At 43.1% G+C, this 144,179-nt stretch overlaps 1 protein-coding gene across 3 annotated transcripts; it reads right to left on the minus strand.

Annotated features, from left to right (window-relative positions):
* Positions 1 to 33,062: 33,062 nt before the first annotated feature.
* On the minus strand, positions 33,063 to 111,421 carry B3GNT4 (UDP-GlcNAc:betaGal beta-1,3-N-acetylglucosaminyltransferase 4). 3 transcript variants are annotated; one of them, XM_075854682.1, is made up of 2 exons: positions 110,972 to 111,421; positions 33,063 to 35,929 (listed from the first exon to the last, which is right to left on the minus strand). In XM_075854682.1, exon 2 carries the CDS (start codon positions 35,901 to 35,903, stop codon positions 34,812 to 34,814), a length of 1,092 nt encoding a protein of 363 aa, XP_075710797.1. In that variant the 5' UTR covers positions 35,904 to 35,929; positions 110,972 to 111,421; the 3' UTR covers positions 33,063 to 34,811. The 3 variants fall into 3 exon arrangements, 2 of the variants coding, with proteins under 2 accessions (XP_075710797.1, XP_075710800.1); XM_075854685.1 differs by lacking the exon at positions 110,972 to 111,421 and adding an exon at positions 55,002 to 55,069; XR_012881621.1 differs by lacking the exon at positions 33,063 to 35,929 and adding an exon at positions 64,149 to 64,305.
* Positions 111,422 to 144,179: the final 32,758 nt, after the last annotated feature.

Here is a 144,179-nt window from a genome sequence, read left to right on the forward strand (position 1 = left end):
AAAAAAAGTTGGAAGTTTCATCATTTTGTGTAGTTGTTGACTGTATTAAACACTTTTACAAGCATTCTGCATGCTTTGTTTGAGAGGACTACCTCCATAAATTAATTTTTTTTGTGATATTTTGAGTGGGCGTCTCAACGAGGTTTTACTGTATTACCATTTTATGGAAATTATGTTTGGGTGGGGGAGCTAGAACATTGGCAAGAATTCTTGCATAATTTTTTCCGCTGCAGAAAATCTTTCAGCTGCTTACCCTGCAGATTTTGAATGCAGAATTTCTTTATAGACTCTAGTTATTTCAAACTCAACAACACAAATAAGCAGCAAAGAACACCACAAAATATGCAAAGGTTACTCCACATAAAAACGCAGAAAAATGTGCTTCAAAAAGTTACGCTGGTGAATTTTTAATGTGGATTTTGTGGCATATTTTTACCCACGTGTCATATAAAAATATACCACGTGTGAATTCACTCTAGGTAGGACTAGGGATACGCTGTGTGAAAGCACACAGCGTATCCGCCCTGTGCGCCGCAGGGAATTCCGGCAGAAAAACCGAACCAAACCAAATTCATACTTACATAGCCATGGCAACGCATCCCTCCGCTGTCCTGCAGGCTGGCCTCCTGGCACATGGGATCAAACGTCATCCCAGGATGCCAGCAAGGATGAAGAAACACAGAATTCTGGGTAAGTATAAGATTTTATTTTTCTGTGTTGAGTTTTTTCCGCAGCAAAAAACGCAACATCTGCTATTTGTTGCTGGTCTTAACAATTTGAACAAATCTCATTCACACGCTGCTTAAGCGCGGAGCGGAGAAAATGCTCAGAAATGGACCTGCGGTGCGTATTATTAAATCCGCAGCATGTCAATTGTAATTGCGTAAACGCTGCATATTTGTTGTGAGTTTTCACCATTAAATAAAAAAAAATTAAAAAAATCACTTACCTAGAACTCCCTGCTTCTTCCTTCAGTCCGGCCTCCTGGGATGACGTTTCAGCCCATGTGACTGCTGCAGCCAATCACAGGATGGAACGAGATCCCAGGAGGCTTTTTTTTTTCCGGAGTTGCGATTTTTGCGGCATAATCGCTGCGATTACGCCACAAAAGTTTCAACACTTGGCTTTCTATTACAGCTTTTGCATCCCCATAGAATTCAATGGGGAAAATCCGCAACAGAAAATCAACAAAAATGCAGCATAATTTGACATGCTGAGGAATTAAATTACGCACCGCAGGTCAATTTATTAAAGTTTACGCTGTTTTTTCTCCCCGCAACACGGGCATGAGATTTTCTAAATCTCATCCACTTTGTTGCTACTGTAAATGCTGCAGAATTTCTGCACGGAATTTCGTTGCGGAAATTCTGCAGCATTTATGCTACGTGGAAACCCGGCCTTAGGCCTCACGCACACGGCCGTGATTTTCGGGTCGGCCGGCCGCGGAGTGTCATCCACGAGCAGCCCGCAAATCGCGGGCCGTGCACATTCCTGCGTCTATTATTTTGTATGAGCCTGGACCGCAGAACACGGCCGTAAAAAGACATGTCCGTTCTTTCTGCGGTCCAGGCTCCTGGGCCATGCACGGACCGTGAAAACCACGGTCGTGTGCATTGGCGCATAGAAATGAATGGGGCCGCAATTCTCCAGTGCATTTTCGGGGGAATTGTGGCCGCAAAAGCACGTTCGTGTGCATGGGGCCTTAGTGTTAAACATTGATTATAGCAAACTATTTGTGCACCTGCGGATTTCCATCAGTTTTTACAAATCTGTTGCAGAAATCATGCTCTCCCAATTGAAGTCTATGGGCCAAACGCAGGATCTCCACACAGTACCCGCATTGTAATTTGACATTCTGCGGAATTGAAAGTCACACCGCAGAACAATTTCCGCACAAATTTTCAGCACAGAATACCATTGCGGGAATTCTTCCGCGTTTACGCTACGTGGGAACCTGGCCTTATAGGGAGAGATTGTCAATACATTTTTTTTCCTCTCTGCAGAAAACAGGTAAAAGGGTAAGATTTTTTTTTATAACTGGCAATCATTTAATAAAAAAAAAAATACAGCATGATTTAAAACTTTCACATAACGGACAACTCTGCAGTAAGTCTGCATTGCCAGATAAGGTAACAAAAGTACAACATAATGTATCTCTGGGGAAATGCTTGAGGGAAAAAAATAATTATACATTAGCAAAAGTAGTTATCATTGAACTGCACATTTTCAAACATCTTTTGTCTAGAGATGTAATGTCCTAGCTATTTATAGAAGTTGCCTGTGTAGAAACACAAAAACAAGCTCAGTTCCAGTAATATGTAGATGCAAAATAAAACTCTGTTTAACCATAGCATTAAGGCTGGGTTTACACGATCAACCAAAACAAAAAAATGCATGTTAAAAACGCAACAAAAATGCACAAACTCCCATGTCTCTTAACGGGAGTTTATCTAACTAAACAAAAAAACGCTTGCAACAAAAACTCAGTGTGAAGGACTGAGCCTGTTTTGGCCTTCAGGACGAAGCCGATTTTTTAAATCTGACATGTGTCACTTTATGTGGTAATAACTCTGGAATGCTTTTACCTATCCAAGTGATTCTGAGATTGTTTTCTCGTGACATATTGTACTTTATGGAAAAAATTTGGTCGATAAATTCAATATTTATTTGTAAAAAACACCAAGGTTTAGAGAAAATTAGCAAAAATTAGCATTTTTCTAAAATTTAAATGTATCTACTTGTAAAACAGATAGTAATACCACACAAAATAGTTACTAGTTTATATTTACCATATGTCTACTTTATGTTTGCATCGTTTTTTGAACATTCTTTTATTTTTCTAGGACGTTACAAGGCTTAGAACTTTAGCAGCAATTTCTCATATTTTCAAGAAAATTTCAAAAGCCTATTTTTTCAGGGACCAGTTCAGTTCTGAAGTGGCTTTAAGAGCCTTATATATTAGAAAGTCCACATAAATTACCCCATTTTGAAAACTGCACCCCTCAAAGTATTCAAAATAGCATTCAGAAAGTGTTTTAACCCTTTAGGCGTTTCACAGGAATTAAAGCAAAGTAGAGGTGAAATTTACAAATTTCATTTTTTTTGCCAAAATTAATTTGTAATACATTTTTTTCTGTACCACAGAAGGTTTTACCAGAGAAATGCAACTTCATATTTATTGCCCAGATTCAGTAGTTTTTAGAAATATCCCACATGTAGTCCTAGTGCGGTAATGGACTGAAACACCTGCCTCCGAAGCAAAGGAGCACCTAGTGGATTTTTGGGACTCCTTTTTTTAGACTATATTTTAGGCACCATGTCAGGTTCTAATAGGTCTTGTGGTACCAAAACAGTAAAGACCCCCCAAAAGTTACCCCATTTTGGAAACTACACCCCTCAAGGAATTTATCTAGGGGGATAGTTAGCATTTTAAACCCATAGTTTTTTTGCTAAATTTATTTGAATTAGTATGTGAAGATGAAAATCTACTTTTTTTGTGAAAAAACGTATAACTTTTTAATTTTTACAAGGAATAAAGTAGAAAAACACCCCAACATATGTAAAGCAATTTCTTCCGATTATAGCAATACCCCATATGTGGTAATAAACGGAAGTTTGGACCCACAGCAAAGCTCAGAAGAGAAGGAGCACCATTTGGATTTTGCTGGAATAGTTTTCAGTGCCGTGTCGCGTTTGCAATGCACTGGAGGGATGAAAACAGTGGAAAACCCCCAAAAGTGACCCCATTTTGGAAACTACACCCCTCAAGGAATTTTTCTTGGGGTAAAGTTAGCATTTTGACCCCACAGTTGTTTCGCTGAATTCATTGGAATTAGTCTGTAAAGGTAAAAATCTACTTTTTTTCTGTAAAAAATGTAGACATTTTTAATTTTTACAAGGAATAAAGGAGAAAAAGCACCCCAACATTTGTAAAACAATTTCTCCCGATTACGTAAAAACGCCATATGTGGTAATAAAGTGCTGTTTGGACCCCCAGCAGGGCTTAGAAGGGAAGGAGCGCTATTTGGCTTTTGGAGCTCAAATTTAGCTGGAATAGTTTTTGGGTGTCATGTCGAATTTGCAAAGGAATCTATCTAGGGGTATAGTGAGCATTTAGACCCCACACGTCTTTTGCAAAATTCATTAGAATTAGGCCGTGAAAATTAATATTAACATTATTTCCACTAAAAAGTTGAATTTTTCTCAATTTCACAAAGGATAAAGGAGGAAAAAGCACCCCAACATTTTTAAAGCAATTTCTCCCGAGTACGGCAATACCCCACATGTGGTCATAAATGGTTTTTCATTAGAAAGTAATTAACCCTTTCCGAACTGATCCAGGTTTTGCTTTTTCTTTTTAGTTTTTCCTCCCCGCTTTCCGAGAGCCACAACTTTTTTATTTTTCCGTCAATAGAGTGGTGTGATGGCTTATTTTTTGTGGGACGAGCTGTAGTTTTTATTGGTACCATTTTTTGGTACATACGACTTTTTTTAGCACTTATTACATTTTTTGGTGGAGCCAAGGTGACCAAAAAACAGCGATTTTAGGGTTTAAAATTCTTTCTTTTTCACGGCGTTCACCGTGCGAGTTCAATAATGGTATATTGTAATAGTTTGGACTTTTACGAACGAAGCGACACCAATTTTGTGTATTTTTTTACATTACTTTAGAGAAAAAATGTGATAAGGGTTTACTTTTGGACTTTAAATATGTATTTAATTTTTTTCACTAATAACTATTTACTTTTGTTTTTAAACATTTTATTAGTCCCCATCGGAGACTTGAACCAGCGATCATTAGATCACTGGTAGAATACACTGCAATACAAATGTATTGCAGTATATTGTGATTTTTACAGGCTCCTGTAACAGCGCGATCGCTATTTCTGTCCGTTAGTCCCGGGTATCAGCTGTAATACACAGCTGACACCCCCAGTGTATGGCGCGGGCTCAGCATGTGAGACGCTCCATATATCACCCCCCACACCACGACATGCTATTAAGTCATGTTGCGCAAAGGGTTTAATGCGCAGCGGATGGTGCAGAGTGAAAATGAAAATTTTCCACTCATGTGCCATTTTAGTGCACTATATGTTGTGCCCAGTTTGTGCCACTGAAGACAAATACTTCATAAAATATGAACCCGATTCTCCCGGGTATGGCGATGCCATATCTGTGGACGTAAACTGTTTGGGCACGCTGTAGGGCTCAGAAGGGAGGGAGCGGGATTTGGCTTTATGGAGTGCAGATTTTGCTTGGTAGTAGTTCGGTTTGGTGTTTTGCTGGTATTTCAGTTTATAATGTGGGGGCATATGTAGACTGGGCAGAGTACATCAGGGGCATAATAAGAGGGTATAATAATGGGGTAAATAAATAATAATCCACAGATATGTGGCCAGTGTCGCACTTATAAATGGCGCCCGATCTTATCCGCTTTTGGAACACTGCACATTTTGCATCACCATATTCTGGGAGCCGGAACTTTTTTATTTTTTCACCACCGGAGTTGCGTGAGGGCTTATTTGTTACGGGACAATCTGTAGTTTTCATTGGTACCATTTTGGGGTACATGCGATTTTTTTGATCACTTTTTATTCCATTTTTCGGCAAGCAAGGTGACCAAAAACCATCAATTCTGACAATGATTTTTATTTATTTTTTACGGTGTTCACCCTGGGCTATAAATAACCATTATATTTTATTCGGCGGGTCGATACGATTACGGCGATACCATATGTATATAGGTTTTTTACATTTTGTAGTGTTTGCGCAATAAAATAACTTATTTATAAAATAAATTATTTTTTGTGTCACCATATTCTGAGAGCCATAACTTTTTTATTTTTCAGTCAAAAAAGCTGTGTAATGGCTTGCTTTTTGCGGGACGGGTTGTAGTTTGTATTGGTACTATTTTGGCGTACATGCGACTTTTTGTTCACTTTTTATTGTATATTTTGGGAGGGGTGTTGACCAAAAAATAGTGATTCTGGCATATTTTTTCATTTATTTTATTTGCGGTGTTCACCGTGCGGGAAAAATAATATTACAGTTTTATAGTTGGGATCGTTATGAACGCGGTGATACCAAATATGTGTACTTTTTTTTTACGTGTTCATTTTTTTCCTATAATAAAAGACTTATTATAGGAAAAAAAGCAGTTCTTGTTTATGTCAATTATAACTTATTTTTACACTTTTTTTTAAATTATTTTTATTCTTTTTTTAACTTTATTTACTTGTCCCACTAGGGGACATTTAGACTTGCAGCTCTGATCGCTGCTGGAACACATTACACTACCTACGTAGTCTAATGCATTCCAACTGTCATTGTGACGTGACAGTCACACTGACAGGAAGCCTACAAGGACCCGCCTCCGGCAGGTCCTCATAGTCTTCTGTGCATGCCAGCCCGGAAGTCATTGTCTGGCGTCCGGTTGCCATGGGTACCATAGCCAGCGCCCGTGATTTCACATGGGGGCTGCCGATCTGCGCTAAACACCGTAAGTGTTGCGTCCGCAATCGAACGCCGCAATTAAGGGGTTGACTGCCGAAATCAGTGGCGATGGGCCGCTGATCGGCAGCGAGGAATGCAGGGCAGACGCCCTGCACAGTTAACCGCCGCTGCGGTGTAGTGCCGCGCAGCGGTTAACTGTCAAAGCACTAACGTAACTGCACGTCGAGGTGCACGAAGTTACTGCACACATCGACGTGCAGCTATGTCAAGATGCGGGAAGGGGTTAAACCACTGAAAGGTGAAGTAAACAACATGGATTAGCTCACTACAATGGCATCTGTCAAGGGATGGGATATTATTAGGCAGCAAGTGAACAGTCAGTTCTTGAAGTTGATGTGTTGCAGGATGAATGGACAAGCTTAAAGAGACTCTGTCACCACATTATAAGTGGCCTGTCTCCTACATAAGGAGATGGGCGCTATAATGTAGGTGACAGCAGTGCTTTTTATTTAAAAAAACAATCTATTTTCACAACGTTAGGAGCGATTTTGGTTTATGCTAATGAGTTTCTTAATGCCCAAGTGGGCATATTTTTACTTTCGACTAAGTGGGCGTTGTACAGAGGAGTGTATGACGCTGACCAATCGGCATCATGCACTCCTCTCCATTCATTTAGGCAGTAGAATCGCGTTCTTACTAGAACATGATCTGCAGCCACATACACAGCGATTCTGCTTGATTAACGTTAATCAAGTGTCCTGATAATGAATACACATGACCATCCAGCCTGGACGTCATGTGTACTCAGAATCCTGACACTTCTGAATCTTTTCTGTGAGATTCCAGCAACGGATACGAAATCTTGTTTACCTCCGTAATCTCGCGAGATTTCGTATCCGTTGCTGGAATCTCACAGAAAAGATTCAGAAGTATCAGGATTCTGAATACACATGACGTCCAGGCTGGATGGTCATGTGTATTCATTATCAGGACACTGGATTAATGTTAATCAAGCAGAATCGCTGTGTATGTGGCTGCAGATCATGTTCTAGTAAGAACGCGATTCTGCTGTCTAAATTAATGGAGAGGAGTGCACGATGCCGATTGGTCAGCGTCATACACTCCTCTGTACAACGCCCACTTGGTCGAAAGTAAAAATACGCCCACTTGGGCATTAAGAAACTCATTAGCATAAAACAAAATCGCTCCTAACGTTGTGAAAATAGATCGTTTTTTTAAATAAAGAGCATTACTGTCACCTACATTACAGCGCCCATCTCCTTATGTAGGAGATAGGACACTTATAATGTGGTGACAGAGCCTCTTTAAAGGCTATGTACACTTTTGCAAGCATTTTTTTTAAAAATTAAATCAATGTTTTAGGTGCTCATGAAAATTTGTTTAATTGACTTATCAAAAAAAATGTACAGCTTCTATGTATACTGTTCCCGTTATACAGTGGTTAGTGCACACAAGCTTTAATGATGCGTGTGGGGAATGAGGGCTTGCCCACCTGATCTAATCCCAAATATGGGTATGTTAACACGGCTTATTTTCAGGCCGTTTTTTGGGCCGTAAACGGTCAAAAAATCGGAAGTAGAACGCCTCCAAACATCTGCCCATTGATTTCATGAATGGGAAAAACTGCGTTCTGTTCCGACGGGCATTTTTTTAAAAACGGCCGCGTTAAAAACCGCCCGCGAAAAAGAAGTGCATGTCACTTCTTGAGCAGTTTTAGGAGCCCTTTTTCATTGACAATAGAAAAACCGCTCCAAAAATGGCCGTAAAAAATGCGAGTTTGCTTAAAAAATGTCGGAAAATCAGGAGAAGTTTTCCCTTGAGCTTGTGAGCATGCCCTAAGAGCTACTATAGCACAAATTTCGAAAAAATGTAATGCTGGCATGATAGAATGGTGTCCGAACACACAGTGTTATCATAGCTGGCTGCGTTGCCACAGATCGCCGAGCGTGCCCATGCTGACCCCTATCTACCAACGAAAACTCTTAAAAAGGGCATGTGAGCATCAGAACTAAACCATGGAGCAATGAAAAAAGGTGGTCTGGCCTGATGAATCACCTGTTCTTTTACATTATGTGGATGGCCGGGTGCTTAGCGTAGCTTACTTAGGAAAGAAATGACACCAGGATGCACCAGTGTGATGCTCTGGGCAATGTGCTGCTGGGAAACCTTGGATCTTAATCCGGTTGGGCATCTGTGGGATGTGCTGGAAAAACAAGTCTTATCCATGGAGGCCCCACCTCATAACTTACAGTACTTAAATCTGGTGCTAAAGTATTGGTGCCAAATACCACAGGACAACTTTAGAGGTCTTGTGGAGTCCATGCCTTGACGGGTCAGAGCTATTTTGTCAGTTTGAGGGGGACCTCTAATAAATTATGCAGGTGGTTTTAATGTGATCAGTGTATATAGTTCATTAAAAGACCAGATACTTCACCTTTCCCTGACCATTTTAAAGCATTAATCTTGCTAGTAATTCCATGTTTGAAATGGAAATTAAAACATTTTAATGACACAGGATCTGTGGAGCTCAACCAGAGAGTAACCATTGGGTTCTTGGTCACTTCTCTTACCAAGGCCCTTCTCCCCTAATTACTTCGTTTGGTGGGACGACCAGCTCTATGAAGAGTCCTGGTTGTTCCAAACTTCTTCCATTTAAGAATTATGAAGGTCACTGTGCTCTTGGGAACTTTCAGTGCAGCAGAATTTATTTTCTACCCTTCTCCAGCTCTGTGCTCCCACACAATCCTGTCTCTGAGTTCTACGGGCAGTTCTTTCCTCCTCCTGGCTTGGTTTTTGCTCTGATATGCATGGTCAGCTGTGAGACCTTATATAACCAAGGGTGTGTCTTTCCAAATCATGTCCAATCAAATGAATTTACCACAGGTGACTCCAATCAAGGTGTAGAAACGTTTCAAAGACGAGCTAGAGAAATGGGAGGCCCCCGGAGCTAAATTTCAAGTGTCCTAGTAAAGGGTCTGAATAGTTATGTCCATGCGGAATGTGACTTTTTTTTTATTTTTAGTAACTTTGCAAAAATGTCTAAACTTCTGTTTTCACTTTGTTATTATGGGGTATTGAGTGCAGAATGATGGGGAAAAGCTTGAACTTTTTTATTTTACCACAAGGCCTCAACATAAAAAAATGTGAAAAAAGTGAAAGGTTTTGAAGATTTTCCGAATGCATTGTAACTCTACGACAGCCCTATTACGACCTTGTACATAATACTGCCATGTGCATGAGCTCTAATTCTAACTATATAATTTGTCATTTGAGCTCCCACAATGCACTACTCTCTGGTAAGAAACCAGCAGAATTTTAAAACTCTGGTTCAGTCTGATGGGTAATTAGATAATCATATAACTAAAACACAGCACGGGATAAGTAAAGCAAAGCACTTGCTTTGATATTCCAAATTTTCCATACATTTAAAATTGTGGAATGTTTTAAACATGACGTGCGGAAGTCTCTAATACCCTAGTAGTAAATGCAAAATATACATATACAGGGGAATTTTTTCAACGTTGTCACAGGAAGTTTGAGTAACAAAATAGTATAGCAAGTGGATCATAACTGGTTTCTTTGGGTGCAATCGAACACCATATTTTCTTTTTCTTTTTTTTTTTTATAAATTCTTTTATTTTCGTTTTTAAAGCACAAAGAAAAACACAGTATACTCAGTACAAACCAAGTCGGTATTGACATCGGCCGCAGGCCAGTAACTTGCATAACAAAAGTGCATAAAATTACAATGGAAGGCAGTATACCGCTCAGAACAATAATGGAAGAAATGCAGATATGCACCCTGAACCCGCAGCGATGCATAATACTCCGTAGTCGAGCGGGGAAACAGTAAAGAGAAAGAAAGAAAAGCGGGGACAGTAAGAAGAGAAAGAGAGGGAGAGGAACTAACCTGACACAATTGGGCCTAGGTAAGGAGTCAAGAGGCCATGATGGCCTTGTATTCCACAGAGGATTGAAAACTGATCCATTCACGCAATGTTCTGAGGAAAGAGGCATGGGATCCTCTCATTGATGCCGTGAGGTCCTCCATTCTCATAATCTCCTGGATCTTGCCACACCACATGCCCACCGACGGGGGACAAGATTGTCTCCACAGCACGGGAACACACGCTCTAGCCGCATTCACCAAGTGGCGAACAACTGAGCGCCCATACGTAAACAGAGGCATCTCACACAGATGGAGCAGGAAAAGGCCTCGTGAGGGGGAAATCCGTGAATTTCGAAGAAATGCGCCACACCTCGGACCAGAAATCAGTCAAGAGTGGGCAGTCCCAAAAAATATGCAAGATCGTACCCACGTGGTCACCACATCTCCAGCACAATGGCGAAACTGCCAGAATCATTGCATGCAATCTGGAAGGCACCCTATACCAACGAGACAGAATCTTGAACCCTGCCTCCTGATATCTACTGGCCATTGAGGATTTATGCGTCATGGTAAATGGACGCTCCTTTTGTTCGGGAGTGAATGGTAGACCCAAATCCCTTTCCCAACTAAGCAGGTAAGATGGGGTAGGCAGATTGGAAGGCGAGATCAGAAGAGCATAAAGTTTGGACAACGAATGGCGCACCGTGCCCGTGCCTGTGCATAAAAGTTCAAATGGGGAGCCACCACGCGAGTACGCCGCCGGATTAGCTAATGACGCCAGGTAATGTCGTAGCTGGGCGACCTGGCATGCAGAAAAAGGGACAGGGTCCGACAGAGACTGTAACTGCGCGCCAGACATCCACCGCTCCTTCTGCAAAAAGTGTACAGCACGTCCCTTACCTGCCTTCAACCAAAGCAGGAAAGGACCACCTTCCCGCCCCGGTGGAAATGCAGGGTTACCCAAAATCGGGAACAGTGGGGAGGGAGACGGGGAGATCTCTGTCCTAGGCAAGAGCCGTGCCGCACCTGCCAGGGTGGGCCCGATCGTTGGGTGTGTCCACGCTGACAAGGGAGTAGGTCTACCCAACCACAGTAGAGGGACTGTAGAGGGACTGCCAGAAAAGCCTGTTCCATGGACACCCATTCCTTAATCTCGCTCTGTCTAAACCAGTCCAGAATTCGTGTCAAGTGGGAGGCATGGTGGTAGGAAACAAAGTCCGGAAGACCAACACCCCCCTCACACTTTGCACGAAAAAGCATGGAACTCGCAATACGCACAGGTTTCCCCGCCCAGATAAACTTGTGTAGAAGAGACAACAGAGACTGAAAGAATGGGCGTGGGACATGTATCGGGAGGGCCTGAAAGAGATACAGAATCTGTGGTAAAATATTCATTTTAAATATGGCGCACCTACAAAACCAGGTAAAGGTACCAGACGTCCAAGTGTCCAAGTCGCTCTTTACACGTTGAAGAAGCGAAGGGAAGTTCACCGCGTAAAGGCAAGACAGATCACTGGTAAGCCGGACCCCCAGATATTTAAGCGAGTCCCTCGCCCATTTAAAGGGAAAGGATTCAGACAGGTCAGTGATCAGGGTCTGTGGCAATGAGATGTTAAGTGCCTCAGACTTCTGGTAGTTGATATAGTATCTGCTCAACTCCGCCATTAGGTTGGGCAAGGAAATCCTGGGAGCCGTGAGAAAAAAGAGCAGGTCATCCGCGTAGGCAGCGACCTTATGGACCCTACCGCCCAGGGCTACTCCTGCAATGTCTGGATTGGAGCGAATATTGCACAGGAAGGGCTCCAAACATAAAATGAAAATTAATGGGGACAAGGGACAGCCTTGCCTCGTGCCATTAGTGATTGGAATGAGGAATGAGGGTGAGTAGTGCCTGTTGACCTTAACCTGAGCCGATGGGGAGGAGTAGAGACCCGAGATCCAATTCATCATGTGAGCCCCTAAGCCCACATGTCGCAAGGTTGCCAGCATAAAATCCCAGTTGACCCTGTCGAAGGCCTTCTCCGCATCCGTCGACAGAAAACAAGTGGGAAGGGTCGAAACAGTCGCTTGATACATCAAGTTAATCGCTCGTGTGGTATTATCTCGTGCCTCATGCAAGGGCATAAAGCCCACCTGGTCATTGTGTATCACGTTGTGTAGGAGTGGAGTCATCCTCTGTGCCAGGATCTTAGCAAATAGTTTTAAATCCACATCAAGTAGAGAAATAGGACGATAATTCTGGCACAAGGATGAGTCCTTCCCCTCCTTGGGTATGACCGTAATATGGGCCCTCAATGTGTCTCGAGGTATGGAGCCCCCCTCAGTAATAGAATTTAATGCCCGGAGGAAGTGGGGCGAGAGCAAGTCCGGGTAGGCCTTATAATATTGTAGGGGCAGACCATCTGGACCCGATGCCTTCCCCGTGGGTGAGTCCTTCAGTGCCCATGACAGCTCTTCCGGGGAAATGGGTGCCTCCAAGGCCGCAATAGCTTCAGGAGGAATACATTTCATCCCCGATGACCGAAGATACTGCTCGTTCTTCTCCAGGTGACCACCACCTTCCGAATAAGGGGGTGCCCGTGGGAGATTATAAAGAGAATGGTAATAGGCACGGAAGGCTTCCGATATGTCTTGTGGAAGCTGGAGACGTCTGTTGTGTGAACCCAGAACATAGGGGACATAGGTACGTGAGCGGGTCTTCCTAAGTGCTCGAGCTAAGGTCCTACCAGGTTTGTTACTAAATTCATAAAACGGTCGTCTACATTTAACTAGGGAGGCCCTCGCCTTTGCAAGGCAGAGTGAACGAACCTGCTCTCTCAAATGTCCCAGCTCCGCCCCCGAACACCATATTTTCTAACGGTTTATCATCTGCACACTTATTATATAATAGAAATCTTACAAAAACCCCTGCATAACGTCTCCCTGCTATGTTCTAAAGCATCCGATCTCATTCTTGGCATAAAATATATAGCTCCTTTATTACGTCTAATCTAAAAACAGTCACAGGCTGACTTAAAAAGAAATTATCCTTTAATTACTAGGTATTTTTAAAACAGAATTTCAAAGTTTTTGAAGTGTATTTTCAAATAGAGACATGTACTTAAGAAATATTTTTACGCTGCCGTTTAAAAAAAAAAAAAATTAATTCGAATTAAGCTTCGAAGGGGCGTGGCCTAGCGGTGAATGTGAGAGGACATGTGTGACCGGAGCTCCTGCTGTACTCATCCTATAAGGTCCATATATCCCGTAAAATTCGGGGAAAATAGCTTCCCCAGGGTCTTACCAGAGTCTGGAGGTGGAGGAGCACGAGTACCCGGCCATAATGACGCGCTCCAAGAAGCAGAAGTCGCCGCCAGCGAGTCCCGGGTCCCGCGCTCAAGATGGCGCCGAGGAGAAGGAAGGCCGCAATAGAGGCCTCCGGCAGGAAGTTGTGGAGAAGCTGGAGAGGTTCGCCCGCACGCCGAGAGCAGGGGGGGCGGCTGCACAGCAGCGAAAGTCGGCTGGAGAGCAGGCAGCTTGAGGCCCATCTTATGGATCCAGGTACTCTCCTTTGGCGGGGGACATGAGAAGTGAGGAGGAGGAGGAGGAGGAGGATATGAGTGGCGCCATGCAGGATCGGCCAGGTGCTGGAGGGAAAAGTGGAGTAAGGAAGGAGGAACCCTCCCTAAAGGACATTTTGGCAGCGGTGAAGCAAAATTCTATGGTCCTTAATACCTTAGCAAGCCAGATGGGTGGATTGAAGGAGGACATTTTGCTGCTCAGGAATGATTTGCAGAAAGTTGCGGAACGCACCACTGCCGTGGAAGGGAGAGTCTCAGACATGGAGGATGCGATTCCTCACATAAAGCAGGATGTACAGGCACACTCGCAGGCAGTGGCGACATTGCTGGCTAAGACAGACGATATGGAAAATCGGCTGAGACGGAATAACGTTCGCCTTGTGGGGGTTCCGGAAAGAGTGGAGGGAACGAATCCGGATGACTTCTTTGAAAAGTGGCTGATAGACACATTTGGCAGAGAGGAATTGACCCCTTTATTTGCGGTGGAGAGAGCGCACAGGGTGCCGACCAGACCTGGCCCTCCGGGAAGGCCGCCGAGACCGGTGCTGATAAAGATTCTACATTATAAAGATAGAGACAAGATCCTGAGGAAAGCTAGAGAACGTCAAGACATCTCCTTTAATGGGGTGAAAGTGTCCTTCTTCCCGGATTTCTCTATGGAAGTACAACGGAAAAGATCGCAGTTTATGGATATAAAGAGACGCCTAAGGGCGTTACAAGTGCAATATTCAATGATGTATCCTGCCCGTCTGAGAGTGGTGGCGCTGGGCACAACTTCCTTTTTCGAGACACCGAGAGAAGCGGTTAGATGGTTGGATAACCATGAAAGTCAGCTGAGACCAGCAGAGGGACGGCGTTGATCCGGAACAGACCGGCTGACAAAAGGAGGCTGGGGTTGCGGGACTGAACCAGGTGTCGTAAAAAGTTGCAAGATATGGCATTGAGGGTTTCTGGTCATGTTTGGACTTGGAGCTGGAGGGCATGGTTGCGGTGAACGCGGAAGACCGGAAGAGGAGGAATGTGTTTATGGACATTGAGGGGTACCGATATGTTGAAGGGATGGTAGTTTATTTGTAAGAAAATGGCAGCGGGAGGGATGGTCAGTTACGCGGGAAAAGTGCATAACGAGTTATGGTATTGTTGAATGTACGGTGGGCGGAGTTGACCTGCCGACGCTTGTTATGGGTAATGGCAGATACGTTCTGTCGCCCCAACCCTTGGAAAGGGGTAGGTTTACGGGGGAGGTTGCAGGGGGGGGGAGGGGAGGGAGGGAAAGAGGACCCAGCCGGTCGGATATGTACAATTACGAGAACAGGATAGGATGTGTTGGGATATGTTGAGGGATGATGGGATCACTTAATTGTTTGTCCTGGAATGTACGGGGCCTGCGGGAAGCCAGAAAAAGACAGGCGGTATTTGATTTTATTAGGAAACAGGAGTCGAGGGTGATAGGATTACAGGAGACACATATGACTAGGGATTCAGTTTCCATGATGCATAGGGCCTGGGTAGGCCATAGTTTTCATTCTTACCATACTACATATTCAAGGGGGGTGAGTCTTCTCATACATAGGGCAGTGCCATTTATATGTCACGACTCCTTCCAGGATGGGGAGGGGCGGTATGTGGGGGTACACTGTACGATGTATCATTGGAATTGTGTGTTGGTGGTGTTGTATGTCCCCCCTCCATTTTCTAGCGGATGTATCAAGAAAGTGGTGGAGGAACTGGCTAGGTACCCGGAGGTGCCGTTACTAGTGATGGGGGATTTTAACGCAGTATTGAATACCAATATGGATAAATTCGGCATGACAGGGGGAGGTTTAACAGCGTTTGGCCATCTTGTTGCTGAAATGGGTTGGCGGGACATATGGAGGGATAAACATCCAAATAGCTTTCAGTATTCTTGTGCGTCTTCCACATATCAGTCTTTATCCAGGATAGACCTAATCTTGTGCTCACCGGCAGCGGTACCCTTTATAGCCCAGATAGAATACTTGCAAAGAGCGTTATCAGATCATTCTCCTTTGTTAATGAAGGTAGAGACGGAGGGGAGGACAGGGCGGGGGCAAGGGTGCTGGAAACTCAATGCCTTTTGGCTGAAGCTGATAGATAATAAACAAATTTTAGACCTCATAAAGGAATACTTTCAGTTCAACTCAGGAACGGTACCGCAAGAGATACTGTGGGACGCGATGAAGGCGTGGCTGAGAGGGGTGTTCATCCAGCACATTTCAGCAGTAAAAACACGGTCTAGACAATTAGGAGAAGCGCTGTTGGAAAGGGTAACGGAGACAGAAAGGCTACATATAATAGATAACACACCAGACACATTAAAGCATTGGGTGGAGGCGCAGCGGTTGTTAAAACAGCATCAGTTGGAGAGGGCAGATAACAAAAGGATGTTTTTAAAACGCCAATATTATGAGGAGGGGGAAACTACTGGACGGCTGTTGGCAAGGATGGCGCAGGCTCAGAGGGAGAATAATTACATACACACTATTAAAGGGGAGGGGGGGAAGTTGGAGATGGATACAGGACAGATTTTGAAAGTGTTTCAGCAGTTTTACTCGGATTTGTATGCCTCTAGGGCAGAGCACACACCTCAGCAGCTGGAAGAGTATATAGGGGAGATAGAACTTCCTAGGTTGGGAGGGGAGGAGAGAGGGACATTGGAGGAGCCCATATCTCTGGAGGAACTCCAGGCGGCTATAGGGATACTGGCCAGTGAAAAGGCGCCGGGGCCGGATGGTCTTCCGGTGGAAGTTTTTAAGGAATATGGGGAGGAGCTCGCACCGCAGTTATTGGCCACTCTTTTAGATAGCTTTGATAGGGGGCGGCTTCCGGAAACAATGTATGAAGCGACTATAGTAGTTCTGCCTAAAGAGGGGAAGGATCCCCAGCTCCCGGGCTCTTATAGACCAGTTTCCCTACTGACGGCGGATATTAAAATCATGGCGAAAGTATTGGCGCTTCGACTAGCTAAAGTAGTGGCTGGGGTGGTACATGGAGATCAGGCCGGCTTTATGCCATCCAAATCGACGGCGGTGAATCTGAGACGGCTGTTCTTGAATTTACAAGTTCTGCCGGATAATCGTGGGGGGAGAGCCATTATGTCCTTAGATGCGGCTAAAGCATTCGATTGCGTGGAGTGGAAATATTTGTGGTCAGTTCTGGAGAAAATGGGATTTGGCCCTAATTATATAAAATGGGTAAAGTTGTTGTATGTAGCCCCGACAGCAAAGATAAGGGTGAATGGGGTGCTATCGGATCGGTTTGCGCTGGAGCGGGGAACGCGTCAGGGATGTCCATTATCTCCATTGTTGTTCGCGTTGGCGGTGGAACCCTTGGCGTGTGCAGTGAGACAACATGAACATATTCAGGGGTTGAGATATGGGGGGGTGGAGGAACGAATTGCACTATACGCAGACGATATGCTGTTATTCATGGCGGATTCCCAGACCGCACACTACCGTTAGTGATGGCCCTAATTAAGCGGTTTGGGAAATATTCAGGACTACTCATTAATTGGTCAAAATCGGCTCTAATGCTCATGGACCCGGGGGTTATCCAGAATGGGGAAGAGGAGGTGGAGATACCTGTGGTCACGGAGTTTAAGTATTTGGGGGTTAGGGTGACGGCGAAAGCACAGGATTATATGTCCCTTAATGTAATGCCACTGTTAACAACGATAAAAGCCAAAGTAGAGGCGTGGAATAAGTTACCGCTATCGGCTCTGGGTAGGACGAATCTGATTAAAATGATCCTCATGCCCCAGGTGCTGTATGTCCTACATAACTCCCCGGTATGGATCCCCAAATATTGGTTCAGGAGATTGCATAACCTTTTTAGGGACCTAGTATGGAAGAAGGGGGTACCTAGGATTAAACTGGAGAAATTACAGCTGCCAAAGGAGGAGGGGGGCCTGGCTGTGCCCAATGCTTGGGTGTATTATTTAGCTGCCCAATGTCAACATTTCTGGGGGTGGGAGCAGGAAGAGACATGGGGGTCCAGTGCGCGCATCCTATCATATCTGGGGGGGGGGGGAGAACCCGTTGGCAGGACTGGAAGCGCACAGCTATAAACAGATGGCGAGTACCAGACCCACTCTGCTGCTCATACACAAGGTGTGGTGGCAGTGCAAGCAATTGCTGGGGATAGGAGAGTGCACTAAATATACACCACTCTGGAGGAATGCTTATTTGGGGGAATTGGGTAAATTGGAAGGGATGCAGGGGTGGAAGCAGCGAGGCATAATACGATTGAGTCAGTTGTACGAGGGAGGCATACTTAAATCTTTTCAGCAAATGAGGGAGGAGTTTCAACTGGACTCCCGCGTGTTCTATCAGTACCTGCAGATTCGGCACGCTGTGCAGACACAAGCGGTCAGTGTGGACCTGACGATGAATGCCGCGGGGGTGTTGGAGCATATTGCAAAAGCAGTAACATCAAAAGGATTAATTTCATTGGTTTATCGCAGGTTATTGATGGAACACCTGGGGGATCCTATGGCACCAGTGAAAGCTGTATGGGAGAGGGATGTGGGTCCTATTACAACAGACCACTGGGAGGCGGTATTGGCAGCAACATGTACTTTGTCCATTAATGTAGCACAACGAAGATCGCAGTTGTTTCTGATACATAGGGTGTATAGGACCCCGTGGGTGTTGAAACAAATGGGATTAAGAGCGGATGCCAAGTGCCCTAGGTGCCCGGAGGAAAAAGCAGACATCCTTCATATGTTCTGGACATGCGGGAGGTTGGGGAGTCTGTGGACGGAAATATCGGAGCTAGTGGGGAGAGTGTTTGAGGTACAGATTCCATGGGATCCTGTGGTAATGCTGCTAGGGTATGTTGGAGATTTGGTGGGGGATAGGATGTCAGGGTTGGCAATTGCTAAAATACTGTATCAAGTTAGGAAAGGAATAGCAAAGCACTGGCTGGATGCGGAGCCACCATCAAAACAAGAAATCATAGGGGCACTTAACTCACAGGTTCTGATGGAATATAGGATATACTCCAAGAGGGGGTCCAGGGTCAAGTTTGAAAAACAATGGGCTAGGTGGATTGATCAATCTGGGTATGCTTCTGTGGAGCTAATGACACTAAGGCAACACGTTCAGGTATAGGGCCACTGATGGGGGGTACATACGGAGAGCAGGTGTAAGATGGGGAATGGAAAAGGGGAAGAGAAGGAGAGAGGATTGGAAAAGTGGTACTGAGAAGACCGGCTGGGGGGATACAAGGGGGAGTTGGGGGGAAGGGAATGTTTGGTTGGATGTAAATAATTGGGTCTGTTGAAATTTGCTTATACACTGTATGAGAACGTACAATGACCTGTAATAATGTGGAGTTTTTTGAATAAAATTGAACTGATTAAAAAAAAAAAAAAGAATTAAGCTTCGAATGGACTACACAGCTTTTAACCATTGAAAAAAATGGGAAGCGGTTTGCAGGCGTTTTTCAAAGTGTATTTTGGTGCATATTACAAGAATCTGTCTTATGACCACAACACCCTGACCACCTCTACTTGACTAAACCTAGACCACCCCGGAACTTATGATAAACTCATAGAAACGCGAGGGGGGAGTTTTTCGGTTGTGGAGCTCACAATACAGATCCTAATGAAACTGGCCTTCATTTAAGAAATATCATACTGAGGCTGGATTCACACGAGCGTGCCGTTTTTGCGCACGCAAAAAACGTGGCGTTTTGCCTGCGCAAAAGGCACTTAACAGCTCCGTGTGGCAGCAGCATATGAAGCGCGGCTGCGTGCTTTTCACGCAGCCGCCATCATTATGACACTCCATTTGGATGTTTGTAAACAGAAAAGCACGTGGTGCTTTTCTGTTTTCATTCATCCTTTTACAGCTGTTGTGCGAATCACGCAGTTCGCACGGAAGTGCTTCCGTGCGGCATGCGTGGTTTTCACGCACCCATTGACTTCAATGGGTGCGTGATGCGCGAAAAACGCTCAAAGAACGGACATGTCGTGACTTTTACGCAGCGGACTAACGTAAAAATCACGCACATGTCTGCACAGCCCCATAGACTAATATAAGTACGTGCAACGCGCGTGAAAATCACGCACGTTGCACGGACGTATATCCCGTTCGTCTGAATAAGCCCTAAGGGCAAGTTATAATAATAATATAATAATAATCTTTATTTATATAGCGCCAACATATTACGCAGCACTTTACAATTTAGAGGGAACATGAAACAAACAATAGCAGACATTACATAGTGACAAAGTTCATTTACAATTCAAAGCTGGGGAGTGAGGACCCTGCTCGCAAGAGCTTACAATCTATGAGGAAATAAGGGAGACAAAGTGTAACAGTGTTTGTTCTGTACAATGGTCCGGCCATTTTTATACATAAGGGTGGTAACATAAAGCTGCATGAGCCGGTCACCAGCCAGTATCCGTGTATGAGGGACATTAAGAGAAGGCGTGTGAGGGAATCTTATCCAGATGACTAATGTAAAAGGAGTGACATGGAAAGGAGTCAGATTAGGGAATGTTATAGGCCGGTCTAAATAGATGTGTTTTCAGGGCACGTTTAAAACTGTGGATATTGGGAATTAATCTGATTGTCTGGGGTAGCGCATTCCAGAGGACAGGTGCAGCACGAGAAAAATCCTGGAGACGGGAGTGGGAGGTTCGGATTATGGAGGATTTTAATCTAAGGTCGTTGGCAGAACGTAGAGCCCGAGTAGGGTGGTAGACAGAGATGAGGGAGGAGATGTAAGGAGGTGCAGCACTGTGGAGAGCTTTGTGGGTGAGAGTAATAAGTTTGAATTTTATTCTGAAGGGGATGGGCAACCAGTGCAGTGACTGGCACAGATTAGAGGCGTTTGTGTAGCGGTTCTTCATGAAGATGAGCCTGGCTGCTGCATTGAGGATAGATTGGAGAGGGGATAGTTTGGTGAGGGGAAGACCGACTAGTAATGAGTTACAGTAGTCAAGACGAGAGTGAATCAGAGCAACAATGAGAGTTTTGGCGGTTTCCTCCGTAAGAAAAGTTGACATCTCGTTTTGTGCACACGTTTGTGGTATACGACGATGTATAAGTTTTTAAAGTTACAAAAACGTATGCATTTGTAACATACGCTTACTTTTTTTATTTGTATAAATTGTATAAGTTAGTGTCCGCTCTTCTAAAAACGTATACTTTTTTTATTCTTGAGCTAAATCAAACTTTGTAAAGTCTAGATTTTCCATAAATGGTGACAAAAACCATATACGTTTTACATATGCAAACGTAGGGTTTAAGATTGCATACGTCGCTATTGACTTCAATACAGATAAAAACGTATACATTTTGGAAAAGTACTGAAAAGCATAGTAGACTACGCTTTTCAGAACATGGAAAAAAAAAAAAGGGTATAACGTAAGCACACAAAACGTATGCACAAACGACACCATTAGGGCATCCCTCCTGACCATAGAAGTCAATGTACACGCTGTGGTACGCATTTTGACACTTTTTTCATGTCAAAACGTGCACGTCAGATGTACAGTAAAAACAAGATGTGAACTTAGCCTTAGGGGAGATACAGACGGACGTTGCGTTTTTGCGCGCGCAAACAACGCTGCGTTTTGCGCGCGCAAAAACCATTTGACAGCTGCGTGTGTCATCCGTGTCTGATACGCGGCTGCGTGATTTTCGCGCAGCCACCATCATAGAGATGAGGCTAGTCGACGCCCGTCACTGTCCAAGGTGCTGAAAGAGCTAACTCTTTCAGCACCCTCGACAGTGAATGCCGAACACAATATCGAAAAACCTGTTGAAAAAAAAGAAAAAGTTTGTACGAGAACTTCCCGGCCGTTGCCTTGGTGACGCGTCCTTGGTGACGTGTCCTTGGTGACGCGCCTCTCGACATCGGGCCCCACCTCCCTGGATGACGCGCCAGTCCATGTGACCGCTGCAGCCTGTGCTTGGACTGTGATTGGCTGGAGCTGTCACTTGGACTGAATTGTCATCCCGGGAGGTCAGACTGGAGGAAGACGCCGGGAGTTATCGGTAAGTCAGAACTTCGTTTTTTTTTACAGGTTCATGTTTATTGGGATCGGTAGTCACTGTCCATGGTGCTGAAACAGTTTAACTCTTTCAGCACCATGGACAGTGACTATCTCCTGACGTCGCGTACCGATAATTTTTTTGCCGGGTTCGGCCAAAACGAGTTCGGCCGAACCCGGTGAAGTTCGGTTCGCTTGTCCGGCTTCGCTCATCGCAAAGACACTCCGTTTGGATGTTCGGAAATAGAAAAGCACGTGGTGCTTTTCTGTTTACATTCATCCTTTTGACAGCTGTTGCGCAAACACGCAGTTCGCACGGAAGTGCTTCCGTGCAACCTGCGTGGTTTTCACGCACCCATTGACTTCAATGGGTGCGTGATGCGCGAAATACGCAGAGTTATTGAACCTGTCGCGCTTTTTGCGCAGCAGACAAACGCTGCGCAAAAAGCACGGACTGTCTGTACTGCCCCATAGACTTGTATTGGTCCATGCGTGCCGCGTGAAAACCACGCGGCCCGCACGGACCGAATACACGCTCGTGTGAATCCCCCCTTACACTGGCAAAGCTGTGGTCCCTTTTTAAAGCAAATGCGTGTTATTTGTGCGTGTTACAATACTGAAAAATATTAGATCGCCTGTACAATCATCTGATGTTACAAATATGTTAGTTGGAGAACATATTCTCTAAGGCGACTAAAAGAAAAAAAAAAAGAAAAATCTTCAGATTTTAGAATGTGTTGTATGAAATATTTTTGCTGTTGGCTGCTTATTTTAACAGGTTCCCGACGGCTGGCTGTGTTTTTACGGCCAGCGGTCAGTGTCTCTGAAGTCCGCCGTATAGACTGATTACGGCGGCACTTGAGAGTGTGCATGCGCGATCACGTGCACACAGCCCTGTGCCCTGGCTGTTACTAACTGGGCAGTGTCAGGGGCCAATCTTTTGGTCCCTGAACATGTGATCGCTGTGACAACCAATCACAGCGATCACATGCATTTCAATGTAAAATATAGTGTGCACGCAATCGCGTGAACACAGCCCTGTGCCCACGCTGTTGCCAACAGCTCTGGTCACTGGGCAGAGTATCCGGGACCAATCTGTTGGTCCCTGAAAATGTGATCGCTGTGGAAACCTATCACAGCGATCACATTTATTTTTATTTAGAGATATCTGGCAGCAAATCCCCTGCCTCATTTCTTCTCCTCACACATTGTTTCAGTGTGAGGAGAAGAAGAGACTTGAGAGAATTGCTGCCAGAATGAGGGTATGTGCACACAGAAAATAAAAAACGTCTGAAAATACGGGAAAACAGCTCCTGATTTTCAGACGTTTTTTTAAGCTACTCGCGATTTTTGAGGCGTTTTTTACGGCCGTTTTTGGAACTGTTTTTCTATAGGGTCAATGAAAAACGGCTCCAAAAATGTCCCAAGAAGTGATATGCACTTCTTTATCGTGGGCGTCTTCTTATGTTCCGTTTTTTAAAAACGGTCGCGTAAAAAAAACCCTAGTCGGAACAGAACGCCGTATTTGCCATTGAAATCAATGGGCAGATGTTCGGAGGCGTTCTGCTTCCCATTTTTCAGCCGTTTTTCGGGACGTTAAGGGTATGTTCACACGGCCTATTTACGGACGTAAATCGGGCGTTTTTGCCCCGAATTACGCCCGAAAATAGCGCCTCAATAGCGCTGACAAACATCTGCCCATTGAAAGCAATGGGCAGACGTTTGTCTGTTCACACGAGGCGTATATTTACGCGCCGCTGTCAAATGACGGCGCGTAAATAGACGCCCGCGTAGAAGAAGTGACCTGTCACTTCTTTGGCCGTAATTGGAGCCGTTACTCATTGACTCCAATGAATAGCAGCGCTAATTACGGCCGTAATTGACGCGGCGTTCAAGCGCCTGCACATGCCGGTACGGCTGAAATTACGGGGATGTTTTCAGGCTGAAACATCCCCGTAATTTCAGCCGTTACGGACCCCCGCCGTGTGAACATACCCTTAGGGACCGAAAATACTACATGTGCACATACCCTAATACTGTGTCAAAAAAAATACAGTGTTACACTATAAGGGTATGTTCACACGTAGTCAACCAAAACGTCTGAAAATCCAGAGCTGTTTTCAAGGGAAAACAGACCCTGCTTTTCAGACGTTTTTTTACCAACTCGCATTTTTACCAACTCATTTTTTTACCAACTCGTTTTTGGAGCTGTTTTCATTGGAGTCTATGAGAAAACAGCTCCAAAAACGTCTGAAAGAAGTGTCCTGCACTTCTTTTGACGAGGCTGTATTTTTACGAGTCGTCGTTTGACAGCTGTCAAACGACGACGCGTAAATAACAGGTCGTCTGCACAGTACGTCGGCAAACCCATTCAAATGAATGGGCAGATGTTTGCCGACGTATGGGAGCCGTATTTTCAGACGTAAAACGAGGCATAATACGCCTCGTATACGTCTGAAATTTGGCCGTGTGAACATACCCTCATACATTCTCTGTATAGATAGAAATCTATCCATCTATCTACCTTTCCATCTTTACTAGAATAGGCAGGCAGGGAATATATATATATATATATATATATATATATATATATATATAAAATCTATGCACATATATAATATATATATCAATAGCGGTTTATTTTAGGTTCGTGGTAGTGTAGATATATATACTGTATATCCTTTTGACTTCAATGGGTGCGTGATGCGCTCAAAACGCCCAAAGAACCGACATGTCGTGACTTTTTTTTAGTGGACTCACGCTGAGTAAAAATCCCGCTCATGTTCGCACGGCCCCATAGACTAATATAGGTCCGTGCGACGCGCGTGAAAATCACGCGCGTTGCACGGACGTAATTCCCCTTTCGTCTGAATAAAGCCTTAGTGACATTATGGCGAGGAAGTTATTTAGCGCTGAGGAGGCATACGCCATGCTGTGGTCAGAGCCTGAGACTGCATCAGAGATGGCGTCAGAGATGGAGCCTGTTTTAGGCAGTGACGATGATAGTGTCACTTCAGGTTCATCTTTAGGGGATGTTGTCCCTGATGCAGTAGAAACAGCGGAACATGAAAGCGCAGGGCCTAGTAGCGCTGTAGCACGGAACAGCCTGGTCCCTCCAGTTCAGGCTCTTGTATGGGCACCTGCTCCATCTTTTGGGCCTAGAATCCACAGATTTACTGCCACTCCTGGCATAACTGTGGACAATACAAATTTTGTCCAAATTGATTACTTCCATTTATTTATTACAGACGACCTCCTAAATATTATTAATAATATACCTAGTGGAGAACACCAAAAAGGAGGATCCCTGAAGAGTTTTGTTATAAGCATATGTTTCACTTCGTGTGTACTGTCAATAGGGACCTGGGCACTGTCTAATGTCGGTCTATATATATATATATATATATATATATATATAACATGTTTTAAAAGTAGGGACAGGTTAGGGAAAGATTCAAAGTTTTTTAATGTAAAAACAAACAATAGTTTTCTTTTGTTCGTTGGTTTCACCTTCGTTTTCTACTTTATTGCGATCCAACTAAATTCTTTTATTGCATCACGAATAAATCATGTTTTATGCGCATGCGCGCTCTCGTGGCTCCCTGTTACCACCTCCCGGCCTGGACTGGAGTGTGGAACACGTGTTCGCGGCGTCTTCTACTTCCGGTTCAGTGCCCCGGATGTGGTCTCGCGGGGCTGCGGCACCGTGCATGCTGCTTCTTTCACTGATGGCATCCCTCTGATTTTAATCACTTACCTGTGATTGGCTCAATGCGATTTAAAGGGCCTGGTTTATGGTCCTGACACCACCCCCAGACGAAGGCTTCCGGGCCGAAACGCGCGTCGGGGCTGACACCAGAGACAGTGACCTCCATGATGGGTAAGAGCTCCTTGTCAGCATGTGTATAGACCTCTCATTTAAGGTATATACTCTTTTGTGCCAAACTGATAGAGGCATTTTTCGTTACCTGCACAGGCAATTTTCTGTGTGTATTACGTAGAGCTCCTATATGGTGCACATAATATTATTATTTATATTAGTCACTGAACTATTATATGTTAATTTATGTTTGGGTATTGGAATTTATTTACAACATAGCCCATATAGAAAGTGCTGAATAGGTTTTCTTGCCGGTTCATGTTGTGACACAATCATGTAATATAAATGTAATGTGCTGTAGCTTGATTTTCTTGTGGTTACACAGCGTCATTCATATACTTACAGTGAAGGAAATAAGTATTTGATCCCTTGCTGATTTTGTAAGTTTGCCCACTGTCAAAGACATGAACAGTCTAGAATTTTTAGGCTAGGTTAATTTTACCAGTGAGAGATAGATTATATATAAAAAAAAATCAAAAAAATCAGTCAAAATTATATATATTTATTTGCATTGTGCAGAGAAATAAGTATTTGATCCCCTACCAACCATTAAGAGTTCAGCCTCCTCCAGACCAGTTACACGCTCCAAATCAACTTGGTGCCTGTATTAATGACAGCTGTCTTAAATGGTCACCTGTATAAAAGACTCCTGTCCACAGACTCAATTAATCAGTCTGACTCTAACCTCTACAACATGGGCAAGACCAAAGAGCTTTCTAAGGATGTCAGGGACAAGATCATAGACCTGCACAAGGCTGGAATGGGCTACAAAACCATAAGTAAGACGCTGGGTGAGAAGGAGACAACTGTTGGAAGACATACAAAATGACTGTCAATCAACATCGATCTGGGGCCCCATGCAAAATCTCACCTCGTGGGGTATCCTTGATCCTGAGGAAGGTGAGAGCTCAGCCGAAAACTACACGGGGGGAACTTGTTAATGATCTCAAGGCAGCTGGGACCACAGTCACCAAGAAAACCATTGGTAACACATTACGCCGTAATGGATTAAAATCCTGCAGTGCCCGCAAGGTCCCCCTGCTCAAGAAGGCACATGTACAGACCCGTCTGAAGTTTGCAAATGAACATCTGGATGATTCTGAGAGTGATTGGGAGAAGGTGCTGTGGTCAGATGAGACTAAAATTGAGCTCTTTGGCATTAACTCAACTCGCCGTGTTTGGAGGAAGAGAAATGCTGCCTATGACCCAAAGAACACCGTCCCCACTGTCAAGCATGGAGGTGGAAACATTATGTTTTGGGGGTGTTTCTCTGCTAAGGGCACAGGACTACTTCACCGCATCAATGGGAGAATGGATGGAGCCATGTACCGTCAAATCCTGAGTGACAACCTCCTTCCCTCCACCAGGACATTAAAAATGGCTCGTGGCTGGGTCTTCCAGCATGACAATGACCCGAAACATACAGCCAAGGCAACAAAGGAGTGGCTCAAAAAGAAGCACATTAAGGTCATGGAGTGGCCTAGCCAGCCTCCAGACCTTAATCCCATCGAAAACTTATGAAGGGAGCTGAAGATCCGAGTTGCCAAGCGACAGCCTCAAAATCTTAATGATTTACAGATGATCTGCAAAGAGGAGTGGGCCAAAATTCCATCTAACATGTGTGCAAACCTCATCATCAACTACAAAAAACGTCTGACTGCTGTGCTTGCCAACAAGGGTTTTGCCACCAAGTATTAAGTCTTGTTTGCCAAAGGGATCAAATAGTTATTTCTCTGTGCACAATGCAAATAAATATAATTTTGACAATGTGATTTTCTGTTTTTTTTTTTAATATAATCTAGCTCTCACTGGTAAAATTAACCTAGCCTAAAAATTCTAGACTGTTCATGCCTTTGACAGTGGGCAAACTTACAAAATCAGCAAGGGATCAAATACTTATTTCCTTCACTGTATATACAAAAATATAGTTTCTCTGTACAATCTGGTTGTCTTTCTGCACTGTGGAAATCATCTCTGCTTTTTATATGTTTTGTTATTTTAATTGATATAATAAATATTTGTTGTTTTAACTCTATTTTGGTGTGTCAGACTCCAATCTTTAGGTTTTGCTGACCTCCTAAATATGATTGACCACGAAACAAATTTATATGCCGCTCAGTATAGCAGGCATAAACCTTTATCCACCCATGCCAGAGATTAGACGCCCACCAATTTGCAGGAATTAAAAACATTTTTGGGGCTCACCCTAAATATCGGTATTGTAGAAAAGCCCTCCATTAGGTCTTACTGGTCAACAAGACCTGCCCAAGCCACCCCAGTGTATTCTGCAGTAAGGCCCAGGTCTCGTTATGAAACAATGAGTTTCCTCCACTTCAATGACAATGCACAGCCCCCCCCCCCCCCAAGTACCAATGCAAACCGTGATCGGTTGTTCAAAATAAGACCGCTAATAAATTCCCTCACATTCTGCTCAGGGGTGTAGAGAAATAAATTAAGTTTGGACGAATCCCTCCTCAACTTCCATGGAAGACTTAGCTTTCACCAATATCTACCTTCCAAAAGGGCACGATATGGCATTTAGGTTTATAAATTGTGTGAAAGCGGGTCAGGATATACCACAGCCTTCATAATTTATGGAGCGGGACTGCTCAATAAATGTTCCTGGATACCCCCCTGATCTTTCTATCAGCAGTAAGATAATGTGGGAGATAATGCAACCTCTGCTTCACAAGGGGTACCAACTGTACTTTGACAATTTTTATTCTAATGTGCCCGTTTAGGCATTTGCATGCTGGAAAGACCGGGGCATGTGGTACCATGCGCAAAAACCAAATTGGTTTTCTGCAGCAATTAGTGGGGAAGCGCATGGTTAAGGGGGACTCCTGTGCTTCTGCATTTGAGGAATTGCTGGCAGTCAAGTACAGGGATTGCAAAGATGTATATGTGCTAAGCACGATTCATACCGCAGGAACAGTGGCAGTGAGGGAAAGGGGGGCAACATCGGAAAAGCACAAACCAGTGAGCGTGTCCGAATATAACAAGCACATGGGGGGGGGGGGGGGGGTGGATTTAAGCGACCAGGTTTTACAGCCCTATTTAGTAAAACGCAAAACAAACACCTGGTACAAAAAAGTTGCCATTTATCTTCTACAGGTGGCAATCCACAATTCATTTGTGCTCTATAAAAAAAAAAAACGGAGGCAGAGACACATACCTGGATTTCCAGGAGAAAATTATCGAAGGCCTCATTTTTGACGTTCAGGACACCAGAGAATGCCCCCAGTCTGAGGATGTCACGCGACTGACTGAAAGACATTTCATCACTGGCATTCCCCCAACACAAACTAGAAGCAACCCCCAGAAAAAGTGCCGCATCTGCAGAAAACATGGGCGCCGCAAAGATTCCCGATATTTCTGTCCCTCATGTCCCTCGCAACCAGGCCTGTACATTCATCCATGTTTTAAAAAATACCATAGTGTTCGGTCTTATTAGATTTTAATAAATTAGTTGAAAATATATTTTTCCCTACATTACATTTTTATTTTTCCAATGATTTTACCCATTACGGAATGGGTGGATGTCATGTTTGCATATTTCCTAAAGTTCATCTGCTGGAGAGCTCCATTTACACAAACCTGCAATTTATTATTTTAGGAAACCCAAAAAAAAAAAAAAAAAATTCCCATTATACCCCTAGATGAATGCTTCAAGAGCAGATATTATGAAAGTGTTATAGAAACTCTGTTGAGTTTTGTAAAGCCAGCTTTGAAAAAAGGCGATTTGTGAAATAAGCTTCTTCTATCGTCCGCCCTCCTAGATCTCTATGTGATAAATAAGGCACACATATTTGGTATCCCCATGCACGGGAGAAGTGGCAGAGCGTGAAAGGAGATGTATTTTTTCAAATTTTGCACACTTTAGAAAAATAAATAAATTAAATGATGTATACTAACCAAGAAAACTAAGCCCTATCTTGTCCTTTAACCCTTTCAAGACAAGCTCATTTTGGCCTTCAGGACCAGCCCCATTTTTTAAAATCTGACATGTGTCACTTTATGTAGTAATAACTCTGGAATGCTTTTGCCTATCCAAGCGATTCTGAGATTGTTTTCTTGTGACATATTGTATTTTATATTAGTGGAAAAATTTGGTCAATAAATTCATTGCTTATTTGTGAAAAACACCAAAATGTTGAGAAAATTTGCAAAAATTATGATTTTTCTAATTTTAAATGTATCTGCTTGTAAAAGATAGTAATACCACACAAAATAGTTACTATTTCACATATTCCATATGTCTACTTTATATTTGCATCGTTTTTTCAACATTATTTTATTTTTCTAGGACGTTACAAGGCTTAGTACTTTACCAGCAATTTCTCACATTTTCAAGAAAATTTCAAAAGGCGATTTTTACAGGGACCAGTTCTGTTCTAAAGCGGCTTTGAGGGCCTTATGTACTAGATAGACCCCATAAATCACCCCATATTAAAAACTGCACCCCTCAAAGTATTCAAAACAGCATTCAGAAAGTTTCTTAACCCTTTAGGCGTTTCACAGGAATTAAAGCAATGTAGAGGGGAAATTGACAAAATTTTTTTTTTTTTGCTGCAATTCATTTGTAATACATTTTTTTCTGTAACACAGAAGGTTTTACCAGAGAAACGCAACACAATATTTATTGCCCAGATTCTGCAGTTTTTAGAAATATCCCACATGTGGCCCTAGTGTGATAACGGACTGAAGCACCGGCCTCAGAAGCAAAGGAGCACCTAGTGGATTTTGTGGCCTCCTTTTTTTAGAATATATTTTAGGTACCATGTCGGGTTTGAAGAGGTCTTGTAGTGCCAAAACAGTGGAAATCCCCCCAAAAAAGTGACACGGTTTTGAAAACTGCACCCCTCAAGGAATTTATCTAGGGGTATAGTTAGCATCTTGACCCCACAGGTCTTCTGCTATATTTATTGGAGTTTGCCAGTGAAAATCTACTTTTTTTCTGAAAAAATATAAAAAAAAATAATATTTGCAAGGAATAAAGAATAAAAAGCACCCCAAAACTTGTAAAGCTACTTCTCCCGATTACAGCAATACCCCATATGTGGTACTAAACTGCTGTTTGGAACGACGGCAGAGCTCAGAAGGGAAGGAGCGCCATTTGGATTTTGAAGCGCAGATTGTGCTGGATTGGTTTTCAGTGCCATGTCGCGTTTGCAACGCCCTGGAGGGAGCAAAACGGTGGAAACCCCCCCAAAGTGACCCCATTTTGTAGACTACACCCCTCAAGGAATTTTTCTAGGGGTATAGTTAGCATTTTGACACCACAGTTTTTTTGCTGAATTTAGTGGAATTAGGCCGTGAAATTGAAATCTGAAAAAACATAAAAATGTTTAATTTTTACAATGAATAATATGTGGTAATAAACTGCTGTTTGGACCCACGGCAAGACTCAGAAGGAAAGGAACAATATTTGGCTTTTGGAGCTCAAATTTAGCTGGAATGGTTTTCGGGTGTCATGTCGCATTTGCAAAGCCACTGAGGTACCAATACAGTGGAAACCTCCCAAAAGTCCCTTTAGGGGACAGGAACGAGCGATCATTAGGTCGCTGGTACAATACACTGCAGTACTAATGTATTGCAGTATAATATCATTTTTACAGGCTCCTGTAACAGCGCGATCGCTGTTCCTGTCCATTAGTCCAGGGTGTCAGCTGTAATACACAGCGGACACCTGGAGAATATGGAGCGGGCGCAGCGCATGAGCCCGCTCCATATATAACCCCTCGCACCACGACATGCTATTAAGTCGTGGTGCGCGAAGGCGTTAATGCGCAGCGGATGGTGCAAAGTCAAAATTACAATTTTCCACTGATATGCCATTTTAATGCACAATATGTTGTGCCCAGTTTGTGCCACTGAAGACAAATACCTCATACAATGTTGAGCGGGTTCTCCCGGATATAAAATATCATATATGTGTACGTAAACTGGTGTTTGGGCACGCTGTGGGGCTCAGAAGGGAGCGCTATTTGGCTTTTGGAGCGCAGAGTTTGCTTGGTAACTGTTCTGTTTGGGGTTTTGCTGGTATTTCAGTTTATGATGTGGGGGTATGTGTAAATTGGGCAGAGTACATCAGGACATAAGAGGGTATAATAATTCGGTAAATAAATAATAATCCGCAGATATGTGGCCAATGTCGCACTGATAAATGGCACCCGATCTTATCCGCTTTTGGACACTGCACAATTTCTGTCGCTATATTCTGAGAGCCAGAACTTTTTTTATTTTTTCTTCACCGGAGCCGTGCGAGGGCTTATTTGTTGCGGGACAATCTGTAGTTTTCATTGGTACCATTTTAGGGTACATGTGAATTTTTTATCACTTTTTATTAGATTTTTTTTGGCAAGCAAAGCGACAAAAAAAACAAATTCTGACAATGTTTTTTGTCTTTTTTTTTTACACTTTTCACCGTGCGCTATAAATAACATTTTACTTTATTCTGCGGGTCGATAAGATTATGGCGATACCAGATGTATATAGTTTTTTTATGTTTTGTGGCATTTGTGCAATAAAATCACTTTTCGATAAAATTATTTCTTTTTTGTGTCACCATATTCTGAGAGCCATTTTATTGGTACTATTTTAGGGTACATGCGACTTTTTGATCACTTTTTATTCTATATTTTTGGAGGGTTGATGACCAAAAAAATACTGATTCCGACATTGTTTTTTTAATTTATTTTTTTTGCGCTGTTCACCGTGCGGGAAAAATAATATTATAGAACTTTTTTTTTTAACATTTTAATTTTTTTCCTATAATAAAAGACTTATTCTAGGAAAAAAAAGCATTTTTTGTTTTTACACTTTTATAAAACATTTTTATTACTTTTTTTACTTTTTACTTGAAGACTGGCAGCACTGATCACTGCTATAATACATTACACTACCTAGGTAGTGTAACGTATTATAAACTGTCAGTGTGACGCTGAGAGTCACACTGACAGGAAGCTTATGAGGACCGCCCAGCAGGCGCCGACGTTAATTTACTGTGGGCGGTCGGGAAGCAGTTAAAAAGCGTATAAAATTCAAAATGAAGTTTATTCACCTGCAGAGTTATAGTCATCTAAAGAAGCGCATAGCAAAATTGTGACATTTTCTCTGGTCATTTAGCTGTAAACACAGCCTAGTCCTTAACCGATTAAAAACTACAAGAAGAGGATAGACCCAGCGAACACTTCCACAACAGAATTTCTAAGACATTTATTACACGCCCAAAAAACACACTTCAAAAAAAGAAAAAAAAAGTTACATTAATTTAAGAAACAATGTTATTTCCTAGCATGTAACAAATGGTGCTCAGACTATGAGATTCTTGTCTCCCCTTGGTGATTCTGCAGTCAACACTGATGCAATTAATTGACTCGGCATTGAATACGGACAGAAGCTTTTAATAAATTCAGATTACCTAGTCCTAAAATAAGCTTCTTGCTTCCGGAAACAAAGAAGGGGATATGATACTTGCACTAGTTCTGTGGCTCCTTCACTGTGGTAACCAATACAGCGAAGTCCATGCCTATGCGGCAGTATTTGGTAACGCAGCTCTGCCCCATTCAAGTGCGTGAGGCTGAGTTGCAGTACCAAAACCAGCTGCATGGATTGGACTGCCACTGCGTTGAGTGCTACAGACACGTATGACCTTCCTTTCTGAAGTCTGCTGGGATCCAACCTCTGGGATTGGAGGGAGGCGATCATCAATGGCCACAGTAATAAAGACAAAGCACTTCAGGTAGGAATATTTGCAAAACTACACATACATACATACATACATACATACACACACACACACACACACACACACACACACTTGTTTCCCTTCTTAACCCCTTCAGGACCAAGCCATTTTTTGTATTTTAATTTTAATTTTTTCCTCCCCATCTTCAAAAAGCCATAACTTTTTTTTATTTCTCCATCAATATAGCCATATGTGCGCTTGTTTTTTGCTCGACGAGTTGTAGGTTTTAAAAGGTACAATTTGTTGTACCATATAAATGTATTGAGAAACTGAAAAAAAAATCTTTGTGGGGTGGAATAGGAAAAAAACAAACTGATTCCTCAATCTTTTGAGAGGTTTCGTTTTTACGGCTGTCCCCATAAAAATGGCATGTTAACTCTATTCCACTGGTCAATACGATTATGGCGATACGAAATTTATTTGTTTTTTTTTATGTTTTACTACTTTTACAAGGAAGAAACAAATTTTATTTTTTAACAATTAGTGTTTTGTTGCCACATTCTGAGAGCCATAACTTTTTTATTTTTCCATCGATTGAGCAGTATGAGGGCTTATTGCTTGCAGGGCGACTTGTAGTTTCTAATGCTACCATTTTGGGCTACATGAGACTTTTTGATAAATTTTTTGTGAGATATGAAGTGACCAAAAAACAGTGATTCTGGCATATTAATTTTTACGGCATTCACCATGCGTATTAAGCAATGCTATAGTGTAATAGTTCAGAGTTTTACGGACACAGCGATACCAATTTTGTAGTTTATTTTTTACATTACTTCAGAGGAAAAATGGGAAAAGGAGCTTTACATTTTATTTTATACATTTCATTAGTCCCCCTAGGGTACTTGAACCAGCGATCGTTAGATCGCTAGTACAATACACTGCAATAATAATGTATTGCAGTATATTGTAATTTTTACAGGCTCCTGTTAAGCCGTGCCAGAGACACAGCTTAACAGGAGATGAAATAAGGCAGCCCTGGAGGCCTTCATTAGGCCCCTGGGCTGCCATGACAACCATTCGCACCCCTCTCGATCGCTTTGCGGGGGGGCGGGCGATGATCTGTCAAAAGGGCGCGCCCCCGTTTGTAACGTCTTAAATGCTGCGATCGTACTTGACTGCAGCATCTAAGGGGTTACACAACCAGGAACATTACCTCCCCCACCATGATGTAATAGTACGTCGTGGTGCGGGAAGAGGTTAAAGAAGGCAAAAAACATCGTAGAAGCGTTCGTATTTCACAAAGACTTTTTTGACTGTGAACAGTGCATCCCTTCATCACGCACTAAAGTCCACATGATCCACATTTCTGTAGGATTTAATTTGTGAACAACCATTAGTCCTTTATACAAACACGGATCGAATGGATTAACCGGTTTACGAATACCGAATGTTTTGAAACCTGCATGAAATTGTGGCGTCACATTCATATTTTTAAGGCACATCCCAACAAAAACATCATCAATAGGAAAGAGTTCCATGGTTTCAGCTGTACTAAGAAGACGTTTGGTAGTCCTTCTGGACATTAAGTAACCACCTCCTCCAGCATATATAGGATAATGACTGTCATTGTACATATCATGTGGAATGAAATATTTCACTTTAGTGTTCCTAATAGGAACTGCTTTGCGGATTACATCTCCAACAAAAAGGTCATTTTCTGGATCCATCTCCTGAAGAAACTCCACAATATTGTATGTATTAATGAATACATCATCATCACCTTTCAGAACAAAGTTGGTGTGTGAACATCCTTCTGTGAACCATCTTAAAAAGTGAAGCTCCTTAAGTGTGAGATTAAAGAAATTGTCTATAAAATTCCACTGGATGATATCATTAAACTCTTTGTGTTCATAAGATAAGAGTTGGTCCAATGATTGTGAGGGTACGATGGCCTCAGTCTTGCCAAGCAAGAAAACCAGCTTAATCTTCTTGCCCTGAAGTTCTTGCCTCTTTCCCCAGGTATTTCTTATGGCAATCCTCCTATCTATATTAATAGGAAGAGACTTTATGGCTAATAATAAAAAAGTATCTTTTTCACATTCCTTAGGCATGATAAGAGTTGAAAAGTTCCTGCAGTGTTTGTACATCAAGAATAAGCGATGCAGTTCAGGAAAGGTTGAGGAAGCATTGATTGTAGATGCATTGGGATAACAATGGAAGACCTTTTTTGATGCAGGAACCCAAAAGACAAATTCTTGTTTTTGTGGGTCTTTTCTTGGGACAACAGGGTCAACTTCTGTTTTAGTGTCTTTGTAAAAGTAGATTAAAATCCCAAACACTGACAAAGACAAGGTATAGAGCACAAGACTTCGGAGTCGTAGAACCATCTCTGTACAGAGATTCAAGTATTTTCCTGTAAAATAATAAAAAAAATATATATAAGAACTGTGCCAAGAAAACCACAATTTATATAAATTCACTGAACAAAAATATTTTAAAAAATGTTTAATAGTTTTTAAAAAGGACACATCATATTTTAATATTTGAACCTTGGGTTTTAAAATGTTTCCGGATTTTTTTTTCTTCAGAGTACATTAAAAACAACCCTGTCTGCTCATGGGGACTGGATAAAATATTGTTCTCCAGAAATATTCATAGATTTGCAATTAATACATAGAACATTGCAGTTAAAAGGATTGTCCATAGGTCCCTAGATGACTAGCTGATTGTTGGGGTTCATGCTGGTGGAAATCAACTACCTAATGTCCTCAGTGCCCGCCTGGGGTCCTCCAGAGTGAAAGCTGCTCTTTGGTCCCGATTGGTGCCAAAAATAGCTTAAAAATTTACAAGGTGTCTGGACCAGACAGCATCCCTGGGATTGTAACTATTGTGATATTGCACTACAGTTCACCTGCAAAAAAAAATGCTTCATGGTATAGGAAACATTAGTACATAGTCAACCAAAATCTTGGCTGGCAATTAACATATTTAGTAGAACAGAATTATATATTTCCAGTTGCTTATATAAAGCCAACATATTCCACAGCATTGTACAGAGATTTATCACTCCCATCAGTCTCAGACCTCAATAGGGATGCTCACAGTCTAAGTTCACATATCTCCCACGCACACACACTAGGGCCAATTTCTTAGGAAGCCGATTAACCTATCAGTTTTTGGAGAGTAGGCGGAAACCGGAGAATATGGAGTAAAACCACAGGTGTAATGCAGGTGTTGTTCATAGTCAGTGCTGCAAGGCAATAAGGCTAACTTAACCACTGTGAAACCCGATGATGGCAGGTCCTCCATGTCAAAGGTTTATAAAGTCTTTAAGTCAATTTAGACCTTAACAACTTTCCGTGACGCACATTTACACAGGTGGCAAGTACAGCCCAGTGTATTAAATATTACCTCTGTAACTGAAGCGGCCATAGCAGCCCTGATAATATGACAGCTGCCACAATCATTTAGACCCAGCAGTTTGATCACTTGACCATCCTTCCAGGGACTGTCGCTGCCTCCATTGATTGTATATTTCCCATTGTACTGCTACTGCCTTACCATATGTAGCAATCCAGACGGCAGAAATCGATACAATACTGTTTCCGCATTCTCTCGTTGGCGACTGTCAGTCTGACTCAATCAATGGCTGTATGGCGCTCTAGAATAAGTACCCTAATTACTGTCGTAAAAGGAAGATTTGATTAACTTCTAAATATATCATAATGGCGGTCAGAGTTAACAACAGAAAAACTAAAAACATAACATTGTGGGTGCCTGCATCCGCCAATAGAAGAAGCTTACTGCCTACTCTGTTATTATTAAGTTCTTTGCAAGCAATTTGTGCAGGGGAAGGACCACTGAGGGAGCCAGACTTGTCTTGCCGGCGATACGTGTTTAGCAGGATTTTGAGGCTAGCCCTCCTGCCGGACTTTGCATTGCTTCTATTCATTATTACTGGCTGGGTACGTGATCATTTGTCCGGCAGTTAAGATTTACTTGGGGGCTTGTATGCATCGGATGGCTGGTCAGATGACGGATCGATCTCTTTCTCTCCCTGCTCCCCTCTCCCTAGACTTCTTTGGGAAGCAGCCTGTGTCTCACTCTGCTTCTGCTACCCCTCCTCTCTCCATAGACTTCTATGGGCAGGCTGTGAAGAGACACCCCCTCCCCCACTTTCTACAGTCCGTCATTTCTCTGCTCTGTAACTAGAGACGATTTTGCTTAACAGGGGGTGTACAGCAGGAATGGAGATACCTAGAGGCAGTACCTTCACACATAGTTTGCATTAGTAAAACAACGAAATTTAACAGTAAGTAAATTACAAAGTTTACATATCAGGTATACTATTAGATTAGCACAAGTTATTTGAAAAGCGTCCATTTAATCTTTAAGTTCTCCAAAATGACATAACATCAGCGTGTCTGTCACTACTTTATGCTGCCCTAAAAAAGGGCAGCATAAAAAGTTTCTGAAAGTTTGCTTTAACTTATAATATCTTTTCTGTTGGCAATAGATCTTACAAGACCCAGCTGCTCTCCTTTGTACTGGAATTCTCAGCAACAACCTCATCATGAGTTTCTGATCTTTCTCAGCTCATGAAGATAACTCCCATGGGGGAGGCGTGGCTTGGCCGGCATACTTGATGGCCACATAGAACTTGTGCTCCTGCACACCGGAGTTACATAGTTACATAGTTAGTACGGCTGAAAAAAGACACGTCCATCAAGTTCAACCAAGGGACGGGAAAAGGGAAGGAAAAATTTCTACACATAGGAGTTAATACTTTTTTGTTCTAGGAAATTATCTAACCCTTTTTTAAAGCCATCTACTGTCCCTGCTGTGACCAGCTCCTGCGGTAGGCTATTCCATAGATTCACAGTTCTCACAGTAAAGAAGGCTTGTCGCCTCTGCAGGTTGAACCTTTTTTTCTCCAGACGGAGGGAGTGCCCCCTTGTGATTTGAGGGGGTTTTACAAGGAACAGGATTTCACCATATTTTTTGTATGTGCCATTAATATATTTATATAAGTTAATCATGTCCCCCCTTAGTTGTCTTTTTTCAAGGCTAAATAGGTTTAATTCTTTTAATCTTTCCTCAGAATTTAAATTCTCCATGCCCCTAATTAGCTTCGTTGCTCTTCTTTGTATTTTTTACAACTCCAGGGCATCCTTTCTATGAACTGGAGCCCAGAACTGAACTGCATATTCTAGATGAGGCCTCACTAATGCTTTGTAAAGTGGCAATATTACATCCCTGTCCCGTGAGTCCATGCCTCTTTTAATACACGACAATATCCTGCTGGCCTTTGAAGATTGACACTGCATGCTGTTATTGAGTTTATGATTTACAAGTACACCCAGATCCTTCTCAACAAGTGAATCCGCCAGTGTAGCTCCCCGAGACCTTTAATGCACCTGCCAGCGACTTAAAAGCTATCCCCAACAAGGGGAATGTTATTGGCAGCAATGGGAAGGAAAAAATCTGGGAGAGTGAAGACCAGCAAGCCGCTGGAGCACTTTTTCTTCTCCGATGGAGGGAACAAATATGGCACCGGATACCGGATGACAGAGGAGGGGCCGTCTCTCCAGTGCCGGCTACGCTACAAGCAGGTACAGTTGCGCCCTGCATCCCAGCCTTAGCAGCAGACAGAGCCAGTTCTCCCTGAATGGGGACTGGAACTCCCCTTCGCCACAGCTCCTAGATACAAGGGGGATTCCTCACCTACCATGCAGGAGGAGAGAACCTCTTCACCACTCCACCCTATGCCCATGAGCATACCTATATCTCCATTAGAGTCTCCTCAGCAACTTTCTCCCTTGGCTGTTAGCCCTGCCAAACAACGGCAACGATTTAATGATGCACTTGTGGAAGATAGCCCTACTACTACTTCTCTGGTTATGTCGGACTCTCAAGATAACTTCATGGCTTTTCAGACTTCAGATAAGATGGTGTCTGAAACGACACGTAAAGCTATGCTTCTGGCACTCAGGGGCTCTCTACATATGGACTTCACAAATATCATTGCACCTCTTCAATCTTCCCTACACAGTTTGGGAGAGAGAGTCTCACACGTGGAGGCCAAAATGGAGTCCTTTGCATCGGCCCATAATGATGTGGTTCACTCTCATAGCTCCCTGGAGTAGAAGATCTCCTTGCTGCAGGCAAGACTGACAGACAGTGAGGATAGGTTATCGAAGAAATAATATCAAATTCAGAGGGATCCCGGAATCTGTTCCTAACGTGGAACTTAAAGGTTATTTACAGCTATTCACCAAACGCATGCTACCACATAGTGCTGAGTACGAACTTTGCATCGATAGAGCACACAGGGTCCCGAAACCAAAAAAACCTCCCTGATTCGGTTCCTAGAGATGTTCTTGCCCGATATACTTTCTTCCATGTCAAAGAGGGCCTGAAACAACAACCACTTCCACCACCATATACAACATTGAAGTTGTTCACTGATCTATTGGCGGCTATGCTACAAGCCAGAAGAAATTTTGCAGATATCACTTTGAGAAAACGCTCCATACTCTACCGATGGGGCTTCCCGACCAAACTACTGAATAATCAGGCCGGAGCCATATCGGTCATTCCTTCACTCGAAGAACAGGTCTTGTGGAACTAAAACAGTGGAAACCCCCCAAAAGTGACCCCATTTGGGAAACTACATCCCTCAAGGAATTTAGGGGTGTAGCAAGCATTTTGACCGGCTGCTTTTTTTGCAAAAAATTTTGGAACTAGGCCATGAAAATGAAAATCTAAATTTTTTCAAATAAAATTTAGGTTTAGCTAATTTTTTTTCATTTCCAAAAGAACTAAAGTAGAAAAAGCACCACAACATTTGTAGAGCAATTTCTCCCGAGTAAAACAATGCCCCACATGTGGTAATAAACGGTTGTTTGGATACACGGCAGGGCTTAGAATGGAAAGAGCGCCATTTGGCTCTTGGAGCTCAAATTTAGCAGGAATGGTTTGCGGAGGCCATGTGGCATTTGCAAAGCCCCAGAGGGGACAAAACAGTGGAAACCCCAACAAGTGACCCCATTTTGGAAACTATACCCCTTGAGGAAATTATCTAGGGGTATAGTGAGCATTTTGACCCCACAGGTTTCTTGCAGAAATTTTTGGAAGTAGGCTGTGAAAATGAAAATCTACATTTTTTCAAATAAAATGTAGGTTTAGCTAATTTTTTTTCATTTCCACAAGGACTGAAGGAGAAAAAGCACCATAAAATTTGTAAAGCAACTTCTCCCGGGTAAAACAATACCCCACATGTGGTCACAAACATCTGTTTGGACACACGGTAGGGCTCAGAATGGAACTAGCAACATTTGGATTTTGGAATGGTTTCTGGGCACCATGTCACATTTGCTGAGCCCCTGTAGTACTAGTACAGTGGAAACACCCCAAAAGTGACTCCATTTGGGAAACTGCACCCCCTGAGGAATCATATAGGGGTATAGTGAAAATTTTGATCCCAAAGGTTTTTTGCTGAATTAATTAGAATTAAGCCATGAAAATGAAAAATTTTTTTTTTTCCAACAAGACGTAGTTTTAGATCAACATTTTTCATTTTTACAAGGAAGAAAAAGCACCCCAACATTTGTAAAGTAATTTCTCCCGAGTACAGTAACACCCCATATGTGGTTATAATCAGCTGTTTACGTATATGGGAGCATTCAGAAGAAAAGGAGCGGTATTTATCTTTTAGAGCGTAGATTTTGCTGGAATGGTTTGCGGACGCCATGTTGCATTTGCAAAACCACTGATGTACCAAACAAAAGTGACCCAGTTTTAGAAACTACACCCCTAAAGGCATTTATCAAGGGGTGTAGTGAGAATTTTGACTCCACAGGTGTTTTTCAGAAATGAATACGCAGTGGATGGTGCAAAGTGAAAATTGCAATTTTTCCACTGATCTGCCCATTCACCACACAAGATGCTGTGCCCCTAGAGAATCTTACCCCATAAATAAAGGAAAAGACCGCCATTTTGAGCATGGATTTTGCTTGGTAATAGTTCTGTTTGGGGTTTTGCTGGTATTTCCGTTTATAATGTGGTGGCATATGTAATCTGTGCGGAGAACATCAGGGCATAATAAGAGGGTATAATAATGGGGTAAATAATACAATTATGCATAGATGTGTGTTACGCTGTGAAGCGATCCGTTATGCACAGGCCGGTGTCACACTGATAAACGGTTTTCTTTCTTATCCCCCTTTTGTAACGCTCTGCACTTTTTGGGGACTTTTTCTCCTTCGTAGTTTGGGAAATATTACTGGGAAAGTTTTGCGCTGGTATAATACGGGCGCCCTCGCTTCCAGCGGATGTGCTATGTCCATTCCCTTTCCTAGTTCCTAAATACTAGGGCCCTGAAACTGAAGGAATGTTCCCCTCCGGCCTGCGGATTGAGATGTTTTTTCATCACCGCATTACTAGTGCCGTAACTTTTTTGTTTTTTAGTTGATTGAGCGGTGTGTGGGCTTGTTTTTTGCGAGACGCGCTGTAGATTTTATTGGTACCATTTTAGAACACATACGACTTTTTGATCACTTTTTATTTCATTTTTTGGTAAAGGAAATTACCAAAAACAAGCAATTCTGGAATAGTTTTTTATTGTTTTTTTTTTCGGCATCTACAGTGCGCCCTAAATTACATGTTAGCTTTATTCTGCGTATCAATACGATTACGGCGATACCAAATTTATATAGTTTTTTTAATGTATTGCGGCTTTTGCACAATAAAATCACTTTTTTTATAAAATCATTTGTTTTCTGTGTCGCCATATTCTAAGACCCACTTTTTTATTTTTGCGTGCACAAAGCGGTGTCAGGGATTATTTTTTGCGGGACGGATTGTCGTTTTTATTAGTACTATTTTGGCCTAAAATTAATGGGGATCTACCAACTTTTTGGAGATAGAAGAGGAGGCGATCGTAATCGTATCCTTCTGCAGAAGGAAACCATGTGGATCTCCACATTGGGCACTTTGAACCCTAGGGGACTCAATGAAATTTAAGGTTTCTATAATTTCAGGGTGCCCAATAACTAAATAAATCAATATAAATCTCCCAAAGTAAGTACACTCCCATTTATCATTTGGGAGAGAGTACATGGATCTCCAGTGGGATGGCTGTTTACCAGCGTCTCAGGTGGTCTCCATATACCTACTCTTATATACCGTATATATCGGCGTACAAGACGACTTTTTACACCCTTAAAAAAATGTCAAAAGTGTGGGGTCGTCTTATATGCCGGATATTGTCTACATTAGGGATGCACGTTGCAGCCGCACAGCTCAGTATAATACACATGAATGTATGGGAGCGCGGCTGCGGCTGTGTAATTCAGCCACAGCCCCGCTCCTGAGTCATGTTAAGTTCGCGGGGTCAGGATGATGCAATGCGGCCAGCGCTGCACTAATGAGCGGCGGCACTGGAGACAGAACATGGCGGGCGCGCTACAAAACACCCCCATGTTCTGTCTTCAGTGCCTGAACTGCCGCTCATTAGTGCAGCGCCGGCCGCATCACCTCATGCTGACCGCGCGCGCACTTCCTGTCAGGAGCGGGGCAATGGCTGTATTACACAGCCGCAGCCCCGCTCTATAACGGCGGAGATCAGAGAAACTGCTCATCTCCGCCGTTATTCCCCTGAATGCTGCGATCACAGCTGACTGCAGCATTCAGGGGAAAGTGAGAAGGGGGGATGCCCCTGGATCGCGTCACAGGGAATTCCTGTGACGCGATCGAGCGCCATACCATATATGGGCAGACAGCCCAGGGTCTATTGACGGACCCCAGGGCTGTCTTACCATATTTCATGTTGTTAGGACATACCCAAGTATGTCCTAACAACTGCCTGTGTATTATCCGTCCACAGGTTAATGTACTGGCATATATCTGATATATGTCAGTACATTAAAGTTTAAAAATAAAGTAAAAACAAAGTATTATTAAATTGTAAAAAAAATACACCTTCACCTTTTTTACAATAAACATTAAAATAAGTCTCAATACATAAAATACACACATTCAGTAATGGCGCGGACAACAATGTTTTTGCATCATTTATGATGTGTACGCTGTAAAAAAATGAAATAAACACGGCTTTCATTCACTTATTAATGTGAGGCGCGAGGTGCGATGAATTTACCCTCCATGTTCCTCACATTAATAGTAATTAACCCCATCATGTACCTCGCACATTAACCCAATATGACTGAGAAACATGATGGGATTAATTACTATTAATGTGAGGTGCGTTCAAAATTCATCACACGTCGCGCCTCACATCAGAAAACGGAAGAATTTTTTTTTTATTACTGTTGGCAAAAGTATCGAAATTGGTATCGAAAACGCAATACTAAACGAAGTATCGGTATCGAAGTCCAAATTCTGGTATCGTGACATCCCTAGTCTACATATTGTCTACACACAGGTTGTGTGTTACCTTGTGAGCCTGCAGTCCGGTACACAGGCTCCCGGGATGCACGGAATCCGCCACGGATCTGAGGGAAGCCGGTATTAGCCGCCAGGGAACATCTCTGTAAGATCCTCTGGCCCGCCCTTTCCTCTCATTCCCTGCCTCTCAGATCTCGCGCGATGAAGCAGCCTATCTGCGCATGCGCGAGTTCAAAGAGACAGAGAGTCCTGGGTCCTGCCGCCGATGGCCATAGTGAAGCGCTCCTGCACGAAATGGTGAGTATATCTTAAATTCTATATTTTAAGGGTAAAAGTTGGGGGTCGTCTTATACGCCCAGTCGTCTTATACGCCGACATATACGGTAATTAAATAATCCAAATTGGATAAGATTTTAAAAAAAACGCTCTATTTTCTCTCCCCTTCTCTCGTCCAATTTCTTACACTCTAATCTGATCAGATACATTTGCATCATATAGCGGAGAAATCGCTTCTAGCTTAGAAAGTATAACTTAATCTGAATATTACTTTTCCCAATAAAATAAAAAGAGAGATAAATCGTACAATTATTGACCCTGCCATCGAGCAATGAAGATTCAATCTGTGATTTACATAAACGGACTTATTTTCTGACAAGTACAGATAGACATTTAAAATAATCCTTTTCAATTTTCCTAACAAATATGGAATCTTGGAGGGATTCTGATTTATGGCACTCCCCATTGTTGGTGGGGACCCGGTCCCACTGCCTTTTCAGGCATAGGACCAATTCCCTGTCTTCTCTGGGACAAGCCATGGACTCCCTATATATATCCTATTTTAAAAACGGAAGTTATATAATTAGAAATGAATACAATTCGATAGAGGGATTATTATGTTTTCCGCTTTTCTTTTGGTTATTTTTGTGTTGTGGAGACACATCGCTTATCACCCATCATCATCAGAGGGTTTAATATTTATACTCTGTTGATATGCATTTTTAATTAAAATATAAATGCTTTGTATTTTCCCTTACACATTAACGGTTTGGAAGAACAATGATAATTTACATAACTTGGGAAATATATATATGGAATTTGGTACCCGGTATTGCACTTTTAATTAGAGTTAACAAATTAATAGATTTGTCCCTATTAAGGTTGACACTATAAATACACCGTACTCTATTGTATTTGCCAAATGGCTCTGAGGAAATCCCGAACAGGGATGAAACGTGTCAGCGATGTCAGGGAATTCCACAGAGGCCGCGTGCTTGAGACCCCTGATCTAATATATATATTTTGGGTCACTTTGTGTTTTTCACTAATTAATTATTATTATAAATATATATTTTCTATGATATAGGAGAATATATATAATATTGAATCTTGCACTTGATACACATATGTATATTAATAATTTCACACATATGGAATTTTACTATTCCTTGGTTCGCATGTGCTGTACTCTTGGCGATCGCATGGTTGGTCTTGCATGTGGTCGGGACCAGGTTCATATCCCTGGGCGAAGGGCCCCGCGCGGTGGGTGTTCCGGGTGTCCGTCCCTTGTGCGACTCTCACATGCCTCCGCTTTGGGTCATCACATGCCCACCTTGGATTTTTTTCACTATTAGGGATAATATATATATATATATATATATATATATATATATATATATATATTTATTTATTCATTTTTTTTCCCCCCACATATATATATATTTTTTCACATTTTTTATTTTGCATTGAATGTAGAAGTTTTTGTATGTAACTATATAAACAAATGGCATCACCCACGTCGTGTTCAAATTAGGCATGATGTGGTGTGAGGTTAGTCACATATGCTACTGGGGATTGAATAGCTCTCTCGTGTTATTCCTGTATTCCATTATTTACTTATGGTTCAAATTTCATATCATAATTCATTAAGGTGGATGAAGGGATACAGGTATCTTTAGAACGATCTACATATACTCCTGTGTTATGAAATATTTTTTGCAAAGTATATATATATATATATATATATATATATATATATATATAAATAATCTAAATTATATATAAAGATATTTGAATGAGTAATACAGTCTTAAAATGATGGATTTCCTTATTGTTCTTGATAATGGACTTGTCCAACTTCATCGGCTAGTAAAACTAATAATAAATTCAACGCTAAGGTTTGGATCTATTTAGGTTGCCATTGGAGATATGATGGTATTTGAACTAGCTGGTCAAATTTACATTATAGATTAAATTCTGCACATAATGTGACAGTTAGCAATCGTGCGCATGCGCGCTGTGACACTCACCTGTTTCAGGCCGGAAGCTGTCTGATCAGTGACTGACATCGCATGACGCGGTAGACGTCATGACGCCGACGGGGTGACGTGGGGGGGGGGGGTGTACAGTGCGGCATGCGCCATTGGTCATCGCTCTCCTCGATACATTATTTAAACTGTGTCTCACAGCAGACTATACACCTCCTGAAGGTTGCGAAACGCGTGTCGAGGTGCTCTGTTTCCAGGTGTCTAATACACCAACCATCATGTCCTCTACAGGTATGTTGATCTCCACATGTATGTACTCATAGGGATTTTTTGATACCTTGTACTATATCACGTAGCAATATTAACACATGTATGTATTCATAGGGACTTTGATACTTTGTACCAGATCAACGTAGCGATATTAACAGCCTGCTATACCATTTAAGTGCCTTGCATGCTGGTATACTATGAGCATAATCGATATCTAGTTGCACTCTGTACAATGTGTATATTGCTATCGGTGAGGAATTGTTACCACTAGCTATGGTTAAGGACTAAATATAGTATGACACCTGGTTGATTTTATTGTTTTATAGGTCTGTAATATGTGCAATAAATAAAATAAATTATATTTGATAAATCGAATTTCTGTGATAGAGGTTTCTTTTTGGTTAAACCACATTTGGGATATTTCTAAAAACTGCAGAATCTGGGCAATAAATATTGAGTTGCGTTTCTCTGGTAAAACTTGTGTTACAGAAAAAAAACGTATTACAACTGAATTTCAGCAAAAGAATAAAATTTGTCAATTTCCCCTCTACTTTGCTGTGATTCCTGTGAAGCGCCTAAAGGTTTAAGAAACTTTCTGAATGCGGTTTTGAATACTTTGAGGGGTGCAGTTTTTAATATGGGGTGATTTATGGGGTCTATCTAGTTAATAAGGCCCTCAAAGCCGCTTCAGAACTGAACTGGGTCCCTGTAAAAATAGCCTTTTGAAATTTTCTTGAAAATGTGAGAAATTGCTGCTAAAGTTCTAAGCCTTCTAACGTCCTAGAAAACTAAAATAAATGTTCAAAAAACGATACAAATATAAAGTAGACATATGGAATATGTGAAATAGTAACACCACACAAATTAATTACTATCTGTTTTAAAAGCAGATACATTCAAAAATTAGAAAAATCATAATTTTTGCACATTTTCTCAAAATGTTGGTGCTTTTCACAAATAAGCAATGAATTTATTGACCAAATTTTTTCACTAACAAAGTACAATATGTCACGGGAAAACACTCAAAATCGCTTGGATAGGCAAAAGCATTCCAGAGTTATTACCACAAAAATTGACACCTCAGATTTGAAAAAAATGGGGCTGGTTCTGAAGGCCAAAATGAGCTCGGTCCTGAAAGGGTTAAAGAAAAAATAAATAAATATAATATATATATATATATATATATATATATATATATATATATATATGTGAGTCAGGTTTACAGAGAGAAGGATAGACATGAAGTTTAAATATGGTTACTAATGAAGGGTAAAATACACCTCTCTCTCGAACTTGGATCCCAGGAAATGAGAGATTACCTATCAAAGTATGGTATGTTAAAAACAAATAAAAAATTATATATAAATAATAATATAGAAAAAAAGCTCACCGGGTCAAGACGGCAGTCACAGGCAATAATAAACAAATTTCTGGTGGGTGCACAGAATCCACGTTGGCCCCAAGACAATAATAGTGAAAACAAAGTAGTATTATCCAGCACTCCAGAGTTAAAAGGAATTTCTTTTATTCAAATATTCCTTAACCCCTTAATGACGAAGCCAGATGTGTCAAATCTGGTATGTCTGACTTTAACCCCTTAAGGATGCAGCCTAGTTTTGGCCTTAAGGCTCAGAGCCCATTTTTCAAATCCTACATATTTCACTTTATGTGGTAATAACGTCGGAATGCTTAAACCTATCCAAGGGATTCTGAGATTTTCTCGTGACGCATTGGGCTTCATGTTCGTGGTAAAATTTGGTCGATATATTAAGTGTTTATTGGTGAAAAAAATTGCAAAATTTAGAGAAAATGTTGAAAAAAAATAGCATTTTTCAGAATTTAAAATGCATCTGCTTGTAAAACAGATGGTTATACCACCCAAAATAGTTACTAGTTCACATTTCCCATATGTCTACTTTAGATTAGCATTGTTTTTTGAACACTCTTATTTTTCTGGGACGTTACAAGGCTTAGAACATAAACAGCAAAATCTTTTTTAAGGTACCTCTTCAGTTCTGAAGTGGCTTTGAGGGGCCTATGTATTAGAAACCCCATAAAACACACCATTTTAAAAATGAGACCCCTCAAAGTATTCAAAACAGGATTTAGAAAGTTTTTTAACCCTTCAGGCATTTCACAGGAATTAAAGCAAAGTGGAGGTGAAATTTGCAAATTTCATTTTTCTTGCTGAATTTCAATTTTATTAAAAAAAAAATTCTGTAACACAGAAGCTTTTACCAAAGAAACACTACTAAATATGAATTGTCCATATTCTGCAGTTTTTAGAAATGTCCCACATGTGGCTCTAGTGCACTCGTGCACTAAAACACAAGCCCTAGAAGCAAAGAAGCACCTAGTGCATTTTGAGGCCTCTTTTTTATTAGAATATATTTTTGGCAGCATGCCAGGTTTGAAGAGGTGCCAAAACAGTAGGAATCCCCCTATGGTGACCCCATTTTGGAAACTGCACCCCTAATGGAATTCATTTATGGTTGTTGTTACCATTTTGACAGCACAGTTTTTTCACAGCACCTATTTGAATTGGGCTGTGAAATGAAAAAAGTCATTTTTTCCAATAAGATGTAATTTTTAATCAAAATTTCTTATTTTCACAAGAAATAAAATACTCCATTTTGTTGCCCAATTAGTCCTGAGTGTGGCAATACCTAATTTGTGGTGATAAACTGCTGTTTGGGCCCATGGGAGGGCTCAGAAGGAAAGGAGCGCTATTTGTTTCTTTGGAGTCCAGATTTTGCTGGATTGGTTTTCGGGTGCCATGTCGCATTTGCAGAGCCCCAGAGGTATCAAAGCAATGGAAACCAACCAGAAATGACCCCATTTTGGAAACTATATCCCTCAAGGAAATCATTTATGGGTGTTGTGACCATTTTGACCCCATAGTTTTTTCACAGTACTTCTTTGAATTGGGCTGGGAATTAAAACAAAATAAATTTTTTCCAATAATATGTAGTTTTGGCTGAAAATTTCTTATTTTCACAAAAAATAAAATACCCCATTCTGTTGCACAATTTGTCCTGAGTGCAGCAATACCCCATTTGTGGTGATAAACTGCCGTTTGGGCCCATGGGAGGGCTCAGAACGAAAAGGACCACCATTTGGCCTACTGGGGGTTTTCTGGTGCGAAGTCATGTATGCAGAAGCCCGACTTACCAGTACAGTTGAAACCCGCAAGAAGTGACCCCGTTTTAAAAACTACACCCTTAAGGCATTCATCTAGAGGTGTAGTGAGCATTTTGACCGGAGACCTACACCCCATAAACTGTAATGTGGGTTCTCCTGGGTACGGCAATACCCTAGATGTGGCTCTTATCAGTTGCCTGGGCACGCAGCAGGGCTCAGAGGGGAAAGACGAGGGGGGATAAGCTGTGCGGAGTACATCAGGGTAAGTAAAATTGGGGTAAATTATAAACCAAGGGATGTATGATACATTTTAAAACACTTTCATACAGAGCTCTGGTTTTTCAGGACACGTGTCACATTGATATATTGTGTCCTCCCTTATCCCCCTCTTATAGCAGACTTTGCACCTCTTTTGACTTTTTCCCTTCTTTCCAGTTTGGGGAACTTCTCCTGGAAAGTGTTGCCCTTCTACGATGTGTATGGCCTCGCTTCCAGAAGTACTGGGTGCCCCCCCCCTTCTTGGTCCCTAAAGATTAGGTTCTTGATAATCACCTCTTGAAATTCCAGGAAAGTTCCCATCTGGCCTGTACATCGACGTAGCACGTACACATTGCACAAAGCCATCGGTATGATGTGCACGGCCAGCTTCTTATACCACACCCCATGGCGCTGTAGGGCTTCAGGACTTGATCTGACAAGTCCACCCCTCCCATGTACCTATTGTAGTCCAGGAGGCAGTCTGGTTTGGGAGTTTCTGTACTGGTACCTCGTACAGGTACATGGGTACTGGTGTGGCATCTCTCTTGTCCTTGTACTTGACACACAATATGTTGCTGCTAGAATGTGCCCTGCTCTCACCCCTTCTGAGTGTTTGCCCAAGCAGAGTCTTAGGGAGGCGTCTCAGATTTCTTCTAGCAGTGCTGCATGCTGCAGGCCTGTAAGTGAGGCAGTTGGAGAGTGGGACGCTGGTATAAAAATTATCCAGGTAGAGGTGGTAACCCTGGTCCAGCAGTGGGTGCACCAAATCCCACACAATTTTTGCATTAACTCCCAGTAAGGGGGGGGGGGGGGGCATTCTGGGTGCTGAAAACTGCTATCCTTCTCTTTATATATCCTAAATTTGTAGGTATACCCTGATGCACTCTCACATAGCTTATACATCTTCATGCCATGCCTTGCCCTCTTACCCGGTAGGTACTCGCGGAATTGAACCCTCCCTTTAAAATGTACCAGGGACTCATCAATAGAAATACACGTCTCGGTGGTGAATGCTTGGCAAAACCGGGCACTGAAATGGTCTAATAGGGGTCTCCGTTTATACAAACGGTCAAAACTGGGGTCATCTCGGGGTGGGCACGGCTCATTATCAGTATAATGTAAGAAGCAAAGTATTGCCTAATTTATTTTTTTAGGTTCCAGCTCAGTTCTGAAGTTGCTTTGAGTGGCCTATATATTAGAAAACCCTATGAAACACCCCATTTAAGAAACTAGACCCCTCAAAGTATTCACAACCGCATTTAGAAAGTTTATGAACCCTTTAGGTGTTTCACAGGAATTTAGAGCAAAGTAGAGGTGACATTTACATATTTATTTATTTTTGTCAGAAAATCCTTTTTATACAATTTTTTCCTATAACACAAAAGGTTTTACCCGAGAAATGCAACTCAATACTTATTGCCCAGATTCTGCAGTTTTGAGAAATATCCCACATGTGGCCCTAGTGCGGTAATGGACTGAAGCACCGGCCTCACAAGCAAAGGAGCACCTAGTGGATTTTGAGCCCTCCTTTTTTATTAGTCAAAAGAAGGAATGCCTGCAGGCAAACAGAACCCTTTTCCTGACTACCCAATTTAGGAATAGAAAATAAATTGTTAACACTTTTACATTTTTATTAGGCTACGTATAGCAAAAAACAGACCACATATATGGTTTAAAATTATCACTGCCAAATGCCGATGTGAAGTGGATTCAACAGCTGGCGGAGCCCAGCATGATGTGCAACAGCTAAAGGTAAATGCTGACTGACACCAACAGGACAGTCACGAAGCAATGCTATATGGTCCCAGGCTATGCCCGGATACTCAAAGCAGTGTGATCGGCTAAGGCAGGATCCTGCTTTGCACATCATGCTGGGCTCCGCCAGCTGTTGAATCCACTTCACATCGGCATTTGGCAGTGATAATTTTAAACCATATATGTGGTCTGTTTTTTGCTATACGTAGCCTAATAAAAATGTAAAAGTGTTAACAATTTATTTTCTATTCCTAAATTGGGTAGTCAGGAAAAGGGTTCTGTTTGCCTGCAGGCATTCCTTCTTTTGACTATATATATTGCACCTGCTGACTACCCAGGGTCACAATTTGCTTTTCTCTCCTTTTTTATTAGGCACCGTGTCCGGTTTGAAGAGTGAAAAAGTGACCCCATTTTGGAAACTAGACCCCTTGAGAAATCCATTGCTGTTTTCATGGGGTGCATGCGACTTTTTGATCAGTTTCTATTCTATTTTTGGGTGGCGTGGTGACTAAAAAACAGCAATTCTACTATTGCTTTTTTTACAGCGTTCACCGGGCGCTATAAAGGACATTCACTTTATTCTGCGGGGCGATACGATTACAGCGATACCAGATGTTTATACCGTGTTTCCCCGATAGTAAGACACCCCCGATTGTAAGACGTATCGGGGGTTTCAGGGGGGTCGGCTAATATAAGCCGTACCCCGAAAGTAAGACATATGTCTTACTTTCGGGGAAACACGGGGGTATTGCCGCCTCCTGCCCACTTCCGCGCCGCCCCCCTCTCCATACGTCACCGCGCCGTCCCCTGCACTTGCTCCTGCTGCAACTGCCGGAATCGAAGCGCGCGCCGATTCCGGCAGTTTAACCCATTAAATGCCGCTGTCAATAGTGACAGCGGCATTTAATGTGTTTGACAGAGGGGGGAGCTCCCTCTGTCACCCGATCGGCGCCCCCGCAAACAAATCGCGGGTCGCCGTCGGGTTTCCATGACAGCCGGGGGTCTAACAAAGACCCCCAGGTCTGCCTTCAGCATCTGCCTGTTAGGCGATGCCGGAGGCATGACCTAATAGGTTGCCTGTCAGTTTTACACTGACAGGCAATAATGCTTCGGTATACTAAGTATACCAAAGCATTATATATGCGATCGGCACATCGCATAGTGAAGTCCCCTGGTGGGACTAAAAAAAAAAAATGTAAAACAGTTAAATAAAGTTTGTGAAAAAAAAAAAAAAAAAATTCGACAATTTTTTTACAATATAAGACATACCCCGAAAGTAAGACATAGTCGGGCTTTTGGGGATAAAAAGAAAGTAAGACACTGTCTTACTTTCGGGGAAACACGGTAGTTTTTTTTATGTCTTATGGCGTTTGCACAATAAAATACTTTTTGTAAAAAATCATTCACTTTTTGTGTTACCTTATTCTAAGAGCCAGAACTTTTTTATTTTTCCATCAAGAAAGCCGTGCGAGGACTTATTTTTTGCGTAACGAACTGTAGTTTCGATCAGCACAATTTTTAGGCACATGCGACTTTTTGATCTCTTTTTATTCCATTTTTTGGGAGGTGAAGTGACCAAACAATTGTGATTCTGGTACGGTTTATTATTATTTTCTTTTTACGGCGTTCACTGCGCAGGATAAATAACGAAGTAATTTTGGAGTTCAGGCCGTTACGGACGCGGCGATACCAATTATGTATAGTTTATTTGTTTATATATTTTTATTAATAATATAGGACTGATAAGGGAAAAGGGGGGGGGGGGAATTTTTACTTTTCTTATTTTTACACATCTTTTTTTAACTTTATTACTTTGTCCCACTAGGGGACTTGAGGGCAGGAGGCCCTGATCGCTATTCTAATACACTGCTCTACATGCGTAGTGCAGTGTATTAGAGCTCTCAGCTACTCACTGACAGCAAGCATAGTGGGTCCTGACTTCGTCAGGACCCACTAGGCTTCCGTCGATGGCATAGCCGGACACCATTGTTTGGTGTCCGGTTGCCATAGTTACAATCGCCGTCCGCTATTGTGTAGCAGGCCGGCGATCGTAGCTTAACCCCTAAAAAGCTGTGATCGCTATTGAACACGGCTTTTAAGGGGTTAATCAGCAGGGACACAGCGATCGGTCCCCGCTGTAGGAGCTGCTGTACGAGACAGCAGCTGTCACAGCTCCTGCATGTGTCGGGAGGACGGCCAAAATGGCCGTTACTCCCGCGACGTAATATTCCGTCGCTGAGCGCGAACGTATTGGTTAGCGAGACGGAATATTAAGTCGCTGAGCGCGAAGGGGTTAATAGAGAATAACTCTGCGAAAGTTTTGATTATCCAAGTAATTCGGACATTGTTTTTTCGTAACATGTTGTACTTTATTTTAGTGGTAAAAGTAGCCTGATACAATTTGCGGAAATTAATAAAAAAATATAAAAATTGAAGAAATTTTGTAAAAATTAACATTTTTCCCTATTTTTAACTGCAATATGTCAAATATGTATACATACTGTACAATGTTTTTCATTAAATATGTATTTCCATCTCCTTACTCTATTTTGGCAGCACTTTTGAAAAAATAAAATACATTTTCAGCAATTTAGACTTCAAAATTTATAAAATTATTATTCAATTTTTCAAGTACATTTTGTTTTCCTGCACCAAGCCAGGTTTTCAGAGGCTCATAGGTCTCAGAATGATGGAAACCCCCACAAATGACCCCATTTAGAAAACTAGACCCCTTAAAGTATTTATCTAGGGGTATACTAAGTATTTTGACCCCACAGTTTTTTGCTAAATTTAATACATAGCAGGTGAAAAAAATTTAAATTTCACTTTTTTCATAAAAGTATCAGTTTGAAGACCTATTTCTTTGTAAAGCGAACATGAAAATGAAGAAACACACCACAAAATCTATCACCCTGTTTCTCCTGTTTTCAAAAATACTCCCGTTGCTGCCCCAATCTGCTTATTAGACGTGTGGCTGGGCCAAAAAGAGAGGGAGCACCCTTTGGCTTTCAGGGCACAATTGAATAAATTCTAGGCCCCATAACATGCATTTAGAGGCATTGAGCTGCCTGAACAAAAAAAAAAAAACCACGCAGAAATGACCCCATTTTACAAACTAAACCCCTAAAGGTATTCATCTAGTGGTGTAGTGAGCATGCGGACCCAAAAAATTTTAACGGAGGAAATAATGGCTATTATTTCAGACACTATGGGTATATAATGTTTTCTTCAAATTCTTATTACGTTTCCAGATAAAATAGAGGAGACGTGGTAGAAGGTTATTTTGTTAGAAATATGCCACATTAATAAATTTGTGCGGCACAGAAGAGAAGTGAAGCCGTGTATTCATAATGGATGCATATTGCTATAGACGTATTTGCCTGTACTTACGACTAGGTCTTGCTGAAGAAGCAGTTGTCCCGCATCTGTGCCATTATGATGTCATTGTGAACAGAATTCTGTCCTAATATAAAATCAGTCAGAGAGGAAAAAATTAACTATACTGGAGTGACTGGCAATATCTTCAAACAAATGGAGGAAAATGTATCCAACTATGTTGCAAACTCGAGTCTGTTCACTAGATAGAAGAACACCTGCAGGGCTGTCATGACAAGGTTTTTTGTTTTTTTCAGTGACTGGTTGTACAACGTCTCTTTGGCTCCATCAATCCTTATGAGGGACGAATGTGCCAAGTGACGCGGTACACCATAACAGGCCCCTGCCCGGCAAGGTAGGAACCGCTATGTCCACAAAACAACCAATCACCTACAGAATATATAAAGGGGCAGTGTCCAAAACCATCTATAGGAACAGTAAAGGATCACTAATCCCCAAAATTATGTCAGTATTTCCAGAAGAACTGTAACAAAGCCCATGGTGTATTGATAAAGAACAGCTCGATTATTAGAGATCCTCCAAAAAAAAAAAAATATCATGCCCATATCACGGTACAGAATTAGGAATGTAACAGCTGTATGTGGCAGGACATAGTCATACGAAAAAGGAAATACATCCCCAATTTATTTTTGTAATCATTGCTAAAATGCACGACTTCCACTAATTCAGGGGCGGCACGGGCCGCAGGTGTTGGATTTATCTACTAATAAATGCAATGCCCAAATTTATTTTTTATTTCAACACCACTTGTGGGGTCTATGTTCTGAATAGACAGATGTGGGCTCCTGCACAATAAACAGAATTCATTTGTGAGTGATCATGTCCAGGATTTAATTGTCCAAGAAATATTTAAAAAAAAAAACAAAAAAAGGGGAAATTTAGTTTTACAGTCTGAAATAAATAATTTACTACCTCCCCGTGAGAATCCCTCCCTCCCTTGGAAAGCCCAAAAACGAAACAAAAAATATGAATAAATGAAATTGACTCCCTAAAATGAATCCCCCACCCCACCCTTTTTGGTGTTCCCTAAATTATATATAAAACAATAATTAGAAACGGTGTGATCGGTCTCAAAACAGGGGAAGTTGCACAGGCCTGGATTTGAAGGGCACATGGGGCAGTAAAACCAGGTATCTCTCCTCCTTCCATGTTTACTGCACACCCGGCATCTCCTTTGGGGGTATTCCTTATTCTCAGAGGCAGGGACGGGGTGAAGGAAGTGGCGCTCAGTGAGCCTTTTGACATCCTCTGACTCTAAGGATTCTCCAGATGCGGGGGAGTCAAACAGGAGGTGCTCTATAATTTTCTCTATAATTTTTTACATTTATAATCCAGCCTAGATCTAAAAGGATAGATATATTTGACTTCCCTTTTAAACGCAGGTCTTTGTTTCCCCTACTCCTAATAATCGTCCAAATATGGAACAAAAAGAATATCCATCTCCGTAATGAGACATTTCTTCACATTATTTTGGTGAACACTCGGGAGGACATAGAAATTTCAAACTGAAGAGTCTGAAATTGGAGATTATAGAGTACCGCTTGAATTCTGTCAGAAATTTGATGATCTGATTCACTGAGTGGATAGGAACGTGATAGTAAGCATCGCGTTAGTCGATAACGGCCATAAAACAGTAAGGGTATGTTCACACGCACTAATTACGGACGTAATTCTGGCGTTTTTGCCCCGAATTACGTCCGAAAATAGCGCCTCAATAGCGCTGACAAACATCTGCCCATTGAAAGCAATGGGCAGACGTTTGTCTGTTCACACGAGGCGTAATTTACGCGCCGCTGTCAAATGACGGCGCGTAAATAGACGCCCGCTTCAAAGAAGTGACCTGTCACTTCTTTGGCCGTAATTGCAGCCGTTATTCATGGACTCCAATGAATAGCAGCGCCAATTACGTCCGTAATTGACGCGGCGTTCAAGCGCCTGCACATGCCGTTACGGCTGAAATTACGGGGATGTTTTCAGGCTGAAACATCCCCGTAATTTCAGCCGTTATGGAAGTCCTCGTGTGAACATACCCTAAGGGTATAAAAGATTTACGATCTATCTTTTTCCATCTTGAATCTCTTGTATTTATTAAATAAATTGCTCATACACGCGTTATTCGCAGTGTCTTTTACGGACGTAATTTGGAACTGTTCTTCATTGAAGTCAATGAAAAACGGTATCACTGCCTATATGAACGATTAAAATTCGATTTTTATTGTAGAAAATCTTACTAAAATTGGGCTAAGTAGCCAAAGGTACTAAGAAGGCGTAAGCACGGTACACCAGACAGATGGAGGAGCGATAGAAAAACTGTTGTTAGCACCATTTGCTGCCAAGCAACACTTCCCCCTGTCTGTATTATGATATAACACCTGGTCAATCCGTGCCACTAACACGTGTCCCTACGCGTTTCCTCACCGCTGATATTCACGGTGATTCATCAGGGGTCACACTGATGCGATAACAACACATCTAATATTTGATTATGTGATATGGCCGGGAGACACCTATTGCGTGTCTCAGATCATTCACCCGGCTCGTGTACGACACTAGTCAGCTGGTCGAACACGAGCCGAGTGAGATGCCGGACATATGTAGTACTAGCCCCTCCCTCCCTGGAGTGACGCGGCGGCCGGGCAGCCAATCCCCGCGAGGCTGGGCGGCCAGAGCAGGGCCGGCCCCCGGGCGCTCGCTGTCACTGCAGGGGGGGAGGAACAAGAGCGTCCCTAGTAACCAGGGATTACCAGGCGGCCGTAACCCACTGGCCTAGGATGTTGCAGCTAGGAAGAGTAACCAGAGAAGAACACAGCGATCCTGAGCCCACACTGTGGCACATTCGATCACTGTGTGTGTCATCCTGTAATGGGAGACTCCGCAATCCCGGAGTGCAGTTGACAATGTGCACTCGATCGCCGTATTGTGAACAGAGGGAAAGGGGGAATGTATAGCAATACATTACACACTAAGGGACCGCTCCAACCTCCCTAAAAATGCAAGCCATACTATAGGGATTCAAGCGTTAGACTGGCAATGGGGCAATTGAACATGGGCAGGGTGTGACATAAGATTCACTCCGGCCCCAGGTGACATATGACCCATTCAGAGGAAACAGTTGAACGATATCTGTTCATTGAGACCCGCCGGTTTCATGGTATGCATGCGGAAAATCCATTGGGCCTCTTTTTGCAGAATCCTTTTGTCCCAATTGCCCCCCCTGGCAGATGGCCTAATCTGTTCAATCCCCTGGAATTTGATGACGTGGGTATCACCGCCATGTTTTTCCCAAACATGTCGGGCCACTGAAGTGTCCACATTGCGGCGAATGTCGCCTATATGATCCCTTATTCGTCTCCTGAATTCTCTAATTGTCTTGCCAATATACTGCAGTCCGCATACACATGAGATCAGGTACACGATGCCCCTAGTTTTGCAGTTGATGAAGGATCTATTTTCATATGTCCGACCAGTCGTGTGGCTATTGAAATTCTTGCTACAAGAAATTGATTCGCAAGCTCTGCAGGACCCACATCTAAATGTACCCTTAATGTTATGTGAAAGCCAAGTGGTAGGGCGAATGGACAACATATGACTATGGACTATACGATCCCTGATATTCCTACCCCTCCTATAGGTAACTGATGGTCTGTTGCCTACAAGGTCCCCTACATCTGGATCTGTCCTGAGGATCCCCCAGTAGGTCTGTAGGATCCTGATAACTTCCTGATTTGATGAATCGTACGTGCCTATAATACGCAATGAAAAACGGCTCCAATTACGTCCCAAGAAGTGTCCTGCACTTCTTTTGACGAGGCTGTTATTTTACGCGCCGTCTTTTGACAGCGACGCGTAAAATGACAGGTCGTCGGAACAGTACATCGTAAGACCCATTGAAAGTAACGGGCAGATGTTTGCCGACGAATTGGAGGCGTTTTTTCAGACGTAATTCGAGGCGTAAAACGCCTCCAATACGTCTGAAAATAGGTCGTGTGAACCCAGCCTAAAGCTCTACAAACGGAATTCTAGAAGGAAGCAGTATGAGCAGTTAATCTGACTGCGTCCACCAAAGCTTCTGACAGAAAATCAGCTGCTTTTCGTATGGCGGGCAGAGAAGCCAGAATCTAAACTCTTGAGCATTTACTCTTAAGCGGAGATTCCAGCAAATCAAGCCCAATAATAGGGGCCCTAGCAGTGCAGGTAGCCACAATGTTGGGTTTAACTGCTGCTAACTCCCAGGCTCTTTTTAAGAAACTTCCTGCTTTTTGTTTAATGGATGTTTATGCAGTCCCATGTCGAAGGGTAAGGCAGTTTTCCTAGAAACTTTGGAAATTGCAACATCAATTTTAAGGGCTCTATCCCAATCGCAACAAACTACCTCCTCAAAAGGATTTTTTTTAGTTTTACCTTTTTAGGACAAATCCGGTGTCTTTTTTTTCTATTCTTTTTTTAACCCCTTCAGGACTGAGCCTGCTTTGGCCTTCAGGACGAAGCCGATTTTTCAAATCTGACATGTGTCACTTTATGTGGTAATAACTTCGGAATGCTTTTACCTATCCAAGCGATTCTGAGATTGTTTTCTCGTGACATATTGTACTTTAGGTTAGTGAAAAAATTTGGTTGATAAATTCAATATTTATTTGTAAAAAAACACCAAGATTTGTAGAAAATGTGCAAAAATTAGCATTTTTCTAAATTTAAATGCATCTGCTTGTAAAACAGATAGTAATACCACACAAAATAGTCACTAGTTAACGTTTCCCATATGTCTACTTTAGTTTGGCATCGTTTTTTGAACATTCTTTTATTTTTCTAGGACGTTACAAGACTTAGAACTTTAGCAGCGATTTCTCATATTTTCAAGAAAATTTCAAAAGGACCAGTTCAGTTCTGAAGTGGCTTTGAGGGCCTTATATATTGGAAAGTCCCCATAAATCACCCCATTTTGAAAACTGCACCCCTCAAAGTATTCAAAACAGCATTTAGAAAGTGTATTAACACTTTAGGCGTTTCACAGGAATTAAAGCAAAGTAGAGGTGAAAGTTACAAATTTCATTTTTTTTTTACAAAATTCATTTGTAATACATTTTTTTCTGTACCACAGAAGGTTTTACCCAAGAAATGTAACTTATTATTTATTGCCCAGATTCTGCAGTTTTTAGAAATACCCCACATGTGGCCCTAGTGTCCTACTTTACTGAAATACAGGCCTCAGAAGCAAAGGAGCACCTAGTGGATTTTGGGGCCTCCTTTTTTTTAGCATATATTTTAGGTACCATGTCAGGTTTGAAGAGGTCTTGTGGGGCCAAAACAATAAAGACCCCCAAATGTGACCTCATTTTGGAAACTACACCCCTCAGGGAATTTATCTAGGGGTATAGTTAGCATTTTGAACCCACAGTTTTTTTGCTAAATTTATTTGAATTAGTTTGTGAAGATGAAAATCTACTTTTTTTCTGAAAAAACGTAGAAATTTGTAATTTTTTCAAGTAATAAAAGAGAAAAAACACCCCAACATATGTAAAGCAATTTCTCCTGATTATAGCAATACCCCATATGTGGTAATAAACTGCTGTTTGGACCCACAGCAGGACTCAGAAGGGAAGGAGAACCATTTGGATTTTGAAATTCTGATTTTGCTGGAATAGTTTTCAGCGCCATGTCGCGTTTGAAATGCACTGGAGGGAACAAAATAGTGGAAACCCCCGGAAAGTGACCCCATTTTGGAAACTACACTCATGAAGGAATTTTTCTAGGGGTTGTTTTGCTGAATTCATTGGAATTATTCTGTAAAGGTAAAAATCGACTTTTTTTCTGAAAAAAGGTAGCCATTTTTAATTTTTACAAGGAATAAAGGAGAAAAAGCACCCCAACATTTGTAAAACAATTTCTCCCGATTACGGAAATATGCCATATGTGGTAATAAACTGCTGTTTGGACCCACAGCAAGGCTTAGAAGGGAAGCAGCGCTATTTGGCTTTTGGAGCTCAAATTTAGCGGAAATGGTTTTTGGGTGCCATGTCGCATTTGCAAAGCCCCTGAGAGGCCAAAACAGTGGAAACCCCACCACTTAAAGAATCTATCTATGGATATTGTGGACATTTAGACCCCACAAGTCTTTTGCAGGATTTATTAGAATTAGGCCGTGAAAATGAATATCAACATTATTTCCACTAAAATGTTGCATTTTTTTAAATTTCACAAAGGATAAAGGGGAAAAAAGCTGCCCAACATTTGTAAAGCAATTTCTCCCCAGTACGGCTGTACCCCACGTGTGGTCATAAATGGTTTTTCATTAGAAAGTAATTAACCCTTTCTGGACTGATCCATTTCTTTCTTTTCCTTTTTAGTTTTTTCCTCCCCGCGTTCCAAGAGCCACAACTTTTTTATTTTTCAGTCAAGAGTGGTGTGAGGGCTTATTTATTGAGGGACGAGCGTTCGTTTTTATTGGTACCATTTTTTGGTACATACAACTTTTTATTCAATTTTTAGGTAGAGCCAAGGTGACCAAAAAAACTGCGATTTTGCCGTTTTAAATTCTTTTTCACGTGAGACGCTCCATACATCACCCCCCACACTACGACATGCTATGTTGTGGTGCGCGAAGGGGTTAATGCGCAGCGCATGGTGCGGAGTGAAAATTAAAATTTTCCATTCATATGCCATTTTAGTGCACTATATGTTATGCCCAGTTTGTGCCACTGAAGACAAATACCTCATAAAATATTAACCGGGTTCTCCCGGGTATGGCGATGCCATATCTGTGGACGTAAACTGCTGTTTGGGCACGCTGCAGGGCTCAGAAGGGAAGGACGCCATTTGGCTTTTGGGGCGCAGATGTAGCTTGGTAGTTGTTCTGTTTGGGGTTTTACTGGTGTTTCAGTTTATAATGTGGGGGCATATGTTACCTGTGCAGGGTACATCAGGGTATAATAAGAGGGTATAATAATGCAGTAAATAAATAATAATTTGCAGATATGTGGCCGCTATCGCACTTGTAAATGGCGTCCGATCTTATCTTCTTTTGGACACTCTGCACATTTTGCATCGCCATATTCTGAGAGCCAGAACTTAATTTTTTCACCACCGGAGCTGCGTGAGGGTTTATTCTTTGCGGGACAATCTGTAGTTTTCATTGGTACCATTTTGGGGTACCAGATATTTTTTTGATCACGTTTTATTCCATTTTTTGGCAAGCCAGGTGACCAAAAACCATCAATTCTGACAATGTTTTTTATTTGTTTTTTATGGCCTTCACCCTGGGCTATAAATGACCATTTTACTTTATTCTGAGGGTCGATACGATTACGGCGATACCAGATGTATATAATTTTTTTATGTTTTGCAGCATTTGTGCAATAAAATCACTTATTTATAAAATAAATAATTTTTTGTGTCACCATATTCTGAGAGCGATAACTTTTTTATTTTTCAGTCAAAAAAGCGGTGTAAGGGCTTGTTTTTTGCGGGACGGGATGTAGTTTGTATTCGTACCATTTTGGCGTACATGCGACTTTTTGATCACTTTTTATTGTATATTTTGGGAGGGTTGGTAACCAAAAAATTGTGATTCGGGCACTGTTTTTTGTTTATTTTTTTCGCGGTGTTCACCGTGCGGGAAAAATAATATTACAGTTTTATAGTTAGGGTCGTTACGAACGCAGCGATACCAAATATGTGTACTTTTTTTAACGTGTTAATTTTTTTCCTATAATAAAAGACTTATTATAGGAAAAAAAGCATTCTTTGTTTATGTAACTTCTAACTTTTATTTTTACACTTTTTAAAAACATTTTTATTATTTTTTTTTACTTGTCCCACTAGGGGACACTTAGACTTGCAGCTCTGATCGCTGCTGGAACACATTACACTACACACGTAGTGTAATGTATTCTAATTGTCATTGTGATGTAACAGTCACACTGACAGGAAGCATCGGAGGACCGGCCAGAGGCTGCTCCTCCGAGGCTTCCGTACATGGCAACCCGGAGGTCATTGTCTGGCCTCTGGTTGCCATAAGGATCGCCATCCCCCGCAAATGCATGTGGGGGGCTGCCGATCCGCTGTAAACCTCTTCGATGTGGTGATCGCAATCGACCACCGCATCGAAGGGGCTAATTGCCGATTTCAGCGGCGACAGGCCGCTGATCGGCAACGGGGAGAGCAGGGCAGACGCCCTGCACAGTTAGGGTATGTTCACACGAGGTCATTACGTCCGTAATTGACGGACGTATTTCGGCCGCAAGTACCGGACCGAACACACTGCAGGGAGCCGGGCTCCTAGCATCATAGTTATGTACGACGCTAGGAGTCCCTGCCGGACAACTGTCCCGTACTGTAATCATGTTTTCAGTTCGAGACAGTTGTCCGGCAGCGAGTCCCTCCTAGCGTCGTACATAAGTATGATGCTAGGAGCCCGGCTCCCTGCACTGTGTTCGGTCCGGCACTTGCAGCCGAAATACGTCCGTCAATTACGGACGTAATGACCTCGTGTGAACATACCCTTAACCGCCGCTGCGGTGTAGCGCCGCGGTTAACTGTTAAAGCGCGGACGTAACTGCACGCCCAGGTGCGCGAAGTTACTGCACACCAGGACGTGCATTTACGCCAAGGTGCGGGAAGGGGTTAAGGAGACAGAACATTTGCATGTACTGGGAAACATCTCTTTGTAGACATTAAAACAGGACATGCACAGATCTAAGTTTTATAGTGGATCTCAATGCTCTTAATAATTTGTCCACATCCTCTGACGACCACCTTCGCCTTCATCCGAGGAAGAATCATTATATAATTCTCGACTTTCAAATACATTATCTTTCTCTTCTGAACTGGATATTAGGGTAACCTCACTCTTCCCTGAGGATGTACTTCGGGTGTTCTTATGGTGGTTCCTTCCCTTAAGGGAACTCGTTATTTCTGATTTAATCATGGACTTGGAGTGGATATGGATAAGGTGGGGGAACCCTCAGAAAAAGTTTTTTCAATACAAACTTTACATAATGACTTCTCATATGAAGAAGAAAGTCAAACTTGCATAATGCACATTTCTTATTTTTAGACAATGCCTTTTTAGACCTTTCCTAGATAAAAAAAACAATAAGTAAATAAAAATAAAATAAAAGTACAATAAGTAAATCTACACTTCAAATGCACTCATTACAACCTTAATATAGCAGGAACTACCGTGGCTTGGATGGAAACATCAGCTGCGTCTCCTTTTCCATGATGCTTTCCTTCAAGCTTTCAGGCGAGACTTCTTCCTTAAACACCACCACTTCGGTGACTGTCTTAATAGCGAAACATCCTGCGCATAGAGAAGGCCAGTTTTTAAATCTTCCGCCACACTCTAACACCCACTTCCACTGGAAGTGCAATAGCGTCCTTCAACTGACCAAGCACGGCATGCACACGCTTCAACGTGCACACACCTAACTAATCACTCACTCTTCCAATCGGAAGCAAACACAGTGATTATATCAATAATGCACGCGCACCACAGGCGTTCTTCCTTCCAATCTGAAGTGTGCCGGTTGCCACCCGATCCTCTGGTCCCGCTACTGTTGACTGTAGACATGCCCCAAGGAAACGAGTCACACCAGACCCGCCTCGACCGGAAGCTGTAAATAAAAGATTCCCTAGAAGGCAACTACCCATCAGGTATTTGAAAATATCCAGGTAACGTTTTTCTCTTCGCCCTGCCGCACCAGGGCCTGTAGGTCTCCTCCGACAGGAAACCAGTTAGGCGTGAGGAGGGGCTCCACCTTTTTTATCTGTAGGTTTCCGGTCCTGCAAGTCGTATCCTCTCTCTTGGTGCGGTCATGGGTGAAGGGAAAAAAACAAAACAGGTTGAATTGCACCATAATGAAGTCTAAAAAGGATTAAAACTCTGCATTGATGCAAATCACAAAACACTAAATAACCTTATCCTGAGGTTAAAAAGGGTTTGTCTGGTTTCAGCAAATGATTGTTATTTTTTTTGTATAATTAAATAAAATTTTCCAATATACTTTCTGTATCCATTCCTCCTGGTTTTCAAGATCTCGGCTTGCTGTTATTCGGCAAACATTCATCGTTTATTTCCAGTGGATAAGATCTGTCCATGGTCATGTGATGGACACATAGGTGCTGGGATCGTTAGAAGTTCTGATACACATACTGTAACGAGCCGTGCACAGGTGTGTCCATCACATGACCATGGACAGAATTTTATCCACTAGAAGTAAACAATGAATTTTCCTACTGAATACTAATGAATTTTCCTACGGAATACCAACAAGCAGAGATATTGAAAACCATGAGGAATTAATATACTGTAGAAAAGTATATAGGAAAATTCTGTAACTTAATTATACAAAAAAATAATAGTAATCTTCTGAAACCGGACAACCCCTTTAACTCCTTCATGCTCAGCTCAGTACTATTACGTCAGGCTGAGCGCATCCTTCCCGCTCAGCTCAGTAATAGTACTGACCTGATTTAGCACAGCCCCATTTTTACCCGGCGGGTGTTTGAGCTGTGATAGCCCACTGTCGGAAACAGCAGGTATCACAGCTCAGTTTGCACGGACCGATCGCGGTGGTCTCTGCCGATAAACCCCTTAGAAGATGCGTTCAATAGCGATCACGGCTTCTAAGGGGTTACAACACCATCGGCGGTCCCGCGACGCAAATGCGTAACAATGGCCTCCGGGTCTCCCATCTACAGAAGCCTAGTAGGTCCTTCCAAAGGCAGGACCCACTATGCTGGCTGTCAGTGAGTAAATGACAGCTCTAATACACTGCACTACGCATGTAGTGCAGTGTATTAGAATCGTGATCAGGGCTTCCTGCCTTCAAGTCCCCTAGTGGGACAAAACAAAAAAAAAAGTTTAAAACAAATGTGTAAAAATAAAGAAGAGTTTTAAAGTAATAAAAGTGAAATCCCCCCTTATTCTTTACCTAATTAGTATCGCCACATCCGTAACGGCCTGAACTATAAAAGTACTTTATCCCACGCGGTGAACGCCGTATTTTTTTTTTTAATAGACCCTACCAGAATCGCTATATTTGATCACTTCAACAAAATGAAATACGAATCAAAAAGTTGCATGTACCCAAAAATGGTACTAATCAAAAACTACAGTTCGTTACGCAAAAAACAAGTCCTCACACAGCTTTCTTGATTGAAACAACAAAAAAACGTTATGGCTCTTAGAATATGGCAATACAAAAAGTTAATGATTTAAAAAAAAAAAAAAAAAAAAAAAAGGATTTTTATTGTGCAAACGCCATAAAACTATATACATTTGTTATCACCGTAATCGTATCGACCCGCAAAATAAAGTGAATGTCATTTATAGCACACGGTGAACGCGGTTAAAAAAAAAAAAAAAAAAAAGAAACAATGGTAAAATTGCTGTTTTTTAGTCACCACGCCTCTTAAAACATAGAATAAAAGCTGATCAAAAAGTTGCATGTACCCCTAATTGGTACCAATGAAAACTACATATTGTCCCATTATGGGCAAAATATAAGCCCTCGCACAGCTCCGGTGGAAAAAATAAGGCGACAAAAGGTGCAGATTGTGTTCCAAAAGAGGGAAGATTCTGGCACCATTTATCAGTGCGACATTGGCCAAATATCTGCAGATTATTATTTACGCCATTATTATACCCTCTTATTTTTCCCTGATGTACTCCGTACAGTTTACATATAACCGGATTTACTACTCACAGCTTACATATACCCTGATGTACTCCGAAAGCTTACATATACCCGGATGTACTCCGCACAGCTTACATATACCCTGATGTACTCCGCACAGCTTACATATGCCCCTACATTATAAACAAAAACACCAGTAAAACTCCAAAACAGAACTACTACCAAGCAAAATCTGTGCTGCAAATCCAAGTGGTGCTCCCTCCCTTCTGAGCCCTACAGCGTGCCCAAACAGCAGTTTACATCCACATATATGGCATCACCATACCCGGGAGAACCCGCTTAACAAAAAAGGTATTTGTCTTCAGTGGCACAAGCTGGGTATAACATTGTGCACTAAAATGGCATATCAGTGGAAAATCCAGTGCACATTATTTTCTAGTAAAAAACACCTTTTGGGTCAAAATACTCACTGCACCCCTTAATAAATGCCTTAGGCCTCATGCACACGACCGTAAAAACTCCCGTTATTACGGGTCGTAATTACAACCCGAAATAACGGGCCCATAGACTTCTATTGGCCACGGGTACCTCCCCGTATGCTTACGAGAAGGTGCCCGTGCCATTGAAAAAGATAGAACATGTCCTATTTCAGGCCGTAATAATGGCACGGGCAGCCCATAGAAGTCTATGGAGCTCCCGTAATGACAGGTGACTACGTGTGTGCACCCGTCATTACGGCAGCGTTGCTAGGCGACGTCAGTAGTCACTGTCCAGGGTGCTGATAAAGTTAACTGATCGGCAGTAACTGTTTCTGCACCCTGGACAATATACATCAACCTGTATAAAAAAAATTAAAAAAAACGGGACGTTCATACTTACCGAGAACTTCCTGCTTCTTCCTCCAGTCCGACCTCCCGGCCGTTGCCTTGGTGACACGTCCCTCTCTTGACATCCGGCCCGACGTTTCAGCCCATGTGACCGCTGCAGCCAAATCACAGGCCAATCACAGGCTGCACCGGTCACATGGACTGCGCGTTATCCAGGGATGTCGGGCGGGACGCGTCACCAAGGCAACGGCCGGGCACTGATAGAGAGAAGGGGCTGCCGATTAGTGCAGTGCAATTTTGCAGAGAATACGTGCCCGTAAATACGGGTGGAATACGGGTGACACCGGACCCGTATTTACAGGCACGGGTCCGTAAATACTGGTGCAATACGTGTCGAATACGTGTGACACCGGACCCGTAATTACGCCAGTATTTACGGGAGGGAAAAAATACGTTCGTGCGCATGAGACCTTAAGGGGTGTAGTTTCCAAAATGGGGTCCCTTCTGGTGGGTTTCCATTGCTCTGATACCTCTGGGGCTCTGCAAATGCGACATGGCACCGGAAAACCAATCCAGCAAAATCTGGACTCCAAAGAAAACATAGCGCTCCTTCCCTTCTGAGCCCTCCCATAGACCCAAACGTCAGTTTACCACCACAAATAGGTTATTTCCGCACTCAGGAGAAATTGCGTGACAAAACTGGCTATTTCATGCCTTGTGATAATAAAAAAATTTGAGCAAAAAAAACATTGAAAAAAAAAATGTAATTTTTTTTTTTATTCCACAACCCAAATTAAATACGTTCTGCACAAAAAGCTGTAGGAGTCAAAATGGTCACAACACCTATAAATTATTTCCTTGAGGTGTTATTTTTTAAAATGGGTTCTTTTGGGGGGTGTTTCCTTTGTTTTGGCATGGTGCCTAAAATATATTCTAATGAAAAAAAAAAAAAAGAAGAGGCGGCCCCAAAATCTACTAGGTGCTCCTTTGCTTCGGAGGCCGGTGCTTCAGTCCATTAGCACACTAGGGTCACATGTGATACATTCCTAAAAATTGCAGAATCTGGGCGTTAAAGGGAACCTTTCACCTCCCCAAACATGTGCAGCATGTTATAGGAAAGGCTTCACAAACCCTGTCTCACATAAAATAATTTTTCTAACTCCCTCCGTTATTTACATATCGGTGCCGTTATATTTGGTGCCCGATATGTAAATAATCCCCTGAACTGTCAATGGGGCGTTTCTAACTAACTAAAAGGCAAGGGGGCGTGATGTCTTCGCGCTGACACTGTCCAATCAGCTGCGGACAGTGTTAGGGCGGCTTGTGCTGTGTTCCCTTCCGTGAGCACACACAGACTTGGTGGTTCTGCTGCAGATAGCGTGCGCGCACGGCCGTTCGCTCGCACATAGACGTCACCACTCCCGCCAGCACGGAAGGAGAAGCAGAGACGAGGAGAAGCACTTACATGCGTCAATGTGCACGCGAGCGGCCATGCACGCCAAAGCTATCTGCAGCACAACCACCAAGTCTGTGTGTGTGTTCTCACGGGAGAGAAAACACGCAAGCCGCCCTGACACTGTCCGCAGCTGATTGGACAGTGTCAGAGCGAAGACATCATGCCTCCTTGCCTTTTAGTTAGTTAGAAACGCCCCATTGACAGTTATGGGGCTTATTTACATATCGGGCGCCAAATATAATGGCACCGATATGTAAATAACAGAGGGAGTTAGAAAAATTATTTTATGTGAGACAGGGTTTGTGAAGTCTTTCCTATAACATGCTGCACTCAGCTGCACATGTTTGGGGAGGTGAAAGCTTCTCTTTAAATATTTAGTTGTATTTCTCTGGTAAAACCTTCTGTGTTGCAGAAAAAAACTGGAATAAAATTGAATTTCTGTGGAGAAAAATGAAATTTGCAAATTCCACCTCCACTTTGCTTGAATTCCTGTGAAACGCCTAAAGGGTGAAGACATTTTCTAAATGCGGTTTTTAATACTTTGAGGGGTCCAGTTTTTAATATGTGGTGTTTTATGGGGGTTTCTAATATATAGGAACCTCAAAGCCACTTCAGAACTTAACTGGTACCTTAAAAAAACGGCTTTTGAAATTTTCTTGAAAACATGAGAAATTGCTGTTTATGTTCTAAGCCTTAGAATCACTGGATTAGGACTAGAGATTTGCTAAAATCTAACTTATAAAATATCTTATAAAAAGTGTGCAATAGAAACACACCACAAATTTGACATAAATAGATATTCCCTATTAGAGAGAGAGAATCTTTCAATTTAAACACTGATTAAATGCCAGTTTGTGCAGATCATAAATATTTCAAAATATACATGCTCCAAAATATATCCATACAGGGGGATAAGTGTTTCTCCCAGGGGGAGGATATTGGTGTGTGTATAGGGTTAAATAACCCTCCTACCCGCTCTGTAGTTTAGTGGAGTCCATGCTAAACCTCCGACCGGGGACTGGGAAACCTCATTATCCTTTTTATCTAGGCAATTAGTTTTGCCTTCTCCCAACGTGTTTCCTTATGGCCGGAATTCTTCAGGGGAGATCAGGCCAAATGGCCCCTTCAACTAGGGGCTCAAGAGAAAAGAGTTGGAGCAATTTAAAAGTAATTCTTCTGCAGTGGCAGAGATTCTCAGCAGGATCTATTCCGTTCCAGCTGGAGTGAACACCTGTCTCGGTGTCTGACGTCATCCAAGCTGGAACGTTCACTCCAGCTGGAACGGAACAGATCCTGCTGAGAATCTCTGCCACTGCAGAAGACTTACTTTTAAATTGCTCCAACTCTTTTCTTCGAGCCCCTAGTAGAAGGGGCCATTTGGCCTTATCTCCCCTGAAGAATTCCGGCCATAAGGAAACACGTCGGGAGAAAGCAAAACTAATAGCCTAGATTTAAAAAAAAGGATAATGAGGTTTCCCAGTCCCCGGTCGGAGGCTTAGCATGGAGCGGGTAGGAGGGTTCCTTAACCCTATACACACCAATATCCTCCCCCTGGGAGAAATACTTATCCCCTTGTATGGATATATTTTGGGGCATGTATATTTTGAAATATTTATTATCTGCACAAACTGGCATTTAAATCAGTGTTTACATTGAAAGATTCGCTCTCGAATAGGAAATATCCATTTATGTCAAATTTATGTGGTGTGTTTCTATTGCACACTTTTTTTTATAAAATAGGAGTAAAAGTTATATTTTAGCAAATCTCTAGTTCTACTCCAGTGATTCTATTGTTATATTAAGTAGGGGATGAATTCATAATTCATCTTGGTGGAAGGCTTCACAATATACCACAAGCAATTCTCTTTTGTTCTAAGCCTTGTAACATCCTAGAAAAAAAAACAAAGAATGTTCAAATAACTATGCCAACATAAAGTAGACATATGGGAAATGTTAATTAGTAACTATTTTGGGTGGTATTACCATCTGCCTTACAAACAGATACATTAAAACTCAGAAAACAGAAAAATATCAATTTACAGACATTTTTGAAAAAAATGTCACAAATAAACACTGAATGTATTGACCAAATTTTACCACTAACAAAGCCCAATGTGTCACAAGAAAACAATCTCAGAATCGTTTGGATTAATAAAAGGCATTCCAAAGTCATTACCACAAAGTGATACATTTCAGATATGGAAAATGGGCTCTGAGCCTTAACCCCTTCCTGACATCCGCTGTCAGGCAGGGCTTCCCGCAAAGCGGAGTACCATTACGTCGCAGTAATCGTGCGGGCTCAGGATCTGAAACCTGCTGTAACGGCCAGGACCAGAGCTAGCCTCCGATCCGGCCGATTAACCGCTCAGATGTGGGGTTACATAGAGATCGCAGCATCTGAGGGTTTTTTAGCCACCGGCACCCCAGCAACGAACGAGATCGCTGCATCTTAGTGGTTTGTAGCAAATCGGCAGCCCTGCCATGTGATGGCAGGGCTGCCGACTGCTACTATGGCAACAGGAGGCCTAGCAATGGCCTCCTGCCTGCCATTACGGAAGCAGATTAGGCCCTGCCCAGAGGTGGAGCTTGATCGGCTTGCGGTCAGTGAACAACGGACAGTTCTAATACATTGCACTACATTAGGTAGTGCAATGTATTAGAACATCAAAAACAGTTGGACCTTCAAGTCCCCTAGTGGGACTAAAAATAAGAAGTGTAGGGGGCGGAGCTTGGCTGAAGAGAATGGCCGCTTGATCTAGTTGCTCCCGCCACATCATCTGCTTACAGCGGCTCACAGCGTAACTAACTGCTTGTTTTAACTACTTTAATTGCACGATAGCTCAGGTGCCTTGCCAGGCACGTTGTGTGTGCACGGAGGGCCCCCACTCTTGGAGGAGGCGGTGTTTTGGAACTGGGACCGGACTGACCGCGAGGTGTGAGAGACAGCATTGTGAGGTAATCGCCAGCCATCAGGGGCTAAAATCTTTGCCAGATAGTGATCTACCTCTCCGGATGACTTATTGCCCATATTACCACAGTTACCTTGGCATCTTGACTGACTTTCATACCATTATTTGTTGAGTGTTACGGAAGGCTGATAAGCGGCGGCGTCAATTTATGCAGCGGTCCCGGCCGTATACGCACTGTTAACACCTGCACATACCAGAAATAGACGGGACTTCTTCACTGACCTCGCATTTACCCAGAAGGGATATTGAGGCTCATTGGGGCCCAGTGACACTCCTCAAGCAGCGGTCTGAACACCTTTCTGTATACATCTGCTGGTTGGATTTTACTACATTGCATACTTACCTGCTGTTGTCTGGTGTTCAGTGTCCACATCAGCATGACTAAAAGGAAAAGCAAGGCAGCTCACAGCAAGCTCACGGAATATTTTGGGAACCCTAACCTGGTGCCAGATGATAATTTGGCTCAGCCGCCTTCTCCCTCCCAACCATCTGTTTGTGTCTCTCCATCTCAGGGGTCTCCTCAGAAATCTGACATGGCTCAATTAGAAGAATCGCTTTTTAAACTTGAGCATACTGGAGATGGGCATAAAAGAAGATCTTCACTATCTCCTACAGCTTCGCCTACAAGTAAGGGCCCGGCTCATAAGAAAAGTTTACAATCAGATTGTCTCCTATCTCCAGATATGGTTGACGCTCAATGTGACAACCATTTTCCTTCTTCCACTGACCCCATTAGAGTGGATACCCTGAAAAACATGCTAGTTTTACTCCAAAATGGCATTACTCACAGTGTATCCTCCCTGGATCGAAAGCTTCAATCTAATGTTAATGCTTTAGGAGATCGCACGGACCGTCTGGAGTGCAAAATGGAGGACTTTTCTACAGCGCACAATGAGTTAGTGGATGCGCATAATGCTCTAGAAGAGGTCAAATGGCTTAAAAACAAAGCCACAGATGCGGAGCATAGGTCCAGACGGAATAATATTAAAATCAGAGGCATTCCTGAAGATGTGTCTCCATCAGAAATTCAGGTCATTCCTCAAAGGCCTTTTTCTCGCCATTGTACCTTCTCTCTCGGAAATGGATTTCATTATAGACTGGGCTCAGAGTGCCTAAATCGAAAGCTGCTCCTGAAAAAGCGCCGAGAGATACACTAGCAAGGATCCACTTCTACCATGTAAAGCAATGTATAATGTTCCAATCTAGGAAGCTGAAAGTGATGCCTCCGCCATATTCTTTTATATCCCTATTCCCGGATCTCTCACACTGCAGGGCCGCAGAGAATTCTTTCCGGTGACGAAACTGTTAAGGAATCACATCAAGTATAAATGGGTCTTTCCAATCAAGCTCTTGATTAACCGTAATGGAACCTCTACTACAGTTTCTTCAGTTGATGAAGGATTACGGTGGTTGCAGAAATGGAACATTGTTACTGATGGCTCCACATTGTTGGCTGACAAACATAGATCTCCATCACACATTGCGTCAGAGTGGGATACCGTGAGATCTAGTAATCATCCTACTTGAACGGTTTCTTCTCCTGCAATCGCCTGACTTGGTGACCTGAGTACTTGTTATATTATGCAAAGTTAGCTCAATGCGATTAGTTTGTTTCTAATTTTTCATATTGAGTAATGTATGATGTGCTTTCTCCCCCCCAGGAAATTCGGTGCTCAAAAGAGCATTATGTCAAGAGAAAATACAAATTTGCGGTTAAGAAAACAGGAGAAAAGTGCCTTTATTTCCAGCCAGGCTATAGTAATATGTATATCTTAAAACATAACTTTTATTAGTTAGGGTTAAATATAGTTTGGACAAAAAAGAAGAATCAAATTTAAAATTTAGCCAGAGTTCACTGACAGAAATAGATTTTGCATCAGTCAGATGCAATCAGTATATAGTATAATCTATCTATCTTTGTGTCTCCTACAGCGTCTGCAGAACGCCGGGTGACACAGGTAAGTGGCGTCTGTATCTGAGTCAGTGAAAAACTCTGAGGTTAAAAGTTATTGCGAAGCCCCCCCCCCCCCCGACATGTTTCGCTGCATACGCAGCGTCTTCAGGGGTTCAAATGGGGCAACTAACGGCGCGCGGAGGGTCCGTCCCTCTTAAGCCCTCGGGCTTAGAAAAAGATCTCTACATCCACCATTAGATGTATAGGGAATTTTGACGTGTGCTCTCCACAGGTTTTCAAGATACTCCAAAAGCATTGGCCGATCCTTCAGGCTGACCCTGATCTTGCTAATGTTATTTCGAATACACCTAATATAACTTATCGTAGGGGCAAAAATCTAAGAGAGTATCTTGTGCATTGTCATTACTCCAAACCATCTATTCCAAAAAGTACTTGGCTTCCTCCCCTATCAAAGGCTCTCATCCCTGTGGCAGATGTTCGTTTTGCCCTTTGATGCCAACCACCAAGTCCTTTATTAATCCTGTTGATAGTAAATCCTATACCATCAAACAATTTATCAACTGCCAAAGCAGTGGAGTTGTTTATGCGATACAGTGTCCCTGTCCGAAATTGTATATAGGCAAAACCATACAGCCACTACGAAGACGGATTTCAAAACATTTAAGTACAGTTGTCAATGGTGAGGACACTCCACTCTCAAGACACATCAGATCCATACATAATGGAAATACCAAGAATCTCCAAATTTGGGGAATTACCCAATTACAATTGGGACCCAGAGCTGGTAATCTTGATAGGAAATTACTTCAAGAAGCAGCCCGATGGATCCATAGGCTGAGCTCATTGAGCCCCCTTGGTCTTAATGAAGGCTTCAACTATACAGCGTTTCTTTGATAGGTACTATACCTTTAATTTAACATTTACCCTTCGTTTGGGAAAAATTCCCCTCAGATCGCCATTTATATACAATTCCGTATATCTGTGACTCTACAGCTAATGAATTTTGATACTTATGAATTAATACTCAGACAACATGGACATGATTTCAGAATTTTTATTAATACGGCGTATTCCATATGCTACTTTAGCTTTATGTATTACTCACAATGTCCGTCTTTTCAACCTCTGTTACTATTACCTTTCTATTTCTATACCCTTATGCTCTTTTGTTTATGCCAGCAATGATTCTATGGTATCTCTTTAAGGACCATATATTTATAATATAGGACATATATCTCTTATACTTTTCTCTTATATAATCTTTACATTATGCCTTCTTTTTACATCAGTCATCACATCCCTTCACTCATCAGCATCATTTCTTTTATTCTTTTCAGTATTATACCATATTACATGGTCCTTGGTCTCCTTTTTTCCTTTCCATTCACTTTAATTCACTCTATTTCCTTCACACTCTTACATTGACTGTAAGTAATTCCTTATACACCCCTTTCATATATTGAGCGTTCCTAAACATTATTTTACCGCTCATCTTATTATAATTTTTATTATTAATTTAGTCACCATACCCATTCATCAATACCTATTCCCCCTTTTTTACTTAATATATCCACTGTATTATTTATTTTTATCCTATTATACTAATATCCTGCATTATCTTAAGTTATTATATGGTCCTTTACATACCCTTAGAGATACAGGTAGTGTGCATCATTGCACATTTCCTCTTAGGTTCATTGCCGATAATCTTTACTTACCCTCACTTTCTTTACTTCCGATTTTCTAAGTGCGGTGACATGCGCAGTCTTGTTTCCCCGCACTTAGTCTAAATTTCACTTCACTGCATCTCAATACCAACCACGCAGGCGCACATTCTCCTGCGTGATTGGTGTATTCTCTTCTAATCTCTGTATGGCTGACTATGTTGTTCGTCATACACATCATGGCCGGACTGTGCCAACCTCTCTGATTGGTCCCTTATGAACCACGCCCACTGTCATGGCGGCCCGAGGGCTTAAGAGGGACGGACCCTCCACGCGCCGTTAGTTGCCCCATTTGAACCCCTGAAGACGCTGCGTATGCAGCGAAACATGTCGGGGGGGCTTCGCAATAACTTTTAACCTCAGAGTTTTTCACTGACTCAGATACAGACGCCACTTACCTGTATCACCCGGCGTTCTGCAGACGCCGTAGGAGACACAAAGATAGATAGATTATACTATATACTGATTGCATCTGACTGATGCAAAATCTATTTCTGTCAGTGAACTCTGGCTAAATTTTAAATTTGATTCTTTTTTGTCCAAACTATATTTAACCCCAACTAATAAAAGTTATGTTTTAAGATATACATATTATTATAGCCTGGCTGGAAATAAAGGCACTTTTCTCCTCTTTGCTTAACCGCAAATTTGTATTTTCTCTTGACATTTCAATGCCTGCCAGCCTGCTGGGTCTCTTCTCACTTATTACCGGCTACAAAAGAGCATTATGTCACTAAGTTAACTTGTTTTTACTTTTTATTTTTGCCTTTTATAGTTTAGATGGTTGTATTCCAGGTATGTTATGTACTTTATATTAGCTCAGCGATTCAGAGTATCTGTTATTGCTGGTTTTTGGCGTGGGTCTGTTTCCACTGTGCAAGATGCTTTTGTTGGGCGGCTCCACACATCTCTACAGCACCTAATTACCTTCCCTAACTATGGTACTGCATATATCCTCTATTAATGCTAGAGGACTGAATAGTCCTTTTAAATGTAGTCTCTTATAGATAGAGGCTAGGGCCCTTAAATGTGATGTACTTTTGGTGCAAGAAACACACTTCCATTCGGACAAGACTCCCAAATTTTCTAATAAGCACTTTCCTCATATTTTTACCTCTTCATGCTCAGCTAAGCGTAAGGGGGTTATGATTGCCATCAAGTCCTCAGTTGTCTTCGATTTGAAGTCTCTCATTCAGGACCCTTAGGTCAGATATTTGGGTCTTGTGTGTGAAATTAATAATGTGCTCTATACATTTGTTAATGTTTACTTTCCGAACAAACATCATCATTATTTTTGCTCCCGGTTAACTAAGATTATGTCTTTTGCCCAAGGTTTTCTAGTTTTAAGTGGTGATTTTAATTCCATCGGTGATCCCAATATGGATACCACAAATAAAATTAGACTCTGCACCATTGTCCCCAGTCCTTTTGGAAGAGGGCCTGTATGATATGTGGAGGTGCCAGCACGGGGTAGAGCGGGACTATACATATTTTTCGCAATCTCACCTTTTATTCCAGAATGGATTTATTTTTGGTGGATAGTAGAGCGCTTGTTCAATCCAAATCTCCTAGTATAGGATTCATTCTCTCTCTCTCTCTCATTATTTTTCTATTAACCTAGACTCTGTCTTCTATCCTCATGTTCTCTGGAATGCTCATAAAGCATTTATGAGAGGTTTACTTATTAAAGCTTGTTCTCGGGTTAGGCGGAAACGGGAGGCTGAGATAGTTGAAACTACGCATAAAATTGCTAAATTGGATGTTAGGAGGTTGAGGTCCTTGCGCTTAAAATGACAGACATTATTAGCTTCGCAACATGATATTTTTATTAAACGTATGCAAGTACAAACATATGTCCATAATAATAGAGCTGGAGCACTATTGGCGAAGAAATTGAAACAGACAACCCTATGTTCCAGTTAAGCCTTTTTATTGGATGCGAAGGGTGAAAAGATAGTTGATCCCAGACGGATTGCTGCACAGTTTAGGCAATACTATAGCTCTCTTTATAATATAAAAGGAGATGCCTCGAACTTTCAGCCCTCTGCCTCTGATATAAATGGTTTTTTGGACTCCTTGTCGCTACCGCAGGTATCTCCGTCTCAGCTTCAAGCCCTATCTGACCCCTTTATTTACCCTGGCTGAGATCTTCAAGGCCATCTCTGCTTTAGAACACTTTAAGGCTCCTGGACCTGATGGATTCACAAATAACTATTACCAATGTTACGCCTCTATATTAGCTCCACATTTACTCAAGGTCTTTAACCCCTTAAGGCCCGAAACATTTGATTTTTCATTTTCATTTTTCACGTCCCGCATTCCAAGAGCCATAATGTCTTTATTTTTCCATCAATAGAGCGGTGTGAGGGCTTATATTTTGCGGGAGGAGTTGTAGTTTCTATTGCTAGCATTTAAAGTACCATAGAATGTACTCTGAAACTGGAAAAAAATTTGCGTACTGAAATTGGGAAAAACTGATTACTCCATTATTTTTTGGGTTCCGTTTTTACGTCTTTCACCGTGTGGTAAAAACAACAACTTAACTTTATTCTGTGGCTCAATAGGATTACGGTGATATACATTTTTTTGTATTTTACTACTTTAAAAAAAAAACTAAAAAAAACTTTTAAAAAAAATAATAGTTTTGTTTTACCACATTCTGAGAGCTGTAACTTTTGTTATTTTTCCGTGCATTGAGCAGTGTGAGGGCTTATTTTTTGCAGGACGAGCTGTAGTTTTTATTGGCACCATTTGTTAGTACATATGACATTTTGATCACTTTTTATTACATTTATTACATTTGGAGCCAAGGTTACAAAAAAACTGAGATTTTGGCTGTTTACAATTTTTATTTTTTTACAGCCTTCACTGTGCGCATTAAATAACACTATATTGTAATAGTTCAGACTTTTACGGACGCAGCGATACCAAATTTTGTTTAAAGTAATGTCAAAAAATAAAACCAGTAGTGGGAAAAATGGGAAAAGGTTTTTTTTTTTTAACTTTTTTTTTTTTTTTGCACTACTAAAAACTTTATATCACTTATTTTTACACATTTTATTAGTCCCCCTAGGGGACTTGAATCACCGATTGTTAGATCGCTGGTACAATATACTGCAATACTAATGCATTGCAGTATATCATAATTTTTACAGGCATCTGTTAAGCCCTGCCACAGGAAGGGCTTAACAAAGGCAGAGTGAAGGCAGCCCTGGGGGCCTTCATTAGGCCCCTGTCTGCCATAGTCACCCCCCGATCTCGTTGCGTGGGGGGGCGATGATCTGTCGGAGGTGGCCCCCCCTCTTTAACACCTCAGATGATGCGGTCGCAATTGACGGCAGCATTTGAGGGGTTAAACAGCCGACGCCCACATCATATGGAGCACGCTCCAAACACCACCCCCCCCCCCCCGTACCAGGACGTACCGGTGCGCTAAGGGGTTAATAAAGCGGCATCTGAAGGCTCATTTCCCACAGAAATGTTGTCTGCTACAATTGTTACTATCCCGAAGCCTGGGAAGGAGCCCACTAACCCGGCGAATTTTTGTCCGATATCATTATTTAATTCGGATATAAAAATGTATGCGAAAATACTGGTCTGATAGACTATCATATTATCCCATATTTAGTCCAGTCTGATCAGGTGGGGTCTGTGTCTGGTCGTCAGGCTCCAGACGGCACGAGGAGGTTTATTGACCTCGTTCAGTGGGTGGAGGACTCTGACACCTCCTCTGCTTCTGACTTTGGATGCGGAGAAGGCGTTTGATGGGGTATACTGGGGTTATCTTACTCACATTTTGTCACGCTTTGGTTTGAGGGGTCTTATTGGATCCCCCCATTTTAGAATTATATTCAAACCCCTCAGTTAAGGTCTTGACCTCTGGTTTCCTTTCAGATTCTTTTACTATTAGTAATGGCACTTTCTCCACTTATTTTTGCTTTGGTGATGAGCCCTTGGCGGAGACCAATAGGAACAACTCTAAGATTAAGGGCATTTTGGTGGGCTCCTCGGTCCATAAAATCGGCCTTTACGCGGATTATGTTCTTATTTCTATTACTGACCCAATTGTGTCCTTACCAGCGTTACAGGACTCCTTGGTTGAGTTGAGTTTGGAAAGGTTTCTTATTACTCAGTTAATGCTTCCCAATCCCAGATATTGAACTTGGGGGGTTGACCTTCAGACTAGGGCTTTGTTGACATCTCAGTTTCCATACAAATGGCAAGAGGACCGCATTATGTATTTGGGGGTGTATATAACTAGTCCCAGCTCTGCACTCTTCTCTATAAATTATACACCCTTGTTAGCTAAAGTTTCTAAAATGCTGGAGGGGTTTTCTAAGCCTATGATCTCGTGGGCGGGTAGAGTGGCTGTGGAGAAGATGGTTTTACCAATCGTGCTGTATTTATTTCGTACTGTTGTAATTCCTGTGCCCAATACTTATCTTCTCAACTTACAAAAGATTCTCATTAATTTTATTTGGGCAGGGCGAAAACCCAGAATTTGGTTTTCCACTATGACAAGGCACTGGTCTTGTGGGGGAATGGGAGTCACGGATGTCAAGAAATATTACCATTCCACTATTCTTGTTCACCTTAAAGCACTGGTGGAGTGATCATAGATGGGTGGAGATTGAGAAGGCCGCTGTAGAAAGGACCCTTGATTTCTCTTTTGTCAATTGGTAGATCCACACAGCTTGAAGTATAGTTACATAGTTACATAGTTTGTACGGTTGAAAAAAGACACATGTCCATCAAGTTCAACCAAGGGAAGGGAAGGGGGAAGTAAAAAATTTCTACACATAGCAGTTAATATTTTTTTGTTCTAGGAAATTATCTAAGCCTTTTTTAAAGCCATCTACTGTCCCTGCTGTGACCAGCTCCTGCGGTAGGCTATTCCATAGATTCACAGTTCTCACAGTAAAGAAGGCTTGTCGCCTCTGCAGGTTGAACCTTTTTTTCTCCAGACGGAGGGAGTGCCCCCTTGTTTTTTGAGGGGGTTTTACATGGAACAGGATTTCACCATATTTTTTGTATGCGCCATTCATATATTTATATAAGTTAATCATGTCCCCCCTTAGTCGTCTTTTCTCAAGGCTAAATAGTTTTAGTTCTGTTAATCTTTCCTCATAACTTAGATTCTCCATGCCCCTTATTAGCTTCGTTGCTCTTTGTATTTTTTCCAACTCCAGGGCATCCTTTCTATGAACTGGAGCCCAGAACTGGACTGCATATTCTAGATGAGGCCTCACTAATGCTTTGTAAAGTGGTAATATTACCTCCCTGTCCCGCGAGTCCATGCCTCTTTTGATACACGACAATATTTTGCTGGCCTTTGAAGCAGCTGATTGACACTGCATGCTGAAATTTAGTTTATGATTTACAAGTACACCCAGATCCTTCTCAACAATTGACTCCCCCAGTGTAGCTCCCCCTAGGACATATGATGCATGCAGGTTGTTGGTACCCAGATGCATAACTTTACATTTATCTACATTAAACTTAATTTGCCAAGTGGACGCCCAAACACTTAGTTTGTTTAAATCTGCCTGCAATTCACAAACATCTTCCATAGTCTGAACTATATTACATAGCTTGGTGTCATCTGCAAAAATAGAAATAGTGCTATTAATCCCATCCTCTATATCATTAATAAATAAGTTGAATAATAGTGGTCCCAGCACTGAACCCTGGGGTACACCACTTATAACTGGGGACCATTCAGAGTAGGAATCATTGACCACAACTCTCTGGATACGGTCCTTGAGCCAATTCTCAATCCAATTACAAACTATACTTTCTAAACCTATAGTCCTTAATTTACCCATTAGATGTCTATGAGGGACAGTGTCAAATGCCTTTGCAAAGTCCAAAAACACTATATCCACAGCGGCCCCTCGGTCTAGACTTCTGCTTACCTCTTCATAAAAACAAATCAGGTTGGTTTGACAGCTTCTGTCCTTTGTAAAACCATGCTGGCTGTCACTTATAATACTATTTATTGTCACATAATTCTGTATATAGTCCCTCAATAGTCCCTCAATAGCCCCTCAAATCTGTCAGCATTTCCTCAATTACTGCCTCAATGTCTTCATGGAGATTTCTGGTGGCTTCCACGCCCTTATCTGAGTGTAGGGCCCTGAAACTATTACCGCTAGGTTACATTTCCACGGTTTTGTCTGACCGTAATATTCAGAATTGGGATCAGCTGGATTGAGCACAATAGGTTCCCTTTAGGACTCCACAATTTTATCCTCCTTCCAATCTTTGGTTCTCAAATACGGAATTCCTCAAAAGGGATTTTTATAAATATATACAAATTCGTCATATCTTACACTCTTTACCATTAATGATATTTTCAATATGTAAGGATGCTGTAAAGGATCTGCCAGGCACAGCTTCGGGGTTAACTCCCAGAACTAATCAGTCAGCACCTGAGAATACATCCCTGAGACTGACTCCTGCTTCCACCATTCAGGCTGGCAGGCTTAGGAGTGGGAGAGCCTATCGTAACCTGGCCAGACTCGGCTAGCTCCCGCCCTCGGTCTATTTAAGCCTGCACTTCCTGTCCCTCGGTGCTTGTGATTCTTTCCTTGTGGTTTCCTGGCCCAGCTACAGCTCCTGCTATTTTTGATCCTGCTCCATACAGACCCTGGCTTACCGACTACTCTTCTGCTTTTCGTTTTGTACCTCGCACACTCCTGGCTTGACTCGGCTCGTTCACCACTCTGGTTGCTCACGGTGTTGCCGTGGGCAACGGCCCCTTTTCCTTGCTTGTGTTCCTTTTGTATGTTTGTCGTGCACTTACTGAGCGCAGGGACCGCCGCCCAGTTGTACCCCGTCGCCTAGGGCGGGTCGTTGCAAGTAGGCAGGGACAGAGTGGCGGGTAGATTAGGGCTCACTTGTCCATCTCCCTACCCCCTGCCATTACAGATGCACTCTTAAATTAGCGCTGTATTGGTGCTGTAGAGGTTCGGGCTGGAAACCCACAATGAAGATCCAAAGAATAACCTGAAAGCACTCCAATGATCCTTTAGGAATGGTTTTTCAAAATAATTTTATTATGTATATTTCTTGAAATCGTCATATAAGTTTGAAGCGATTTTTGTTTAACGTTTCGACCTAACCTAGGTCTTTATTATTTTTATTTATAGCGATTGTGATAATCATATAATGTATGCGTCATATACAGTAACATAACAAAACACAGTAGATCACTGAAAATGACGAAAATAACGTAAAATACAAAATCCATATCTAGAAATGGTATAGGATATGCAAAGCGAACATTATCGATAATAAACATACATACAACTCTATAATATGTCATATAAAGTTAAAGTAATAATGCAATACGTCCACCTCCAAGTATTATAACAATACATATGTCATTATGGGTAGGAATCTATATGACACGCAATGTGTTAATGCGATCGCTTAATGATGAAAATAGATGAAATGGGACTTCCTCCAAAGTAATGAAGGTAACGAGGCACTCAAGAGAACATTAAGTCATGATGGTAGGTAATCAAAGAAAATAGTTATATAATAAGGGGAATAGCTACGATGTCCCCTCCGACCATACCATAAAAACCGGTAATTGAATGCTGTGCACAGAGTAAAGCAAATAGAAAAAAGAAAAAAAGGATACCATTGAAATGAATCTAAGAGTAAGCTTACCTGTTGGCAGTGTAAATGTAATATCGTAACGGCGTCTACCAGACGCTCTAATCCCGATTACGGTCTGTGATTCATGTCCCCGAGGAGATGTTTAAATATAGCGCGCCAACACCGGATATCCGGCGCGTGGAACGCACACGGCATCCGGCGCAGGCGCACTACACACAGCAACGCTGTGTTTGGAACGCAAGCGGAAACTAGTCAAGGTATCGCTATGGACGTAATCCCGAGTTTAAACAAGAAAGGATCGGTAATGCTAATGAGGCATGTAATAAAGATTTATCGATTAGATTCAATATGGTTAGTATAATGCTAATGATCAAGTGTAAGGGAAACTATTTTTTTTAATATTTTATTAAATATAGACTAAAGAAAGGAGACTAAAAAAATAATACAATAATAAAGTGAATGATATATGGGTCGTTTCCGTAAATTTTACATGTGAATTAATGTAACCTAATGTATATGTAAGGAAAAGAGGGGGGGGGGGGGAGGAAGAAAAAGAGCATCCTTTTATAAAGAATCATACATGTGAAAAAGTAATCCTCATATGACAGATTTTGCTAATCCAGTGATGATGTGCTCGAAAAGATCACCTAACATTCGTGATCGCCTCATTAGAGCCGATATTGGCAGTTTCACAAAGGTCCCTAGACAAACCTTTCTTCAAACCAAACGCAATGGCACCTTTCCTTGCTTGCATTGTGCATGTTGTTCTAACATTAAGGGTGATAAGATTCAACACCCACACTATAACAAGACTTTTCCGGTAAAAGGTTATTTTACGTGCGAATCCAATTTTGTGGTTTATCTCATCAAATGTCCATGTGGTCTTGTTTATGTAGGCGAGACCACACAACACATTAGGGATCGATTGTCTAGTCATAAATCCACCATACGATGCAAAAAAATTTGGTTACCCCTTCCTGACCATTTTGAGAAATTCAACCACAATCTTTCTCAATTAAAGTTCCAGATTATCGAGCAGGTACACAGACCCAGAAGGGGAGGCAACCATGTTAAATTATTAAAAATGAGAGAATCATATTGGATACATACACTCAAGACTCTTGCACCTAAAGGTCTTTTTTTTTTTTAAATATCCTTTTTATTGTCAGTTTTCACATTTTCTTACAAACATTTCACGTAAGAGTTACATCATGAGTGCGCAGCACTCAACTGTCATGGGATTAACTTTTAAATTAAATTCAACATAACATATAAACACACCAACATAGAAACATGGCATAATTGTCGATCTTCAGATGGACCAAACAAACATGACTCCCCCAACTCCAACACCACCTAGATCATCAATGAGTTTCCACTCATCCTCTCTCCCCCAGCTGGTTCACAGTTGCATCCTCCCTAAAACGCCTGCCAAGAGCTGTGTGCAGTACCACTTTGTGTACTGGAAAGGCCTAACAATTTCCGCTATTTCGGCTGTTGTACATTGCGTTTCTATAAATACTTGCCACTTATCAAATAGCTTCTTAGTTCCCGTTTCCTTCCGCCTTTCCACCTCCACCCTCTCAAGAACCAATAACTGTTTCAGCCGTGACACAATCAATTCTAACCCCGGCGTGTCTGCCTCTAACCAGTGACTCAGGAGGCATCTCAAAGCTACCAGTAAAATCGTGTGCACCAACACGGGAGGTGATCTTACTCCTCGAGCACCCTCTTCCTCTGGCGGCCGCGCCTGATGGAATAGTAGCGCTTGAGGCGTCATTGGGAGATTCGTTTTCCAATGGTCCTTAATATATTTCTGTACCATCCCCCAAAATAGTTTCGTATGTACACACCCCCACACTCCATGCCACAAATTCGTCAGTGGTGTATTGCACTTGGGACAACTTGTAATGCGATCAGGGAAAGATTGTGAGGGCAAGATATTAAAGCCATATATAGCTGTATGCATCAACTTGAAATAGGTTTCCCTCCAGCTCTCATTTATCACACTCTTCCGTACCTTCTCCCAACCCCCCAGTATGGTCTCTCCTATATCTGGATCCTGAGTCCACCGTTCCCAGCTTTTAAAACTAATCCTTAATTGCGGACGAACAAAACCCTCTCTCAATGCTCTATACATTCCTGAAATGGTCGCCCGCCCAGTTGTTGGACCTATGACCTCATCCAGAGTGTGCGAGGTAGCTTCCTTACTCAAATCCCTGAGCCTGGAGGTACAAAATGTTCGTACCTGAAGTACTTGCAAAAAATGGACTCTATCTACTATGGGTCTGAGTTTAGCGGTGATTTCCTCCCCAGTTAACCACCTCTTTTCCTCTGTATGCATAAGATCCCCTGCGCTACCAATGCCTACCCTCCCCCATGAGGCAATTCCGTCCCCCTTGTCCATTCCCGGTAAAAACTCCGGATGACCGCTCAACGGCATATACTTCGATACCAGGTGGGGTAACCCAAACTGCTTACGTACCACTTTCCAAGCTAGAACTGTATCTCTCAATACAATGGAGGTTTTGAGACGGCACGGAAGAGAAGCGATTCTACAATGTAACAAAGCTTTTAGGTTCCAGGGTGAGGCATACTCCCCTTCCAGATCTAAATTGGAATAATTGCTTGTTTCATGAAGCCAATCTACTACATGACGCATAAGACAGACCACGTTATAACCCCTGACATTCGGAAAGTTCACACCCCCTTCTTGTTTACCCATCATGAACTTGGTGAGTGCTATGCGCGGCCTTTTTCCTGCCCATATAAATTTAGTGAATGAAGCCGTCAATTTCGAGACATCCACATGCTTCAATAAGAGAGGTAGCGTTTGAAAGGGGTATAGCAATCTAGGAAAACTAACCATCTTGATCAGATGACATCTTCCCAAGAGGGACAACGGCAATTGGCCCCATCTAGTGAGTTCCGCTTGTATTTTTTTAATTAACGGGGGATAATTTAAGCCATACAGAGTGTCTGGTACCCTCCCTATTTTGATACCCAGATAGGTAATGCAGTGTTCCACCGGTGATATCCCGCAACCCAAGGATTGCCAAAAGGTCTTTGGCAATGGCCTGCCCAACTCCAGCAGTTCGCTCTTAGCTATATTGACTTTGTATCCCGAGCATTGCCCAAATTCCTGCAAAAATTGAAAAACCTTCCCTAAATGCTCCTGAGGGTTTGACATAAAAAGTATGACATCATCAGCGAACAGGGCTAATTTCACTGCACAAGATCCCACTTGAATGCCTCTGAACATATCCGATTCCTCCAAGAATCTGGCCATAGGTTCCAGTGCTAGATTGAATAGCAGGGGCGACAAGGGGCAACCCTGTCGTGTTCCTTTATGTAATTGGAAGGGATCTGATAGGAACCCCGAGGTGTGAACGCGTGCTTGCGGGCTAGCGTAGACTCCCTTCAGGAAGACCCGGAAATCTCCCTGAATGTTCATTTTGTCTAGCACCATCCCCAGCCATTCCCATTGTATGTTATCAAAGGCTTTCTCTGCGTCTAGCGCTAAAAGTGCCGGCCTGGTACCTGGCTGGGGATCGTGCCTGACTGTTTCTAGCACCGTCAATACCTTGCGTAAATTTGTCACTGCAGCCCTGCCCTTTACAAAGCCTACCTGAGATTTTCCCACCAGTATGGGTAGATACATAGCCAGTCGATTGGCCAAAATTTTTGTGAGCAATTTCTGATCTTGATCTATCAGCGAGATGGGGCGGTACGACCCCGGGTCAAGAGGATTCTTCCCCTTCTTGGGTAACACCTTTATATGCGCTACCTTGGCCTCTGCTGGTAAAACTCCCGTTCCTAGTAAAGTATTATAATATGCCACCAAGGTAGGGCTGATTTCTTCTCTCAGAGATTTGAAAAACTCCCCTGTGAATCCATCCGGACCCGGGGCCTTTCCGTCAGATAATGTTTTAATGGCGCTCCAAACTTCCTCTAGTGTAATCTCCGCGCTCAAATGACCATTCTGCTCCTGGGTGAGCCCTGGCAACTTCACCTTCTCCAAAAATTCCCTCCCTTTTTGGAGATCTATGGGTGTTTCTGAGTAAAGGGCTTGGTAATATTTACTTAATATGGTGTTGATTTTTTTTGGGTCCGAGGTAGGAATTCCGTTTGATTCTTTAAGTGTTGAAATATGTGCCGGTGCATACCTCCCCTTTGCTAACCGCGCTAATAATTTGCCCGCCTTATTGCCGAAACGCATTAAATCAGCATCAAATTGGGACCGGTAAATACGCTCTCTTTTGTCTAACCATTGATCAAACTGTCGCTTGGCCTCCTTGCATTCCTCCCCCAATAGCATTGATGGTGAATGTAGGAATGCTGTGTACGCACGCCGTAATCTGTCGCTCGCTGCCTTGTATCCTTCGGTCGTCTTACGTTTAAGATTAGACATATACTGCATGATTTTCCCTCTTATTACCGCCTTGGCTGTACGCCAATACAATGACGGTTCCGAGCGATGCGCTACATTATCCCCATCGAATTCCATCCACCACCCCTTAAGCTTCTGTGTAAAGCCCTCATCCTTTGCCAGAAAAGCGGGAAACCTCCAGATAAAATCCGTTCCTCTAGCTACTGTGTCAGCCAATGTAATGGTAACCGGAGCATGGTCCGAAATAACTAAATCTTCAATTGCCGCTTCACGTAAACGTCGCGCCATTACGTCACTAACTAACAAATAATCAATACGCGACCATGACTGATGAACATGAGAGAAATGTGTATATTCCCGCGCATCTGGGTGTAGACTCCTCCACGCATCTATTAGGGCCGTGTGTCTTAAAAAGTCGGGCAAGATCTTATCTCTATTTCTCTGCAAACTAGTCCCTGCGCTCCTATCCTCCTTTGAAGACCTTACAGTGTTAAGGTCTCCCCCTAAAATCAAAAACCTAGTGCGATCCTGCTGGAGTTGGGTTTCCAAGCGACCAAAAAAACCAGTGTTAACCGTATTTGGGCCATACACATTATGAATACTGATGGTTTCCCCTGCATGCTCCATCACTAGATGGATCCAACGGCCCTCGTCATCCCGCTCCTGGGACACCAGTGTAAACGCAAAGTTTTTATGTACCAGAATTATAACTCCCGCCTTACCCTCCCTTGCCGACGAGCCAAAAACCTGACCCACCCAGAACTTTTGCAAATACTTAAACTCCGGCTCGGTTAGGTGAGTTTCCTGCAATAGGGCCACATCAGGATGCAATCGTTTCATGTGCCTTAAAAGTTTGGTCCGTTTCTGTGGGGATCTCAGCCCTTTAACGTTCCAAGAAACTATTTTCATGTTATTGGACCGTGTTTAAGATGAGCTAAAGTGTCTAAAAGTCGTGTGGAGTCCGGGGAGTCAGATCCGTCTTTTCTCAAGAGCCATGTACAAACATTAACATTAACATCATAACCAAACCCTGGCTTGTAAGCCATAACCAACAAGGCCAACCATCCCTTACCTAACAAAATCATAAAATCACCTGCGGCAAGGGTTAGCATTCCCTTAATACCCACTGGTGTATGTGACTTCACTTTTTTCTGTTATGCCAGAACGCGCCCCTCCCTCCCCCTCCCCCCCAGCCTGCCTATATGGCTCCTTCCATGAGGAAGTAACACCTGCCTTTGCCCCCTCAGTACCTCTTTGTCGCCTGCGCACCCTTATGTACATTCCCTTATCATTACTTTAACAGCCTAGAGTCCGTTAGGATTGCATCCTCACATTTCCCTATGAACCTTGCTTCGCTTCAAGGTTTCCCTACCTCCGTGCCCCCTATCTCCTACCACAATTTTCCTCAGTCTGCCATTGTAACAGATAACACTAATCCCTTGCGTGGGGGAGGCATTGTATAACTCCCGTTCAATCCCGCCCACCAGGGACAATCTCAGATCTTGATCTAACTCCCTCACAAATATCTTGCAGTGAAAAAGCAGGGAAATATCAGAATGCATATACTTCAACCTTGATAACATTGTAGCATTGTAACAATAGGTCAACTATTGACCGGTACATAGTGCTGTATAAGACCGCAAAATATCCCCCTCAATAACTTTCAGATTATCTGTAAACTTATCTGTATCTGGTCGGAATCTGCAATTGGTCTACAGCGTCCACAAAATCATCATCACAACAGCTTAAATAAAATGCGCCAAAAAGGACTTCGTCCGTCAATCAGGAGACGTGGATCGGGTGCGGTCCCGTGTTCGCCTCTGCGGCTTCGGAGAGTCCCCTCTATTTCCGGCTCGACCCCCCCGAGATCTTCCAGGTGTAGGCATTAAGGCTTCTGCCCAAGTACGCTCCATATTTAGCCGGTTCCTTTTGTCTTCTCTTGACTTGCGCTGCGGACTATGTACTGGACTGTGACGCTCCTCTTGCTGTGATCTGTTCCCACAAAGCTCCGCAAGTGCGTCCTCCGCTTCCTGTGGAGTGGTGAAAACCTTGTTCCGCCCGTTCTCTTGAAACACCCGCAGGATGGCTGGGTACTGCAGGCTAAAACGTATTCTCGCTTGGAACAGCGCGGTGCAGATCTTGCTGAAAGCCCGCCTTCGTTTTGCAACCTCCGCCGAGAAATCCTCAAATAGTAGCACTTTCATGCCCATTATTTCCAAAGGACGCGATCTGCTGCGGAAAGCTTTCATGAGTGCCACCTTGTCATTGTAATCCAACAGTTTGAAGATCACTTGTCTGGGACGATGTGAATTGTGGTCAGCTGTTGCTGGGAGGTTTCTGGGGTCCGGCCCCACTCTATGCACCCTCTCCACCCGGCATGGACGGGGGAGACCTAAGGCTTCCGGCAATGTCCTCTCACACACTCGTTGCAAATCAGCAGATATCACCGCTTCTTTCAGCCCCACCAGTCGCAGGTTGCTCCTCCTGGAGCGGTTTTCCAGATCCTCCACCTTGTCCCCCAACTGCGCAGTAACAGACAGCACCCCTTTGAGTTTGGATTGCAGGCGTTCATTTTCATCCTCCAGCAGCGTCATACGCTGTTCTAACTCATCAGCTCTGATATTGACTTGTGCCAGCTCCGCATGCACGCGGTTTAGAGAATCTTGCACCGTTTTTTCCAGCGCCTTTTGCAGGTCTGGCGCTATCTATTTGGCTACTTCACGGGCCAGGGTTACATAGTCAATGGCTACTGGGAGAGCGGACAGTACATGCTCTGCCGGGCTTGAAAGCTGGGACTGATGGTGCTGCAGCTCATCTTCCTGTGTGTATAGCAGGGTCGCAGTGGCGGGAAGCGCCGCCATCTTACCTCCCTTTACCACGGCCGCGGCTGATTCCTCCATGGCTGGCTTCTGCGCGCTTCTGAGGAGGTACCTGTCCATACAGGCACCACCGATGATGTTGCCGTGTGCAAGGCTGGTGACTTCCCCGCTGATTATCGTCGCCGTAGCGACTATTGCGAGCTTACAGGCTGGACGGGAGCGGGAGCTCAGTCACTCGCGTCCTGCATCCCCAGCGCCGGAACCGGAAGTCTCTAAAGGTCTTAATAGGGAATATGATCTTCTTTTCTGAACATTGTATGTATTCCTGTTTAATTTTCGGGATTTCTGTATATAACATTTGTATTCAATTTTTTTCAGGCACGCTAGGAAAACATGAGATCGATTAGATGACCAGTTACAGGTACCATAAAACCGGTTCACTTTTCTCACTTTCCTTACTTTTTCACATGTATGATTCTTTATAAAAGGATGCTCTTTTTCTTCCTTTCCCCCCCCCCCTCTTTTCCTTACATATACATTAGGTTACATTAATTCACCTGTAAAATTTACGGAAACGACCCATATATCATTCACTTTATTATTGTATTATTTTTTTAGTCTCCTTTCTTTAGTCTATATTTAATAAAATATTTAAAAAAATATTTTCCCTTACACTTGATCATTAGCATTATACTAACCATATTGAATCTAATCGATAAATCTTTATTACATGCCTCATGAGGACCATAAGATCTATATTTATTAATATGATTTCATAATATTATTATAAACGACAGATCATACTTAGTTCATTCATTAGGGATACTCTTTACTCCTGGAATTGAGTAGTTACTTACCAATACAGTAAGATTATCTTAGCATTACCGATCCTTTCTTGTTTAAACTCGGGATTACGTCCATAGCGATACCTTGACTAGTTTCCGCTTGCGTTCCAAACACAGCGTTGCTGTGTGTAGTGCGCCTGCGCCGGATGCCGTGTGCGTTCCACGCGCCGGATATCCGGTGTTGGCGCGCTATATTTAAACATCTCCTCGGGGACATGAATCACAGACCGTAATCGGGATTAGAGCGTCTGGTAGACGCCGTTACGATATTACATTTACACTGCCAACAGGTAAGCTTACTCTTAGATTCATTTCAATGGTATCCTTTTTTTCTTTTTTCTATTTGCTTTACTCTGTGCACAGCATTCAATTACCGGTTTTTATGGTATGGTCGGAGGGGACATCGTAGCTATTCCCCTTATTATATAACTATTTTCTTTGATTACCTACCATCATGACTTAATGTTCTCTTGAGTGCCTCGTTACCTTCATTACTTTGGAGGAAGTCCCATTTCATCTATTTTCATCATTAAGCGATAGCATTAACACATTGCGTGTCATATAGATTCCTACCCATAATGACATATGTATTGTTATAATACTTGGAGGTGGACGTATTGCATTATTACTTTAACTTTATATGACATATTATAGAGTTGTATGTATGTTTATTATCGATAATGTTCGCTTTGCATATCCTATACCATTTCTAGATATGGATTTTGTATTTTACGTTATTTTCGTCATTTTCAGTGATCTACTGTGTTTTGTTATGTTACTGTATATGATGCATACATTATATGATTATTATTTTTATTTATAGCGATTGTGATAAAGACCTAGGTTAGGTCGAAATGTTAAACAAAAATCGCTTCAAACTTATATGACGATTTCAAGAAATATACATAATAAAATTATTTTGAAAAACCATTCCTAAAGGATCATTGGAGTGCTTTCAGGTTATTCTTTGACTCTTTACCATTAGACACGCCATGTTTTCCATCCAATGCACATCGGTTTTTTAAACACTGAGAATCAAAGGCTCAGGGGAATCTCTGTTCTACTCAGGTTTTAGTTGTACAATGTCACTGTCAAAACCTAGTTACTTCCTGAAATGGGAATCCAATTTGGATCAAGTTATTCCACTTTGGGATTGGTACACGGCTATCCATTTCGTTAGGAAGATTTCCAAAGGTGCTAGCCACTGGGAAACTGCACATAAAATTATATTAATATGGTATAGAACATCTTCCCAGATTGCTAAAATTAGTCATATTCTCCTCTTTGTTGGTGCGAACGTGGTCTTCCAGATAATTATATGCATGTGTGGTGGAATTGCCCATTGGTGTTTAATTTTTGGAAGGCTGTGTTTACCTTTAGGCTGGGTTCACACGAGCATGTTACGTCCGTAAAGGACGGAACGTATGCAAGCTGCAAGTCCCGGACCGAACACACTGCAGGGAGCCGGGCTCCTAGCATCATAGTTATGTACGATGCTAGGAGTCCCTGCCTCTCCGTGGAACTACTGTCCCGTACTGAAAACATGATTACAGTACGGGACAGTTGTCCTGCAGCGAGGCAGGGACTCCTAGCGTCGTACATAACTATGATGCTAGGAGCCCGGCTCCCTGCAGTGTGTTCGGTCCGGGACTTGCGGCCAAAATATGTTCCGTCCTTTACGGACGTAACATGCTCGTGTGAACCCAGCCTTATTAGCTCTATAACATCTACCAAGATTTCTCCCTCCCCGACTTTAGCACTGTGTTTTATTGGATCAGATATCCCCGCAGCAATCAGACATGTAGTGGGACATATTATTCTGGCTGCCAGACTGATGATTGCTAGGTCATGGAAATCTCCTGTCCCTTTAAGGGTATGTTCACACGATGAGAGGCATTTACGTGTGAAAAGACAGACTGTTTACAGCTGCCTCGTTTCACACGTAAATGCTCCTCCTCGTAATTTACGAGGCGTCTGAGACACTCTGAGACGCTCGTATATCTTGAGCTGTGCTTCATTGAGTCCAATGAAGAACGGCTCAAATTACGTGGCAAAGAAGTGCCCTGCACTTCTTTGCCGAGGCAGTCCATTTACGCGTCGTCGTTTGACAGCTGTCAAACGACGACGCATAAATTACAGGTTGTCTGCACAGTACGTCAGCAAACCCGTTCAAATGAATGGGCAGATGTTTGCCGACGTATAGCAGCCCTATTTTCAGACGTAAAACGAGGCATAATACGCCTCGTTTACGTCCGAAAATAGGTCGTGTGAACCCAGCCTAACTGTGGTGGAACTGGTTAATTTGGTAAAGTTTGATTTTTCTATGGAAAAAATGGTAGCAGTGCGTCTCAATCTAGTTAAAAAATGTTCAGTAAAGTGGTCTCTTTGGTGTGCTTATTTGACGTCCGGGTCTTCCCCCTCTTGATCTGCCAATTTGGTTTAAAATGTTTATTGTATTCATGTATCAACACGGTTTCTAATTTGCGTGGTGGGGAATATAACCTTTATTAACATATCTCAACTTTCTCTAATACTTATAATTGCTTACATACTAGCTTTCATTCTTGGAATACGGTTGCGATGTTATAGTTGTCTTACAATAGTATGTCAGTGTGCTGCATCGTATACGGTGTAATCTTTGCTCGGCCATGTTGGCCTCACTGTTTAACATGTTTTATAAAATTCTTAATAAAGATTAACATTTAAAAAAAAAAATAAAAAATAAGTGTAAAAATAAAAAAGTTTCAAGTAATAAAATAAAACACAATTGGCCCTTTTTCCCTTATCAAGTCATTTATTATTGAAGACAAATAATAAACCATACATATTTGGTATCGCCGCGTCCATAACAACCTGAATTATAAAAATATTATGTTATTTGTACCGCTCAGTGAACGTCATAAAAAAAACAACCTAAAAAAATACTGCCAGAATTGCTGTTTTTTTGGTCACCGTTTTAAAAAAAATGTAAATAAAAAGTCGCATATAACCAAAAACGGTACCTATAAAAACTATAGCTCGTCTCACAAAAAACAAGCCCTCATACAGCTTCATTGACGAAAAAATTGAAACGTCATGGCTCTTCCAACACGATGACAGAAAAAAATATATTCTTTTTACAAAAGTAATTTTGTTGTGCAAAAAGTTGTAAAACATAAGAACGTTCTACAAATTTGGTATCACCGGAATCGTACTGACCCGCAGAATAAAGTTAACACGTAATTTAGGACGCATGGTGAACGCTATATATAAAAAAAAAATAAAAAAAATAACTATATCAGAATTGCTGTTTTTTGGTCACCTTGCCTACCAAAAAAAAAAAAAAAAACAAGTGATCATCAAGAAGTCGCATGTAGCCCACAATGGTACCAATAAGAACTACAGCTCATCCCGCAAAAAAAAAACAAAAAAAACAGCCCTCATACCACTACGTCTATGAAAAAATAAAATAAAAGTTAAGGCTCCAATAAGTCAGGAAAGAAAAATATGCAGTTGTGCAGGTCCGAGGGAAACATTTCTTCTGTTTCAAGAGGCAATTTATCAAGGCACTAAAATTAGGGAAACGGGGAGGGCCCAAACATATCTGCTGGAAGCGAGGGTGCCCGTATTATACCAGGACAATACTTTCCCAGCAAAATTCCCCAAACTGCAAAGGTGCCAAGTGTGGATCAAAAAGGGGATAAGAAGTGAAACCATTTATCAGTGAGACACTGGCCTGTGCATGAAGGATTGCTTCACAGCGTAACACACAACTATAGATTATTTTACCCCATTATTATACCACCTGACTATGCCCCTGATCAGGGCCAGCCTTAGGGGTGTGCGACCTGTGCCACTGCACAGGGCGCATCACTCCAGCAGGTGGAAGGGGGTGCTGCACTGGCTCCCTTCCCCTGCTTGTTTCAGAAGCGCCCGGGCCCAGCGACTCAGCAGCTTGCTTTCCGCCCGGGCGCTTCTTCACTCAGTGGCGGCTGCTACAGTGGTAGTGATGCCACTATAGCAGAGCAGGGAAGTATCTGCCTGCTCTGCTATCTACTAGCACCACTGTAGCTCCCTGTAGGAGCGGAATCCCTGTGTGGCCGGGAATTCCGCTCCTGGAGCGCTCTAATTGAGGTCTCTGACATCAGGGGCAACTCCTGAAACGGAATCCCTGTCCACAGCGTTGCCGATGATGTGATCGGGGATTCCACCCAAGGAGAAGCCAGTGACGTCACGGTCCATAAATGGATACAGACGACAGGGGCTTCTCCTGGAGTGGACTCCCCGGTCACAGCGTCGGCGACGCTGTGGACGGGGATTCCGCTTCAAGAGTTGCCCCTGATGTCACTTTCCATATATGGACAGAGACATCAAGCGGAGCACTCCAGGAGTGGACTCCCCGGCCACAGGGGGACGCCACTCCTTCAGAGAGCTACAGTGGTGCTATCTACAGAAAGGGGGCTTCTGAGCTCCAATTGAAATCAATAGGAGGCAGAAAATACCTGTGGCACCCGTTGGGAGTACCTTTTTGTCTGCTTCAACGGCTTAAAAAATAAAAAAGGTCATTCCTGAAGGAATTTTGAGGCAGATTTTTTATTCCTTACAAAAAATGCTGTGTGAATATACCCTAAGGGTGTAGTGCTTGTTTTTATCGTTTTCGGTCTGTCTCAAAACAATTTTTGGTAGGAGTGCCCGGAGGAAAGTTTATTTTTCCAGTAGTGCCTCGAGTCTCAAAAGGTTGGGAAACTCTGTACTAGGTTACAGGATCACGCCGGCCTAAACAAGGATCCAGTCGTGGAGCAGCTCAGTTTGTGTACAATTTTTTTTGGGGGGGGGCACTATCTACAAGGGGGAGGTGGGGGGCTGTATGGCATGATCTACAGGGAGGAGGTGGGGGTTTATGGCACTGTCTACAGGGAGGTTGTATGGCACAATCTACAAGGGCACTATCTACAAGGGTGGGGGTAGTGTGTGGCAGCCAGGGGAGGGGCATTATACTGTGTGGGGGCCACTAAGCGGACATTACTGTGTAGGGTTACTACAGGGGGCATAATAGTGGTGTGGGCAAAATTAGAGGACAAAATACTGTGTCCTTGAAGGGGTTAATATATTATTAATTATTATTATACTGTATGGGGGCACTAAAGGGGCATTATACTGTGTGGGGGCAATATATAGGCCATTATACTGTGGGGGATTGTACTTTTTTTATGGGGCATTTTTTTTTTATGATGGGGTGGGGCGCTGAAAGATAATTTTGCATGGGGCGCTATCTATCCTGTAACGACTATGGCCGCAGACAGTCATCCTGACTTACCCTCTGCAGGCCGCGGCCATGGACGAGTGAGTTCCCAGCGGCATCTGTCTCCTGAGAGACGCCGGCACTCACTTCCTGGTCCGGACACTGTCTCCCGCAGTGCGCACGCCTGGCCTTATAGGGCCAGTACGCGCACATTTGCAGAATACTGCAATCAGCCCAGAATGCTTCAGGACTATAAAAGGGGCTCTGCCCTGACGATCCTTGCCTGAGCGTTGTTGTGTTACCTTAAAGAGGCTCTGTCACCAGATTTTGCAACCCCTATCTGCTATTGCAGCAGATCGGCGCTGCAATGTAGATAAGAGTAACGTTTTTATTTTAAAAAAACGAGCATTTTTGGCCAAGTTATGACCATTTTTGTATTTATGCAAATGAGGCTTGCTAAAGTCCAACTGGGCGTGTATTATGTGCGTACATCGGGGCGTTTTTAATTCTTTTACTAGCTGGGTGTTGGGAATGGGAGTGTATGATGCTGACGAATCAGCATCATCCACTTCTGTTTGTTAACACCCAGCTTCTGGCAGTGCAGAGACACAGCGTGTTCTCGAGAGATCACGCTGTGTCGTCACTCACTTCCTGCCCCAGGTCCTGCATCGTGTCGGACGAGCGAGGACACATTGGCACCAGAGCCTACAGTTGATTCTGGAGCAGCATCGGCGTTTGCAGGTAAGTAGCTACATCAACTTACCTGCAAACGCTGATGATGCTGCAGAATCAACTGTAGCCTCTGGTGCCGATGTGGCCGACACGATGCAGGACCTGGGGCAGGAAGTGAGTGACGACACAGCGTGATCTCTCGAGAACACGCTGTGTCTGTGCACTGCCAGAAGCTGGGCGTTCTGAAGAGAAGTGGATGATACTTTTCGTCAGAATGCCCAGCTAGTAAAAGAAGTAAAAACACCCAGATGTACGCACATAATACACGCCCAGTTGTACTTTTACTGTAAACACGCCCAGTTGTACTTTAGAAAGCCTCATTTACATAAATATAAAAATGGCCATAACTTGGCCAAAAATGCTCGTTTTAAAAAAAACAAAAAAACGTTACTCTTATCTCCATTGCAGCGCCGATCTGCTGCAATAGGAGATAGGGGTTGCAAAATCTGGTGACAGAGCCTCTAAGTTTGTCATATCAAATGGTCTCCTAGTGTTTTCCAGTTCCCAGTGTTACCCATTCCTGCTGCCTGTACCCTGTGTCCCGTGCCGTCAAGAGTTGGAGTCGTGTTGTGCCCTCCGCTGCATCTATTGTGTCGCACCCCGCCGGGTGTCTATCTAATGTCGGAGCCTCATCTTAGCCTGAATCTACCGCTACCGTCTACATTGCCTCAGGTACCCTTTCTGAACTATAGACATTGCATTGTACCTTTTTGGCCAGCTGCAATCCCGCTACGCGGTATGGCCCATTGGGTCCACCCCCCCCGCACCGTGACATATCCTAAGGCCGGCCCTGCCCCTGATGTACGCTGCCCAGCTTACATATGCCCGAACATTATAAACTAAAATACCAGTAAAACTCCAAACAAAACTACTACCAAGCAAAGTCCACGCTCCAAAAGCCAAATGGCGAACCCTACCTTCTGAACCTACAGCGTGCCCAAGCAGCAGCTTACTTCCACATATATGGCATCGCCAAACCAGGGAGAACCCTTTTAATCATTTTTGGGGTGTCTCCAGTGGCACAACATATTTGCCACAAACTGCATATTTAGGAAAAATTGCTATTTTTACTTTGCACCATCCACAGTGCAATCATTTATGGAAAAGACCTGTGGGGTGAAAATGCTCACTACACCCCTAAATAAATGCCTTGATGGGTGTAGTTTCCAAAATGGGGTCACTTCTCAGGGGTTTCTTTTATTATTTCACATCAGAGCCTCTGCAATTGTGAACCATTACTTTGTAATTCGCCAAATTAGGCCTCAATTTCGCATGGTACTCTTTGGCTGGGTTCACACACCCTATTTACGGACGTAATTCGGGCGTTTTAGCCCCGAATTACGTCCGAAAATACGGCTCCAAAGCGTCGGCACACATCTGCCCATTCATTTGAATGGGTTTTACAATGTGCTGTGCCAACGGTCATTTTTTTTTTACACGCCGCTGTCAAAAGACGGCGCGTAAAAAAGACGCCCGCGTCAAAGAAGTGCATGTCACTTCTTCAGACGTAATTGGAGCAGTTTTCCATTGACTCCATGGAAAAACAGCTCCAATTACGTCCGTAATGGACACAGCGAAAAACGCCTGCACATGCCATTACGTCTGAAATTACGGAGCCGTTTTCTCCTGAAACCAGCTCCATAATTTCAGACGTAACGGAGGCTGCCGTGTGAACATACCCTTTCACTCCTGAGTCCTGTCGATCGTCCAGGCAAAAGATTAGGGCCAAATGTAGGCTGTTTCTAAAACTGGGAAACACAGCATAATAATTAGAGAGTTGTCTTTTCATGGTGGCACAAGCTGGGCACCACATATTGGCATATCTATGGAAAAATTCCCATTTTCAAACTGCAACATCTAGTGCACACTAATTTCTGGAATACACCTGCGGGGTTAACATGCTCACTACACCCCTAGGTGAATACCTTGAGGCCTGTAGCTTCCAAAATGGGGTCACTTCTGGGGGGTTTCCACTGGTTTGGTCCCACAGAGGCTCTGCAAATGTGACATAGCGCCCAGAAACCAATCCAGCAAAATCTGCACTCCCAAAGCCAAATGGTGCTAATTCCCTTCTGAGCCCCACTGTGTGCCCAAACAGCAGTTTCTGACAACATATGGGGTATTGCCGTACTCTGGAGAAATTGCTTTACAAATGTTGTGGTGCTTTTTCTCCGTTTGATTGTTGTGAAAATGAAAAATTTGGAGCCAAAGCTATGTCTTATTGGAAAAAAAACACTTATTTTTACTGCCCAATTCTAATAAAAACTATGAAACAACGGTGGGGTCAAAAGGCTCACTATACCCCTAGATGAATTCCTCAAGGTGTGCAGTTTCCCAAATAGTCACTTTTGGGGAGTTTCCACTGTTTTGGTCCCTCAGGGGCTTTGCAAAAGCGACATGGTGCCAAGAAACCAATCCAGCAAAATCTGCGCTCCACAAGCCAAATGGCGCTCCTTCGCTTCTAAGCCTTCAAGTGTACCCAAACAGCAGTTTATGACCACATATGGGGTATTTACATACTCTGGAGAAGTTGCTTTACAAATGTTGCAGGGATTTTTCTTCTTTATTCCTTGTGGAAATTGTTTTGTTTTTTTTTTAGCTAAAACGGCATCTTATGGGAAAAATGTAAAAAAAAATATGTTCACGTCCAAATTCTAATAAAATCTATGAAACACCTGTGGCTTCAAAATTCTCACTACACCCCTAGATTAATTCCTTGTGGGGTGTAGTTTCCAAAATGGGGTAATTTTTGGGGAGTTTCCTTTGTTTTGGCATCACAAGACTTCCTCAAACCTGACATGGTGCCTAAAATATAATCTAATAAAAAGAAGGCCCCAAAATCCACTAGGTGCTCCTTTGCTTCTGAGGCCAGTGTTTCAGTACATAAGCACACTAGGTCCACATGTGGGATATTTCTAAAAACTGCAGAATCTGGGCAATAAATATTGAGTTGTGTTTCTCAGGTAAAACCTTCTGTGTTACAGAAAAAAAAATTTGTTTCTGCAAAAAAAATGAAAAGTGTAAATTTCCCCTCACTTTGCGTTAATTCTTGTGAAACGCCTAAAGGTTAAGAAACTTTCTAAATTCTGTTTTGAATACTTTGAGGGGTGCCATTTTTAAAATGGGGTGATTAATGGGGGATTTATAATATATAGGACCCTCAAAACCACTTCAGACAGAACTTAACTGGTCCATGAAAAACTGCTGTTAGGCTATGTTCACACGGAGTATTTTGGGGGAGGAATATCTGCCTCAAAATTCCGTTTGGAACTTTGAGGCAGATATTCCTCTCCCTGCACGCCGATTTTCGCGCCGTTTTTCGCCCGCGGCCATTGAGCGCCGCGGGCATAAAACAGCGAGATATACGCTTTCTCCTGCCTCCCATTGAAGTCAATGGGAGGTCGGAGGCGGAAGCGCCCGAAGATAGGGCATGTCGCTTCTTTTTCCCGCGAGGCAGTTTTACTGCTCGCGGGAAAAAGACGCCGACGCCTCCCATTGAAATCAATGGGAGGCGTTCTCGGGCCGTTTCTGCCGAGTTTTGCGACGCGGTTTCCGCGTCAAAAAACTCGGCAAAATACCCCGTGTGAACATAGCCTTAAAGTTCCAAGCCTCGTAACGTCCTAGAAAAATAAAAGGACGTTCAAAAAACGACGCAAACAAAGTACACATATGGGAAATGTTAACTAGTAACTATTTTGTGTGGTATTACTAGATCACTCAATTTTAGAAGCAGATACATTTAAATTTAGAAAAATGCTAATTTTCTCTACATTTTGGGGTTTCTCTCTAATAAATATTGAATTTATCGACTGCTTTTTCACTAACAAAGTCCACGAGAAAACAATCTCAGAATCGCTTGGATAGGTAAAAGAATTCCAAAGTTATTACCACATAAAGTGACACGTCAGATTTGAAAAATAAGGCCTTTGTCAGGAAGGTCAAAAGTGGCCACAGAGGGAAGGGGTTAAGGCCCAAACTAGGCTGCATCATTAAGGGGTTAAACACCAATAAGTTTCTACACGAATGCCTTTTCCCAAGTTATAAAACTAAAAAGTATAAAGGTATGATCACACGGGCTATTTTCAGCAGTTTTTCGGGGGCTGTAAATGGCCCGAAAAACAGCTAAAAATGTGGGGGCTGAACGCCTCCAAACATCGCCCATTGATTTAAATGGGAAAAGCGGCGTTCCGTTTCCACAGGGCGTTTTTTACATGGACGCGTAAAAAAAAACGCCTCTTATAAAGAAGTGCATGTCACTTCTTGAACCGTTTTTGGAGCCATTTTTCATTGACTCAATAGAAAAACAGCTCCAAAAACGACCGTAAAAAAACACAGCAAAAAACGCAAGTTGCTTAAAAAACGGCTGAAAATCAGAGGCGGTTTTCTCTTGAAAACAGCTCCGTATTTTCAGCAGTTTTGTTTTTTAATCCCTTAGTGACCAGCCCATTTTAGGCCTTAATGACCAAGCTATTTTATTCGTTTTTCTATAGTCGCATTCATAGAGCTATAACGTTTTTATTTTTTCGTCTACATAGCTGTATGAGGACTTGTTTTTTGCGGGATTAGTTGTGCTTTTTAATAGCACCATTTTTGGGTACATATAATTTTTATATTAACTTTTATTAACCTTTTTGGGGGGGGATTATAAAAAAAAAAACTGAAATTCCGCCATTGTTCTATGCGTTTTTAAATTGACGCCGTTCACTATGCGACGTAAATAACAGGTTACCTTTATTCTATGGGTCGGTACGATTACGGCGATACCACATATGTGGAGGTTTTTTTTTATGTTTTACGACTTTTGCACAATAAAAACACTTTTGAACTAAAATTATTTGTTTTTGCATCGTCGCTTTCCAAGAGGCGTAATTTTTTTATTTTTCCATCAATGTAGTGATTTTTTGGGCTTGTTTTCTGCGGGACAAGACGTAGTTTTGAATGGTACTGTTTTGGGGTGCGTGGGACTTATTGATTCATTTTTATTATGACTTTTTTGGGGGGCAATGGAAAAAAATTGCAATTTCGCCATGGTTTTTTGCGTTTTTTTTTACGGTGTTCACTTTGCGGTTTAAATTACCTATGAACGTTATTAATGGAGTCATTACGGTCGCGGCGATACCACATATGTGTACTTTTTTTTTTTTTTACACTTTTACTAAATAAAACCACTTTTTATGGGAAAAAATGGATTTTTTTACTGTACTTTTTATTAATAATATTTATTTCACTTTGATAACTGATTTTATTAGTCCCACTAGGGGACTTTACTGTGCGATGTTCCGATCGCTGCTATAATGCTCTGGTATACTTCGTATACCAGAGCATTATTGCCTGTCAGTATAAATCTGACAGGCAATCTGTTAGGACGTGCCTCCGGCGCGTCCTAACAGGCATATGTCCAGGGCAGACCTGGGGGATTTTATCAGTCCCCCGGCTGCCATGACACCCCATCGGAGACCCGCGATTGAATTCGCGGGCCGCCGATGGGTGACAGAGGGAGCGCACTTCCTCTGTAAACAAAGTTAAATGCCGCGGTCGCTATTGACGGCGGCATTTAACGGGTTAAACGGCCGCGATCGAAGTAAACTTCGATCGTGGGCGTTGGAGCAGGAGCTCAGCTGTCATCAGACAGCAGAGCCCCGGCTCCTGCCTGCACGGGAGACCCGTGCAGGACTTAGACTAGGCTGACGTGAAAAGGCGTCAGCCTAGCCTAAAGCCCATTAGTGAATCACGTAAAAAGGCGTATTGGTGGTCACTAAGGGGTTAAGCATGTGAACATAGCCTTAGCGTAAGGCCACAAGTAGGCTTTTTTTTTTTGGACTGCCGGGGACCCTGAGGAGAAGATAGAAGCAGCTTTTGCTCAATGAACGCTGTGTATAGTAATAGAGGCAGCTTCAGCGCCGCTGTCTTTATTGGTCCCGGTGATAATGTGACTGGCTGGTCACATGATCGCCGGGATACCATTAGTGGCAGACTGCTGCTGGGTCTTACTAGACCCAGCACAGCCTTATTAGTGACAATAGTTACTATGAGAGGGCTGATTTCCCCTGTAACTGGGACTGAAGTGCAGCTCCAGTTATAGTGGGAAAACATGGTGTAAAAAGAAAGAAAATATATATATATATAAAGTCCCCCAAAATGTCTTCTCTGACCTGAGGGACAGACCATAGAAATAAAAAAATAAAAAGTGAAAAATAGTGGAAAAAAAAATTTAATAAATACACATAAAATACCCACCGCTAAAAAAAAACATCCCCCCCCCCCGCCAACCATTGTCGTAACGCTAGCCCTGAACCAATTAACCTAATATAGACATGTAATATATTAACATTTACGGTAGACAATGACAATCACAAATAAAAGGTCTATTTTAGGGTAAAACTATGTTATTACCAAAAAAAACAAAACTTATTTTTTTTACTATTATTTCAAACTTTAAAGAGGCTCTGTCACCAGATTTTGCAGCCCCTATCTGCTATTGCAGCAGATAGGCGCTGCAATGTAGATTACAGTAACGTTTTTATTTTTTAAAAACGAGCATTTTTGGCCAAGTTATGACCATTTTTGTAGTTATGCAAATGAGGCTTGCAAAAGTCCAAGTGGGTGTGTTTAAAAGTAAAAGTCCAAGTGGGCGTGTATTATGTGCGTACATCGGGGCGTTTTTAATACTTTTACTAGCTGGGCATTCTGATGAGAAGTATCATCCACTTCTCTTCAGAACACCCAGCTTCTGGCAGATCACGCTGTGACGTCACTCACAGGTCCTGCATCGTGACGGCCACATCGGCACCAGAGGCTACAGTTGATTCTGCAGCAGCATCAGCGTTTGCAGGTAAGATCGACTTACCTGCAAACGCTGATGCTGCTGCAGAATCAACTGTAGCCTCTGGTGCCGACACGATGCAGGACCTGTGAGTGACGTCACAGATCTGCACTGGCAGAAGCTGGGCGTTCTGAAGAGAAGTGGATGATACTTCTCTTCAGAGCGCCCAGCTAGTAAAAGTATTAAAAACGCCCCGATGTACGCACATAATACACGCCCACTTGGACTTTTACTTTTAAACACACCCACTTGGACTTTTGCAAGCCTCATTTGCATAACTACAAAAATGGTCATAACTTGGCCAAAAATGCTCGTTTTTTAAAAATAAAAACGTTACTGTAATCTACATTGCAGCGCCTATCTGCTGCAATAGCAGATAGGGGTTGCAAAATCTGGTGACAGAGCCTCTTTAAGCCTAAAAATTCTAAAATAGCAGAAAGGATGTGTATAAAAATGATAAAAAAAAACAAACCTGCATTGTCTGTGGAAAAAAAACCCATTGCAAAAATCACGTCGCTAGCCCAACAAATAAAAGAAAGTTCTAGCCGTTTAACTAACAAGTGCCTAACGGTGTCAGGTCCTGAACCGGTTAAACATTTTTAAAATTTACTTTTATTAAGAAATTGTCAATCATTTTTCAGATGCAGCTTCTATATATCTTCCATACATAGAAACTGCATCGTTTGCTATCAACCGGTTCTGAACTGACTTCAGCTGATAGCGGGTCCTGTGTGTTTCGAACACACAGGATCACCATAATATAGTTACCTGCAACCGGAACTGTGAGAGCCTGTCCTTACACATTATTTGAGGTTTTGCCCCCCCCAGTAGTCAGAGTTCAACTTAATGCTAGTCACAGCCACGTCCACCCACCCTCTAATGGTGAAAATTGTGTCCCCACTTTCTCCCTTAATTCCCTGGTTGTCACAGTAGGCCCTTCTTCCACTTTTCTTTTCAAGGAGCCACTTTAAGACTCTCCCAAAGCACCCTTGACTCCCAGTAGTCACAGTGAGGCCTTTCCGCCCCAGCCAAGCAAGCATGTTTATGGGAAATGGGACTGGGGGGGGGGGTAAGGAGATTTCGCTGTGGGCCAAAAGCTCAGCTGACAGATCTCTAATGTGTATGACTGCCTTCAGTCTAGGTTCACAATGTGCGTTTTGAACATGTGTTTTTCTGTTTTAGTTGTTAAAACTTCTATCGAAAGAGATTTGAGTTTATATACACTACCGTTCAAAAGTTTGGGGTCATCCGGACAATTTAGTGTTTTCCAAGAAAACTCACTTATATTTGTCAAATGAGTTGCAAAATGTAGAAAATATAGTCAAGACATTGACAAGGTTAGAAATAATGATTTTTATTTGAAATAATAATTTTCTCCTTCAAACTTTGCTTTCTAGCTGTTAATTTGCTGAGGTAATCGGGAGAAATTTCAACCCATGCTTCCAGAAGCCCCTCCCACAAGTTAGATTGGCTTGATGGGCACTTCTTGCGTACCATACGCTCAAGCTGCTCCCACAACAGCTCTATGGGGTTGAGATCTGGTGACTGCGCTGGCCACTCCATTACAGATGGAATACCAGCTGCCTGCTTCTTCCCTAAATAGTTCTTGCATAATTTGGAGGTGTGCTTTGGGTCATTGTCCTGTTGTAGGATGAAATTGGCTCCAATCAAGCGCTGTCCACAGGGTATGGCATGGCGTTGCAAAATGGAGTGATAGCCTTCCTTATTCAATATCCCTTTTACCTTGTACAAATCTCCCACTTTACCAGCACCAAAGCAACCCCAGACCATCACATTACCTCCACCATGCTTGACAGATGGCGTCAGGCACTCTTCCAGCATCTTTTCAGTTGTTCTGCGTCTCACAAATGTTCTTCTGTGTGATCCAAACACCTCAAACTTCGATTCGTCTGTCCATAACACTTTTTTCCAATCTTCCTCTGTCCAATGTCTGTGTGCTTTTGCCCATATTAATCTTTTCCTTTTATTAGCCAGTCTCAGATATGGCTTTTTCTTTGCCACTCTGCCCTGAAGGCAAGCATCCCGGAGTCGCCTCTTCACTGTAGACGTTGACACTGGCGTTTTGCGGGTACTATTTAATGAAGCTGCCAGTTGAGGACCTGTGAGGCGTCTATTTCTCAAACTAGAGACTCTAATGTACTTGTCTTGTTGCTCAGTTGTGCAGCGGGGCCTCCCACTTCTCTTTCTACTCTGGTTAGAGCCTGTGTGTGCTGTCCTCTGAAGGGAGTAGTACACACCGTTGTAGGAAATCTTCAGTTTCTTGGCAATTTCTCGCATGGAATAGCCTTCATTTCTAAGAACAAGAATAGACTGTCGAGTTTCACATGAAAGCTCTCTTTTTCGAGCCATTTTGAGAGTTTAATCGAACCCACAAATGTAATGCTCCAGATTCTCAACTAGCTCTAAAGAAGGTCAGTTTTATAGCTCCTCTAAACAGCAAAACTGTTTACAGCAGTGCTAACATAATTGCACAAGGGTTTTCAAGTGTTTTCTAATCATCCATTAGCCTTCTAACACAGTTAGCAAACACAATGTACCATTAGAACACTGGAGTGATGGTTGCTGGAAATGGGCCTCTATACACCTATGTAGATATTGCATTAAAAACCAGACGTTTGCAGCTAGAATAGTCATTTAGCACATTAACAATGTATAGAGTGTATTTATGATTAATTTAATGTTATCTTCATTGAAAAAAACTGTGCTTTTCTTTCAAAAATAAGGAAATTTCTAAGTGACCCCAAACTTTTGAACGGTAGTGTATCAAAACAAAAAGTACAGTGTGTACCCAGCCTTAGGCTCAAGTTATATGCATCTTTATGAAGCAGTTGTGGCAAAGCTACAATGTGGTCTAAAAGGAACAAACGGTGTTACATACCTCACACAAGTTGTATTGACTGAAAAGATACAATAGCATCAAGTTAAATCGAAAGGTGCAGCGACCATCGCATTCCATAGGAATACACAGCTGTCACATGATGCGGCAACAAAGTAATATGCACAGGCAAAATAAGTGCAATAAAATTATCATATTGAAATCAGTCTTTTAGATAAAGAACGACTCAAATTACAGGAGATCTCTTATGTACTATACATGAGGCAATGTGATTTAGATATTCTGCACAAGGTTGTAGTCTACTGTTACACCACATTATGCCAACAGACCCACTCCAACAGTGGGCAATGCAAATATTGCAGGTTCTAACTGCACCTCAACTGCAAATTTTAAATACACCCAAAAGCAAGCTACATGCAACCCCATTAGGGTGGATTCACACGCGGCAGATTTTGTTGCAGAAATTTCTGCGAATGAAAATCTGTTTCATTCATCTGTATGGAACTTTTATAAATCCATGTGCTTGCTGCAGGAACAAAACCCATTTAGATGTCTGGAACTTATTTTCAGTTGCTGAAATTTCTGCAACAAAATCTACTGCGTGTTCCAGTGTGATTGTGCAGTGAAAAAAGCTGGGCTGGAACAATGAGAAGTGTATGACACTGATGGGTCACTGATTGGTCAGCCTCATACACTCCTCTGTACAACACCCAGTTGGTAAAAACACGCCCAGTTGGTAAAAACACGCCCAGTTGGTAAAAACACGCCCAGTTGGTAAAAACACGCCCAGTTGGTAAAAACACGCCCAGTTGGTAAAAACACGCCCAGTTGGTAAAAACACGCCCAGTTGGTAAAAACACGCCCAGTTGGTAAAAACACGCCCAGTTGGTAAAAACACGCCCAGTTGGTGATTAAGAAACTAATTAGAATAAATCTAAAATTGCTCAAAAATGATAGTTTTTCAAAATAAAAACCACTGCTGTTATCTACATTACAGCGCCGATCACATTATGTAGGAGATAGGGCACTTATAATCTGGTGACAGAGCCTCTTTACATTTTTATGAATTGTTTTTCAACCTACTGAGTATGTATCATGGAAAACTATTATACTAGAAGGGTATGTTCACACAGGGCGGATACGCTGCGTAAAAGTACACAGCGTTTCCGCCATGGTGACCGCAAGGAATTCCGCACGTAAAAAAAAACACACCAAATTGTGGTGCAGGTTGTCGGCCGGAATGTCCACTGCGGAAGACAGAAAAAAGAAAAACGTACCCTTTGACATCCTACAGGCTGACCTCCTGGGATGAAGTTTTATCCCATGTGACCACTGCAGCCTCTGATTGGCTGCAGAAGTCACATGGGATGAAACGTCATCCCAGGTGGCTGGCCTGGACGAAGAAGAACAGAATTTTTTTTCGCGTTGAGATTTTTGCGGTGGAATCACAGCTTTTCGTAACGTCTGCTATTTGTTGCAGGTTTTACCTCCTCATTGAATTCAACGGGGAGAACCCGCAACAAAAAAGCGGCGACTACGCAAATACAATTGACATGCTGCGGATTAAAAAACTGCACCTCAGGTAAATTTCTGAACGGTTTTCCCACTTATCCTTCACGCAGCGTGTGGATGAGATTTGTTCTAATCTCATCCACTCTGCTGCTATTGTATTATGGTGCGGATTTTCCGCAACTAATATGTTCCGCAGTATTTACACTACGTGTGAACTTACCCGAAGTCTGCTAAAATCAATGCTTCACACTAAGGCCCCATGCACACGACCGTGCCCATAATCACGGTCCGTGAATACAGGGACGGCTGTCTACAGCCACCCGCATAACGTATGGAAGCACGGTGCGTAAAAAGCATAAAAATAGGACATATCCGATCTTTTGCGGAGCCTTTCTACGGCACGGACACCTTCCCATAAATATACGGGAAGAGGTCAGTCGGCCATAGAAATGAATGGGTCTGTAATTACAGACGACATCTACGGTCTTGTGCATGGAGCCTATATCTGCAGGTAAAACTGCTGCGGTTTTCTGTGGCCGATTTACCTGCGTTGTTTTCTTAGAATTCCATTGAGTCTCCTGCCACTTGGAACAAACCCTAAGGCCCCATGCACACGACCGTAATCAAAATACTGATCCATTAATTTCTATTGCCCACCCACACCTTCTCGTATATTTACGGGTAAGTGTCCGAGCCGTAGAAATGACCTGCAAAAAATAGGACGTCCTATTTTTTGATTTTGCAGACTGTGCTCCTATACTTTATAAAGTGAGCACAGCCCGCAAATGCAGGTGACAGTCCGCAGCCATCCGTGCCCGTAATCATGCAGCGGGATTACAACTACGGCTGTATGCAGGGGACCCAAGGCCTTATTTAGACGACCGTATTTTACATCCGTGTGCTGTCCGTCTAAACCGACAGCACACTGACCTATGCAAATCTATGGGGCTAGTCACATATGCGTGTTTTTTCATGCAACGTGTCTGTTGCGTGAAACTCACTGCATGTCCTATTTTGGTCTGTTTTTGTGGACCACGTCTCCCACTGAAATCCATGGGTGCGTGAAAAACACGGACAGCACACGGACATCAGTGTGCCGTCCATTTTTCACGCATCATTTGCTAAATAATGAGATAAACACAAAAAAAAAACAGGAACACCGATGCCACACAGAACTGAAATGTATGAAACATGGTCCATTTTTTTGCGGACGCAAAACGGACACGCTTGTCTGAATAGGGCCGTGTTTAAACGAGCGTGTGCGTTTTGCGCACGCAAAAAACGTGGCGTTTTACGTGCACAAAAGGCACTTAACAGCTCCGTGTGTCATCAACGTATGATGTGCGGCTGCGTGATTTTCACGCAGCCGCCATCATGATGACACTCCGTTTGGATGTTTGTAAACAGAAAAGCACGTGGTGCTTTTCTGTTTTCATTCATCCTTTACACTGCTGTTGCGAGAATCACGCACGTCCCACGGAAGTGCTTCCGTGTGCTGCGCGTGATTTTCACGCACCCATTGACTTCAATGGGTGCGTGATGCGTGAACAGCGCACAAATACAGGACGTCGCGCACCTGTCTGCACGGCCCCATAGACTAACATAGGTCCGTGCGGCGGACGTATAACACGCTCGTGTAAATGAGCCCTAATGCTGTGGAAACATAACTATGAGGCCGGATTCACACGAGCGTGTGCGTTTTGCGCACGCAAAAAAGGCGGCATTTTGCCTGCGCAAAAGGCACTTAACAGCTTCGTGTGGCATCAGAATATGATGCGTGGCTGCGTGCTTTTCGCGCAGCCGCCATCATTATGACACTCCGTTTGGATGTTTGAAAACAGAAAAGCACGTGCTGCTTTTCTGTCTTCATTCATCCTTTTCACAGCTGTTGCGCGAATCACGCGCGTCCCACGGAAGTGCTTCCGTGTGGCACGCGTGATTTTCACGCACCCATTGACTTCAATGGGTGCGTGATGCGCGAAATACGCATAAAGAACGGACATGTCGTGAGTTTTTCGCTGCGGACTCACTCAGCGAAAAAAAATCACGCACCTGTCTGCGCGGCCACATAGACTAATATAGGTCCGTGCGACGCACGTGAAAATCACGCGTGTTGCATGGACGTATATCCCGTTTATCTGAATAAGCCCTAACAGCGATGTTCCCAGTCCATAGGCATACAATTACTCCCATGTACAGAATATTTTCATGCTACTGGGAGATAGACCATGAGGTAAAATAGCTGCACACAAGTCGGGAGACTGCTGCACTAGAAGCCGCCAAGTGACAAAAAAAAAAAAAGAAAAACTGCTTGCTGTAGACAATGGCTTCATTTTTTCTTTGCACTTCTTTGAATTAATTTGTAGCTGTGTAGTTACAATGGACATCACAGGCAGCAATCTCTGGCGGGAGATTTATGTAGTGCCCAACCTCATCCACCACATCTTTCTTAGAACTTGACAGAAGGATCTGAATGTAACAGCTATATGATATATCATGTGCAGACACGGTTTATATGGCAGTGTTCAGTGTCTCCCTGCTCGCAGCTCAGGCTCTACAGTAGCCACTGCTGTGCAGCAGACACATATATAATGACAGACATAACACGTTACCTTATGTAGTGAGCGGCTGTCAGCACCGGCATCAGAACGCACAGTCCCGAGCAGGCCGCCACCTCCAGCTGCTGCTCTCCGTGCTGTGTGCAGCGGCTGTATGACCCGGACCAGTCACAGCGCAGCGAGCCAGGCGGTGCCCGTCGTCTAAGTAACGCAGCTCCCAGAGCGCGGGCTATAAGGGTCGGCTGCTTCCCGCATGTTCATAGCCTTTTATGTGAGGAGATAGAGAACGTCCCAGGAGGAGGTTCAGTTCTTAGATAGCAGTCCCTGTGGAGATACCTCAGAGGCTTGAAGGTTTGTGTAATCCTGTGTGTGCAGTGTATACGGCTAGGTATTAGCTCGGCGGTGTGAGGTAATCGCTTGTACATAGAGTTGTGTGCGGATTACAATTTACAGCTTCGCCGTCTCTTTGTATTGCTCCTAGCAACCCCCTGACCGCCCGGGAATCAGAGGGGAGCACAAAGAAGCAGGGATTTCTTTACGAAGAGGCGCTGCCTGCCTTGCATGTTAAATACATGAGGGCCACCTGTCACAGTGCGGCATTGTAGCATGCTACACAGAGGCCACTATGCTTAGTCCTTGTCCTTTATATTGTACGTCATGTTTGTAACCATTCCAATGGAAAAGCTTCCATTTAGGCCTTATTCACACGAACGTGTGTGTTTTGCGCGTGTTGCAGTTCCGTGTGTCATCAGTGTTTGGTGCGTGTCTGCGTTATTTTCATGCGTATGGCATCCTTCTGTCACGCGGTTTTGACGTTTACAAAATGAAATGAAGGAGGTGGTTTTCTTTTTCTCATCATTTCTTGAGCAACTGTTGCGCGAATCACGCACAGCACACGGATGTGCGTCCATGTGCTGTCCGTTATTTTCCTGCACCCATTGACTTCAATGGGTGCGTGATGCGCAAAAAACGCTCAAGTATAGGACATGCAGTGAGTTTCCCGCTGCGTGAAAAACATGGAATGTCTGAATGGGCCCATTCACTTAAATGGGTCCGTGCGACGTGCGTGATTTTCACGCGCGTCTCACGGACGTGAAATACGCTCGTGTAAATAAGGCCTTAGTAACATGTTGACTAAGGTTATGTTCACACGGAGTCTTTTGCAGGCAGAAAATTCTGCCTCAAAATTCCGTCTGAACTTTTGGGGCAGATTTTGATCTGCCTGCATGCCGTTTGCCGCGTTTTTTGCCCACGGCATTGAGCGCCGCGGGCAAAAAAAACAGCGAAATACGCTTTCTCTGCCTCCCATTGATGTCAATGAGAAGTCAGAGACGTTAATGCCCAAAGGTAGTGCATGTCGCTTCTTTTTCCCGCGAGCGGGAAAAAATGCCTCCGCCTCCCATTGAAATCAATGGGAGGCATCTTCGGCCGTCTTTTGGTGTGTTTTCCGACTCGGTTTCCATGTCAAAAAAACTCAGTGTGAACTGGCCCTTAGGCTCTGCTCACATTGCCATGTTTTGGTCAGTGATTCAGATTCCCCGTTATAAGGGCGGATTCACACGAACGTGATTTTCGTCCGTGCAACCCGCGTGGTTTTCACGCGGGTCGCACGGACCTATACAAGTCTATGGGGCAGTGCAAACAGTCCGTGAGTTTTGCGCAGCGTGAGTCCGCTGTGTAAAACTCACGACATGTCCTATATTTATACGTTGCTCGCGCATCACGCACCCATTGAAGTCAATGGGTGCGTGAAAACCACGCATGTTACACGAAAGCACTTCCGTGCGAACAGCGTGATTCGCGCAACAGCTGTCAAACTATGAATGTAAACAGAAAAGCACCACGTGCTTTTCTGTTTACAAACATCCAAACGGAGTGTCATAATGATGGCGGCTGCGCGAAAATCACGCAGCCGCGCATCATACACTGATGACACACGGAGCTGTTAAGTGCCTTTTGCGCACGCAAAACGCCGTGTTTTTTTGCGTGCGCAAAACGCACACGCTCGTGTAAATCCGCCCTAAGTCAGAGGAGTCCGTCACCATTTAGGGTCCAGGGTCTGCTTGAAAATAGATCCAGCATAGCTGCCAATTATGAACAAAAACCATGACGCTAATATGAACAGAGCCTAATATTGTCTACTGTGCGGTTCGGAATGGTAATGTCAGGGGCCCCCGAGTTATTAGCTTGGGGGACACAAGTATTTAGTTTATTTATTTTATATGGTTGTTGTGTATTTCTCTTCCCCTTTCCCTTTTTTTTTCCATATGTAGTAAAATGGTACTTATCTTATTGGCGTCCCCTATGTAAGCTGTACAGGTGGTACGAGCAGTTTCCAGAGGTTTCTATCTCCAGGCAGATGTTTCCTGGAGAACAGCTGATTGGACAAGGTCAGATGTTTTTTTGGCACAAGCAGGTTCCAGAGAATTCTATTTCCAGGCAGATTTTCCCTAAGGACAGCTGATTGGCCATTGTAACCCTAAATGGCGGGAATCCAAACTATAAATGACCGGGTTTCTTCGTGATCAAGCAGTCGCCTGGAAGCACGAACCGTCGCCCACCCACCGTCCCTATTATGTTGAATGTCCTTCCTGTCGCGATGTTTATTAGAGGTCTTTTATTAGTTAAAAGCTGAATTTTTTTTATTGGTTTCATGATTTAAATTTATGGTTATTTATATATTTTAATTATTATTTATTTGGTTACCCTTAACCCCTTCCCTCTTTAGCCACTTTTGACCTTCCTGACAGAGCCTCATTTTTCAAATCTGACGTTTCACTTTATGTGGTAATAACTCCGGAATGCTTTTACCTATCCAAGCGATTCTGAGATTGTTTTCTCGTGACACATTGGAATTTATGTTACTGCCAACATTTTCTCGATATGTTCAGTAGTTAATTGTGAAAAACACCAAAATGTAGTGAAAAATTGCAAAAATTTGCATTTTTCTCAACTTAAATGTATCTGCTTGTAAGACAGGCAGTTATACCACATAAAATTGTTGCTAATTAACATCCCCCATATGTCTACTTTAGATTGGCATTGTTTTTTGAACATCCTTTTATTTTTCTAGGACATTACAAGGCTTAGAACTTTAGCAGCAATTTCTGACATTTTCAAGAAAATTTCAAAAGGCTATTTTTACAGGGGCCAGTTCAGTTGTGAAGTGGCGTTGAGGTCCTTATATATTAGAAACCCCCAAAAAGTCACCCCATTTTAAAAACTTCACCCCTCAAAGTATTCAAAACAGCATTTAGAAAATTTCTTAACCCTTTAGACTTTTCACAGGAATTAAAGCAAAGTAGAGGTGAAATTTACAAATTTCATATTTTTTTGCAGAAATTAATTTTTAATCCAATTTTCTTTATAACACAGAAAGTTTTACCAGAGAAATGCAACTCAATATTTATTGCCCAGGTTCTGCAGTTTTAGGAAATATCCCACATGTGGCCCTAGCGTGTTACTGGACTGAAGCACCGGCCTCAGAAGCAAAGGAGCACCTAGTGGATTTTGGGGCCTTATTTTTATTACAATATATTTTAGGCACCATGTCAGGTTTGAAGGGCTCTTGCGGTGCCAAAACAGTGGAAATCCCCCAAAAGTGACCCCATTTGGGAAACTACACACCTCAAGGAAATTATCTAGGGGTATAGTGAGCATTTTGACCGCACAGGTTTTTTACAGAAATTATTGGAAGTAGGCTGTGAAAATTAATATCTAAATTTTTTCAAAGAAAATGTAGATTTAGCATTTTTTTTTCCTCATTTCCACAAGGACTAAAGGAGAAAAAGCACCACCAAATTTGTAAAGCAATCTCTCCCGAGTAAAACAATACCCCACATGTGGTAATAAACGGCTGTTTGGACACACGGCAGGGCTTAGAAGGGATGGAGCACCATTTGGTTTTTGGAGTTCACATTTAGCATGAATGGTTTGCGGAGGCCATGTCACATTTACAAAGCCCCTGAGGGGACAAAACAGTGGAAACCCCCCACAAGTGACCCCATTTTAGAAACTACACCCATTGAGGAAATTATCTAGGGGTATAGTGAGCGTTTTGACCCCACAGGTTTTTTTTCAGAAATTATTGGAATTAAGCCCGGAAAATAAAAATCGACATTTTTTTCAAAGAAAATGTAGGTTTAGCTAATTTTTTCTCATTTCCACAAGGACTGAAGGAGAAAAAGCACTGCAAAATTTGTAAAGCAATTTCTCCTGAGTAAAACAATACCCCACATGTGGTCATAAACGGCTGTTTGGTCACACGGCAGGGCTTCGAAGGGAAAGAGCGCTATTTGGCTTATGGAGATCACATTTAGCAGGAATGGTTTGCGGAGGCAATGTCACATTTGCAAAGCCCCTGAGGGGACAAAACAATGAAAATTCCCAAAAAGTGATTCCATTTAGGAAACTACAACCCTTGAGGAATTAATCTAGGGGTGTAGTAAGCATTTAGACCCCATAGATGTTTCATAGTTTATTAGAATTGGGCAGTGAAAATAAAAACAATCCTTTTTCTTCAATAAGATGTAGCTTTAGTGCAAAATTTTTAATTTTCTCAACAAATAAAGGAAAAAAAAGAACCCAACATTTGTAAAGCAATTTCTCCCGAGTACGGCAATACCCCATATGTGGTCAGAAACTGCTATTTGGGCACACGGCAGGGCTCAGAAGGGAAGGAGCGCCATTTGGAGTGCAGACTTTGTTGGATTGGTTTCTGGGCGCCTGTGGGACCAAAACAGTGGAAACCCCTCAGAAGTGACCCCATTTTGGAAACTACACCCCTCAATGCATTTACCTAGGGGTGTAGTGAGCATGTTAACCCCGCAGGTGTTTTGTAGAAATGAGTGTGCACCCCATGTTGCAGAGTGAAAATGGGATTTTTTCCATAGATATGCCAATATGTGGTTCCCGGCTTGTGCCACCATAACAAGACAGCCCTCTAATTATTATGCGGTGTTTCCCGGTTTTAGAAACACCCTACATGTGACCCTAATATTTTGCCTGGACATTTGACCAGGCTCAGGAGTGAGAGAGTACCATGCGAAATTGAGGCCTAATTTGGCGATTTACAAAGTATTGGTTCACAATTGCAGAGGCTCTAATGTGAAATAATAAAAAGAAACCCCTGAGAAGTGACCCCATTTGGAAACTGCACCCCTCAATGCATTTATTAAGGGGTGTAGTGAGCATTTCACCCCACAGGTCTTTTCCATAAATGAATGCGCTGCGGATGTTGCAAATTAAAAATTTATATTTTTCCCTAGATATGCTATTACAGTGGCAAATATGTCATGCCCAGCTTATGACACTGGAGACAACCACCCCAAAAATTGTTAAAAGGGTTCTCCCGGGTATGGCGATGCCATATATGTGGAAGGAAACTGCTGTTTTGGCACGCTGTAGGGTTCAGAGCGGAGGGAGTGCCATTTGCCTTTTGGAGAGCGGATATTGCTTGGTAGTAGTTTTGTTTGAGTATTGCTGGTGTTTCCGTTTATAATGTGGGGGTACATGTAAGCTGGGCAGAGTACATCAGGGGCATAGTTAGGTGGTATAATAATGGGGTAAAAAAACAATAAAATGATCCATAGATGTGTGTTACGCTGTGAAGCAATCCTTTCTGCCCAGGCCGGTGTCACACTGATATATGGCGTCCTTTCTTATGCCCCTTTTGGTCCACACTCCGCACCTTTGCAGTTTGGGGAATTTTGCTGGGAAAGTGTTGTCCTGGTATAATACGGGCACCCTCTCTTCCAGCGGACATGTTTGGGCCCTCCCTTTCCTGGTTCCCTAATTTTAGGTCCTTGATAAATCGCCTCTTCAAACAACTGCATATTTTTTATTTCCTGACTTATTGGAGCCATAACTAATTTTATTTTTTCATAGACGTAGTTGTATGAGGGCTTTTTTTTGCGGGACGAGCTGTAGCATTGGTACCATTTTGGGGTACATGCAACTTTTTAATCACCTTTTACCCTATTTTTTGGGAGGCCAGGTAAACAAAAAACCGCAATTCTGGCATAGTTTTATTTCGTTTTTTTATACAGCGTTCACCATGCGTTATAAACTACATGTTAACTTTATTCTGCGGGTCAGTACGATCCCGGCGATACCTATTTTATAGGACTTTTTTATGTTTTGCTACTTTTTGCACAATAAAACTACTTTTGTAAAAATAATGTATTTTTTCTGTCGCCAAGTTGTGAGAATTCACTGAAGTGACAATTGAGTAAAATATACCTTTTATTATAGTAACTCGCTAAAAACAGGGGTAACACACCACTGTGAAAAAAGCCCCACCGTGTATATTAAAAAATGTATTAAACAATAAACACTGAATCATTTAGATAAGTATATCTCAGTGTTTATAACGATATTCACCGGAATCAGCATTTAACCTGGGCACAACAATAGTACGAGCCCCAAGAACACATCAGGGTCCGTGATCAACACCAGAATCTCCTAGCGCTGGGTCCACCACAATGCTACTGTCCCCTATGCAACAATCCCATATACAAAAACGACCCTACGCGTTTCAAATACTCATCCTCAGGGGTCTGTATCTTGGTCACTCTGGCCTAATTACCAGCGATAAAATATTCAACAGCAGATATTCTGCTGCGCATCACGGAAGGATGCTTGCGTCGATGTCGAGCGGCCAAGTTGTGAGAACCATAAGTTTTAAAAAAAAAAATCGACGCAGCTGTAGGAGGGCTTGTTTTTTGCGAGACGAGCTATAGTTTTTATAGGTACCATTTTTGGAATACGTGCGACTTTTTGATCATTTTTTATTCCAATATTTATAAGTCAAAGTGACCAAAAAACAGAAACTCTGGTATAGTTTTTAGCGTTTTTTTTTTTTATGCGGTTCACCGCGTGCAATAAATAATATAATATTTTGTCAAGACAGGACAACCTAGGGGCACAAGACGCCTTCATAGTTGCACACCAACATTGGTTATTACAATTACCATGTACCTCATCAAATTTTACTGCAGCATGCCTCAAATTGAACAGTAATTTGGCATTTTTACAATCTGTTTCTAAAATGTGTACCTTTGGTAAATTGACTTTGCGCCCATTAATCCTGGCTATGTGATCAGCATACATAGGCCCTATGCACATAGTGGGTGTATTTAGTGGGCCAGCAATTTCTAAATATGTTTCTTGGTCTGAGAGAGCATTGTGAGGAGTGTGATTTACATCTATTTCAACATCATAGCTATAGTCTGTGAGATTGAGGTCATTCATTGATATCGACAGACCAATTAAAGGGATTCCTTTATGATTTGCTGGAACATGAGAACAGATCCAACAGTTGTGTTCAGCTGTTTGTTGATGTAGAAGCTAGATGGTATTCTTCCGCCGTTCTCCATTCACCTGTATACAATAGCATAAGATACAAAAGAACAGGCAGGACAGCAAATCTATTTTTGACATTTTCCTATAGTCAATCCTCCTTTCTTAGAGTGGCCTCACCCTTTTTGCACAAATCTGCGTCACCTGACCCGAAAGTTCACCTTTTTACAGTGAGAAGCGTGAATCTAGTTGGGTTTCCCCTCCACTTTTACTGAGGTAGAAGTGGTCAGTAATACTTGGTATGGGCCATCAAATCAGTGTTCCAGATGTTTCCTCACGTATCTTCTTATCATGACCCAATCTCCAGGTTGTAGGTGATGAGTTCCAGTTTTGTCTTGTGGGTCTTGTAAAAAAGAAAAGACAGCCATGCAAATTAGTCAGCTGCTTATGGAGCTGGACAACATAGTCAGAGAAGAGAAAAAAAGGGAGGATTCCTCCAGCTCACCTTATCATAGGTATAGTGGTTAGCGCATGGGTCCTCGTGTCGGCACACGTACTTGCATAGACAAAGAAGATAAAGGATTGAATCCAGTGCTGGAAATTGGTGCTTCTGGTAAAAACAGGAAACTTCTTCCAAGTTTTTTATTTTCATAAGTTTAAAAGCAGTGAAAAATAGTGAAAGCGGGTTTAGTCCAGAGTAATCTTGTCACAAGCCATGACTAAGGACGCAGCAGACGTCTGAAACGCGTAGGCTACAGCCTATTATCTTTCCAACCATCCTCTGTACTCTGGACTAAACCCGCTTTCACTATTTTTCACTGCTTTTAAACTTATGAAAATAAAACTTGGAAGAAGTTTCCTGTTTTTACCAGAAGCACCAATTTCCAGCGCTGGATTCAATCCTTTATCTTTGTCAGTTAGAGAAGCATACTGTCCATGTAATTCCTGTGGAAAGAAAAGTCCTGTTAGCGGTGGCCTGCCAAACAGTACTTCGAACGGTGAAAGTCCATGCATTCCCTTTGGTGTATGCCTCATTGCAAATAGAGCTAACGGTAGGGTTTGTACCCAAGTAGGTTTTGTTTGCTCACAGATTTTAACAATTTTGTTTTTTAAGACACCATTTGCTCTCTCAACCTTCCCTGATGACTGTGGATGATATGGAGTATGTAGCTGTTGATTGATTTGCAAACCTTCAACATTTCTGCAAATACCTGCCACGTGAAATGTGTCCCACGGTCAGACTCTACGTCTCATGTAGGCCATATCTGCACACAATCTCAGATATTATTTTCTTATCTATCTGCAGTCTCTGGAATGGGTAGTCAGGTTTTACAAGGTGTTTCATCTGTACCCTAGTCATTTTGCCTGGAATGTGCATGGCACAAATCATGCATTTCTTGCACAGCTGTGTCGCAAATTGTGAGAAGCCTGGTGCAACCCAAAATTGACTTGCAATAGCAACCATTCCTCCTTTGGAAACATGAGATGGAAGATGAGATAAGTTTGTTAAAAACTGATATATAGCTGGAGGGGCACACAATCGACCATCCTCATGATTCCAAACACCATTATCTGGTTTACAACCTTTCTTCCTCCATTTAGGCCCCATGCCCACTTCAGTTTTTTCCTTCAGGGTGCTAGCTGTTTTTCTGATGGCTAGCACACTGACCCATTAATTTCAATGGGGCCATGCACACTTCAGTTTTTTTGACGGTCCCGTTGCTCCGTTCTGATCCAAAGTAGAGCATGTCCTACTTTGGTCCAAGATTCCGTGACCGTGAGGCACATGCAAGTCAATGGGGCCGTCAAAAAAACTGAAGGCACACGGAAGGCATCCGTCTGCCGTCCGTGTGTGACGGAGCCGTTGCCTAGCAACGGGCGGGCGGGCAGAAAAATATTACAGAAATATTACACTAATCGGCAGCCACGTGTCTCTATCAATCACTCATAGCAGCTCCTGTATGAGGTCTGCATGCTTCACAACCTTCCCGCAAGAAACTAAGAAACCTCTGTGCTCCCACAGAAGACCAAAATCATGCACAACTCCGTTGTGTGTGTGTGTGTGTGTGTGTGTGTGTGTGTGTGTGTGTGTGTGTGTCTTTACCAGTTTACATGCCTTGAACAGGGCAAGCAACTCTGCGCTCATGGCATAATTTATGATCGTATCAAGGATTTCGGAGTACAAAACTGAGGTGTCTGGTGGTTAGGCCGTGAAGGGCTTCTTAGGGCCTGTTCACATCAGCGTTGCCCTTCCGTTGAGGGGTTCCGTCTGAGGTTTTCGTCGGGTTAAACCCTCAACGGAAAGGAATCCCTCATCATTGATCGTACTTTTATAATTAACTTTGCTTTAAACTTAAACTTTTTAAAGTATCAATTTCCTCTAACAACCTCCTGCAATTAACTTCAGTGTATTAACGTTACATGCATTTGTCATTAAAAGATGCTAAACAGTTCAATGAATATAACGAATATACAAAATAACTGAAATTATTAAAGCATATATTCTGTCTATGACAGTACAAACAATGTGACAGGCTATTCGCGGCTCTTGAAATTGGTAAATTTAAGACTCATACTAAACGATTGCCCACCTTATATCAAATGCATAGAGTTTGGGGGAAGGTGAAGGATCTATTGGGGATTCAGGCTCATACCCAGGTTACTCCTCTTTGGAATAACCCCGGGTTATCGGAGGTTGCCAGTTTGGAGGGTTTAGGGAGATGGAAATACAAGGGCATTTGGTGGTTGGCTCAACTATATAAAGGGGAGTTTGTGAAATTGTTCTCTGATCTGCAATCTGAGTTCGCTTTGCAGAATGACTCCTTTTTTTTAATATTTGCAATTGAGGCATGCGCTAGGGAAGGAACTCACTTGCACTACAAATCCAATTGTTACTCTTATTGGGGATGCAGTGAAATCTAAGGGCCTCATCTCGATAGTTTATACTTACTTGTTAGACAGGGAACATTCTAAAGTTCCTCTTGGCGTCAAGGCTAAGTGGGAAAGGGATGTTGGTCCTATTGAGGATGGGCAGGATATAGTGGCATACACCCCTAGATTATCTCTCAGTGAGGCGCATAAATTGTCACACTTGTATGTTTTGCACAGGGTGTATAAAACACCTAAATTTTTATTTGATATCGGCTTGCGTGATACTCCCTTGTGTAATTGATGTAAAACTCAAAATGCGGATCTCATACATATGATGTGGTCCTGTCCCAATCTTGAAACTTTCTGGAGGGAGGTTGTGGGTATAGTTAATGGGGTGTATTCTGCTGACATTATATTGACGCTATATGTGTGTATCCTTGGTTATGTGGATGATTTAAGGGGGTCCGAGATTTTTAAAACTGCAGTTGGTCGTCTGCTATATATGGCAAGGAAGCTGATTGCTCAGCGTTGGTTGCAGGAGTCACCTCCCACACGGTCAGAGTGCATTGCCAAAGTGAATTGGCTTATAGCTATTGAAAAACCTATATACTTTAAAAGGGGTGCTTCGAAAAAATAAGAGGAGATGTGGGATTCATGGCTGGCTGACTCGGGTTTGGCTTCTGTCGAATTGACCAGTGATAGGGGTATATCTAGAAATCTTGTTTACGGGGTAGAGCAACATACAGGGGCTGTACTCATGTGAAACTGCTACTCCTAATGCTGAAGAATGCTGTTGCTGTCTTGTTTGCTTGGGAGATGTCAAAGTATACGATCACATAATATTTGTATGGATGGGGGGGTTTCTCCTCAGGTGCACCGGGGTGGGGTGGGGGTAGGGGAGGGGTTCTATGTGTTATGTTGTGTAACGTGTGTATTTTTCTTACTTCATGTGCTTGTAGTGTGGAAAGAGCCCTTGTTTTGTGGAAAATGTAAAACTTGTTTGTTTTAATAAAAAGTTACTTGATTGAAAAACAGTATATATTCTGTTCTGATCCCTACTATAAAGATACCTTGGGCTCTTTGTTGCCTTCTAAAAGATGCTACAATCCATCTACTTCCATCTGCTTTCTCATTTGACACGGTCATTCTGAATTTACAATCCCTTAGTAAGCTTACACTATTTTAACAGGTGCTTGCTCACCCATGTGCCATACCTCATATTCATCTCCTTCTGTGGGGATGTAGGAGCATGCGTCCTCTTATCTGATCTGGTGATCAGCCAGATCCTCGTTTGCCGTGACTGTTGCCCATAGCCCTGTAATGATTGAGGGCTCTCATACCCATCTCTCTGTTTTTATTTTCACTAACAAAACTCTATGGCTGTTAGGGAAAGTTCCACACTACGTATCCGTATACACTAAACAAATCTTCCAACAGAGCAATATTACAACCAACCAAACAATCCCACAAATGATCTGCCCTCTATATCATCTATGTCAAACAATCTAAGAAAGGTATTTTCTAAGCATTATGATTTTTTTATGAGGGAGACAAGCCGGTAGCAGCTTCAGCACACGCGCCCTTAAATGTACCTAGATAAAGAACCAACACCAGTGTGACACAAGGCTGTCAAGCAACAGGCCGAGAGGTAATCAGAGATCAGTTTGCTCTCATTCCCTGGGAATAGCCTTACACCCGATGGCAACAGTGGACTGAAGCTGAATTTAATCAATAATGTCCAAAGGCCAAGTGCGGGGGGTAACCAAAGGACCTGTACTGACAAACCTAGACCGGTATGGAAACTACACACAAATACACAACCTTCGATTTTACTTTTGTTCTTCTGCTTAGGCAATGGTTAATATCATTTTACTTGACAAACATAGAAAAACACTCATGTCTGAGGAAAGTAGAGTCCTCTTACTTATCACTGCACTGCCCCCACTTGGAAAGCTACTGGATCGTAGGAACCACATGGGTTAGTAACTTTATTTGCTGTGCTCTACAGTAATCTACTTAGTTCCCACACCTATATTTATACTCTGGGAATATCTATGTGCTTTACTTAGGTTTAGTGACTCTTTGAACTTGTTATTTAGTGCTCTGTATACTAGCAAGCATGACTGCTGTTATTGATAATGTCTAGTTTATACTTTGCTTCTTACCAACGTTACTATAAGCCTGGTTGTGCCGGTTATGCGATCGACTTAGATACCGTATTCTGGCCTCCTACCTCTGCTTTATTCATTGTCACTTAACTTTTGTCTCAGCAACAGTTCACACTATATCCTCTGTTGGAAGTTTTCTTCCTTTTACTGTGCTATATAGAAGTGGTTCCTCCTTGTTCTCCTACGTTATTTGGAGGTATACAGTTGTCTGATTTGTAGTCTACTTTTTAATCTATATGTAACCTGTATTGTCAAATAAAATTTATTTTTCTATGCCTTTGGCAAATTATATTCTAATAGTGCATGACTCCTTCTTATTCTCTGTGTTTTCTCATGCTTTCTCCGTAGAGGTGCGTCTTGAGGCAGTTTCAATCACTCCGCCGTAAAGGCCTCTTTCACTGATGTGGCGTTCAACATCCTCATTCATTCATTTACATACATATCAAAAAGAGGTTAGTTCTTGGGAACCGTACCCACGACCGAGTACAGAGGGACTGGGGACCAAAGGAAGAGAATGAGAAAAAGATTTCTCGCTTGTTTCATGTCGCCACTTCGGTCTCCTGTCCTTAGTTCCCATCCTGGTTCTGTTCCAGCCGCTTTCAGTTCCCGGGTTTCGGCACCAAAATTGTTGTGGATAATTCAACGTCAAACAGTTGCTCCAGATTCATTCAAATTTATTTTCTTAAGAAAAGATTTTCACAGTAGAAGTGTCATATTGATGTCACTTTACAAGTGATGGCAAATGCTCCTTCCTATACATTATGAGTGTTTATATTCTGATTTTAGACTGAACTTTTACTACATCAGCTATAATATTTTCTCTTGAGTTTGCACAAAACAAAATAAGATTACTGTCACGAGGTGGGGTGTGGACCCACTGGGCCGTACCATGTTGCGTGATGGCAGCTGGCCAAACAGGTATGGTACAGAGTCTATAATCCAGAAAAGGGTACCTGAGGCAGTGTAGACATTAGCAAGGCGGGCTCGGCTGGGACCAGGCAGCAGGCAGACGTCAGGCGTGGAGTAGTAGAACAGGCGTGGAGATGCAGCACAAAACGAACACAGCTCAGCACGGCAGTAGACCAGGATGGTACAGATGGCACTGGAAACAGGATACAGGAACGGGAAACACTGGGAAGCTGAAAGAGACTTAGGAGACCATTTGCAAGACCGACTAAGGGAAACAACAACAATGCTCAGGCAACGCTAAGAAGGGCGGTGACCCTCTTATAGTCCAGGAGTTCATGAGTTGATAATGATGATGAGTTTCAGGTGCGCGCTGGCCCTTTAAGAGCGTGCACGTGCGCGCACCCTCCGGGAGAGAGGCTCAATACCCGGAAGTGAGTGCTGGTTCCTCACAGGGGGACGATGCAGCACAGCAGGATGTCCATGGCCGCGGTCATCAAGGGGTAAGTTAGAACAACAGACCGCGGCCATAGACGTTACAGTATCCCCCCTCTTACACCCCCTCTTCTTGGGACCAGAACGGGAGAGAAACTTCCTTATGACGACAGGGGCATCGATGTTCTCCTATGGCTCCCAAGACCTCTCTTCTGGGCCGAATCCCCTCCGATCCACCAAATAAAACGTCCTTCCACCTTCTTGGTGGCTAGAATCTCCCTTACCTCGAAAGTCCCTGACAAACCGCCAGGAGCCACTGCAGAACTAGGAGTCCTAGAGTAGCGGTTAAGGACCACGGGCTTCAAGAGAAGACATGGAAGGAGTTAGGGATCTTGAGTGTAGGAAGCAGCCGCAGCTTGTACGATACCGGGTTAATTTGTAGCAGGATCTTGAAGGGTCCGAGGAACCTGGGAGCAAATTTGCAGGACGGCACCCTCAGACGGATATTCTTTGAGGACAACCAGACTCTCGTACCTGGAAGAAACTGAGGAGGATCCCGTCTTATAGTATCTGCTTTTCTCTTCATGCGATCCACCGCCAGCAGAATAGAAGATCGGGTCTGTTGCCATATTTGCAGAAAGTCCCTGAAGGTCGAGTCAGCTGCAGGCACCTGAGACATAGTAGAAACAGGAAGAGGTATTCGAGGATGTTGGCCGTAAACTATGAAGAACGGGCTGGAAGTGGTGGACTCACTAGTATGATTATTATAGGAGAATTCTGCCCACGGGAGCAGCTGCACCCAGTCATCATGTCGTCTGGAAAGTGCCGCAGATTTTTCTCCATAATTTGGTTAATCCTCTCGACTTGCCCATTGGACTGGTGATGATATGCCGAAGAGAAATCCAACTTTACATCAAGGAGATCGCAGAGTGCTCTCCAAAACTTCGAAGTGAACTGGACCCTTCGATCCGAAACAATATGCAGGGGCCGAGCAGATGGAAGATGTGTTGTATGAATAGGTCAGCCAGTCGAGCAGCAGAAGGCAGGCCAGTCAGGGGAACAAAATAAGCCATTTGGGAGAATCGATCCACTACCACCCAGATCACACTGCAACCCGCAGAGAGAGAGAGATCCGTGACAAAGTCCATTGCAACATGCTGCCAGGGGGCATCGGGCACAGGCAGTGGTTGGTCAAGACCAGCTGGACTGGAGTGGGCAACTTTATTAGCTGCGCATACCGTGCATGAGGAGACGAAGTCCCTGACGTCTTTGGGCAGCGTAAGCCATCAGAACTGAGGGGCGATTAGGTCTTGGGTCTTACGAATCCTGCCAGCTTGGAGCTGTGACCCCAGCGAAGGATTCTTCCTCTGTCTCCCAGACGTACAAACGTTCTTCCTGGAGGAATGTCTCTAACCTGCAGAGGGTTCACAGAGAAGATGCAGGAAGGATCAATAATATTCTGTGGAGACTCCACAGTGTCCTCTGTTTCGAATGACCTAGACAAGGCATCGGCTCTCATATTCTTGTCAGCAGGTCGGTAGTGGAGTTCGAACCGGAATCGAGCAAAGAATAACGACCACCTGGCTTGACGTGGATTCAACCGTTGAGACGTCTGTAAATAGGTCAGATTCTTGTGATCCGTGAAGACCAGTATAGGGTGGACTGCGCCTTCCAGTAGGTGTCTCCACTCCTGCAGGGCCAGCTTGATGGCCAGTAACTCCCGATCCTCAATTTAGTAGTTGCACTTTGCAGAAGTAAACAGTTTGGAATAGTAGCCACATACCACAGTCTTGCCTTTAGAACCTCTCTGGAACAACAGTGCACCTGCACCAACAGAGGAAGCGTCCACCTCTAAAGAAAACTGTAGGGACACATCTGAGTGGTGAACTATAGAGGCTGACGTGAAGGCTTTTTTTCAAGGTCTCAAATGTGGCTTCAGCCTCCGGAGTCCACATTTTGGCATTCATACCCTTCTTTGTGAGGGAAGAGATGGGGGCTGTCAATGACGAGAAGTTGGGGATGAACAGCCGCTAGAAGTTGGCGAATCCCAGGAAGCTTTGTATGGCCCTTAAGCCTTGGGGGCGTGGCCACTCCAGGACAGCTTTTACCTTCTCAAGCTCCATTTTGAGGCCCTGATCGGAGATGATGTAGCCCAGGAAGGGAAGAGATCTTTTTTCAAACGTGCACTTCTCCGGCTTGCCATAAAGATGATTCTCCCTTAAACGAAGCAACACCTGGCGGACATGACTCTGATGAGTTACTGGATCTGGGGAAAAAAAACAAAATGTCATCGAGATACACCACAACACAGATATAGAGGAGATCACAAAAAATGTCATTGACAAATTCTTGAAACACCGCGGGGGCGTTACACAGGCCGAAGGGCATCACTAGGTATTCATAGTGTTCATCACAAGTATTAAATGCGGTCTTCCACTCGTCACCCTGACGAATCCGAATCAGGTTGTAGGCCCCCCGCAAGTCCAGTTTAGAAAAAATAATTGCACCCCGTATGCGATCGAACAGTTCCGAAATTAAAGGCAAACGGTACCTGTTCTTCACCGTTATCCAATTGAGGCCTTGGTAGTCAATGCAGGGATAGAGGGATCCATCCTTCTTCTTGACAAAGAAGAACCCGGCTCCGGCCGGAGATGAGGATTTACGAATGAAGCCCCTCTCTAGATTCTCCTTTAATATAGGTCGACATAGACTGAGTCTCTGGTAGGGAGAGAGGGTATACTCTACCGTGAGGAGGGGATGAATCGGGAACCAAGTCGATCGGACAATCATAGGCACGATCAGGCGGCAAGGTCTCTGCTTCCTTCTTGTCGAAGACATCAGTGAACTGAGAGAAACACGGAGGCAACCCTGCCAATGACTGATGCGGAGAAGGCTGCGGTGGATGGATATGACGCAGACAGCGGTTGAGACACTTGGGACCCCACTGGAGAACCTCTCCGGAGTTCCAATCCAGGACTGGGGCATGCAAAGGGAGCCAAGGCAAACCCAACAGCATGGGGTTGACGGCCTTGGGCAGAACAAACCGGGAGATGAACTCGGTGTGAAGAGCTCCCACTTGAAGTCTCAATGGCTTGGTAACGGAAAAAACTGTATCAGGCAAAGGCCGATCTACCAAGGCAACGATCAACGGCCTTTCCAGGCGGACAGTGGGTAACTGGAGAAGATCCACAAGGTCTTGACGGATGAAATTAGCTGCAGAGCCAGACTCCAGGTAGGCAGAAACCAGATGGAGCGTCTCGCCAGCGACGATGGTCACGGCAATAAACAGTTTGGAAGAGAGTTCACGATTAAATGCAGTAGCGCCCAGGGTTGTCTCTCCAACCAAACCCAGGCGTTGGGGTTTTTTGGTTTCTGTGGACACAGACGCACGACATGGCGAGCGAGGCCGCAATACAGACAGAGACCAGAGGTGCGCCTGCGCTGTTTCTCTTGTATAGACCATTATAGGCGATCGACCTGCATCGGCCCCTCGGGCGTAGCAGTAGATGAAGGCAAGAGGGGTTGTTGAAAGTTGGGCGCCAATCTAGGAAGCCGTCTCTCCTGTTGCATATCATGAGGCCTCTCCCTGAGCTTTTATATCGTGTCGCCAGCAGAATCAGGTCGTCCAAGGCAGGTGGTAGGTCTCGGGCAGCAAGTTCGTCCTTATCCTGGGTGACAGGCCATGCCAGAAGGGTGCCACCAAGGCCTCATTGTTCCAGGAACTGGATGTATTTGCCCACGGAGGAGTCCTCTTGGCGAAGGTTGAGGATCTCCGTGGCTGCCGACGAAACACGTCCTGGCTCCTCAAAAACAGTATGGAACAACCGCACGAACCCCTGGAAGTCTCGAGTCTCGGGTCCCTGTCGTTCCCAGATTGGGTTCGCCCATGCCAGGGTCTTGCCAGCAAGTAGGGACACGATGAAGGCGATCTTCGTTCCGTCCGACGGAAATGCTCGGCCGTGCAGGGAAAAATGGATATAGCATTGGTTCAGAAATCCCCTGCACGTACTTGTGTCTCCATGTAACCGAGAAGGTAATGGCAGCGAGCACCGGGAATCCGATACGTAACCGCCAGGAGAAGTAGCAGGAGGGTCGGTTGGAGGAGCTTGTATAGAGGAAATGGAAGCAGTTAGCGCCCATAGCTTCTGCACCATGGAGTCCACTGCTACAAGAAGTTGATTCTGTCTTGTTCGGAGATCCTGCAGGTCCGCCTGCATGGCTTGGGAGGGTGACATACCCTTAAATTGACCAGCGGGGTCCATGGCCTGAGCGTACTGTCACGAGGCGGGGTGTGGAACCACTGGGTCGTACCACGCAGCGGAATGGCAGCTGGCCAAACAGGTATGGTACAGAGTCTACAGTCCAGAAAAGGGTACTTAAGGCAGTGTAGACAGTAGCAAGGCAGGCTCGGCTGGGACTAGGCAGCAGGTAGATGTCAGGCGTGGTGTAGTAGAACAGGCGTGGAGATGCAGTACAACACGACAACAGCTCAGCACGGCAGTAGGCCAGGATGGTATAGATAGCACGGGATACAGGAACGGGAAACACTGGGAAGCTAGAAGACACTTAAGAGACCATTTGCAAGACAGACTAAGGGAAACAACAACAACAACGCTCAGGCGAGGATAAAAAGGGCGGTGACCCTCTCATAGTCCAGGAGTTCATGAGTTGAGACAGGCTCGATACCCGGAAGTGAGTGCCGGCGCCTCACAGGGGGACGACGCAGCACAGCAGCAGGACGTCCATGGCCGTGGTCATCAAGGGGTAAGTAAGAACAACAGACCGCGGCCATAGACGTTACAATTACATTCACAATTTTCTTAGCATTGCAATATTTTTCTATCAATTCATTATCTAGGGTTAATTTTATGTTAAGTCCTCATCATTTGCTGTATTCTGTATAGGAGGGCGTAGAGGGGGTGGACTTGAGTCATCAGTTTTCCCTTAGTACAGTCTTTATTCTTGTTGAGTCAATTCTTTTGTTGTCTAGTAAAGATTTCTCAATTTGTCAAAAATTGGTATTTTGCATTTCAGTCAATAAGTAGTAGATCACAGTAGGTTTCGTGTTGTTATGAGTTATATTCCATGTCCCACCTTTCGGTGCCTTTGTGTGGCACCGCGTTTCTCTGTAATACAGCATGCGATGGAGCAGGCTACAATCTTTTCTCACAGATTCTCTCGCAATTCTTGAGAAAACAAAATCTCCATGTGTGTCCATATAAAATCACAGTTACAGTATGGGACCACAGAAGGTTATGGGCGCCGTATTACGGATTTGTACAACATGGATCCATGCAATTACTGTTTGCATGAGTCAATGGGCCCCTGAATAACCTGGGGGCAGTGCCAAAGCGGTTTGACTACAGACTACACCTATGTGATCTCTCACATGTCTCTATATAACATATGAGAAGATTATTATGATTGGCTTTGCCCTTCAGACTAGTGCTCTACACTGATGGTGCCCACGAGTTGCAGTAAAATCGTGCTGCAACTTCAATTTTTCCCCATGGGAAAAGTCACTAGCAACCTTGCCACTATTACTGAATTTCAGACACATTTTTTCCCATAGTTACACATAGTTTACCGCTTCTTGCCAGCAATTTTATGCCACCTTGGAGCCCTAGTCTAAGGGTAGGGACACAGACCACGTAAACACTGCAGATTTTCCGTTCTGTAGGGACTCCGGCTGTAGAGTTCATGCAGGAGATGTCACCGACATACATTGGCATCAGTCACCCATAGAACCCATAATAAAATAACTTGTAATTTTTGCGGGATTTGGTGGGATGGAAAAGCATAGTCTTCTAAACTATTCCATCCCTCAAAAAAAAATATGCTTACAAATATCAGACACTGTCGGGCTAATGGAGACCTATGGATACGTCTGGAGCCTTCCCAATGTACACGCCAAAGGTGGGACCAAAACGCCAAGTGAACTGGGCTTATTGCAAACCACCTCTTTATTTGGTTAAGCACTTCCGGACTGCCCATAGACTATAAATGTCCGGTCCGCAATTAACTCTGCAGGGCCATCCCAGAACGTCTAGAGTTAGCAGGTTTGCCCCTCCCCAGCGGCATTTAGCTCTGTGATGCAGCGGTCTCTAGACAGCTGTATCATAGAACTTTAAAGGACCAGTGTCACGAAAAAAAAATTTTTTACATCAATTTCACTTTAGTGTGTTATTAAAAAAAATTAAATTTATTTGTGTGTTTGTGTTTTAGTTTTATTTTTTTGTTCACTTTTTGTTCCCTATGGGGGCTGCCATTTTTTTTTCCATTTCTGTATGTGTCGATTAACGACACATACAGACATGGAATACGGGGCCCGTTCCATCCACTATGCTGTACGCCGTGTGTGTGGGAACTGCGCATGCGCCGTTCCCACACAGTCCAAGTTGAACTGTGCGACGTCCGGCGCCATTTTCCTGTGGACCGGAAGTCGCGGCCGGACAGTAAGATTACTACTTCCGGTCGCGGCTTCCGGACTTGTGCACTTGGAGCAGCGGTAGCAGACGGAGCGGACGGACCAGAGGGAGCGGCGGCGGCAGGAGCAGGTAAGTTATTTCTATGTATGTTCGTGTTTTAGTGTGTGTTTACTACTGTATGTTAACCTACTACACTGTGTGTTAGCTCAAAAAATGGCGACACACAGTGTAGGAGGTTTGACCGTTCAATCCCCTCGTTTCTCCCGGCACTAGCCAGGATAAAGGAGTGGGGGGGTTCTGAGAGCTCACTAGAGCGAGTGAGTTTTCTCAAATTTTGCAGCATAAAGCAATGTGGTTGCTTTACCACATGCAATGCTGCAATTGCTCCATCTAGTGACCAGCGCTGGGAAATATTATAAATTAGAATCTAATTTATAATATTTCCTGACTCGTGAAAAAAATTAGAACAATGTCTAATCACCTATACAATAACTGTTTAACAAAAAAAAAAAAAAATGTTTTTCTAGCGACACATTACCTTTAACCAGAGACCACTCAGCGTGGTCTCCGGTCATGTGATCGTTGTGACAACCTGTCACAACGATCACATTGCTCCGAACAGCAGCGCTTACGCACCGACTGTGAGGAGCTCTGTGATACAGCTGTCTAGAGACAGCTGATATCACGGAGCTTTTGTCAGGGATCATTAGCCTGTATATTGTTTGCAAAAACATTATTGCTTTATATCAGTATATTCCACAAAGATTTGTAAATGAAACAAGATGGAACCTGTATCAGGAACACGCCTATGGAGACACTGCCCCTGGAATGCAAGAGGAGTGTACAGATGAACTTACAGCTGAATAGAGCCAATGGGGCTTAAGCATGTCCCACATCTCTACAGAGAAGATTTTTTGTAACTCTTTGTTCAATAAAAAGTTAGTCTTCACTTCCTACTTCACTGAGGGAGAATCTGTACCACCATTTGTCTGGTGTATTTCTTCCACGCATGCCCTCAGTTTCCAATTTACAGAGGTGGCTATTCGGTGTGAAATAACAGGGAAAAGGAAGTTTACCCTGACCATTGGCGCCCGAAGCGTGGGGCTGCAGTCGAGGGGATCTCAGAATCCGGACAACCGACAATCACAGGGTGAAACAGACGACCCAGGACTGCCCACTGAAGGAGCCTGATCACCTCCACAATAACACGGTAAGTCAGTTGATTTTATAAATCTTCGACTTATCTGTGTTAGTGGATGGTCTTGTGGTAGTCTGTATAACCCTTGTCAATTGCCTGGATTAGCTCAGGCGACAGGAGCGACATCCCTGCTGTGTGGTCACGTACCCATAAGAAATTAGTCACGCCTGACTAACCATCCTCTGGGTAATTAGGGACTAGATAGAAAATATAACCTGTCTTATACGCGGGGTGTAACGCACTGATAAGTCGTGGGACAGGCGCACGCGGGGTGTGTATAAAACACTGATAAGTCGTGGGTAATATATTGGCCAGACCAGAGGGTTGCAGGCCAAAAGTTGATATATAAATTACGTGAAGAATATAGACGGTTAGAATGGATGGTTTACGGTCCATATTCAAATTGTCAGAATCACCCGTACCCGGACGATCCTATTCGTATGATTTGGTGAAGGGAAGGGAAACCGTATGTGAGTAAAACGAAGAAATTGATGGAAGTGTATGTGGGATGCATAGGGGAGGGCGGCTACAAGCCGGAGACTGGGCAAAAGGTATTCGAGAGAACAAAGGGAAGTTGGAAATAATAAAGGCATTATTGTATGTTATATGTATTAGAAACCACAGGACCAGCCACCGCCCTATAATGAAGGCAGTCCCTCATGTTGGGTGTGTCCTCCATTGTGGGCAGCAAACCCCCCCCCCCCCTTACAGCTGAGCAATGTGCTTCCTGTGGGAGAGGCTGCCCCCCCCCCCACCCCCTGATGAGGTCACGCCCGGCCCAACCAAATCAGTATGAAATGATAGCCTTGTTCATTTTGTCATTTCCCTCAGTAAAGACCTGACCGTAACACATGCTGCAATGTTTTCTTCTATTCTAGATTCCGTCCCAGGGGTGCCGGACGCTGTGAACTGGTGAAAAGACACGTCATCATCATATAGATAGTGGCCGACAGATTGGACACTGTTACAGATTATGTATTTGATGTTTTGAACGTAGATAATTCCTATACAATAGTGTGATGAATGATTGCAGATACGTACGTTGTTTTGCCGGCATTGAAATTGTTAATATTGTGAGAACAGAAGCTGTGAGGAGTGAGTGTGTGATCCCCTCCTGTAGAATGCGATGACTGATATAGATTGTGTGGGGGAGGGGGGTTGTGGGCTGTGTGATGTGTGAAGTCTGAAAAGCAGACTGGTATGTAGAGCGTGGACTGATGAGACAAGTGATTACAATATTGCACTGATTTTAGATCTATATAGTATGCTCTTTATTTTTAACAGCAGTAATGTCTAAAAAAAAAAATTCTTAGTGTTTTGTGTATGGGGTTAAAATCAGTTTCTTTTTTCTGTGTAAAGGAAAGTTTCTTATCTTTGCGCATGCGCTGTTTTCCATAACTACACCAAGCGAGAAAAATATTACAGACCGCTCGATGTGTCTGCAAAACGATAAAGGTTACGCTGCATATTTATGTGTATGATGTGATAAGATTTAATGTGTTTTGATGTTAATGCAAATGTATTAAACTACAGATATTGTGAGACACAGGGTCTTGAAAATTTATGTGACCCCACTGTTCCCTATTCTTGTATATAGTTTATTGGTTTGCAGTAATTAACATTACCAGATATATTATTTTCTGTGTTATTGAATAACTAATTACAATTGTTTTGTTTTTCACACATGAGGCACATGCTATAGTGCGGCCTAAATGTTATTTTGGAAAATGTGAGATGTTTTCCAGGTAAATGGTTGCAAGTCATGTTAAAGATAAAATGTATTTTTGTCAGGACAAAGTCATTTTTGTTCCAGGCTGTTGTGTATTACAGGGGGCCAAACTAGTGCCCCCAGATAGTGCCTGTCCTTATTATGTTGACATGTAGTTTTGAACCCTGCTACATTACTTTCGCAGAGTCCAAAAAGGGGGGAACGGTGAAGGAACTGATCAGGTACAATTTTGGTTTGTTTTGAATTAATGAATTTGGTTCCAGGAGATCTACAAAATGTGTAAGAGACCATCCCCCTCCAGCAAATTTACACAAGAGGCCGAGGTCACTCACAGATGAGTCTTTACAGATTTAGTAGGGAAGGAGGTGAAAATTATCTGAACATTGTTAATTTTATGTAAAGATTTTAGTAATTTTTATTTGTTTATGTATTAATCAAGTATTTACAGAACCTGATAAAAGTGAGATTATCAAAGTGTTCTGAATTATCAGATGAGTGTGGAGAAGTGTATAACATTTGTTTTTATTTTTGAGAATGAAGACGCCACCCCTTTGAAATGTTCTATCTATATGTGACATGGTTTTCCAATGTAAATTTGTAATGTAGAAATACTTCATCATATACAGTATGTACAAGACAGGATATGAGGCACCAGGTAAATTATCCAGGAACCGCTCTCACCTTCTCATTCATCTCAAGGAGCGGAGCTGGAGGTGCTCGCTGAGGCTGCAACCTGGCAGAAGGACATTTACACTGACTCTAGGTACGCCTTTGGCATCGCCCACAATTATGGGCCGATTGGTAGTAGGAACTTTATTGGATCATCGGGTAAGCCAATTGAGAGAGCAAGAGAAGACAGAACTGACAACAAGAGTATGTGCAGCCAGGTGTCAGTAAATTGGCTTATCCCTGGATACAATAATGCCACCACTAGGTTTGTAGCAGCATGCATGATGTGCGCACTGCATGACATAGGTAAAACAGCAAAGGTACCTGTGAAAAGTGCAGCCCGGCCAGATTACCCATCCCAGCGACTGCAGAACATACAACTACCCGAGGTAGAAGTGTATGACAATGTGCTCTTGTGTGTAGACCTGTTCTCAGGGGGGCCTGAAGCCCGGCCGGTATCTTCCCCACTGCAGACGTTGTGTGCAAGTGACAGGGGAACAGTGTTATCCCAAGTATTGAGCTGGTGTTTGTACAATGATAAGATGTCAGCAGTTCTCCAGATGTTATTCCAAAGTTAGTTTGTTTAATAACGATATTCAAAAAGTGTTGTGGGAATATTATAGAGGCTCTGTCACCAGATTATCAAATCCCTATCTCCTATTGAATGTGATTGGCGCTGCAATGTAGATACCCGCAATGTTTTTTTGTTTTTTTGTAAAAACGATCATTTTTGCCCAAGTTATGAGCAATTTTATATTTATGCAAATGAGCTTTTCAATAGACAACTGGGCGTGTTTTCTCGTTTTACCAACTGGGCGTGTATTGTGTTTTTACCAACTGGGTGTTGTGAATAGAAGTGTATGACGCTGACAAATCAGCATCATACACTTCTCATCGTTCCCACCCAGCTTCTTTCCCTGCAGACACACAGCGTGACGTCACCCACAGGTCCTTCAACCTTGGCGTCGGACAAAGAAGATACATCGGCTCCAGGCGTCCAAAAGGTTAATATGCTCGTCTCTAGGGAGTTTGCTATGCTTACCTGCACATGGAGATGCTGCAGCTGATTCAACTATACCCTCTGATGCCTGGAGCTAATGTGTCTTCTCTCTTCCGACGCCAAGGTTGAAGGACCTGCGGGTGACGTCACGCTGTGTGTCTGCAGTGGAAGCAGCTGGGTGGGAACGATGAGGTCACCCACAGGTCCTTCAACCTAGAAGACTTTTAATATGATGAACTCCATCACTGAGATGCGGCAGGCGCAGCCTGAGCCAGTACAATGCGCCTGTCCTGAACTGACGGCAGTGTCACAATTCTAAGCAGCCGTGCGGACAAGTAACTTGCCAGAGGAAGAGGACAGATGCGGAGGGTTTGTGGTAGTCACAATAAAACTTCACTACTCTGTCTACGTGGGATCTCACCCCAGGCTCACAGCATGAGGTGCTATGTACAGCCCGGTGATGTATACTAAAAGAGACGGTGTCTGACAGATGAGAAGGACCAAGCCAAGTCCTGATGACATCTGCAAAGTAAAGTAAAGACCAAAGACCTGAGTGAATCCGTCAGAAGGATCAAGTGTTTTTATAAGTAAGTGACCAGGTGGAGGATAATAATAATTCCCCCACTGGACACCACTGTGCAGTCTGACTCGACAGAAGACAGGAGAAGAAGAGGACGATGATGTACAGGACTTGCATTGAACTGATGGGATCCAAAACCTGAGGGTGATAGCATTATATTATTAGTTGAGGTCCTATTGTTTATATTGTCTGAGGTTTATAATTATAATGTGTGTAAATATGCTTTGGCACTGCAAATTACAATCTGAGGAGTTTTATGTGGAGGTGTGAGGTGAAGGTCACTGGTTGTTGTCACTCATATGTAAGAAGTACATGGCAGCAATGACAGCCCGGAGGTTCTGTTATCTGGGTGTCTTTAGGTTTGGGGAAGATGCTGCCCATGACCTGTTATATCTGCAGGGGTAAAAGTCCCATTAAGACAGTAAGTGACAGTGCGACAATTATTACCGTTAATAAAAATGTAGACTGGATTAATTATATATATTACAACCAGCATAGCAGTATACCAAGACAACCATCCTGTATCCTGAGGAGAATAGGGAAAGTTAGGACCACTCCGAAACCTTGGAAGTCCAGGTACAAAGGAGGATTACTCATAAAGAGTAGCTCGTCTCAAGCTGGTGAAGAAATCCAAAACCCCTACCCGCCTGGTTCGAGTGGTCAGTAGTAGGTTGCTAGGCAAGACTCAGGGATAGAGTAATAATGTTTTTAGGGTGGACTGTCAGGGATCATTAGCCTGTATATTGTTTGCAAAAACATTATTGCTTTATATCAGTATATTCCACAAAGATTTGTAAATGAAACAAGATGGAACCTGTATCAGGAACACGCCAATGGAGACACCGCCTCTGGAATGCAAGAGGTGTGTACAGATGAACTTACAGCTGAATAGAGCCAATGGGGCTTAAGCACATCCCACATCTCTACAGAGAAGATTTTTTGTAACTCGTTGTTCAATAAAAAGTTAGTCTTCACTTCCTACTTCATTGAGGGAGGATCTGTACCACCATTTTTCTGCCTGGTATATTTCTTCCACGCATGCCCTCAGTTTCCAATTTACAGAGGTGGCTATTCGGTGTGAAATAACAGGGAAAAGGAAGTTTACCCTGACACTTTCACCCGGAGACTACTCAGTGTGGTCTCCGGTCATGTGATCGTTGTGACAGCCTGTCACAGCGATCACATTGCTCCTCCCAGCAGAGCTTGTGCGCCGACGGTAAGGTGCTCAGCTATGTGAACGCTGTGACAGCCTGTCACAGCGATCACATGCATGCTAACGGTAAGGAGCTCCATGATACAGCTGTCTAAAGACAGCTGTATCACCAAGCTTCAGAGTGGTCTCTGGTCAGGTGATCGCTGTGACAGCCTGTGACATTGGTTGATCGCTATGTCCCGTAGCCTACATTGCATGTAATAAAAGTCAATGTGGTTGTGTCGCAACGCGCAAGTTGCCACGACATGACAGTTGCAAGAACGCGACCTCATTGACTTTCATTACTTGAGGTGGGACATAGTGATCTTTGGTCGGACAACCTGTACATGGGGTATTTTGCAGGCAGAAAAAATCAGCCTCCAAATTCCTGAAGGAATTTTGAGGCAGATTTTAACCTGGCTACACTTTTTTGTCGTGTTTTTCGCCTGAGGCATCGAGGACCGCGGGCGTAAAACGCTTTTTCCGCCTCCCAGCCACTCGTTAAAAAAACATCAATTTCAGCTGTGTATTGGAGCCAATTCCGACGGGTTTCCATGTCAAAATCAGCACCAAAATACTCTGTGTGAATTGGGCCTTGTCGTGACGTTAGATGTGGCGGATTCACTGCAAATTTTACCTGCGGATTTGCGCAGGCAAAGACTGCAGTGGATTACAGTACAAGGCAAGTAGATGAGATTTTACAAAACTCATCTGCATGCTGCAGACATTTTACATGGCAGATTTTCAAATCTTTGATATGTCGTTAAGTTAATACCTTGGGGTCTGTTTTCCATAAAATAATAATTTTTGGGATATCAAAGGGGTTTCCAGTCCACAAAAATTTATGGTCCATCCACAGGATAAGGCCCTATTCACACGACAGGGTTTCTCTGCCGTGTGATGGCCGTTCAAAAAACATCCGTCACACTGCCACAGTAGGAACAATAGACCCCAAATGAGGCTATTCACATGACCGATTTTTTGACGGCCTGGTCAAAAAATGGGACATGCCCTATTTTTGACATCAGGGACTTCTAAAGTGGAATCCCCACCGCTGTGGCCGGGGATTCCGATCCAGGAGAAGTCCCTCACATCACTGTTCATATATGGACAATGAAGTGAGGGACTTCTCCTTGAGCCGTCCCCTACAGAAAGGTAGGGGGTGCCATCTATGGGGGGTGACTATGTACAAGGGGGCTGTGTAGCACTACCTACAGGGGGGCTGTGTGGCATTACCTACAGGGGGCAGTGTGGTATTGCTTACAGGGGGGCAGTGTGGCATTACCTACAGGGGGCTGTGTGGCAATATCTACAGGGAGGGCTGTGTGGCACTACCTACAGGGGGGGCTGTGTGGCACTACCTACAAGGGGGGCTGTGTGGCACTACCTACAAGGGGCTGTGGCAGTATCTACAGAGGGCAGTTTGTGGCATTATCTAGAGAGGGAAGTGTGTGGCAAAAAATTTACAAATGAAAGTCATCCGATTTTAAAACGGACAGGGAAAAAAACGGATGCAAAACGGGTCAAAATCGGCCGTTGAAAACGGAAACACGGCCCGGAACGGATGCAAAACAGGCAGGAAAAACAGACGTTTTTATCGGCCGACACTCGCACCCTGTCATGTGAATAGAGCCTTAGCCATCAATATCTGATTGGTGGTGGCCCGTCTCCCCGCAGCCCTGCCGATCAGCTGTTTTGAAGGGGCCGCGATGCTCGTACCATCGTCGGAGGCGTGTTTCATTGACTCCATTGAAAAACAGCTCCAAAACAGCCGTAAAATACGCAGCGAAAAACGCAAGTTGCTACAAAAACGTCTGAAAATCAGGAGCTGTTTTCGCCTGAAAACAGATCCGTATTTTCAGACGCTTTTGGTCACTGCGTGTGAACATACCCTTAGGGTATGTGCACATGACCTCTTTTCAGACGTAATGGAGGCGTTTTACGCCTCGAATTACGCCTGAAAAGACGGCTCCAATACGTTGGCAAACATCTGCCCATTGCTTGCAATGGGTCTTACGATGTTCTGTGCAGACGGTGTCGCTGTCAAAATACGGCGGCGGGTAAAATGACGGCTCGCCAAAAGAAGTGCAGGACACTTCTTGTGACATTTTTGGATCCGTTTTCTCATAGACTATTAAAAACAGCTCCAAAAACTACCGTAAAAAACGCAGCGAAAAACGCGAGTTGCTCAAAAAACGTCTGAAAATCAGGAGCTGTTTTTCGCTGCGTTTTTTGCGGCCATTTATGGAGCTGTTTTTCTATAGAGTCAATGAAAAACGGCTCAAGAAGTGACATGCACTTCTTTTTCGTGGGCGTTTTTTTACGCGGCCGTTTTTTAAAATGGCCACGTATAAAATCGGCCCGTCGGAACAGAACGCCGTATTTCCTATTGAAATTAATTGGCCGATGTTTGAAGGCATTCTGCTTCCGATTTTTCAGCCGTTTACGCCCTGAAAACGTCTGAAAATAAGCCGTGTGAACATAACCTAAGAGGTCCTTAACGTTCAAAAGAATCAATACATTTCCTGTCTCACTACTTTATTTTTCAGTGTTTACATTCATTAAGTGCCACCGAAAAGAAGTATGCATAGACAATGTTTATCTTTGTTTTACAGAAATGTCATTAAATTTGCAGATCTGTTTTAGGTCTTTTGTACTTGTTCTTAAAGAGGCTCTGTCACCAGATTTTCAAACCCCTATCTCGTATTGCAGCAGATCGGCGCTGCAATGTAGATAACAGTAACGTTTTGTTTTTTTCAAAAACGAGCATTTTTGGCCAAGTTATGAGCCTTTTTATATTTATGCAAATGAGCCTTTCTTAAGTACAACTGGGCGTGTTTAAAGTTAAGTACAAGTGGGCGTTTATCGTGTGTGTACATCTGGGCGTTTTTACTTGTTTTACTAGCTGGGCGTTGTGAATAGAAGTGTATGATGCTGACGAATCAGCATCTTCCACTTCTCTTCGTTAACACCCAGCTTCTGGCAGTGCATAGACACCAGTGCCGCATCTGCCATGAGGCCAGGTGAGCCGACGGCCTCAGGCTGCACCACCTACCCAAAGGGGTGGGGGGGCGGCATTTTCAGCCCGGGATGGACTGGACCGGGGAGAGACGTGCCGAACGTCTGTAATACTCCTCCTCCTCTCTGGCGCTGCACACAGCACATGCAGGCAGAGAGAGAGGAGCAAGTCTGCAGGTGGAGCTACGAGCAGCAGAGGTAAGTTCCTGCCTTGCTGGGACCGGGACCCGTGACGTGAGTATACTGCAAGGGGGGGTCTGGGCATTTTACCGACAGCAGAAGGCTCTATGGGGCTGGAATAATCCACCCCATAGAGCCCTCACATCACTATAATGAAAGGATTAGTGTGGGTGGGGGAGCGTCTGACTTACTGCAGAGAGCTCTATAGGGGGGGATTCTGCCCCCCCCTTTAGAGCAGTCAGTCAGATGCTCAGACCCCCTAACCTTTCAGTATAGTAACTAGTCAGGGCTCTATAGAGCCCTCTGCTGTCAGTAAAACGCCCAGACCCCCTTCCCCTTGCAGTATACTCCTGGCTTTGTAGCTTTCCTGTGCTTAATTAGCGTGGGAAAGCTACAAATAGGGCTGTGACTGGTGAGTCTCACAGTCACTCACAGTGCACACTGAATGCGGCAGCTGCGGCAGCCAGTCTGACTGTGAGTCTCTGACCAGTCACCACCCACACGCAGCAGAGAGACAGGAGAGACTAATAGTAAACCCTCAACTACTACAGTTTCACAGGCATTGTCTATGACAGCTTCTATAGTGTAGTGGTTAGCTTGTCTGCCTTATACATGGAAGGTTGTTGGTTCAAATCCCAGCTGGGGTTTGTTTTTTTAAATATTAATATCTTGTATTGGGCTTTGTTCACACTAGCATTAATATACGGTTACCTCTCTTCCGTCAGAGGGAGAGGATCGATACGTTAAACGGAAAGCAACGGTTCCATTAGAATTACCATTGCTTTCAATGGTAATTCTTTTGTATCAGTTGCTTTCCGTTTGTCTCCATTCACTAGGTTTCCGTTCTTTTGAACGGAAATAAAAGTTCTGCAGACTGCACTTTTGTTTCCTTTAAAAAAAACGGAAACTTAGCGAACGGAGACAAACGGAAAGCAACTGATACAAAAGAATTACCATTGAAAGCAATGGTAACTCTAATGGAACCGTTGCTTTCCGTTTAACGTATCGATCCTCTCTTCCTCTGACGGAAGAGAGGTAAATGTATATTAATGCTAGTGTGAAAGAAGCCTTAGGGCCTGTTCACATCAGCTTTGGCTTTCCGTTCTGGGGTTCCGTTGGAGGTAACCCCGCAACGGAAAGTCAAACTGAAACCACAGCTTCCGTTTCCGTCACCATTAGCACAGTCGACTGCGCTATTGATTCCGTCACAAAAACGGAAACCTGCCGGAATGGTGACGAACGGAAACCATTAGCAATGTTTCCGTCACCATTGATTTCAATGGTGACTGAAACGGAAGCTGTGGTTTCAGTTTGACTTTCCGTTGCGGGGTTCACCCGACGGAAACCTCCCACGGAACCCCGGAACGGAAAGCCAACGCTGATGTGAACAGGCCCTAATCCTTCCCCATAAACCTGCCCCCGCTAATTAAAATAAATATATTATATAATGTATATAGCGCTGTATCCTGTATCCGTCAGGTCAGCGGGTCCTGCAGGATCGAGCTGTTACCAATCACATCTAAGTTCATAACTTAGATGTGATCGGTAATAGGCGACCTAATGGATTCAGGTCTCAGCGCAATATACAGCTGCTCTGTATACAGGATACAAAGCAGCTGTATCTCAAAGTACAAATCATTTTCAATAAAAAGTAATTAAAACTTGCACCAATCGCAGTAATAGACATCTTTATATATCATAGTGACATGTCCGAAGTTTTCATCGGTGGGGGACCGAGCACTGAGGCCCCCACCGATCGCTAAAACGAAGCAGCAGAAGTGCTCGGGTGAGCGCTGTGCCGCTTCATTTATGATCGACTTTCAGCCGAGTGAGCGGTGTACGGACTCCTAGCCTTTCTATTGAGCCCGTACACTGCTCCAAGGAAAGCCAAACAGAATTGAAGCGGCACACCACTCACCCGAACACTTCTGTTGTTTAGTTTTAGCGACTAGTGGAGGGTCTCAGTGCTCGGACCCCACTGATCAAAACTTCTGACATGTCAAAAGTTTTTTAAAAAGTTGTTACACTTTAAGGAGAATCTTTCACCTGCCCACAGATTTGCATTTGAGTGCAGCATGTAATGGTCAGGGCTGCACAAACTCTGGGGCACTTTACATTTTTTTTTCCTACCCTCTTTCCTTACTTAGATATCGGTGCCGTAAAGTTTGGCGCCGATATTTAAATAACCCCATGAACTGCCAATGGGGCGGTAATCGGCAAGGGGGCGTGTAACATCGCTGTGACACTGTCCAATCAGCTACGGACAATGTCAACAGCAAGAGCTGGAGAGAGGAGAGCATGTGCTCACGCACGCTCTCACTCTTCAGCTCTCGGCAGGCAAGTACAAGACTGTGATCTCAGGTGAGAGATCAGTCTTGTCGTTCTTGTCTGCCGACAGCTAATGAGTGAGAGCGTGCGTGCGCGCACAGCTCCGATGCCATGAAACAGAAGAAGAAGAATTCACACTCTTCTTCTGTTCCTTAGTGGTGGTGGAGCTGCGCGCGCACGCGCTCTCGTGCACGCGCTCTCTGTCCAGCTCTTGCTCTGAAACTGTCTGTAGCTGATTGGACAGTGTCACAGCGATGTTACACGCCCCCTTGCCAATTACCTCCCAATTGACACTTCAGGGGGTTATTTAAATATTGGGCACCAAATATTACAGCACCGATATCTAAATAACGAAGGAGGCTAGGAAAAATTATGTAAAGTGCCCCAGAGTTTGTGTGGCCCTCCCCATTACATTCTGCACTCAGCTGCACATGGATGGGGAGATGAAAGGTTCTCTTTAAAAGAAAGGTGTTATAATTATTATTTTTTTATTTGATATGTTTTATTTTATGGGCCTAATTTTTCTAATTATTTTAATATGTTCCCGAAGGTAGCTATTTATTCATATGCTTGTACGTCTGTGGGGGCAGCCAACTTTATTTTTATTTTTCATACTGCTCATTTTTGTTTTGCAGGTTCCGCTCGACCATTTGGACTACGTCGTAGATTCGTTGGACTACTTCGCTGATTTAAGCTTTATTTTTATTTTTTTAATAAAATGGTTAAAGTGGATTGTGTGGAAGAGTTGTAATTTCAATAAAATAAATTTCTTTATGTCTCTGTTTTTTAATACTTCATTATCGCCTTAGTAATGGCTGCTGTCTGATCGAGAGCATCCATTACTAAGAAGGGGCTTAGTGTTAGCCAGTAATAAGGCCGTCACTAACCCCTATTATTACCCCGGTACCCACCGCCACCAGGAGTACCGGGAAGAGCTGGGTACGATCCAGCACCCGACCATCTGAAGTGAAGGGTACTTGGGTGGCCGCAGGCTGGTACTATCAGGCTAGGAAGGGACAAAAAACATGGCCCTTCCCACCCTGGTGATGCTAGGCTGCTTTTTTATTGTATCTGGCTGGCTATGAAAAATTGAGGGGATCTCAATAAATTTTTTTTTCAATTTATTTTAAAAAAATGACGAGGGGTTTCCCCAATTTTTCATAACCAGCCAGATACAATAAAGCAGCTGCAGCCTAGCATCCCCAGGGTGGGAAGGGCCACTTTTTTGGCCCTTCCCAGCCTGATAATACCAGCCTGCGGC

The sequence above is a fragment of the Rhinoderma darwinii genome, chromosome 1, assembly GCF_050947455.1.
Source record: "Rhinoderma darwinii isolate aRhiDar2 chromosome 1, aRhiDar2.hap1, whole genome shotgun sequence".
NCBI classification, from domain to species: Eukaryota; Metazoa; Chordata; class Amphibia; order Anura; family Rhinodermatidae; genus Rhinoderma; species Rhinoderma darwinii.

Coding starts and splice junctions, on each gene's coding strand:
- B3GNT4 (XM_075854682.1), bottom strand. CDS start 35,903: ATGGTTCTACGACTCCGAAGTCTTGTGCTCTATACCTTGTCTTTGTCA.